The 123,417-nt window shown below is 37.4% G+C and overlaps 9 protein-coding genes, 1 long non-coding RNA gene and 1 other non-coding gene across 15 annotated transcripts; 3 read left to right on the forward strand and 8 right to left on the reverse strand.

Annotated features, from left to right (window-relative positions):
* Nucleotides 1-6,637: 6,637 nt before the first annotated feature.
* Nucleotides 6,638-112,631, forward strand: LOC136238403 (uncharacterized). 4 transcript variants are annotated; one of them, XM_066028850.1, is made up of 3 exons: nucleotides 8,037-8,330; nucleotides 8,580-10,738; nucleotides 10,943-14,926. In XM_066028850.1, the coding sequence occupies exons 2-3, from the start codon at nucleotides 10,700-10,702 to the stop codon at nucleotides 11,549-11,551; spliced, it is 648 nt and encodes a 215-aa protein (XP_065884922.1). In that variant the 5' UTR covers nucleotides 8,037-8,330; nucleotides 8,580-10,699; the 3' UTR covers nucleotides 11,552-14,926. The 4 variants fall into 4 exon arrangements, 1 of the variants encoding a protein (XP_065884922.1); XR_010692964.1 differs by lacking the exons at nucleotides 8,037-8,330; nucleotides 8,580-10,738; nucleotides 10,943-14,926 and adding exons at nucleotides 6,638-6,894; nucleotides 112,345-112,631; XR_010692965.1 differs by lacking the exons at nucleotides 8,037-8,330; nucleotides 8,580-10,738; nucleotides 10,943-14,926 and adding exons at nucleotides 6,638-6,894; nucleotides 7,472-7,957.
* Nucleotides 21,384-24,548, reverse strand: LOC136237827 (uncharacterized). Its single transcript, XR_010692611.1, has 4 exons — nucleotides 24,408-24,548; nucleotides 22,261-22,314; nucleotides 22,121-22,196; nucleotides 21,384-21,549 (listed from the first exon to the last, which is right to left on the reverse strand). It is a non-coding gene; the product is annotated as an uncharacterized lncRNA (long non-coding RNA).
* Nucleotides 24,337-26,213, forward strand: LOC136237825 (protein N-terminal glutamine amidohydrolase-like). Its single transcript, XM_066028042.1, has 5 exons — nucleotides 24,337-24,656; nucleotides 24,712-24,805; nucleotides 24,872-24,925; nucleotides 25,534-25,810; nucleotides 26,047-26,213. Exons 1-5 carry the CDS (start codon nucleotides 24,613-24,615, stop codon nucleotides 26,142-26,144), a joined length of 567 nt encoding a protein of 188 aa, XP_065884114.1. The 5' UTR covers nucleotides 24,337-24,612; the 3' UTR covers nucleotides 26,145-26,213.
* Nucleotides 29,740-32,417, forward strand: LOC136237826 (dihydrofolate reductase-like). Its single transcript, XM_066028043.1, has 5 exons — nucleotides 29,740-29,975; nucleotides 30,022-30,071; nucleotides 30,120-30,352; nucleotides 30,914-31,032; nucleotides 32,245-32,417. The coding sequence occupies exons 1-5, from the start codon at nucleotides 29,890-29,892 to the stop codon at nucleotides 32,318-32,320; spliced, it is 564 nt and encodes a 187-aa protein (XP_065884115.1). The 5' UTR covers nucleotides 29,740-29,889; the 3' UTR covers nucleotides 32,321-32,417.
* On the reverse strand, nucleotides 32,236-34,721 carry LOC136237824 (uncharacterized). Its single transcript, XM_066028041.1, has 3 exons — nucleotides 34,573-34,721; nucleotides 32,790-34,083; nucleotides 32,236-32,577 (listed from the first exon to the last, which is right to left on the reverse strand). Exons 1-3 carry the CDS (start codon nucleotides 34,616-34,618, stop codon nucleotides 32,454-32,456), a joined length of 1,464 nt encoding a protein of 487 aa, XP_065884113.1. The 5' UTR covers nucleotides 34,619-34,721; the 3' UTR covers nucleotides 32,236-32,453.
* On the reverse strand, nucleotides 42,797-47,982 carry LOC136239161 (uncharacterized). Its single transcript, XM_066029896.1, has 2 exons — nucleotides 47,773-47,982; nucleotides 42,797-44,896 (listed from the first exon to the last, which is right to left on the reverse strand). Exons 1-2 carry the CDS (start codon nucleotides 47,855-47,857, stop codon nucleotides 43,482-43,484), a joined length of 1,500 nt encoding a protein of 499 aa, XP_065885968.1. The 5' UTR covers nucleotides 47,858-47,982; the 3' UTR covers nucleotides 42,797-43,481.
* Nucleotides 64,096-64,235, reverse strand: LOC136239659 (U4 spliceosomal RNA). Its single transcript, XR_010693560.1, has one exon. It is a non-coding gene; the product is annotated as a U4 spliceosomal RNA (small nuclear RNA).
* LOC136238787 (glutathione S-transferase theta-1-like) lies at nucleotides 65,168-72,138 on the reverse strand. Its single transcript, XM_066029384.1, has 5 exons — nucleotides 71,974-72,138; nucleotides 71,827-71,917; nucleotides 71,625-71,766; nucleotides 65,591-65,714; nucleotides 65,168-65,544 (listed from the first exon to the last, which is right to left on the reverse strand). The coding sequence occupies exons 1-5, from the start codon at nucleotides 72,095-72,097 to the stop codon at nucleotides 65,336-65,338; spliced, it is 690 nt and encodes a 229-aa protein (XP_065885456.1). The 5' UTR covers nucleotides 72,098-72,138; the 3' UTR covers nucleotides 65,168-65,335.
* Nucleotides 75,682-81,033, reverse strand: LOC136238569 (TNF receptor-associated factor 2-like). The gene is made up of 7 exons (XM_066029130.1): nucleotides 80,769-81,033; nucleotides 80,663-80,705; nucleotides 80,085-80,189; nucleotides 79,352-79,519; nucleotides 79,174-79,245; nucleotides 79,012-79,086; nucleotides 75,682-76,991 (listed from the first exon to the last, which is right to left on the reverse strand). The coding sequence occupies exons 1-7, from the start codon at nucleotides 80,912-80,914 to the stop codon at nucleotides 75,897-75,899; spliced, it is 1,704 nt and encodes a 567-aa protein (XP_065885202.1). The 5' UTR covers nucleotides 80,915-81,033; the 3' UTR covers nucleotides 75,682-75,896.
* On the reverse strand, nucleotides 86,005-96,417 carry LOC136238570 (TNF receptor-associated factor 2-like). 2 transcript variants are annotated; one of them, XM_066029131.1, is made up of 10 exons: nucleotides 96,332-96,417; nucleotides 95,138-96,091; nucleotides 94,426-94,519; nucleotides 90,831-91,041; nucleotides 90,737-90,779; nucleotides 90,128-90,232; nucleotides 89,400-89,567; nucleotides 89,222-89,293; nucleotides 89,090-89,164; nucleotides 86,005-87,246 (listed from the first exon to the last, which is right to left on the reverse strand). In XM_066029131.1, the coding sequence occupies exons 4-10, from the start codon at nucleotides 90,974-90,976 to the stop codon at nucleotides 86,149-86,151; spliced, it is 1,707 nt and encodes a 568-aa protein (XP_065885203.1). In that variant the 5' UTR covers nucleotides 90,977-91,041; nucleotides 94,426-94,519; nucleotides 95,138-96,091; nucleotides 96,332-96,417; the 3' UTR covers nucleotides 86,005-86,148. The 2 variants fall into 2 exon arrangements, with proteins under 2 accessions (XP_065885203.1, XP_065885204.1); XM_066029132.1 differs by lacking the exons at nucleotides 94,426-94,519; nucleotides 95,138-96,091; nucleotides 96,332-96,417 and having other exon boundaries at nucleotides 90,831-91,099.
* On the reverse strand, nucleotides 111,579-113,854 carry LOC136238404 (ubiquitin carboxyl-terminal hydrolase 50-like). Its single transcript, XM_066028851.1, has 4 exons — nucleotides 112,352-113,854; nucleotides 112,266-112,296; nucleotides 112,117-112,208; nucleotides 111,579-111,777 (listed from the first exon to the last, which is right to left on the reverse strand). The coding sequence occupies exons 1-4, from the start codon at nucleotides 112,409-112,411 to the stop codon at nucleotides 111,712-111,714; spliced, it is 249 nt and encodes an 82-aa protein (XP_065884923.1). The 5' UTR covers nucleotides 112,412-113,854; the 3' UTR covers nucleotides 111,579-111,711.
* Between the last annotated feature and the right edge of the window lie 9,563 nt (nucleotides 113,855-123,417).

The raw sequence follows: 123,417 nt of genomic DNA on the forward strand, positions 1-123,417 counted from the left end.
ACACCTTGAGTGTCATGGTGAAACCGTGAGAGTTGAGAGGTCTGCTAGTTCCCCTTGTGCTATGTCAATATAGGTAACAATTTGCTACAGACACATTTATTATATTACACATAGTCATAAACTGCATAAAATGAATTATGTCTAAGGTTCTAGCTATGTTCAATGAGCAACACTACAAAAAAAAATTCTGAAGGGGGGGGCACTGCCCCCCCTGGATTCGCCCCTGTGCTGGTATTTGAGCTACAATAAATTTCATGGCGCTCTTTATAATGATATACAAGGTCACGTGACGGCATTTTTAAAAGGAATAAGTACCGTACAACGTAATAATTCGACGGGGAAAATTTTTGACGAATGTGCTGACTTCAGCATTCTAATTTACCAGTCACATGAGCTTTGACGAGGAATTGATTGTCAATCGGGTCAGACCCGGATGACCCGGAGAAAATGTGACCCGGATGACCCGGAGAAAATGTGACCCGGATGACCCGACCCGGTTTCAACGCTGATTTACTTGCTACTGCTAGAGTATTGCGGGAAAAGTGAAAAGAGAGTATAGAGATAGAGCATTGTGAAAATAGGGCAAGTGGGTACATAAAATTTTCCTACCTTTTCAAACTTTTATCGCCCATAACATTTTGTGCCAACATGCTATGGCCTTTAAGCATGTTAAATACAAATGCGTGCGTGCATGTGTGTGTGTTTGTATTTTGTCACTTGACACATACACCACAGAATTTCAACTCCACTTTTATTCTACTACATGTATCTTGAAACTTTCTACAGATCTATGATCATGTGTTTGGTATTAATAGGTTCTACGACTGCTTTGTGTGGGACTAAATTTGTCTACATATTCCTGCAATTTGTTGGTGCTACATGAACATTACATGTGAGCATAATATATAGAGTTGCTACACCATGCCATTGGTAATATTTTGTGCAGTATCCAATAGTATTAACTGCATACATGCACATGAGGGCACACATTAATGGTTGTTATTACAAATAAGTAAAATTTTCTTTGTGTTCAGTAAATGAAAATGCCCTCGACAATGTACATATCCACAAAAATTTGAGACAGCTTGAAAATCAAGTCACCTTTCTCCCCCATTAAATTAAAGAAAGCACCTAAACCATACAATGTTCAATGGGAAAGTAGGGATACAAAATCTTAGATTAATGGAAATGAATATGTACCGAAACTCAATGTATCACTAAGGTACCGGTGGCTCTTTACCACAAGCTAATATGTTACATTCTTCGGAACAGTCACCTAGTTGATATATACTAAATAATAATGAGTTTATTAACTACATGTCAAGTAATATGCTAATCACCTCAGAGCCCATAAGTACCGTGTTGCTTATAAGTTGCTGATCACCACTTTGCATACCAATGATAATTTATGAATTACTGTGACCAAATGTTAAGCTAGCTGCTATATGGAGGAATGGCATACAGAGATACAAAGAGTTAATACCGCTATTATTAATTCTTGGAAATACCTTTCAGTGGTTTTGCTTTCTATCACACAAACTTTTTGGATAAAAACAAGTCCTTGTTTTTGATTCCAGTGTTTCTGTGATCTCCATGCATTATTATCAGTATGCAATGTTACAGACCTCAAGGAAAATAAACTGAACTTTTTAACAATTACCACCAAACAGTTTTTCCTGTAAAAAGATGAAAACCCACAATTCATTACCTGTGTATACGAAAATGTCAACTCAGTTGTTGCTCAAATGAATATTAAGCTTGGCAACAAAGGATCTCCTTAATGAATCACATGAGTATGATATCATTCATGATCCACATGACTATGATATCATTCGTGATCCACACAAACCTGTTGCACACAAATCACATTCTCAACTGTCCATTTCTAGAAGCTACCTAGCCTTCTTCAACATCCTATTTGCTATATCATGGATATAAAATAACTTCATGCATACTGTAGCTATTACAAGAAATGAATTATATAAAGCGATTGGGTTTTGGGATTAACTTACATCAGCAATAAAGATGTAATTTATACTGTTTACATCAAATCAAGAGTTATTAACTCTTGTTGTTGTAATATGCTTTAGGTTGATAAAGAGTGTATGGCAGTTGTGTGTGTGGTGTATGCAATGGTGTATGACAGCAATGTACTTAACTTGTACTTCTGTGCTGTCTTTGAGGACAGTGTTCTCATGTTGGTGTGTCTTTTTGATGTTCCCATGGGTATAAATTGGTTGGAGATTGTACTCATTTGGTACCATCATGTATAACAGAGTCCAAGTTTGCTGATGAAGCTGTGCAAAAAGTTGGATGCTCTCAGTTGGTATGATTTAGCCCAGGACCACTCAAAGTGGTATGATTTGTGTCAAGCTACCTTGTCTGGAAGAGATGCCAAAGGTCCTACTGTGGCTACTGGCTCCTTTGCCTGTGGCTATGGGAGGACTTTTAGATGATCTGGCAACTTAACTCAACATCACAAGTACTGTACTGGTCAACCTCCTCCACCACAACAGACAGAGTTCTACTATAGGTGTGGCAGACGTTTCCATAGCAAAAGTGACCTCACCCAGCATCAGCTGCTGCTTTAGTCAAGTTTCAGTTCTTTGGATTGTCAGTTGACAGGTCAATAAAGTGTGTGGGTATATGATCACAAAATGTTTATGAATGGAGGAGGAATACCCTTCTTCTATTCATACCAAACCAAAATAATTGGACCAGATTTATTATTCCAGGCGTACAGTCACTGTATATGACCTTTCTTTTAACAAACACTACAAAAATAGAGAAAATGAAGGTTATTACAGTAGCAGGAGCCTATATGCATTGCATTTTGTAGTGCTTATGGCATGGGTTATACTGATGACATAATAGAATATGCAGTCATGGATTTAGATTTTTTAAATAAACACGATAGTACCAATCTTAGTGTACATGCTTTGCTCCAACCAATAAATGCATCATATCAATGTACTTCAGGATTTTTGGTTATGCAAGAACATACAGTTAGCTGCTTTGGACTACTATAGTCAATACTGGTGGCAATGCTGTGAATAAAGGAACAACATCATACGTATTAGGAGACAATACAGAAACATACTTAGATTCATCGTTTTCAGCATTTATAACTTCTGCTTTAGTATACTCAGTAAGTCGAACATACTAGGGAGAAAACCAAACAATTAAGTACATAACAAATGATGTGAAAGGTGTGCATCTTATGGATGTATACTTGTGCTATGTATGCACGTAGGTGAGTTGACAATGCAAACAAGTCTACCACAATTGCTGTACATACCTAAACGAAGGTGGACATATTTTTCATACTCCAAAGTACTATAGCAATGCTTCAATTTTCCTGTTAACAAGTTATTTATTTAATACAACAATTAGTGACACATAATAGACTATAGAGTTTGCAAGATTCAGCAGTTATAGAAATAGCATCTGATCACAGCTCATGGATTGGGAGCAAGTCTAGGGCACTCACTTCAGCATCAGGTTGTTTATCAAGGAAAGTACTATAGATATTATACCAGTACTAGAAACGATGCCTGAATAATATCACCGTTACTTACCGCATGAAAACACATTTGTTAATCAGACGTTCCATAGAATCCATACATTCAACGTTGTTGATGTGCCCAGAGGGCAACTAATTCCTGAAAGAAATTAGAAACGTATTCATATACTGTACAGCAAATAATTAGCTACTGGAAGTAAGCAATTGTGTAAATTTATCCAGGTTTTCTGACTCTATAGTAGATATTGGTAAGCTGTTCCATTCCTTGACTGTTCTCAGAAAAAATGAATGTTGATAAGAACTAGTCTGTGTACTATGTTGAATAAAATGATTAGTGTGATGTCTGACTAAGCATTGTGTTTTCAAGAGGTATGATTTGTCTAACCGTTATCACAGAATTAAGTCATCTGCTACACTTTCATCGTGGAGACTTATGAAGGGTGGCATACCCCAGGGGAGTGCCCTGGGGCCATTGTTGTTTTTAATTTATATGAATTCCCTTCCAGCACAGTTGGCCAATGGTCTACTTTTACAGTATGCGGATGATACAACTATTATTTGTACTGGTGCCACCCCAGCTGCTGTACAAAATACTATGTGCTCTCAACTCTCATTAATACAGCAGTGGATTTTACAGAGTAAAATGAAAATTAACTTTAAAAAATCTTCCATTATGTGGTTTAAAGCCTCCAATCATTCCACAAAGTTTGCACATCCTCCTATATCTGTTGGTGGTGCTGTTCTACAAGTGACTGAGAAACAGAAGTATTTAGGACTTATTTTTGACTCTACTATGTCTTGGACCCATCACGTTGCTAATGTGTGCTGTAAAATGTCATACTATCTATGTTTGCTTAGGTCTCATCGACATGTTATTGACAATAATTTGATGAAGATGTTATTGGAATCCCTGGCATTGTCTCATTTGTCTTACTGTGTAACAGTTTGGGGACCATCACTGGGAAGCACTCTACTGCAAAGGCTTCAGAGGATGCAGAACCGTGCAGTAAGGTTGTGTTATGACCTCAGGAAATACGATCATGTGTCTGAATTTTATCATAGATTACAATGGTTGCCACTGCCTTATTTTATTCAGTTTAAATCACTGTGTTTAATGTACCACCAGTACCACCAAGTTAAATGTATTCCACTTGAACCACCAATTGTTTTCGGTGAAACTACTTCTTATAGTGCAAGGACACCAGTATATTTTGCGAACATACCTATGTTCCACTTATGCTTTACTCAACATTTTTTTGTTATAAAACTATTCAATGGTGGAATGCATTACCATCATCTGTAACTGACTGTATTAATTCTCCATTTTATGAGTACGTGGATGTCCTTAAGCAGCACTGTTACTCACTCCTTTGATAATATTAATATGATTGTAACTATATGCATGTTTTTGTTTTTGTGTGCGTTGTAAGTTGTTTACTTTGGTTGTCTTTGTATCGGTTATACCTTGCTTTGTTTAGTTTTGTGTGTACTATCTATGTATTGTAATGTGTCCCTCCGGGCAAGGAAGAACGGCTGTAGCCGATTGCTCGGAGGTTAAATATATAAATCAAATCAAATCAAATCATGAGACAGATAAGTTGTGAATTCCCTTACAAAAGTTTTGTAGTCAAATAATTCTATACCTTGCTTCAAGTGAGGGCTGATACAGAGACTCTAACATGTTGGTTACACTGCTAAATCTATTATACCCACCTGGCGTTTATAATTATAACTGCACACATGCAACTATGTATCAGTATCAACAGAGAATACAAATAGACAAGCACACAAGCCTCTGCTCGTACCGATAACTGGCCAAGGTACAGCCAATGTACAAACTGTAGTATGAGCTAGTAAGCTGGCCCAGACTTCAATTTTACATTCAAAGTTCCTAAGCGTAAACTAATTTCAAAACATGGGAATTACAAGTTCAGTGTTGCAAGAATGCAAATAAACGAGGTACAACAAATCTGCTGACAGTTTATGTGTCTTGATGTAGTATAGGATATCTCCTAAAGGTTAAGATTTGAATACTACATGAATCAGTATTGGGAGTGTACTATATCAAGATACTCTAGTACAGCAGTCACCTAACTACTCTAATAGAACATTCAGTGGAACCATATAAGTTGGTTCTGTTATGCACTTTATTCAATCCGTCTCCACTAACAGATGCATGCATCTATACATAATCAATAGCATGAGCCCATTTGAAATGCCTTTATTTACAGATGTATCTACTTGTACAGTAACTTGAGGATATAGTCATCGGTGTCATAGAAACCCTTTGCAGATGATTACCTGATATATAGAGTTACCCATAGTACATGTACAGTAGACCATCAAACACTTCAGCAAGACTTAACAATGCTGTCAAAATGAGCGGATAAATGGCAAATGGCACTTAATATCAGTAAATGTAAGATAATGCAAGTTTCAAACCATCATAGTAAGAGTTTGTTCACGTATGTAATGAATGGCATCCCACTGGCAGTTACAGAACAACACTTGTTCCTTGGAACCAAATTACATCACAAACTCTCATGGAAACCTCACATATAGATTACATTAATGTATGTGTGATAAGGCAAATAAAACGATTGTTTTTATTTTGTTTTTTTAAAAAGAAATCTCCATCACTGCCCCAAACATCTACGTGAACTAGCATAATACCCACGTTCACCAATATGGGATCCTTACCACCAATCTTATATAAATCAACTTGAGATGGTCCAGCATAGAGCTGCTTGTTTTGTGACAGGAAAACCACTAACTGAGTATCAGGTGCTTCCATCACATGTACTTTGAATTGCTGTTTCTTGTTTTTTTTATTTACTTGTTATATTAGGGAGGAAATCACTAACATCCTAACAACATTAAATTGGCCAACACTTCAAGAACGTCGCAGACAGGCAAGACTAGTTTTACTGCCGTATATAAAATACTACACAATTTACTAATTATACCTAGCTGTTATCTTCCATCTGTATCAAAGACCTGCTTTTCACACAAACTAGCCTTTTGTGGAACCCTTCTTTGGAAAAATTGATAATAATTATACAACCAAGTACTAAGAATAATACGAAACGCGGTTAAAATTACGTCATAAATAAATAAATAATTAATAATTAATGTTTGAGAAAACTACGAGGCCTAGAGACATGAACTAACCGGGGATAGATTCGCCTATGAATGAAGGCACAAACGTATAATCGTCGCTCCTGTTTGTGCTGATGACTTGACCATACGTGTAATTCTATATAACGCCCAGTACCACACCCTTGCTTAATTACTTACATATTGCGCGAAGAAGATTAGTGATGCCCGTGCAGGAGAGCCAGAAGCCACTTGTGTAAACAAGAAGATTACAAGTAAGTTTTTATGTTTGTAACATCTCAAGTCTCCATGCCAGCTGCCAGTGGATTCATTCACGTGAATAAACAATACAAGAAAACATTAAACTGACATATGCCACGCTCTTTACAATAAGCTTACAGTTACATATAAAATACAAGTAAACAATTTTGTCTTGTGCAGCTGGCATGGCGAACTTTCTTTGTGTTGGTGTCAGGCAATTCAATACGTGCTTAATCTTTTTTGCCTTCACCTGGCGTAGCTACTAGGCTCCTTCATTCAAAATAATTTCACTATGTTAAAATCTCAATGTAAGAGAATCTTTGATTTAGCAGCGGCAATTTCAATATCCTCTTCTAGGAGAATATTTATGGCGAAGAGCTGCCAAGAATGGTGTGTGGACTTTTGAACATTATGTTGGCAAGACATTTTTTCATTATTAATTGTGTGTGTGTTTTGTTTTTTGTTAATTGTACTCCTTGCCATGCCCACCTGTGGGGCTTTTTATGCCCTATTTTTGTGGTAGCATGTGTCCGAGGACATTTGATTGTAATTGTTTGTGTCATCAATAATACTGATGGTTCTTCTCTCTAGTGGCTTGGCTGTCTTCCTTTATCTGGTTCATCTGGCTTGCATACGCCTACAGCATTGTGTAACTATCTCCTGCAAGTTGTGTATGCATAACTATAGTGTGTCACCCATCACTGTGCCATTGCTACATCACTGATGAACCTTACTTAGCTCTAGTTGATGTTGATATGCATTGCTGTATATTGTCTAATAATTTTTATCTGCATGGTGATGTTGCCTATAATGTATTGCTGCATACAATACTGCAATAATGTATAGTTCTCTCCTGTATGTTTTGTATACATATACTTTGTACACATCACTGTGCCATTTATACCACACCAATGATGTACTGGCACTTAGCTACTGGTGGCCTTTAGTTACGATGCCACTATTGTGTTATATCTGTCACTACTGTGACATATTGAGTTGATTTGGGGATAATGCATTCACCACCTAATAGCCTCACCGGGGGGCTGTCACGTTGGTGTATGTACTTGGTTGTATGTGACGCAGTTCTAGTAATTATATAACCAAGTACTAAGAATAATACGAAACGCGGTTAAAATTACGTAATAAATAAATAAATAAATAATTAAATAATTAATAATTAATGTTTGAGAAAACTACGAGGCCTAGAGACATGAACTAACCGGGGATAGATTCGCCTGTGAATGAAGGCACAAACGTATAATCGTCGCTCCTGTTTGTGCTGATGACTTGACCATACGTGTAATTCTATATAACGCCCAGTACCACACCCTTGCTTAATTACTTACATATTGCGCGAAGAAGATTAGTGATGCCCGTGCAGGAGAGCCAGAAGCCACTTGTGTAAACAAGAAGATTACAGAAGCCACTTGTGTAAACAAGAAGATTACAAGTAAGTTTTTATGTTTGTAACATCTCAAGTCTCCATGCCAGCTGCCAGTGGATTCACTGATTCATGTAAATAAACAATACAAGAAAACATTAAACTGACATATGCCACGCTCTTTACAATAAGCTTACAGTTACATATAAAATACAAGTAAACAATTTTGTCTTGTGCAGCTGGCATGGCGAACTTTCTTTGTGTTGGTGTCAGGCAATTCAATACGTGCTTAATCTTTTTTGCCTTCACCTGGCGTAGCTACTAGGCTCTAGTGGCTTGGCTGTCTTCCTTTATCTGGTTCATCTGGCTTGCATACGCCTACAGCATTGTGTAGCTATCTCCTGAAAGTTGTGTATGCATAACTATGGTGTGTCACCCATCACTGTGCCATTGCTACATCACTGATGAACCTTACTTAGCTCTAGTTGATGTTGATATGCATTGCTGTATATTGGCTAATAATTTTTATCTGCATGGTGATGTTGCCTATAATGTATTGCTGCATACAATACTGCAATAATGTATAGTTCTCTCCTGTATGTTTTGTATACATATACTTTGTACACATCACTGTGCCATTTATACCACACCAATGATGTACTGGCACTTAGCTACTGGTGGCCTTTAGTTACGATGCCACTATAGTGTTATATCTGTCACTACTGTGACATATTGAGTTGATTTGGGGATAATGCATTCACCACCTAATAGCCTCACCGGGGGGCTGTCACGTTGGTGTATGTACTTGGTTATATGTGACGCGGTCCTAGTAATAATAATAATAATAATAATTTTTAACTTGTACCTTACCAACCCAGAATCGACTTGTACAAGTACTCCTTCCTTCCAAGAACTGTACCCAAATGGAGTGATGATACTATTGAACCTAGAAATATGTAAACAAAAATTAGCACTAATCATGTAATTAACTAGGGGCATAGGGAGGGGATTCCCCCTGTAAAATTTAGACATCTGAGTTTACAGCTAGCACACCATTTAGTGTGGCAAGACAAAATAAGATATAGTGTATTGCCCAGTACAACAATTGATAAAGCTTGCATTCATCTCTCATGGCAGGATTTACAGAGTTATTAACATGAGCCCTCTTGAAAACTTGTTTAAAAGACTAATATACTCTAATAGAACAGTCAGGTATATACATAAGTTATTAATAGAGTTTTTCAGAGATAACACTAAATGTAAAACTGAGCATGACCTTATAGCTTTGGTGTGCAGTGTTTAAAGAAGTCCAGTAATTTATCACTTGGGCATGTAAATATAACCCATGCTAGCTATGCATATTTGTAGTTATAATGTTTTGATTGTAAGTCATTCCATTAATTTTGTATCATGGATTCATGGTTCAAATTCTATATATACCAGTGAGATAACCAGGCTATAATATATATGTGTCTCCGCTATGCCACGGTGTTATGTATGCTGTCTGTTTCCACTAGGCTACCAGGGCACTTACAATAAATTACTATTTTTTTGCATAAATATAGCAAGTTGATTCATTAAAATATTGAAAGTCTCTCAGTGGCTGGGCAGACCCCTACTTCTGGTCAGGGGCGGAGGAAGTAGTTGATATGAGGGGGGGCTGGACTGACCCAGACTTAGTCTCTGGTTTGGTATGGTGAGACCAAAAAAAAAAAAGGTCGCAACTAGCTGACAATGGCTGCCCACCTCACCAACTACGCATTAATAGTTAATAAACTACATAAAAATCCTTACATAACTCGCTACACACTGCTCTAATACTGTGACAGCTTTATTAGAATGACTGCTCTATTAGAGTATCTCGATCTTTATCGCGGTTTTCAGCCCCACTCCAAGAAGGATACCTTCGGCGTGGCATCATTCTGAGGGGGGGATTTAGCCCCCTATAGCCCCCCTTTTCTGCCGCCTATGCTTCTGGTAACTCAATACTGTTGTTGCATAGATAATAGACACCCCACCCTGGATTGGAAACTCTTAAGCGCCCCCTGACCAAACCGCGTTTCGCGCCCCTTTACATCATGGACCAAGTGGTTTCATAGCTAACTGCGACTGGTATATAAAGCAGCGATATAATGTATTATACAGTTAAATCGTTATCTACATGACAATGGCCGTTTCATCTGAGTATGACGATTGCAAGACCGTTTTGCATGATGTTTTTGAGTCAGAGGAGCTGAAAATCCAATCAGACTACAGTGCCAGAATTAAGCAAACGGTAGAAGAGATCTGCACTGGAACCAGTAACGAATTTGAAGAGTGCTTTCTTCGTGTTAAAAAGGGTGTATGCGCTATCAAAAGTGAATCTAACGTGAAGGAGCCGTGTTTCAGAAAGATGTACTTGTTTTTCAGTGGCCGAGAAGCTACCAGAACTCATCAAGATGTTACCTGAAAGGCTTAATGATCCAATACTATGGCAGGTATAGCTGATCTTATAGCGTACAATAATTTGATTGGTATACTACCACCCCTATGTATTATCTATGAGATTTTCATGTAGCTATATATAGCTATAGCTAGCTAGTTAATCCATACATCCGATATTAACTGCATGGTGTGCCTATATAGTTATATTATATGATTGTTATGTGATTATGATGTGACTGTGATTATATATTACATAGATGATAGTAGAAAGACTGTATACAATGACACCTGATACTCAAGTACCAATGTTTAATGTGGATGATGATGATGAAAGGATTCTTAGTGATGTAGAAGAGAATGCTATCTTCTATGTAGCTGGATATGTCATCAGGAAGCTGATTTATAAACATCAAAGAAATAGCAGTGAAAACTCTAAAGTGTTTGTTTCAGCCCTATGGGACATGCTAGGTGAAGACTGCAACAGTATAACTGCCATAGCATCATATTGCGAGTATGTGAAGATATGGTTAAAGAACAATGATCGTGGAGGACTGAAGCATGTGTCTATTGACACATATAATTGCTTCAAAGCCATTGAACTGGTATCTTATAAACTACTCATTAAGGGCCACACAAAGAATGAAACAACACTACAAACATTGAATGACCCAAATGTAATATTCCATTGGGAATTTATCTCAGATATTGCTGATGAAGTAACATCATTAGCATTGTTGAAGGAGGTCATAGATTTGTGGTTCACTATCAGAGGATTTTCTGTTGCTAACAGATTATTTGAAGATTATAAAATAGCATCCAAAGCGAACATTAAAGGCAAAAAAGGTATACGGAAAACACTACAGTGACTAACATTGCATTGACTATTATGTGCGTATGAACAATTTTGTATGTGTATAATTATCATGTAATAAAGTCAGCTAAATTTTATTCTCCTGCTACATGGACGTTTGGGCAGTGGTCTTGAGAGAGGTGATAAGTCCAGCGTTTGTCTTTTACGAGTAATGCTTTTACTGCCTCCCAATGCAAGAGATTTCTGAACTATCAATGCCTGAGTATTATCCATAAACTGTGATACTGATGGATTATCATTACGATGACCCCTAGCTCGCTGCTGAGCAAAGAAAACTTCTACTGTGTCCTGGTTAAATCTCTCAGTCAATAAGTATTCTGCTCCTTTAAGTGAGAGTAAGAAGTTGGCTAGTTCAGGCAGTGTATGTGCTGTAAAAAAAATACATTATACGCATATAACATAGTACATGTCTTATAATGATAATAATGCTTACCACAAATCCTTATACCATCCAATGTCTGCTGTGGCAAAGTGCAATACTGTTTCGCTTCTTTGGGAATGGATTGATTTTCTGCAACCCATGACTCCCAATCCCTCAGGTATGGCAGGAGAGTATCTTCAATCCACTAGAATAGTGCATGCAGTGGCTTTTATGTAAACTTTTCTATGGTTTACCTTAAATCGAATATCGTTTAGTTCTATTGGCTTTAGGTTTGGTTTCAATTTTCTATCTGCCTCCTTCAGACTCCGGGTATTAAAAATGTCAAAAAACTGGTCAAACACTCAGCAAAATTTTTCTGTTTCTTGTGTATCGCTGGCTATGGGTGTCTTACTAAGATTGTTCCTTAGGGTTTTAAAACCATTTGCCACTGTAGTACTTAACACCTGTGATGTGATCCAAACCATTTGCCACTGTAGTACTTAACACCTGTGATGTGATCCATCATAAATTCATGTGCAACATGACGCTTTGTACCTGTACAGCTAAGCGAACAGTCATCCTTGAATAGGACGTTAAAACTAAATGCTCTCTCTTTAGTTTTTGCCCAATATACAGTCCTGAGTTTGCTGAACTCAGTTCTGCTAACTCCACCAGATGGGACCATCTGATTTCACATCCATTGTTCTGCAATATGTAACAATACGTGATTTGCATTGACAATAAGTTGTTACACTTACAATGAGGTTGCGAGATCTGTTGTGCTGTGAGTTATGCCAGGCATTACGAACTGTTTTTATCAAATGTGGTACATCCGCCATGAAGTAAATGTTACCAGATCTATTCTATGGTTGTTGGAATCCCCCTTCAAAAAATCCTGGCTACGCCCCTGTTAGCTACATAACTGTATTTGTACTTCACATCAGCATTATTATACCCCTGGAGGGTCCTGCTGATAATCACTAACAAAAGAAAAACTATGCTGTAATTGACAACATGTGTTATGCAATCCACTGTAACCTGCATACATCTATATTGTAAGGTGATTTTTTTAAATTAAATAAAATACCCTTTAATCACAATGTTGAAAAGGAGGAAATTCACCTTGCAAGATAAAGCCATACAAAGCACACAAGAATGTGCCAACCCCCACTGAGTTGTTTGCTACATACTGAAAAATGAAAACCACACAGGAAATGAACTGATTACCGACGTGTGGTTAGCTACATGCCGTTTAATCATGTAGGTCAATGCGTGCATGCATGCAATTCATGATTAGCTATTGTTATAGCGCAAGTTGTAGTTAGCTAGTTCGTCATTCGTGAGTAACGATGGTATTATCGAAATTAAAGATTTGCATCAGTGCCTGCATTTTGATGTGTTGCTGCAGTATAACGACAGATGCAAAACTTGATCAAGTGTCACTTTCATTTTCAACCACTAATTACACCGCGATTGTTCCACAGAGTCACGAAGAGTTCATCGCTATTTCTGAGAACGAGGCGATCGTCACCAGCAAAGACACCTTATACCTGCTGCAGAACAAGGGGAACACTAGCAGGATAATAGCCAAGCAAAGTTTGCAAAGTCAACTGGCAAGGGAACTATACGCTTTAGTATTGGAAGACGATATATATGTTGTAGTGAATTACGATGGAAAGAGCGTGCACGTGCACAAGTATTCTCACAGTGCCAGTAACGATGGCCTGAAACACTGGAGAAGCTATCATTTGAAGTTGCACCATGTTCCCACTAGCAGATTAATTGTGTCTATCCACGTGAGAGATGGCAGACTGAATATCAATGTTGCACATGTTATTGAGGACAAGCTAATTAGACTGCATGATCTGAACCATAAGCGCAATAGAGGCATCGTCGAGTTACCTCCAGGCTGTATCTGTAACAATCTCAACTGCCTGAAAACAGTATATAACAGCCAAGGTCAACTAATTGTAGACTGTGCTAGTGGAAGTCGGTATCTCTGCAATACTTATGAGGAAGAATTTTTTCCTTTGCCGTCATCAGTACATCGGGTTGTTACCAGTAAAGTTGACCGCTTTTTAGCAGTTGCAATAATGCCCATGGAGGACCTCAATCAAGATCTTTTATTAATCTTGCGTTTCAGTGATAACGGTGGTGATTCTACTTTAATAACTGTAGCGATAGCACAACCTGAAAGGATATTTGATTTGGATGTTGTTCGCATGAATGGTACAGATCAAGAACTGGTGTTCTGTGTGAGCAACACCACCTTACACTATTTTATGCTCAAAGACAATGATACTTCTCCTGATACTCAATCATTACCAATACCATCAAATGTGATAATTTCTGGAATCCGAGCAGCCACTGATTCTTTGTTGGCAGTTGTACTTGAATATGAGAATGATACAATTGCTGCATTTATTGATGCCAATGTGATAGAACAGGAGAACGTTACCTTTGCTAATGAAACTGAGTCTTCTAATGACACCATTGCAACATCTTTTAATGAAACCTTTACCTCAACTTCTAATATCAATATTACAATGTCTTCTACTGTGTCTTCTACATGCAAGCCATCTGAGCAGCTAACACAAACTGTTACTAAATACGTCACAGTGACTACATCAGTTGTGATGCCAATACCTTCTACTTCTACCCCTGGCATCAACACCACAGTTACCTCTCCAAATAATTCCTCAAAACCTGTTCATGAAAATCAAAAAGTCATAATTCTTCTCTTGCTTATCCTTGTTGTCTTGATAGTTATATTTGTGTTTATAATACTTATTGCCTTTTACAAGACATGCCAACACCATTGACAACACTATAATTATGAATTTGTTTTTAAATTATATTGCAATTATTTTGGAATCACTTATGAAAGATGTAAATTTTTTTCATCAATTTGTGTATAATTTTTATGTATAGTACAAAGATTCCTATATTAATATATTGTATGTATTACTGTGTACATGCATATAAAAATATGTTGTAGAATCTCACTGATCTCAGTTATGTTAATAATGAAAGGAGAAATTGGGGGGGAAGGGGGTTAAATTTGCGTACTTGGTTTTACATGAGTAATAATTATCCACAAACCAAACTTCAAATTCTGCATAAGACACAGTTACATCTACTTCAATCATTAAGCTATACTCTTTACATAGTAACTATGCAGAATTGCAGATTGTACAGTTGTAGAGGTTTAAAGTATTCAATCAATCACCTTGTGCCTAATGAATTCTTGCCATGAATATACCGACCAGAAAGAACTCAAGCATTAAGCCCCTAGTTGTGTGAAGGTATAAGTTTTTGAGTGAGGCAAGCTAGGGTTTGAAAGCGTGAACCAATCCTAGCTCACCTCCCACCCCCAATACAGACAACAGGTCCTCTGTTATAGCATTAGGGTCAGGTTCAGGTTTGGTTTCTTCATCACCACTGACTATAGGTGCGGTTCATTCTCCTTAATATAGCATCCCTTCTTGACTTGCATTTATAAGGTAACTGGCAGTGGTGAATAGTAAGGAACCTGGACTATAGTGGTGGTCACAGGTCAGGGATATATTAGTTAGAAACATTTTTTTGTGCATTTGGCGATCAGTGTCAATAGCCTCAGCCTAAACATTAATTATAAGGTATTCAGTTTTTCTTTACTAGTGGAAAGTAGCCTGTATGCTATACAGGTGGAAGAAGGGTGGGTGAATATGACAACTGTCCTAAATCATCACATAATATACAGCCTGCGCCATAAATTGTTAGCTAGGCTACACTGCATGGTATCACTCCACTGCATTGATGTACCTTACTATAGTACATTCACGTTGAGCTGAATCCTCAAAAACATTTAATAACTCATGGATGCAATTACACATGATCTTGAAATTTGGCTCATTTGTAGTACTGCTTGACCCACTAAAAATATTTCGAAATCTTTTTGTTCAAATGTTTGACATAGTATTTATGGCCAATCAAAATTTTCACAATACATTTCCTACGGGGAAGCCATATAAGTACAGTGTCCATTACAGCCCTTTCCCGAACTTGTAATGGAGCCAAACCGTACGTGTCTGTTGTTGACACCTTTGCTGTTACCAACAATTATCTGGTTGGCTGAAATGTTAACTCTGTTGAGAAAAAATCCACTTTTAATTTTTAGCTGTTTTTCAGGATTCAGCTCAACATGAACATACTATAATACGGATATAAAATTAAATGTGAACATTGAAGTAGACAGCTGGCTATAGTGCATACCATATAGAGGGAAACTTTGGCGAATTTGGCGATTCGCTGCAAATTCGCCAAAGTTTAATCCGCCAATTACTCGTAGCGCCTTAGATTAGCATCTTTATAGCTATAGATTGAGCTTGAATTCGCCAATGTTTATTTTGCCAAATGCAATTTTAGCTTGCTATTCGCCAAAGTTACCCCCGCCAAGGTTTCCCTCTATAGCTACAGTACATTAAAATAGTAAATTTGCTAATTAAGTTTGTTGACTATAAGTGGTTTTTGAGTAATTATGGACTACAATTATCACCAATATGATAGAACCAACAATTCTTCCTATCACAGTACAAGTGCATGAAAGTGGTTGAACGTCTGTATTCCTATGCCATATTATTTTATTGTAATAGACAAAAAAAACTTAAGAAATCAACTATTTGATTATAATATATATAGGCTTTGCAGGTGATGTGTGATCATACATATAGGTCACTATGATAGGAAATTTTATAGCCATTGTATTTTATTTGTCTGCATGGAGGATATATTTGACCAGTCTTCAGTACATAGAGTCAACTCTCATCCATCCCATGCGTTATTTTGATGGATACCCATACTTATTGCATGGCCAGTTTGTCATTGGGTAGGGAGGACAAGGGTCCAGTACAGTCTGAATTGCATAGTCATCTTGACATGTCACAAAGTTGTGTCACAAGTATGCAATGTTTTTTGTTTGTACTGTAGCACATCAGTAATGTAACCCAAGATTTATCCATCACTATACTAAATGACTTGTAACCCGGTAGACACTGAAGCAGCTTTCCTGTGAACCAACATGAGCTGGTCTTGTGTGGCTTTTTTCTCTTTGTTGTTGGGTATAGGGAGAAAGAAGGTACTGTAACAGTTCGAATCCGTGCAGCACTATGCATTTTCAAATAGTAGCTGTTGTGTTAATCACTTTCAAATGAGCAACACTGACAATTTACAAAATATTCAATGTCTAAGGGTGATACGTTTTCATAAAAAAAAATCAGAAGGAAACCAAAAATAGTCTTACTAATGTACGTATCAATTGACCTACACATGCAGCGTAATAGTAATGTGTGTCAGTGTAGCAGTACATGCAAACATCCATTACTGATGCGCACTGTTTGGACAAACAATTAGATACAAATTTTGAAGAGTGAAGTGTTTGCATGGTTTGTTATGATCACATTTCACAGGATGTGGCAGCCACTTCATTCTGCTGACTGTGTGGAGAAGAAACTAAATCTGTAAGTTTGTAACACATTTTGTCCCAGGGACTTTTGCTACCACAACCACAGGAATGACAATAATTTAAAAACAGGAAACTGAACACTTCAAATCATGCACAGTGAAGTAATTCCTTGTCCAAAAAGCATGCTACAGTATCAACAATACCACGGACAGCAACACAAAATTCCATAAAATTAATAGTACATGCTGATTATCAAGTTAAATGTTAACGTACATGTATAATGCGACAATGTGAAAAATGGTGAAATCATACCTCAGGACATGCATACCTGTCTTTAAAAAGCTGACAGTATTCCAGGGACATTTTCAAGTAGGATTTTCACAATGCACCAAAACAAGCAGAACTACTTGTAAATACACCAAAATAGTCACTTGTATTGTTACATTCAAATAATCATGGTCGTACTGTAATAGTTCTGAAGTGAACTAAAAGCCCATTTGCCTTATGTGTGTGTAACTTTGCACTTTGACCTTTCGGGTACTAAGATATTATGTGATGTTTGTATAAGCAGTATGGATAACACAAGTGTACATATGTAGGTGTGGATATGATATCATTGCAAGTTTTATTACTGGTGTGTGTTCTATTAACGTAAGCAATACTCCAATTAGATTAATTGTCTTGTATATATTGAATGGGCTTCACAAATTGAGCACTTTTGTGGTTGAAACAGTAATTATACAGGTGTTCAGGTAATTACCACAATTCAAAGTAGGAGTGGTCTAGTCTATGTACATAGATAAAGGAGCTCTGTTCACTACTGTACTGAACATACCGGTGAAAATCCAACATGGTATCAATGTACCACATCATCAATAGCATTGGTTTTATGCGAAAAGGAGATACACAAAATGGGGATACATACAAACAGTGAACTGGACTACTGGAGCTTCTGAATTTATACTTTCTTGTAGGGTCATAGGGTATTACGTATATTGGTTATTACATAGATGAAAATTTATCCCTTACTTTGATATATGGTACACGCTTCCTATTTTGCATAGCACAAATTTGATTATGTTACCATAAGCACATCAATAGCGTACATAATCAATGCCCTTGTTTTGAACCCCAAATACAAATAGAAGTGTTGTGCAATGAATACTACAAAAAGTAGCAGACTGGCAGTACAGCCCAGTCCTCCCTAACCTACTGGAAGTCTCTATTAAAGGAAATAAGTTTACACTCCATTTTCCTGTAAACTTTGTGTAAAGTGGTACACCATCATGTATCATGATACAAAATTTATCACAATACTCATTACTATATAACATAGACTGGTTGTTAGGCGCAAAATAAAAGTTTACCAAAAATGTTATAATTAACGTATATTTGTCAAGTGTATGTGTCCAATAAAAAATCTAGTTGTGAGTACAGAATTTTTACAAGTTCCATAATTCAAACGTTAGCACATACGTATTATTGTCTTACGCTTATCTTGAGATTTATAAACACGAATGTTGTCTACTAGAACTACCTACTTGTACCCACAGATTGGTACTACTGTAGAGTAGTTCATGTGGACATGACCATATTCACTTTTGTACCTAAAAATTTGAACTGGATCGTATGCTCACTGTGCGAAAGAGAGTTTGAAATACACTTTGTAAACCCCTGTATTATGAATTTATTCACTCTCTTCATGTGTGGTTTGCAGTCACAAAATGTACCAACATTTTTGGAGTATAGTTTCTGTGCAAAACGTTCGTGTGAAGCATGCTGCAGAAGACCATTTCCTTGTTAAGCATAGTGAAAAGGGCATTGGCCAATGGCCATGCACCATGTGAAATTTCACACCAACAAACCTCTAGCATTTCTTCTCATGTATAATTTGTGTTGGAGCTTCATGCTCATCCACATGTGCATGGTTTAAGTACACAAAACGAGTGTGCACTTAAGAAATAATGTATACGTGTGCTTAGCAACCAGACTCTATGGTACTGGTACAGTGGAACTTCACTTAACAAACTCCCCTAAAAGGACACAAGAAAAACCTCATAATAATGACAAAGATTATATCCCAACTACACAATTTTTATCATACCAAATATAGGCCTAAAATTCTGGGTCAGGGGCAGAGAAACAGGAGAGGGGGTAAGTGCCCCTTTACTTGTAAAGGTGTAGCGTACCCTCACTTTTTACAACAAATGCCCAGTAGCTAAAGTACAGCAACTATTGTACCTCATTTTAGTCATTAGCCAACTTACTTTGCTTTGGTTTAGTGCTAAAGTATACATGGGAGAGCACAAGATTGAGATACTCTAATAGAGCAGTCAACTAACTACTCTAATAGAACATTCAACAGAAACACAATTTAAGTTGGCCATGTTGTGCAATTTATCTAATCTATCTCCATTACCATTTATCTATACATAATCAAATGCATGCGTCTGTCTGGAATGTCTTCATTTACTGATATACTTATAATTGTACCATATCATAACGATAGTCATTGCCATAATAATAGCAATAGAAGTAGTAGCCTTTTCAAGTACTGTATACAGTGGAATCTCAGTTATCCGGATTCTTGGTCAACTGAACTACAGAAATGACTGCTCTGATAGAGCAGTGACTGTTCTATTAGGGTAGTTGAATACTGAAATGTTCTTTGTGCTATTTTAAGGTTTATACATAGTCCCCCAAGGGGTCAAGGTTCCACTGTAAGTACAAATTTTGGGGTATGTAACTTTCATGGATCAACACATTTTAGGATTTTCGCAGTTTTATTTTCAAGGATCACCCATTTCACTGAGGTTACCTATTAGAAAGCATAGAGCTAACCCTGATAATTGTTAATTTTCAAGGATGAAAATTTCGTGCAACTGCAAAAATTATGTCCCTCAAAAAATTTGTACATATGCAGTACTTGTACCATATCTAGGAGTATCCTTTTAAAGACAAATGTACCGCTGAAAATAGAACAGATTCAATTCCCAAATTTTGAAATTTTCTTGTGGGGGCATACCCCAGACCACCCTAGTATTGGCTGCTAGTGAGCTACACACACTAAGATACAGTTAATGATTTCTTCCTAGATGACAGCCACCCTACATGAGACTTCCCCCCCCTTGAGTACTGTTCTCCAGGGCTCCAAAGTGTCCATTATATAGAAGTTTCACTGTACTCTGGAAACAGTCATTATGCTAAAAAAAGAGTTCTACCTTACATGTATGGTATGATGTGACCACTAAACAAAAGTGGGCAGGTATGATATCAAGCCTGAAACAGGTCAATAATAAATAAATATGGCTGTCGTGTAAACAGTAAACTTGAAATTCTTTATTAGGACATGATAGAGTATGTCAGATCATTGCCATCACGATGCGAAGTGTTTTATGAAATAGAGAAAAGTATAACAATCCAGGTTTATTTGCTAGTATTGTGGGATTACTTTGGTTGACAGTGGCAAGGAAATCATGTTAGTTTCAATTTACAGAATTATTGGACACATTATATAATCCATTACCAGCTTTCAGGGTTGTCATTCACCCCCTACTTCGTATAGTAAGCTCATCATCACATGACAACATCTCCAATAGCCCTTAAGAAAAACTTTCAATTGGCACCTTGATACCTTCACCCAAGTAACTTCCCTAATTCCTCTGTACAATCCTACAGCTCATGTAAGTGTGTCTAGGTAAGACTACCTTTGGTTTATTGCATCAGACACATAAAGCAATTATGTAATATGTAGGATACCATATCCATCCAGCTGTGTGTGGTCCAACTGGACAATGAAACTGTTTAGAGACAGATGGTCTACAAGGTGGTACTTTGTGGCTTTTTAGTTTCATTATGAAAATAATTCCCTTGGAATCCCCCATTACCACCAACAAACAACACAACCATTATTCTCTGCCATATCACTACACATAGTCAAAGTTTGAGGGAACAAATCTGCCCCAGACATTTCATCCTGTACATGTTACCACCAAAAAGCCTCCCCTAAAAGTTGGTCCCACATTTGATACATTAAAGGTAATCTATTCCTCCCTTGTTCAGTAAACAACAACAAACATGTATTATTCTTCAAGTGTTTCTACAGACATCCACACCTAGAGCAGTTGCAGTCCCTAGTGATCATATTTCAGTGAGACTTCTTTCTGTTGAATCAATTGTTTTAAATGACCTAGGTGTAAACAACAGGTTTCTACCAAACATGACAAGAAAAAAACTACGTACGTGCTACCATACAGTTTAGTAGACAAAAACCGCTGCCTCGAACACCTTAGTAATGAGGTCAAGAAGGGTCTATTTGAAATGGTCATATTGATGAGGTGTTGAGGTTTTATAAGACGGATTCAATGGAAGGTACAAGTGGACTCTATCATGGACTCTTCATGGTATACCATACCTCAATACTGAGGTAGCAAAATGTGGTTGGGTGAGAAACTGTACCATTACACTATGAACTGAAGCCTTACTCAGCTAACAGAGGTGAGTGCTTGTGAGGGTCTTTCCCTTGGATTTTCCCATTACACAAACATCCTGTTAGTATTAATGATTTCACTTTCAATATGAAAACCACTAATTATGTTGCAACATACATACCACAAGATGATCTCATGAAGCTACACTCTAACAGGTGTAAGACAATACACTGTTGTACTTTACATTCACTTTCTGAATAATGACTGAATGTTCAGTTTGTCATTTGATCTCTTCTAATTTTACAGGTATTTACACATATAATGGTGTACCTTTATATTCAGCAGATACTTTCATCTTGTCTGCCTTGAACCAGACCAGACCACTGGATTGTCGAACATAGACAGCCTGTGATATAACCATGACATACTCAAACAAACACTGAACGAAGTACACTGTATATCCTTCGTACCTTGTTTGGTAAAAGACTGTCAAGTTCAGAGTTGATCAATGAACATTCTCTGATCTGTTCAGTTTAAAAAAGAATAATGTAACCATGGCAAACAGTATGGAAATCACTGTTAATAGTGATACAAATAAAAATTATTATGTGAGAGGAGATTATATCATATCAAAGTCAATAAATTAATATTAACAGCATGTAAAGTTCTACTTAAATCTCTACCTACTGCCTATAGTTGCAACAAAATAAATGAGTTAACAAAATTTACTTTTGGGCACCAGACAATGAAGTGCCTACACTTACAACTATACAGTTTGTTTATGTACACGTAATTTGACACATGTATATCATCAGACAACACACTTATAGCATTTGTCTGACCAAAGATCTGACATAATGTCAGGATCAGCTGTAATGATTTTTGTATCTCTTAGGAAGCTAGTATTCAAATAATGGATCAATGGTAGGTACCCACTCCCCCCCCCCCCCCCCCCCCCCACACACACACACACACACACACACACACAAACACATGTGCGCACACAATCAATCCTGATGACAATGGACACAATTGTACACTGTATTACCATGACTCCATGAGTAACACATGTACAGTGACAGCATCCCATACTTAAACATACTGGCAGCAAAAATTGTGGGCTTCTTAGCACTGCAAGCTACAATTACATAGCCAGAAAATGTATACTATGATAGCGTGGGCTGAACTGCTGAAGGGAAGTTTTTCTTATACAAATGATCTGCCAACCTGTACATTAGAATATCAGTTATATCAGTTTGAAATACAAGAAATTGATGTTGTATAAACCTATCAATGCTATGCAATAATCACCAAGGATTGAGGTCATGCAGAAAACCATGGAACAAAAGCTGCTCTGACACTGAATCAATTGATAATTGTGATTGCCTTTTCGTTTGCAAATCAGAATGGGGGAAACAAGCGATAATGCATAAAAGTCAATTTCCAACTTCCTTAGGCCCTTTCAAAGGAATGTCATTTTCCTACTTAAGTTATGATCAGGATCAAAATGGAATCAAGCAGTCATAGTACTGAGCCAAGCAATCAAGAAGTTCAGCCTCATCAAACACCTCACAATCACTATTCAGTGAATTGGAACACAGGACTGACAATAAACTTGTGTGATTCCCATGATGGTTCTACAGTTGTGAAATGATTTCGTATAGTTTAGTTAAGAGATAGTTTAGCTTCCAAGATGGATGGCTCATGTCTCAGATGGCATTCATCCCTAAAGCTCACTCTATAATAGAGTATGAATATTAGAGTGAGCTTTAGGGATGAATGCCATCTGAGACACGAGCGACTATATCGTTTAAAGATATGATCATTGGTTAAGTATTGTTATCATATTCCCTGGAGCACACTGGGCACAATGATAAGGAGTGTACAGTATAATAAATATCCTTAGTAGACAGGCTGACTTAGTCTTATGTAGCTAGACCCTTTTCTTTCTTTTGTGTGGGGGTAGGAAAAGAAAAGGGTCTGGTGAAGATCGTCGTTGGCCTATCCCAAGATTGTGGGGATTCTACTGTGCAGCTTCCAGATTGTTTGTGGGTGCGAATGACATGTTTTGCTAACTGTTGTGTCATTTGCGTCCTGTTGCCATAGATATAAAAGCAGTAGCTATGGTAATAGAATGCAAATGATGCAAAGATCAGCAGATCACACTTTACAACTATGTAAACAGGACGCAAATGACACAACAGTTAGCAAAACATGTCATTCACACCCACAAACAATCCAGAAGCTGCACAGTAGAATCCCCACAATCTCGGGATAGGCCAACGATGATGATATACTATCTTCACCAGACCCTTTTCTTTCCCCACCCCCACACAAAAGAAAGAAAATGGTCTGGCTATGTGAGACTAAGGCTGGCTAGCAATAATGTAGATTTTCTGTCTGTTTAACCATTGCCTCTCCATACCAAGAATGTACTCTCTGTGGTGACAGCCATACAAAACCTTTTATGAAGGTGTGATTACAAGTAGCATGTTTGATAAGCAATCAAGCTGATCAAACCTCTTGTCTGTATACCCAGAAAAGGAGTGGTTCTAATTTATTCATGCACAACAAGGAAATATTTGCCTCACCGTTGATACAATAGCGCTATACTCACCTTGTTATCTAATGTAATCGCACGGATCCTTTCTTCACTCGTCATCGATAGACCGCATGACAATATCCAAACACAAAGATACAACTGCACAAGAAGAAGGTTGTGATTGTGGTTTTTTATTTTATACATCGAAATGCACAGCTAGTTCCTTACACTCTCTACGAAACTGTGTGGAGGCTAGAGAACTGAAGCAGTTATATATGATATGGCAATGAAAATCAGCGACTGTGTGTACACTTCTTGCTACTGGTAAAAGAAGTGTGTCAATATTTCCAAGCCAGTTTGTCCTTCGCATGTACAATAGTGAGGAGAACGTGTGGAAACTCTGTGAGAAATTTCAGTCTCTTAGCAAGGTGGACCACATTAAAGTGGCATTCATTTCAAATCAAAATAGGATGGTAAGTTTACATTAATTGTCTTTAACACAGCTCACATTATGCTATTAACACATGTACATGCTGTAGGTTCCTTTATGGCAGCAGAGCAGTGGACAACCACCAGACTACATGGCTGTATGGGTACGACTTGGATCGATAACAGATGAATTGTGTATAACCTTCTGGGCTAATATAGTTCCTACTGCTACAGTAGACTTTTAAAGGAGTGCTTACTGCCTATAGTATGTACAAGTTGACGAAAAACCCAGCAGCTAAAAATTAAAAGTGAGTTTTTTTTTCTCCAGAGAGTTAACATTTCAGCAAACTAGATGATAAGTGGTGACAGCAAAGGTGTCAACAACACCCGTTTGGGCTCCATTACAAGTTTGGGAAAGGGCTGTAATAGACACTGCACTTTTGTGGCTTCCCCATAGGATATGTATGGTGAAAATTTTGAATATTGTGTCAGACATAAAAGATTTTAGCGGGTCAAGCAGTGCTACAAATGAGCCGAATTTCAAAATCATGTATAATTCCATCCGAGTCATTAAACATTTTTGAGGATCCAGCTCAACGTGTACATACTATAGCTTGGTACTCTTAAATTTTCAAAACCTTTAACCTTAAGTGAGTTTCCTTGGAAGCTTTACATACAGTTTTTGACGCTAGCAACTTTCACAAGGTTCTCATGATGTTCATGGTTGTTTTGTTTGAGATTCACAAACACGGCATGTTTATTGTCTCTGTAGGATTATCATGTCATTTTGCTGGAGACGGTAAATGAGCCTTCAAGGACAACACTCGTTTGGGATTTGGATACTAAGCTCAGTTTTCCTGTTGCTTTCACAGAGTATGCTAGTCGGGCACTACGGCCAAGGGACTTGCCGGTTTGCTATCAGCAACTATTCAGAGTTGTGGGTGGCGCTGAATACCTGCAGACATTTGCATCAGACAGATCTCACATGATGAATGCTGACGGATCATGGAAATCGCCCCTTCCAACTTATGCACCCATTCAGACAAAAGGTACCACAATGAAACTTGTTATTGTGAATACCTTCATAATGCACACAGTTATGGTCCCCAAAGTTTCCCTTTGGCATATACATACTGGAAAATCAGATCACATGATCAAGAGTACAATTTTTTAATAGTACTTTCAATCATATATACTGCCTAGTTATTCCAAGGACTGTAAAATTTTGTAAAGGTCTCTGCAAAAAATTATTCTATAGGTTTCATAGTTCTTTCTATCCTGTTAGACTGCAAGAATAATATACAGGAGTTCATTTCTATGGATCCAGCATCTAATGCACCCGGCAACATCTTGACTTTTCAACAGTTGACAGATCAATTTTGATAATAATTTAATATATTATTTATGTATGTTTGTTATACACTTTAGAATAGCTTCTCTGTTAGTATGTGACTCCAGTGCAATATATGGTATCAGATCGGTACTAATGTTCTCATAGTCAATGATGGTGCTGGCCAGTAGCTTGGTGGCGGTCAATCTCTCAGCAGGTAGTTTGAGGGTCATTAGAATGTGACCTGTGAAATAAGAAGTGGACAAAATATGGGTGGGGCTGGTAAACACAAAATACTTTCCAACCAGAGGAGATAGGGACATGTGTTGCATGCCGTTTACCTATTTGGAATTTCACGTGATTCAATAAAACTAACAAACAATGGGATTCACTAGGACTCAGTAGATCTTTAGATACACCTTCATATAAGCTTCAAGAATGTGTATTTTGTTTTGAAGGAGTCCCTGTTAATTGCACAAAACAGTGCACCATTTTGCCAAGAAACCCAGGGGCTCTTACAAAACAAACTGTGTAGCTTTGCAATTCACGTGAAGCAATACCTTAACATCCACTAAGCCCCAGTGAATGACTCACATGATACTAACTAAAGTAAGCAACATGCTACTGTACCTCCTCTGACTTCCAACATTGCAGTGCTTGAAATAAAGAGACATGACATAAGTACTCGGACATCAAATATTCGGTCAAGTGTGCCTTTTGTCTGGGTAAATTTTCTACCATTGGTGAGCATAGTATTATGATTGGACATTATGTCTGGCCAAAATAGAACATGCTCTGAATAACAACAATTTTGGTCATAAAATGTCAGATATCCAACCGTTATTTCAAGCACTGCAACATGCTCCCATCATATCACATACATGCTATTAGGGCTCTGCAGTATTGCTACAAAGCTTTTATTCGGTATATTTTTAAAATACTCATACATAGGTAAGTATTGCCCTTGAATTGGATACTGTACAACAAAATTGTTGACTAGGAATGGTATTTAGTAAGTAGCAAGGCAAAAAACATGGCTACCCATTCAACACAGTATATTTTGATGCCACAACATCTATGATATATTCGGTATTTTTGATTGATATTTTGGCATCGCAGTTCAGTATAAAGTATTTTTGCTTTGTTAATACCTTGGTATGACTAAATATAGCAGTGCCCTACATATGGTGTGCCGTTTGTTTCAAAATTATGCCTCTTTTGATAGGTCGATTGCAAAAATTGACTGTTTTAATATGTTGCAAAAATTGAATCGGTTTTTTATAACACGCATAAACACCAACTCGGTTTTTCGGGGGGTTGTAACTAACTTGCAAAAATTGACTCAGGTTTTTGTAACTACCTTGTAAAATTCAACTCGGTTTTTGTAACACGCAAAAAAAAAAGATTCAGTATATAATAGCACACAAAAATATTGACTCGGTATTTGTAGCCGACACACAAAAATTCAATAGCTGCCTCCCCGTACTCTGGTTTCAGTTGATAAAACGTTAAAGGTCAGTCAAGAGAGCCAGAGATGGTAAATGAAGAAGACGAGGTAGTAACTAGAACCAAAAAAAGATTTAACGTTGTGAGGTACGGTTATAGCTTGCTAGCTTCACACCTCGAGGGTTCAGTGTGTTGAGCCTAAGCAAAAACTTTACTGATACAATTATTATAAGTCAGTATTAAAGCATTCTCGTGTCTGTTGCAGATGGCTTGCGTACTGGATGATCTCAACTACACATCACTGAGAGACTGCATGTGAGCAGCAAAGCAGAAGGTAAACATGCAGATTAGCTCTAAGCAAGTACCTATTCAACAACTTCAGTCCTTCTACCAGTAGGGGATACAAGAACTTTTCGTCATGCATAAAGAGTAAAAAGAGAGACCAGGTACCCATTCCTTCACTTGAGTCCAATGGAACAACAATTTGTGACAGCCAAGAAAAGGTTGACAACATAAACCGGCAATTTTCATCTGTGTACACAAGGGGAAGTGTGATCATGTTTCTCAGTATTGTCAGTCTATCATGGTTACCAGTTGCTGATCATGTTCAATATCGTAGTGTCTGTGCCATAATATCATACATATATTGTGGATATCGTAGTCTCAATTTTTGCAACATACTTAAACCGAGTCGATTTTTGCAATCGACCCATCAAGAGGCATAATTTTGAAACAAACGGCACACCAAGCAAATAAGTTGGTTTTTGCAGAAAATCGACCCATCAAAATAGGCATATGTATAGTAACTTGCTGTGTTATTTAAATGACATTTAAAGTCTCACGTAAAATAGGTCGGGCCATATAATGCAGAACATTTGGCATCACACAACTTGAGGACTTCACTGTCAGGGAAATGTTCACATTGCTAGAGATCTGTAGTAGGGATAGGCAATTATCGTGATTATTTTATTGGCAATAATCGACATCGTGTACTTTTCAATGACTAGTGATGATCGAAATTGGCAATTATCATGCAATAATTGTGATAGTCGGAGAAATATTTGTAAATATTCAGTGTAATTTTACCATTTAATTGACAGGTCATGATGTGTTTAGTGTTTTTCACTACAAGAGTTAAGTGGACAATAATCGTGATAATCGCAATATTTGTCCATGACATAAAATATCAATATTGCCCATCACTACTCTGTAGCAATTCACAAAGGACAAGATGTTCTACTATAGAAAATGAGGTAATTTAATCCTCCAATACAATGCTTTTCCATTAAATAATAATAATTTTCAAATACTACAGCAATTTTAGTAATCTTGCCATTTTTGTAGAGCCCTGCAATTTTTTAAATCCGTGTAATTTTATCAACTAGATGGCTGTATAGATAGTCAGAGAATGCAACTTCTGCTCTTGCACTAGTTAATTACAACGTTGAAACATCACTGCATTCAGCCACCAAAATCATTGATATCCATGCAGGATGGGAAGTTTATGTGGCTTAACTAAGGTTCTACTTGTGAAATGTACAGACACCTCAACTCATCTCGCGCATTACACGAGAGACACACACATTGGATTGTTGGTTTTCCATATCATGCATTTCAATTCCTGAACTTTCACATGATTAACGCCTATCAGGAAGCCACTAAACAAAACTCTAAGAAGAACCAAAATGGCCTAAGAAAAGGAGCAATCAAAAAAATTTCCACTGAGAGGGGACCTCATTCAATAGACCCTTTTCAGGTAAGCTGCTACCATAGCAACATCCGCCATTTTGGAGTACAACCTGTTTAGAAACAGTGATAGCGTAGGGGAGAGCATACGTTTAACCTGGTCAACCTTTGCTGTGGAATGCAGAAGCTCTACTTCCTGGGTATTGTTTTACGCTTACAGAAAGCAACACTACCAGGGTTGCAAAACGGGATGTACTCCAAGATGGCGGATGTTGCTATGGCAGCAGCTCACCTGAAAAGGGTCTATAAGTGAATAACCTTTACAGGTTGAGGTCTCTGGAATTGTGCTGGTCAGTAAATTCTGGCCAGTTACAAATGAAGAGCATATAAACTCACCCAGGTGTCTGCACAGCATAGTGTAGTGAGCTGACAATGACTTCAGAATATCTGGATCGGTCACGTGATCATTTGCTTTCTATATGAAATAAATACCGCATACCTTCCCTTTCTTCTGTGCTATCCGTTTGTAATAGCAGTTCTCTTAGACGGCCCAGTGAACTATCGTTTAGCAAGGGCATTTTCAGGTTACGGACCCATAGATAGTACGGACCACTACTAGCGCAGGCGCGTAAGTCCTTTCAATTTTTTGCCGCGTCAACAAAGGTGATGAGCAAAAGGCTCAGTCTTGTTGTAGCTGTCACCAGTGACTGGGGGATCGGATACAAAAATGGATTACCATGGCCTACGTTAAAGTACAGAAAAAAGGTTATGGCATTGTTATAGTAGAGCATGTTTCAGGCAGGATTTGAAGTTCTTGAGACTTAAAACTACCACCACCGTGGATCCAAGTGAGTAACCTTTTGTAGAATGCTAAATCTGATTTGCTTTTATTGTAGAAAAGCAAAATGCAGTAGTTATTGGACGTAACACTTGGGACTCATTACCACCAAAGTTGCACCCCTTACCAAACCGCTTTACTGTGGTTTTAAGTAGGCAGCCCAAAGAAGCTTTCTTAGGTGCACACTTGGTCTGCAAGTCATTGGGAGAGGCAGTCGAGTCACTGGCATCACCGCCGTTAGCAGAGAAAATAGAATCCATTTTCATACTAGGAGGAACCAGTGTGTATGATGTGAGTACACTAGTTCTGATGTGCCGTGTATGTATTGTCAGTGTTGGGAGTAACGCGTTACGTAATATTATTACTTTTGTGGTAACAAAGTAATATAACAAAATACGCTATAAAAACAGGTAATATAACTCAAGTTACTTTACTTGCATATGTAACGCATTACCTAAGTAATATAGTTACTGTAATGAATCTAATATTACGTAATATTATTACTAAAAGTAACGAAGTTACTAATCTCGTTAATAACCCACTGAGTAACGCCTAGCTACAACGAAGTAATGAAGCCTACTAAGTGAGGCTTATTCACCAGCTACTTACTTATATCAAGACTTGCACATTGTCCAACAACGCAATCGTGTCACGTGATAAGGTGGTAGTTTCACACGTGACAGCTTAAGGCTATGGACACAAAGTAATATAATATGTAATATTATTACAGTTACTTTATTTTATGGGTAATATATAACTGTAACTAAATAGTTCAGCTGCAAGTAATATGTAACTAGTTACTTTTACAAAGTAACTTGCCCAACACTGTGTATTGTCCTACACTTGATGCAGGAAGCACTGAAGTCACCATTGTGTGATAAGGTGTATATCACTCATGTTGAGAAGCAGTTTCCTGTTGACACTTACTTCCCTATTCAAACATTTCGTGATGAAGGATTTAAACAGATAAGGTATGTCATCGTGTAAAACCAGGGATTTTTCTAGGGGGGGGGGGGGGGCAAACGGGGCATTTTGCCCCCCCTGAAAATGATTTTTCCCCCCCTGAACCCTGCCCCAACCAGCCCAATGATGAAACAATGATAAATTGATTTGAAATCATAAAATTTAGTCGATGGCTAGCTAGCTACAATAAAACATTTAATTTAAGTTCTGCCCCCCCCCTCAATTTCTGAAAAACTCGGATTGCCCCCCCCTCAATTTATTATCTAGAAAAATCCCTGGTGTAAACAATCATATACTCATTGTACTGTGCATCATGTGAGTCAGGTTCACTAATTATAACTTTAACATAGAGGGTGCTTACGATCTCTAGTTAATAAGTAGTTGTCCGAGAGAAACTTTTTCTGGGAGACTAGGGTAAAGTTGGGGATGTTGTCTTAATGTAGTGTGTTTACATTGCAAATTTGACACTTTGTAACTCTTCCATTATTTACTCTTGGTAACACTTATGGAAATTATACCTTATAACAACAAATATTGGCAAAATTAGTATTTGGCGATTTGCTATAAAATTGCAGTTGGCGAGATTTTAATTTGACGAAATGCTCCCACTGAAAATTTGGCGGTGCACCATTCCATGTGAGGTTGTACATGGTGTAAGCTGACAGAAGGATGAAGCATGCATGCTGTGCAATCCTGAAATGTTTATCTTATGGGTTCAGTCACTGCATGCATCTGGCTGGGTCACTTTCATGAATGAAACTGGGTCTGGTCATCCAGGTCTGATAGAATATCCGGATCCTGCTGCAGCCCAGTTTCGTTTGTGGGCCACTCCCACTTATCAGGATCATGTGTTTCTGTCTGTAGGCATACATAGAGCCTGGCTGTGTGCAAATCCGTCTGTTGATGTCTGCAAGCTTACGTGGAGCCATGCCCACTAATCGAGTACATGTTCTAGTCTAGTCTTATAGCAGGGAGCTTGTTGTGAGCCACACCCATATGCATGCATGGAGACATGCTAATTTATTTGTAAGGTATGTTTAAGTAGTATCCACAAAGCCACTACCTCAACAACTATCAAAAACTTGGACACAAGGTATGAAAATAATATTGGTAGTTTGGTGACAAATCGCAAAATTTAGTTTATTGCCAAATTTTGTTGTTATATGGTATTGTACAATTCCGTACTTACCGTACTCTGGTACCATCTCCTAATACTATAGTGATGAAAGTATCAGCAGTGAACCAATCGAAGAGGATGGAATCAAGTACAGTTTTGCAGTGTACAAAAAACAATGATAGCCATGATTTCACTAAATGTTTACAGCAGTATGTAAATGAATATTCTATCACTTTGTGTATGTACAGAGTTTATATAGTGAACTGTGTCAGTCTAGCTTTGCCTAATACCAATATTATTGCTAATATAATGTTAATCATTGGGGTGCAGTAACTCTCTGTCTCCATCATCCGTGTATCTAGTGGGACTTTCCCTATGCTCTTCCATGTTTACTTGTGATTCCGTGTCTTCAACTGGCACTCTATATAGTGACGCCCTGTATGAAAGAAAATCTTTTAATGATGGTTGTCAGCACTACATGTGCATAAACAAATTTTTTTAGTAATCGTGATTTCCATAAAGTTTTTATCATTAAACTCTGCTCATCTGATGTGCAGGGTCTAATGTGACATCCTCTAAATGAGGTCTAATCTTACAATAAACCTTAAAAGGTAGTGAAAATCACCTATATATTAATACTATACTTACCTTCTACCCAATTTCTTATACAACTTGTACACTGTAGCAACAACAAAAGGAGCTGCAACTCCCAAAAGTAATGCCATAAAAGCTGCTCCACCTAAAACAAGCCCCAAGTTTTTGCTGAATATTGAGGAGCCACCCTCCTGTTTATCGGCTTTCCCATTTGCACTTAGTAGGAAAAGGCCATAGTACAAAACTAATTCACTGGTAATGTCATTGTAAGTAATGCTTGCCGATATATCAACAAGCACTTGTTGAGCTGAAGGAATCAGAATATATTTCACACTACCAAGGTACTGGAAGACTAGCACTTTCTGTGCAACAGCTTTATTCTCCAGTATATAAGGAGGCAAGATACCATTGGCACCAGGTATAGGATATGGTGCTGTGTATTCATAGTCCTCATTCAACACATGTTTCATCCAACAATCACAAGATTCATCAGCATAAATTAGGATCAGCTGATCGTCATTCAAGACGCAAGTGAGTGTGTCAATCACTGGGTTGCCTTGAAGTGTAACAGTTTGTCTGAAGTTGTTACGTATGTCATAAAATGTCATCATTGATCTGCCATCCGTTGAATACACCAGAGGAGCAAAACCAGTTCCATAGCATGGATGTAGTACCTCATTGCTATCTTTCCAACCTCCTTCAAACATGCCATACACTTCATTCCATTCTATGGGCACGTACACCTGTGATGTAGAACTGTTGCACTGTATAATGATGTACTGGTTTGGATTAGGCACCAAAAGTGGATACTCACAATTTTCTAGAGTCTCAACTGTCAAGTGACCTACGTTCAGGTTTTCCTTGATCAAGAAAATATTATGTACATAGTAGAAAATATCATCAACTGGAACCATCATTGAGATGTATCCTTCATCTGTAAACCTAAATGTTCTTCTTTCAGATGGTGATTGAACTGAAAAGACATAGAGAGAATTTGTATCGTTCTTGTAACAACTTGCAGTCGCTCCCGTATATCTGGTATAAGCAAAGGATTCAACAATACAAGGTATTCCAAATGTTACATTTGAAATGCTCATTGACACCTTTCTATCTTTAGATTCTGAGTCGTGCACAGCTATTTTATAAGTAGTTCCATTGAGTCCCCCAAAGTAAGCGACTCTGTTAATCACTGCCATGGTTGCAGAGTGGGTCAGTGCAGATAATTCAGGCACTTGCACAGTACTTGGTAGTGTTTTGTTTGCAATGATAGTGCCTTCGTGTATCAGCAAAACTTCTTTTGTTGTCACCATGATGACAGCTGTAGGGTTGGGTGCAAGATCTTGAAAACCTGCACAACAGAAATAGCATACATGATGGAGTTACTAAAAAAACAGTGTTTCTCGTTTAGGCACTGCTCTCTTTGTGTATGCATGCGTGTGTGCCCATGCATGGCCACTAATGCAGTGTCAGTAACGTGGCGCCGCCCGCCCCTTAAGATTTTTTTTCGAAAGTGTGGGCGGCGCCAGACTGCATGCGCGCACGTATATGCATGCGAAAATTTATCACGACTGGCAACTACATGTACTAGTAGTCTCGTCCCCAAGTAACTATGGTTGCGTATTTGAGAAGGCGTTATATGCTTCCATGCAATCTGAATGCGTGCTATCTCTATAGCTACATCATATCAGTATGTAGTTAGCTATGCAGAACGGAAGTTGATAACCGCGGGAGCTAGCTACATGCATCAGTGCACATCCTCGGTGCACATACACTGAATGTGCAGGTAGTTTGTAATTTCAGGGCTACAACGCCCGTCTAGCTACGTGTATATACTTACCCAATGAACTAACGATGACGACAAACAGAATCACTACCAGTTTCATTCTTAACTCATCAGTACATCTGACAGTCACGCAGTATAGCAGTATACCTCACAGTGAAACGTAACCAAGCACGTAACTCTTCGCATATAGTTTGGTTTGCTATTAATAGCATCATGCAGTGATGTCATTCCGGCCCGAATTTGTCCGCATATGCATAGGGGCGTGCGTTAATATATACTATAAAAGTAATACAGCGTCACTGCTACTTGATCTCTTGTATGATCTCTATTTTGCAGAGTCTCTTCTAAAAGAACAAGCCACACTGAGAATTTTAAGCCAGCTTGTATGCACAGAGCAAAATCTTTTAATAGTATCTGTAGACATGATTCAGTCCTAAGGTCATTCTCATTAGGCCAGGCAAACTTAATTGTTTCTCATCCACAAAAATTCGGATTTCCATGCTGGCGGTAGGTGTATTTTCTGGCGTTTGAACAAAGTGAATTAGCAAGAAAATAAGCTCCCACATGAATATGTTAGTAGTGTCACGTGATGCATGGTATATAAGGATGTGTGGTGTGTATTAAATTCATTCTAGGCCACGTGTGTGATCAGGTTGGCTCCCAACCCTCCCATCCCATTAGATTTTTTCTCCTTAATGATGTTGTAGATGAGTGACCTGCAGCAGCTTCAGGACTTGAATGACATTGTATGCATACATAGCAGAGTGAGTCATTTTTGGTTTTTTCCTGAGTGGAAAAAAAAAAAAAAAAAAAGAATCCACCAGGTTTTCCCAAGAGCTATCCTGGGGCTGGATGGCTCTGAATTTTTTTTTTTCAGCTTATTTTATGTTTGGCTAGCCCTCACTCTGCTCTCCTTTTTGTTATCTTTGTAGTATGATAGGGAAGGAATTAATAGTTGTAACATGCTAATTGTGTTTTTTGTCTTTTACAAGTGTTATTAGTTATAGCCAACCAGCTTATGGTGGCACAAACCTAAGGTGGTAATGGGTGACAGTTTTGCATGCATCACGTGTAAAAGTAGTAGTAGTATGGTGTGGGAGGTTATTATTCATAATACTCCAAATCAAGCTGTCTGTTAAGGCTTTTTAAGAACTAAGCGCTTACTGTTTCTGAGGTGCAAGCAAGGGTGCAAGTGACATTTGCAATAGCCAGCGTTCTTAGCCATGTGCACAGTGATTGACAACAGCAATAATGAAATTAGAGACGGTGGGGTAAAAAAGGTGCGGGCAGGGATGAGAAATAATTAATAAAGTTCACCTGGCCTTACCTGACGTTTTAAAACTATCATATGCTGACCTTCCAGGATATCTTGCTAGTGTCTGCTCTCCTAGCACCATTCCAACCAATATTTCCTCACCCTTAGCAGACCTGACTTGGTGTTGCGGGTTTCCAATAATTCCATCTGTTTGTATTCCCACCAATTCCCAGCAACACCTTTTGGTTCCTAGAGCTCTGAAGGAAGATTAGTATGGCAGTTTACAATATGACCTTCAGTTTTCTGGCTTATCTGTTAATCTCATTTCCATTGAAATTGGTTGTTTAGACCATTTTATGCCAGCCACAATTGCCAAGTGGCCAATGCTTGTGAAGTGAAAAAGAAGACTATACGATCTTTGTTTGAGCAGGCTGCTCGCATTGCTGTCTCCTGCTGAGCTCATACAGAATTTTTAATTTTAGAGCCTAGCTCTCCAGACTGGGATCTATCGGTTTGCCTAAACTGAACTTTTTTGCATGCTATGACTATTATTTTTGTATTGTAATTTAATAGTGTAAGTCTTGCCATGCAGGGCTCCTGTACTGTCCATCCAGTGCATGGTACTCCTGAGTCTAAACCCCTGTACTTATGTTTGTAATTGTCTTAACAAAATAAGACATTTCTCCTATAGACAACTATATAGGGGTGTAGCCAGGATTTTTTGAAGGGCTCCGACAGCAGTATTGAGTTAACAGAAGCAGGGGTCTGGGGGCATAGCCCCCGAGAAACTTTCAACATTTTAATGAACCAAAACTCAGCAAATTGCTATATTTTATGCAGATTATAATGCAAATAAGTGCCCCTGGGATGAAGTTAGTACTAGATAAAACTACCTAGTGGAAGTAGACAGCATAACACATAGAGACACATGTAGTAATCTGTAAGTGATATAATTATCTCACTGGTATAGGACCATAAATCTACTGATGCAAATGTCATGACTTGCAATCAAAACATTATAACTATACAAATATGCATAGCATGAATTCATTTTGCATAACACAAGTGATAAATTACTGGAGTTCTATATCTTTAAACACTGTACACCAAAACTACAGCAGTATAAGATCACGCTCAGTTTGCATTTAATGTTAGAATGTCTGAAAAACTTCATATTATAGATCTGGATATTTACATGCATGTTCTATTAGAGTATAGCTGACTGCTCTATTAGAGTATATACCTGACTGCTCTATTAGAGTATATATCTGACTGCTCTATTAGTATATCCGCGATCTTTAACAAGTTTTGAATGTTACCTCTGTAAATCCTTCCCTGAGAGATGGATGCAAGCTTTATCAGTTGTTGTGTGCTGTGCCATTACACTATATTACTCACTCATTTTGTCCTGTCCCACTAAATGATGTGTTAGGGTCCTTCTATAGCAGAAGTCTAAATTTTATAGAAGGGGGGAGGGGGGTCCTGAACCCATTGGAACAATACTATTGTCTCATGCATGCAGTGTGATTCAGCTGTATTTGACTAGAGTGTCTTAATCCAGCACAGTCAGTTGAGAATTTCAGTGCATGGGATACAGTTAACATTTCTACTCCTATGTATATTATTGTGAAAATGTGTGTTACATGTAATTCAATTACCACTCATGTATATATATCTACATATGAACTCATGATCTTATAAAATTGTTAAAATCAATAGCAGATAACATTAACATCAATAATCACATCACCATTGCAGCAGTGGTAAGTACAAGATCTGTAGCACGTCAACAGTTGGTTCACTGAACAGCATTCAGCTCATCAAACTTCAACAGAATTGTAAGGTTTTTTGTCATTACCTAAACAAGCATCCATTTGCATAATCGACTACTTCTGGACTCGTTTTACTATCAAATTCAATGCTGAGAACTATAGATCAGGTAACCGATCCCTAATCAATTAGTGGAAGTAGGTATAGAATTGTAATTTGTATGCATACATGTCTTCTCTGGTTGTGGTTACAGACCTTTAAAGCAAGCATTAGCCTGCATTAAAAGAGCGTTTTAAAATTCAAGATGTCATCATGATAAAATGGGATCAAATTTTGGAAAATCACCCATATTTTGCCTGTGAAACAAGTAGAATTATCTAACATGATGCTTAATTGCAGAAAATAATTTTTGCATGCAATATTATATTTGTTTCAGGCAATACTCATACTAGTGTGGCTTAATATGCATGAGGTAGATTTTGTCTGCTTGCTTTTATTTCTCCATGTAACCATTTAGCTATACAGAGATTCATATAGACATATAGCAACAGGGAGCTACAGGGGCTAGAGCCCCCAATCTTATTTTAGAGGAGGCTTAGCACCTCCACTTTTAAAGATTGCTATACTCTAATAGAGCAGTCTGATACTCTAATAGAACATTCAAAAGTTCTAATAGAGCAGTCATGTACTAAATAAAGCACAGTTTAGCCAAAATTGTCACAAGATTCAATCTCAAAATGCTAATTTTTCAAAACTTTCCTATGGAGGCATGCCCCCAGACCCCCTAGAAAGTGTGTGTTCCAAATATCAAGTGAGTTTTACACATTTTACAAATTGTATAACCAGTCACCACCCTGCTTAGCCTCCTCACTTTACATTTTGTGGCTACGCCTCTGCAGAGATTACAAGGTTACGGATATTTTATGTCTTTTCCACTGTTTCCAAGCACACATATAGTTATCTCTCACCAATGATTGTTCTCATGATTGCCCAACCTTTCTCTTGAAGTTTCAAGTATTGCATCAATTGTTGAGTTACCACTATGGTTGGACTAGGTATAGTTATACGTATATTACAATACTCTAATAGAGCAGTCACAGAAGGCTGAGTCCAAGTCTGTTTATCCATCTGCCTGCATTCCTTTAAGCATTTATTTGTCTCATAATTTTCATGCAAAACATGCTCATCTGCATAGCTGGCTACACTAAGTTTGTCAAAGGAAATATAAATTAAATGCAAGGGTGTGTGCAGAGGAAAGCTCAGGTCAGTCTTTAATTTTATTTATTTAGTTATTTATGTATCTATTTATTTATTGTTACACCTCAAGTGCTGAAGATCAGTAGGACACCTGGTCCTACACAGCGTATTTAAAGATGTTTAATGTTATAATTAAGTACATTTGAAAAGGTGTGGAAAGGAGAAAATATCCATGACTGGACCTGGGCAGCCTCAAACCTGCAGCCATCTGATTTATGCTCAAATTATAAGATACATGTGTAAAAACCATGCCATTGTACATTGAATTGTTAAGCTGAAGGTCCACGTATGTAGGCCTGCATCAAATATGCCAGTACAAAAATAAAAAGCATAATAGGCTAGAGTGCTATGCCAGCATAATGCTAACATTTTTGGTGGATATTTCAAACTACTGAGTTTAATTTCTTTAAATAATAATTATACTCCTTAATAGAGCAGTCAGTGAAACATGAAAACTGGCACTAGAGCATAGCTACTATAGATCAATACTCTCTAACAGAACAGAGTCGCTTTGTAGTGAAATACTCTAATATTCACTATACAGTCTTCCAAGATTACTATAAGAAATGTTGTTAATCTAGGAGCATTATGCAAGCATAATGGGAACACTGAAAAAGCATATAATTATTATAGGTGAAAACTTTGGGAATTCTTGAGAGCATTTTGAGCAAAATTTTTACTCAGGCCTACCCATGCATATGTTAATGGAAACTTTTTGCTTATGTCCTTCATGGCCCTTTTAATCTGTGTATGTTTCATCTACTAAGTCTCATGTCCATAGTTTCAGCACTTGTATAGGCCTTATGCATCATAATTCATATAGGACTCCTAGAAGTGTATATTCATATGTATAGGGAACCAGTTAATTGCATATGTTTTTCTTTTGTCTGTCAGTCCTATATATATATGTGTAGTATTAGAGTATATGTAATTTTAGATCAAATTTTCTGCTTTTGCCAAAATATACATTTACAGCACAAGTGCTGAAGGTCTGTAGGACTCCTGGTCCTACAGCCTGTTTAAATTTTTTACTAATGTTTGAAAAGGTGGAGAAAGGAGAAAAGCTCCATGACTGGACCTGGGCAGCCTCAAACCTGCATGCAGCCATCCGATTAACGCTCAAACACTTACAGGAGTCTGCCAGGGAGTCAGGATGTCTTCTCCTTTACACATTGACACATGTGCATGCAGATATTCCCTAGATACAGAACATTTATACAAGTACAGTATAACAGCAAGTAACAAATGAAAGCAACATGAATACTACTGTATATACACCCATATTATGTTTAATATACATATTCTGGATAATGTGAACATGTAGCAAAGTTTGAACATCAAGTTTGGAATTACACACTAATATAGAAGCTCCTTCAGACTGCCATATATAGTCCTTTGATTATCATTCCACCACACCTGACACTTAATGCTGTTTTGCTGTCATAACTGCATAATCACAATACAAATGTACATGTCATTGTGCAGTGATAAATTTGGAAAAGTTTCTTTTGGGTGCTGAAGCACTCTCAGAACCTTTATCTGTGTAATGCATAACTAGCTACATATTAGACTTTTGAATCCAGATTTTCAAAAAGAGGATTCCACTCTGGTAACTAATTCAGTCTAGTTATATGTTTCACAGCAAATACCTATAAATCACTCTCTAGCAATGTTTCACTGTTAAATCATACCAGTAGGTCTTTAGAGATACAACTGAAGCCTTTAGAAGATGTCAAAATAATACGTAGGCATGTTTATCTAGAACTACCTATAAACAATTTAATTTCATATACAAATTAATTTCTGGGTGAAACTTGAAGCATCATTAAAAAAACTTAGCCACAATATTTGGTGGAGGAGGAAGATTGACTCCACACACCTAGACCTTCCTTAGCAGCTATGGAAGTAGAATTATACTGTTATTGCACTACCACCCTATTGCTTCATAATGTTACTGCAAAAATTATATAGTAGCATCCCCTTAATGAAACCCTATAGACTCACTGTTATTGTGTGTCTATTTTGGCTAATGTGGTGTGTCTTTGGACTTTCTTCTATATGACCACAAAAATTGTTTTATAATGCCATCCCAAGATAGTGATAGGATAAAGTCATAGTACTGATTGGTGCAGTATGTACAGCTAACAATTCACACATATGCATGGTGAGAGCTGCCACAAAGAAATTTGCTTGAGACATGCAGCTGCTGTATTTGACATGCATTTGCAGCTGCTGTGCAGACATGTAGTTGACATGCAGTTGCTGCTGTGTAGACATGCAGACATGCATTTGACAGACAGCTGCTGTATTTTAAAGTTTACCTTTCATATTAAACAGTATGACCAGTATTAAAATACATAAATTTAATTATATGAAGGCTGTGGCCAGAGTAATTTATATGCATGCACACCTGACTACTCCATCACAAGACATGGGGTAAATGGTGTGACACTGTGACTACTTTTTCAAAACTTGTGACCATTCTATTAGAGTATTAATTTACTTCAAGATCATGTTTTCAGTTATTATATTCTAGACAGTCCAAGTATTCAGTTGTGTAGGTAGCCAAGGCAGCTGTGTCAGTAAAAAGACACTGAATTCAAATAGTCTAATAAAACAGTCAATATCCAAGAACAGCTAGTGACTGTAGAGTTGACCATGTATACTCTAATAAATGAAAAACAATGTATGTCTGTGACCAGACCAATACCATGCCATGCCTATGTCTGCTTTCCTTTGCAGTCTAGTAGGACTTTAGAGAAATTCTTATGAATGTATTAAAGTTGTTGACTGTTCTATTAGAGCATTTCAATATTATCAGTTCTAATTTGTGAACTTTACTCTCTAAATATATTTTTGATTTCTTGTTGACATTTAGAAGAGATTAGTCCTTCCCCTTCCCCTTGTTTCTTCAACACCTATACACCACTCAGGTGCTAGTAGTCAGTGCTGGTTACTCCTTAGGACTATTGTCCTACTGGCCCCCACAAAGAGCGACATCATGCCTTACAGCTAGTCCCACCTAAACCTTACATTCACTTGGAATTTGCTTCCCCAGATGTTAATTAATTGAAGCATTCCACTCAGCTGTGCCATCAATCGGTAGCGGTTTGCATGTACAACTACTACAAATACACACTTTAATTGCTATACACTATAAAAATTGTTTTCCATAATGATTAAAGGCATAACTCATGCATATGGTAATTCTACTACAACATAATGAACCAATTTTGGCAATTCATAGCTTTAGATTGTTTCAATCTATTGCATGGTCAGCAGTGCGCAGCAACATTGCTCAAATTGAATTGTTACTTTTATGATCTCACAAGTTTAGAGAAAGGATATAATTATGTGAAAGACTCTATACTGATCCCCTTTAGCAGATCAGGTCAGACACATTTATTGTTTTATTATTATTATTTTTTAATGGGCTTGTAGATGCCCAGGCAATGCTAAATTGCCAGGCTAGGCTACAGGCCTTTGAAGGTGCCCATATCTAGATTGCTTCCAAAAATTATCCAAGCGCAGCTTGAAGGTTGCAACTGTTGGTGCTGAAATGATAAAGTCAGGTAAGGAGTTCCATAGATTGACTATTCTATTCGTTAAAAAGTTCTGCCTAACAAGTAATCTTAATAAAAGCTTAAGAGAATGGCCCCTGGTGGTAGCAGTATTTAAAGTAAAAAATATATATAGATGGGTCCAAGTTTGTACATGTGAACTAAACCATAACACAACCAACATATGTACATCATAAATAAACTCACCACATTAATACTTAATCCTGACAAAACATAAAATGAGGTAGACTATAACATTTATATGAGGTAGGCTGTAATGTTACTAAACATTTATCTACCACAGTGTTACTATATAGTCATTTTTGTTTTCCCTTAGAAATCCCCTGCAGCCATTATAGCTAAGTGATGTGAGACATTAAGGCATGCAGTACTTCTAAACAACAGAAATTTTTTAGCATATGCTATCACACTCAACACAAAGGCATCCTTATAATAATTTGTATGGCTGTCATCAGTTACTGCATGAGATATGCATGTATACATATACAAAGAATTAGCTAACAATCGTGATCTTCCCTGAGTTCTTTCTTGCTGGATATGCTTGTTCTATAAACTACCATATACTGTTACAAGAGTTGTAAGAATCGTATTGGCAGCAATTCAAACAAAAACCAAAGAAACCACTACACTTCTCATTACCAACACGAAAAGAAAATTAGAGTTTATAGTCCATACACTGTGTGGTGGTTCTGGTGAATTCAAACACACTCCACTCAATTTGTTGTAGCTACAATGTGATAGTAAAAATACAAAAATATAATAGTTTTGAATTTGTTGTAACAGTTACTGTTTAAGTCTTGCAGAAGAAGTTAACACCATTGAAGCAAATGACTTATACATGTAACAGTATGATGGTACGTATAATGCACTAACTTTTAATGTTGCTAAGATTTGTGTTATTATCAATGAAGAGAGTTATCATTATTTGAATGAGAAAGGAATTCAGTGGGATGGTACTACAAAACAAAAATCATGTAAATAATATAATTCACAGTGCATTAAAAGTGAAAAATGCTATGAACTTATGTGACATTACTTTAGTGTGGCTATATATATATATATATATGTTCACAGCAGCTATCTAATATAATATTTAAGCCTTAATAGCTGGTTACAGATTGTGTAGCAACTGTATTTGTATCTTGCACTTCACGACCAACTCGTATGCCCTTACACCAAAATGTCCATTTGTCTTCTAAATAATGTAAACAGTTGAATCCTTGTTCTTGCTCTCTGTTTCTTCTCTTACACTTTACCCTCATCACAATAACTCCTGTCACCACTAACACTGTCAGTACTGCTGCAGCTGGTATTCCGACATATGATTTGTGTTGGTCTTTCTCACCAGTTGAATGAGTAGTCTGGTTTTTGCTGATAATGCTGATTGCTTCCACTGATATGAGTCCATGAAACAACACTATATCATTAGTGATGGAATGACTGGTGTTATCCGCTATGTTGTGTAATACCTGGTGAGCAGATGGTATCAGGATGGACTGTACATGGCCTTGCCATCCTTGGAATACTAATACTTTTTGATGAAGAGTTTGATTATTTTTAACAAATGGAGTTAAATTACCATCAGAATGTGGGATGGGAAATGATGCAATGTAGTGGAAACTCCCATTAAGCCTGTACTCCATCCAGCAGCTACAACTTTCATCTTTAACTATCAAAATTAAGTTGCTGTCATTTAAAACACAAGTTATATACTTTGGAGCTCCTTTCAGAAACACAGGGTAATTATCATTGCCATAAATATTATAAAATATAATTGTGTCCTCATCACGTGAATACACTAAGGTATCAAACCCTGTTCCATGACAAGGATATAAAACCTGGTTGCTGTATTTCCAGGCACCATTTTGAATTCCAGGTGTCTTTTTGGGACCATATTCTGCTGGCACATAAACTTCTGATGTGGATCCATCACACTGTAGAATTATATAGTGTCCTTTATTATGTAATAGCAGTGGATTCATACAAGTTTCAAAAGTTTCTACTAGTGTGTGCATTTCATTGATGTTTGCTTTATATAAGGAATTATTGTGAACATAATACACATTGTCCCTCTCTTTGTCAGCATCAACATTAACACAGTTTGAGATGTAATCAACATTCTTAAATCTGTATTTACCCAATTCACTAGGGGGGTGAACTTTTATGGCTTCAAGAGTACTCTCATCATTGGAAAAACAAACTGCAGTGGGGTCATTTTCATCAATCAAGAAAGTCTCTACATGACAAAATTTGTCTAAAGATACTTCACTGGCAGTGATCTTATCCTCTGGTATGGATACTGATGCATTCACTTTTATTTCGTATACGATTCCATCTAACCCTCCTATGTACACAGTTCCATCTATAACAGCCATTGATGCAAAACCATGTAATGCTGTCTCCACAGGAACCTGGATTGCAGGAAGTGATGCATTTACCAGTACTTCATCAGCATACATCAGGATTAGTCGTGGTTCATTTGTCACTACAATTGCACCCTTAACATTAGATGGATCTGTAATAGATATGTACTCAATATAACTAGTTAATGTCATGTAAATATAGACAATAATTTGGTATGGTTACTAGTAAAATTTGATTTGCCATACTTATCGATCAACCAATGAATATCTTATATTTCTCAAGTGACATTCCTCAAAAGTAACTGCACACAAAGTATTAGTATATTAAGTAGGAGAAGCTCTAGTGGGTTTCTGAAGTTTCCAGAAACTGGTTAAGCAAGGTCAACATAGCTACTTTAAACTCAGCCATTCTAATACAACAGTCAAGTAATTATTATTATTATTAGTAGATATTTGATTAAACTGCCTCATTCATTTTCAAAATATCTGCATGACTTAATAAAATTTTCCCTGGAGGAGCCAGACACCCTAGATTTGCTTCACATGCTAGTGTACTTCTCATATCAACTATAAAGTACATGTGTTGCTTTCCTTTCTACACAATTCCAGCTATGGTAATGCTAATACATAACTAAGCCCTAGAATAACAGAGTCTGGACTGCAAACCAGTCACCAAAATTTAAAGTACAAGCAATTTTTAAAATGACTTCAACTTTCAATATTATAATTAAACATTCTCTTAATGAATGGTGATTTTGTTACACAGTAAATGGAGGATAAATCTGTTAACTTTGCCAAGCTGAAGTTTTGTATTCAGTATCAATGCATGGATGAAAAAGCTTAAACCAGGAGGCCATAAGCACCACAAGGCTCAAAGGAGTGTTTAAATAATAAAACATGCTGTTGTTGAGTTTCTGTAACCAATATTTCTTTATTCAGCAAACCACTAATGGGATCTAATTTGTAGTGCATTTTTATCAGCTTCATGGCTGGTGATGATCACTGTAGTTGCTGGTATAGGGATGGAGTCATGTTTAGAGATGGAGACGCATATATGTAGATCAGAGTTACTTTCATTACTAATTTCTGCCAACAAAATATACTAACTGTTTATAAGTATACTGTAGTGCCAGACCTTCACTGCTTTCTAGTATAGCTAGTGACCCTCACTCCAAATAAAAATATTAGAATCCAGTCTTGGTACAGTAATGAATGTCTTTATTTATCCCACTAGGGGCATGCAAGAAGGTTACTACAAGCTTGTGTAGCAAGGAGTCAGAAACGTGTTACTAAAACCTGCTCTGTTTAATGCAGAAAAAATCCCAGGCCAAGTGGTGACCATGTTCCACAGACTGCTTGCAAGTGTCTGATGAGCCATACAGCCTGGGATCCAGGATTTCATCTGCATTCAACCATGCAGCCACTTAAATGACAAGTTCTTATGTGTCATTATCAGGTAGTTAGTCTGACAGTCAATTTTGTAGTGACTGCCTTTACATGAGTGTTGTAGCAGAAATCATAGTAGTGACCTTCATTATGTAATTTGTTTCTTTATACAAAAGAAACAAATATATGTTCTACAATGTTGCTCTGATTCAATATCTAGGTGTTTTCATTAACTCTGCATGCCTTGTCATGTTCACCTCTGTGGTTAGAACACTAAAATTACTGTGGGGTGTAACTCATACAAGCTTAGTGTGACTTCTACTGGATTATGCATGCACTGTATCCACACCGCACTTCTAAGATCCATTTAATTTTGGAGTGAGTGCAACAACAGGCTACTTGATGGATATATGTGGTAGTCACTGCTGCAAGGAAGTGGTCAAAGTCATCTGCTGAGTGTTTGTCTCCTTATTTTATGACCATGCATTCATTGTCATTACCAGAATCTGTTTGTTTTAATTTAATAATTTACCCATTATAGTAGCCACTTACTCTGCTTATTTCCATTGAGTTCAACTATTAATTGTTGCAGATTTTTTAATTTATATTTTGTAAGGGTCGTTGCCAGCTGGGCTGGGAAGAACTGGCTTAATACTCTCTGTCATTTAAGCGCTAGTCATTGAGAATGCCATTTACTCTGTTATTGACTTTGTTTGATATTTGGAGAATTAAAAGAATAACATTTAAAGTCAATAATAACCATTAAACATAAGAAAACAGTCATAAGCCATGCATTCAGAATGTTTCTTTGGTCATGTGACCCTCCTTGCATCTCATGGTCAGCCTTTACATTTTTTCCCAGGCTAGATGTTATCATCAACGTTGAAACCGGGTCACTACTGCTGACCCGGATGACTCACTGACCCGGATTTGACCCGGATGTGACCCGGATGTGACCCGATTGACCCGGATTAATTAAAGCCGAGACGTGTTTCGGGTAGTCTCGGGCGAGCGAACGAGTCTACATTTTGAGCGTTCGATTCGTGTTGAGTAACTTCAGCCTAGCTGTAGGTTGAAGACCAAAAAAAATTTATTAATTAAAAAAAAAAAAAAAAAAAAAGGTCTTCACCTACTGACAATAGCTACCCTTCACCATAGATACCCTCAGTTTCGTGCTACATACTGCACTTACTAACAAATAGGCGTGGCTGAGCATATGTTGGTAATGCGATAAGTGGGCGTGGCTCACGAAAGAGCTACGCGATAGCGTTTATAAGTTCCACGTCGTCAAACGAACAATTTCGTTTCTCACGTGATCCAATCCGGGTCAGACCCGGATAAATTGTAAACCGGGTCAGACCCGGATAAATTGTAAACCGGGTCAGACCCGGATGACCCGACCCGGTTTCAACGCTGTACCATGCATCACTTATGTAATTAGTGTCTTTTTCATCATCTTTGTAATCATTTCTCTGTGTTTCATCTGTACTATATCATGTACTTTTGTTTTTGTACATGTTTTGGGAAGCACCCTTGTGCAGGTAACAAGCCTTTTGACGAAACCCTGCTTTGACAAATCAGATAATAAATAATATAAATACTGCATGTGTACATGGAATAGCATTAATAACATAATACTAACCTTCACCCATGACCGTCGTGACAGTTGAAAGCAGCCTGAGGTACATGAGGATACACGGCAATATAAGCTTGATCTCTTTCTCCATACTAAAATATATGACGTGGTACTGATAAGCTAGCTAGCGAGCAAATTCACGATTTGAAGTATACGTTTATATAACTGAGTCCATTAACTAACGGTCAGGCTTCGTTATGCATTTAGCTAAACAAATTAAATCACGCTAGCAGTCATCTACGTTTAATACAAAATAAATTTTTAGTATGCATGAATTCATACATGCAGAATCAAGTGAGGGGGCTATAAACCCGCTTTATTGTGATGGATTCATAGTCTCGTCCCCAGCCGCCCACGCGCTTGAGTACGAAAATGTCGTGATCGAGCGCGTGGGCGGCTGGGGACGAGACTAATGGATTCATGTTGATTGCTTGAACATCAACACAAACATTACAACCAATAGCCCACCCAAGACATAGTTGTATGGCTTCAATTTGCGTCACAACCACTAGTTATACTAATTGCTAACCACATGCGTGCACTCTACTGTTAAAACTATATACTATATAGCACCAAGAGTTAATAATAAGAGAGGCCTCTCTTATTATTAACTCTTGATAGCACTTAGATGTATAGACGGGTTGCCTATTTAGGGCGTGTCCCTTGTGTAACGCGAGAAAACGCGACTTTTCGTTTTACCATAGATTATATACAGTGTTGGGAGTAACGCGTTACAAAAGTAACGCGTTACGTAATATTATTACTTTTGTGGTAACTAAGTAATATAACGAAATACGCTATAAAAACAAGTAATATAACTCAAGTTACTTACTTACAAATGTAACGCGCTACCTAAGTAATATAGTTACTGTAACGAATTTAATATTACGTAATATTATTACTACAAGTAACGAAGTTACTAATCTCGTTAGTAATCCACTGAGTAACGCCTAGCCACAACGAAGTAATGAAGCCTACTGAATGAGGCTTATTCACCTGCTTCTTACTTATAATCAAGATTTGCACGTTGTCCAACGACGCAATCGTGTCACGTGATAAGGTGGTAGTTTCACACGTGACAGCTTAAGGCTGTGGACACAAAGTAATATAATATGTAATATTATTACAGTTACTTTATTTTATGGGTAATATGTAACTGTAACTAAATAGTTCAGCTGCAAGTAATATGTAATATGTAACTAGTTACTTTTAAAAAGTAACTTGCCCAACACTGATTATATAGTCGTTACCCGGAATATGAAACGTAACCGCGCACTCCAATAGCAACAATACATTCCAAATTCCGCATCCGTGTTGTTAATTATTTCTATGCGCTCCTCGTTCTTGCTTGATGGTGAAGCAAAACTACCGACTCTACTCCATTGTTTGTTCGTTTAAAAGTGAGTTTAAGTAACTGAAAGACCATGCTGCTAAAAAGAAGCGGTAAATTCGGCCGTGTTTTGACGTTTCTAGGGAATTTATGAGAAATTTTATTTTTTTTTTTGTATAAAGAAAATAAGATTAGAACATACAAATAACAGTTAAACAATTAAATCAAAAACTGAGTCTCTGATTGCACCAAGGCCACAGGAGCACTTTTGATGTAACGACCTTGTGAAGATCTAGTCTCGCGTGGCCAGACCGCTGTTCCGCGCAGGGGCTTATCGATTGTAGATTATAAGCGCCCGCGCGAGACTAGTGAAGATCGTGCTCCTCTAATGCATTGGATTGCTGAACGCAGTAAACAAAATGACAATCTACATCTAATCCATCCTAGTACTGTGGCATAAGGGTCATTCCATTTGTCAGACAATAAACTCGCCAATCGCTTGTAAAAAACACTGGCTTCATGGCCCATTCCCCCGGAAGCAGAGAACACTAGAGGGGTAAAAGAACTGTGTTCCACTTCACGGATTCGCAACTCATAAGCTCTCTTCTTTGTTATTTCGTGTTTCCTGTAACATGACTGAAGGGTGGTTCCACTGTTGGATGGTGCAAGTGGGTTAAAAACTCTGACGTCCGTATAGCTAACATTTTTCATAACGACCACCCCAAAATCCATTCATGGCAATGTCCAAGCGTGCGCCATCCTGAGTGTTGGCTGTCTTCTGTTGGAATCTTTCATCACTTAGAGGCTGCAGATGAGGCTCAACCTCCACATCATGGCACACTTCAGATAACAATTCAGCTGTGATATCCCTCACTTCGTTGTGGCGTATTGAAGGGAATCCACCCTTTGGACAAGATAGGGCATGATCAACAGAAAAGTTGGTACCACACGTACAGTGGGAAGGTGTACGAGAGGGCATCCAGCCATACCTCAAAGCAAAGGCATCTTGAAAGGCAGTCTTGTGTAGGGAGAAACCATGTTCCTGCACAGGTAGGGCAGTAAGCCAGCTAGAAGCACCCTTTTCCTGTGCTAAAGTAACAGCCCTCTGAAGAGTGGGGAGTAAGCTTAGAGAACAGTTCCTTAGAAAGAGTGGACAAATTGATAGTCTTGGATTGTTTAATTTCAAGCTTACAGGAGTACAGACTACAACGAGTATCGGCAGTATAGCCAAAATTCTGTGATAAAATGAGTGATCGTAAGGGTGCTGTGACATACATTGAAGCAGAAAACTCAATAGATGATAAAGAATCAGGTGCAACAATGCCTAGACCACCAAAGAAATGAGAAATTGGGGCGAAGCGGATCATGCCTATTTTTGTGTACCAAATTCATTGCAATAACGCTTCTATTTAGACAGTCCGATGCTTTTCTACAGTAAAGAACTCACCCAAGATTAATAATAACTGGTTATATTATTGATTTCATCCTGGTACGTCTGGTTGTAGACTGCTGTTTGTAAGAGTTGTTAATAGCAACAAGAAATTTTTGTGGACCTGCCAAGGTGAACTGCTGGTACTAATTCAATAATTTTTATATTGAAAGTTATCTACTGTTGTTATAGTTTGAGATGAGTCATATAATAAAGTGTTGTGTTACTGGTGATTGTTTCTATGACTCACAGAATTCACTCATTATGTGTGATGTATTTTTACACTTCTATATGTGTTGTATTTATTACACTAACTTGTTATACAGATAAATTTAGTAGAAAACAACCTGCCATTCCAATAAAGGAAGGTTGTGTAGCTACCACTGAAGCAATGGAGGTAGCTGCCTGCTTTGGCCGGTAACTACTGAAGGTGATTTAGCACTACAAAAGATGTGAAACATCAATTCAGCTGCTTTTAATAGAGCAGCCAGGTTGCCTTTGTCTTCTAAACTTTAAATTGTCTAGTTGCATTTTTGAGAGCTATTCAACAGTTTTAGTGGATCTCATCATATATATCTGACTTCGGCAAGTGATGAAATTTTTTGATTACACTTCCCTAGACGGCACATTAGATGACACATACCTGACATCATAATACGATAGCACTATATTGTCAGTGGTGATGCTGTACTTTTTAATGGTAGTCTCCACTGTTATCTATAGAGTGCCATCATGTACAACCTGGCCACGTGATAATATATATGCTGTTCAAATCTGCATGTACATCATTTACCAACGTTTACTGTGAAACACAACTTGTAAATCAGTAGTCAGTTGACCACATGCACATCTAACAGTAAAATGGAAGTACTCATGTTGTATATGTAATTGTAGCACAATAATTGTGATATAACACACTGTATGTAGAAAAATGTAATAAAATATGACTGTCCTTCAAATTATTTTTACATCGGCCACTTGGAGTTCAGTCATTCATTCAAGAAACTTTGCATGTCTATCTACCACTAGTGAATCTCAGAGGTATTCCATTTATGAGGTTGCATCCATGACCATGTGGCATCGATCGTTTGATCATGTCATTAATCGCATCTCTGGTACAATACATTTTCCACCAGTACCTTGTGAAAAGGCTTAATTGCAGAGGTTGGTTGGAAATGAATGCAATCCGGTACACTCTAGATGAAGCAAGCGACAAATGATGTCACCATATACTTCACCATAGATAATAAACACCCCCACTCTACAGTTTCACGCAGCTACACCAATTCTTTAGCAGATGTTACATTCATGCCTGTTGTTCAGGCAAATCCGGTTGCATTGTCTTAGTTAATGGTGATTACACAGTGACACAGACTATATCTTTATCAGGGATATGAAACAGTACCATCTCGATTATCGCACACTCCATTTGTATAAACTACTGCAACTACCTCTTCCACTTTTCAGCTGTTCATTCACATGATATGGGTGTAGCATCGCATGTAGCATAAGGCATCATCTTACTGTTCCTTATAGATCTGTTCTTGTAATGTCACAGATTCGAATGTCGTCTATGTCTTGTACGACACAAAACCCATCAGCCCCAGGAGCAGTCACTGAAGTGCGAAGACCAGTTAGTCCGGAATGCGTGCCGGCATAGATAGTGCCATATACTTTCATACAGCAACTACAGTAGCCAGATCATGCTCCTCTCATGCCGTTATACATCTGCTCGGGAATTCGAAGGTGCTTATAAGTGCCATGAATTCCGGTGACTGAGTCACCAGAACTGATATGTAGACAGTTCTGTAGCTGTGCTATAAATTGGATAAAAAAAAACGAGGATAAAGAATGTAGCTTGGTAATAACTACCTTATTTTTATCTTAGCTCACCTTCAAATAGTTCTTTTAGTGAGTCATTTAGGAGTTTGCCATCACCTGTGCATTGTAGTTAAGCGCCTCAACAACACGGAGTGTCAAAAGCGAAGTACTCCGTTTCATATCCCGGGTAACGACTATATAATCTATGGTTTTACACATGATTACAATGTTGGTCAAGAAGTCAACAAATTTTAAACCAGGCGCACGCCCACAGCCAGCCGAAGGCCGGCTGTGGGCGTGCGCCTGGTTTACTGTAATAGACCATATGCATGGTCTAAAAACGCAACGGAATTATTTTACAAAAAAAAGTTGACGGTGAACGACTACCGGAGCGATTATTTTGAACTTGAAAACTAGACCAACGACGAATGATGTCTAAGCGACAATGCTGTGTTTGGGGTTGCCACAACAGGAAAGGAAGATGTGTGGAGGATATTGATGGAAATCGTCTTTGTGGATGCCCTCAGCTGCAGGTTGATGGTTGCCCCAAGCCCGAATTGGTGACACTCTACACCATTAGCAAAATGCCCCAGTCTATTAAACGCGCTGTTATACAAAGAATCAACCTTACTAGACAAGGTCCAGAACAGAGCAGGTGGAAAGCTTCTTCAACCGCGGTGATCTGCAACGTGCATTATGAGGACTTCATGGGTCCTAGCAAGACAAACAAATTTTGTATTCCTGTGTATTTTAAGAAGCCCAGCACCACTCCAGCATCAAAGAAAGCTAGGATAGAGGAAGAAGATATGCAGGATACAACCAGTGGATATCAGGATGAAGATCTTGATGATTTGTCACTGCAAGATACTCAGCCAGAAACTATCCGTGTAAGCCTTGATATTTGTACAGCCTCAAGTACTTCTCAACTGGACTTGGATGCTGAGTTGTACCTTGAATCTACTGAATTTACTGATAGAACTGAAGATACTCAGTCAGATACTGTTCCCATACAATCACATTTGCATGGTCTTGATGCTGAAGACCCAGGTACAGCCTCCAGTAGTACTCAACTGGTTAATGCTGAGCTGTGCTGTGAACCTGCTATGATAGTAAGTGGTACACCTGTTTCACAACCACATGATCTTAGTTCACCTGATGTTGCAAGTATTGTCTCCAGGTGTGCTCAGGTAGAGCAAGAAAACAGTGAGCTATGTGCAGAGAACTTGGCATTGAAACAAAAACTTGAGACTTTCAACAGCACTGTGCAGCGATTAAGTTTGAGCCTACTTACTGAAAGTAAACTACAAATGTACACTGGCCTTCCTCGGAAGGTATTTGAATGTCTTTTAGCGTGGATAATTCCTGCAGTAAGAAAAAGAGGAGCACGTGATGAACTAGATCCATCTCAAAAGTTGCTCTTGGTTATGATGAGGGTTCGTTACAACTTTCCGCAAAGTGATTTAGCTTTTCGCTTTAATATTGATCAAAGCACAGTATCCCGTATCCTAAATCAGTGGATACCAATGCTGAAAGTTCAGTTGAAACAACTTATTAGATAGCCACAAACAACTATTGGCCCAATTGATCCTCCCTACAATTTATTACCCAATGCTGTAGCCATTATTGATGGAACTGAAATTTTTATTGAAAGGCCAAGTAACTTAGCTACACAGAAATCTTCATACAGTGATTATAAAAGTCATACCACAGTAAAGTATTTAGTAGCTATAGACACTTTTACTGGAGTTTTTGTGTATGTTTCACCCGGATTTTCTGGAAACAGCAGTGATCGGTTTACTATAGAGCATAGTGGGATACTAGATCAATTGAAACCAGGCCAAAGAATCCTTGCTGACAAAGGATACAATGCACGGGATCTTTTTGCTCAGAAGAGATGTTTTTTGACCATTCCGAGTTTCTTAAGTGAAGGTCGCCTTACTGCACAGGAAGGTTTGAATTCTTGGACAATTGCCAGTGCACGGATTAGAGTGGAGAATGCCATCAAACGGTTAAAGGAGTACAAGGCTTTATCTGAAACATTAAGCAACAGAGTGAACAAGAAGATTGTGGATGATATGGTCCTTGTAGCTGGTGCACTATGTAACTTGAAACAAAAATTGATTAAGTAGCTATAATGTATACATATATATGTATTTTTTTATTTTCTGGGTATTGTACAACAATAAGTGTAGTTGGTACTTTATAGCAGAACATTTATTGTAATTTACAAGTGACATAAAATAATTAGCTTACATTGAACTACACAACCCATCAATACTACATGTATACATAACCCATGCGTAATAACACACATAACCTTATATAAATTAATACTACATATTACATAACCTATCTAAAGCTTCAACACCTAGTGTAGAGAAGTAAAAATGAGAGAGTTTATCCTTCATATCTGTCCATAGTTCAACATCAAACATAATCCGCTCAATATGAATGTCTACGTCTGTCCATACCACAAAATCACAAAATTCTGCACCTGTGAGTGCAATCTGACCTGTCACTTGAAAGTAGTAATCATGCCGGCGATTGAGAGATATTTGGCCATTTTCGGTATTTCTAAACAAACAAAATGCAGGGTCCTTGCAAGCCACTTCAATAGAATTATTTCAGTGCTTATAGGGACACTTAACCTCTACCACTCCAAACTTTCCATTTGCAAGGGGAATGATTCCATCAGGAGATGTTGCCAGGTAAGGAAATTCTACACTCAGGTATACACCACATTCTTCAACCTGAGCACCACTCTGCTGAATGTATTGGTGTATAGCATTTGACTCGTGGTCACATCCCCACCGCAGTGCTGCTGTGTGGGGAATACCATAATCTCCTAACAGAGATTTAACCAGTGAAGGAGGATACAATCGTCGGAATGCTCTGTTGCAAACCCTACCAAAATTGCTAGACGTGATTCTCCACTGTCTTGCATCTAACCACAATGGATTATGTCTTTGACCAATGGTCATGACTTGGATTAACTCAACCTCTTCAGCTGTCGGCTTTAGCGCCTCAACAAGATCATCGACATTAACATCTCGAATAGAAGCGATGTCAGATAACTTATCAAGTGGGTCGATTAATACAGGATTAGCACTAGGTGGAGGAGCTGATTGCAAGGACCTTTCTTCTTCCTGCTTAAAATAATGCTGGACACCTGAGTCACATCCAGCACTCTCCAACTGTTGCAACAAGTCATCAACTTTTACAACAGGCCCAGTGAATGCAACATAGCCATCAACAGATGACTTTCCAAAATCTAAGTCTACTACAAAGGATGGCTTTCCACTTTGTGTAGGCCTAGACCAAGCACACCTCACACTTGTGCATGCTTGTGGAGTGATCTCAGTAAGTGTAATAAGTAGTGCAGCTATATGTACACAACTCTGTGTTTCCCCAGCAGGACACTTACAATTTCCAGCTACAGGTCTTCCATCCTGTAACTTTGTAAATAGAGAGTAGAATGGAGGGTTCTTCCGCATAGTAGGTCGACATTTAGCTTTTATGAAAGTAGTGTCATCAGCTTTTGCCATCTCCAAATCAAACAAGTGGCTACACTGACATAAACGAACACCAGTTTGAAAATTCTTGGTGTAGCCTCCCTTTTACTTAAGATATGCGGTTACATTACCTTCCCTCACTAACGGAAAGTCGTCTCCTGTCCAACCATCAGCTGGCAGTTGCTCAAAGCTTGGTGGACTTGTATACGTGACACATTGAAATGCGGTAGCCTCGATTTCCTCTTCTAATCTATCTGTATAAACAACATCAGCAACTTTTTGAACCAGTTCAGCCTTGTTTCCAGTTAGGGGTATCCGCCTCTCTCGCAGAAAAGTCTTCAATTGATCAACAGTCCACGAACGATACAACTCTACACCTTCCGCCATTCAGCTCACTGACACCGTTCACCGTTGTGACGTAAAGAGGATCACGAGAGAATTAGAGATATACGGTACGCATATCGTCTATTGTTTCCGTAAAAGTGTGTGTGTGTACCTATCTACCTACGTACCTATCTACCTACGTACCTATCTACCTATGTTTGTCCGTACGCACCCACGTGAGCAAAATCGTTTAATAACGGTGAAAGCAGCTTTTACGTAAGAAGTAAAAGTGAAATGAAGTCTGTATTAAAGAGAACTTTGCTCTGAGGTGGTTTCTTTTCGGCGGACTGAAATACGAGTGTGGTGACTTTCCTCAGACTACCTTCCCCTTGAGGTTTTCAGGAATTTAGCAACTGAAAAACAACGGTGCAGGCCTCGTACACTGCCAGGAATAGCCTATCGCTTCGAGTTGAAAGGGGGCGTATCCCTTACGTACGCGAACGAAAATGAAGAGCAGCTTTGAGGCTTTGTCGAGAGAATTTGTGGGAAAAAACACGTTAGTCACACTATAAAACAGTTTAGAAGATAGTTTTGTGCGTAATATGTTGGTAAAAGCGGTTTATTTAACAAACGCTTCCTTAGCAGTGCATAGCAAAGTAATTGAATGAATTACGAATATTTCATGAATTACGAGAAATAGCTAATTATATTATTGCACAACCCAAACTACCATATTGTAAAGTAGTAATACATAGTTGGTTAATTCATAGTAGTATATACTGTCTATAGTTATTCCAGATGAGTTAGCTAGCTGCATGGCGCCTGGTTTTTAGAAGTAGCTAGCACAACATCAACTTGTTTAAAATAGTTTCAGTGACAAACGTTTTTGATTCTTCAAAGGTACAAGGTGAGTTAAAATCATCCAGTCTATCATTCTAAGTAGTAGCAAAGTCTTACAAAGAATGTTTTCAGCGAGTTTTATCGCTTTCCAAAAACCCGAGATTCAGCCGGAGAGAAAATCATCTTCTCGTTCAGCCTTCACCTTACACGCTGGATATGTTATAGCTCGAACTTTTCTCTGTAACATACTTTCTGTTCTGAAGGCTGGCTAACTCTTGCTTGCTAAAGTTAACCGAAACGTTCATTTTCTCCAATAGCCATCACGGTACTGCGGTAATACATTTTTGACTTAGTGTGCTACTTTTTCTTTGTCTAGTAAACTTGAAAAAACTGCATCTATTCAGGATAAGCTTGCAGAACTTGGAGATCCTCAAATTGAATTGAATTTGCTTAGGAGCTGTCTCAGTGTTTGTAAGATCACTCACATATTGCGCTGTGTCCCTTCTTCATCATTAGGCTGCTTTCCATCTGTGTTTGACTCTAACCTACGCAACTGTCTTAGTAGAATTTTGTGCTGTAGCATCTCTGATAATGCTTGGTCTCAAGCTACTTTGCCATTCCGTTTAGGAGGCTTGGGTTTGCGTGAGTCCCATCGCTCTTCACATCCAGCCTTTTTGGGTTCCTGTAACTCAGCCCGGATTTTGGTGTCCCGTTTAGCACCAAATTTTGAGGTGGGGTCTATTCTACGGAACGGAACGGAATGATGGACTAAACTGCGGAACGGAATGCTTTCTCAGATTGAAGCTTGCAGCTTACCATTGCTGTACAAGTTATCAGTGGCACTTCCAGCAGGTAATCAAACGTTGCCCCAAGAAAGATAAAACGAAATTAAGGATCGATTGTGGGTTCTTGTTGGTTGTCATTAGTAACGAAGTACTAATTGTGGGAATAGCTGACTCAGTGTGTTCATCTTCGGATATATCAAGTAGGGAACTAATGCATGACTTGTTTTTACTAGTATGTGAGTTATTTTTACTTACTTGACTTTAGAATGTACAGTCTGAGGCCCAGCCTTTCTAATCGGCATAAATCAGTATGTGTATAGCTACACTACAAAGGAAACAAGTATGGTGACAAGCTGAATCAACTCAGTCTAAGCAGAATCTAAAGGAATTTTGTGCAGTGTGTGAGGAGCAAACATTCAGATACCTCAAGGAGGCTATATTGTGTGAACATCAATGATTCATTAACAGAGTAGTGGACTATTGTCAGATATCTCAGCCTGAGTACTGAGTTGAATTCTGGATGGGGTCTATTTTACAGAATGGAATGCTTTCTGAATCAACTTGCAGCTTGGCTAGCTGCTATCATTGCATTTTATCAGTGGAACCTCCAGGAAAATGGAATAGGATAATTATAAAACATTAATTGATTGTTTAGGTAATCATGACTTTATTCAGTCTAATAAACAGATTATATGGTTGATTGAGTGAGGTATCACTTTCAGACGACCAGTGATGAGATGCATGGATTCATCGAATTTTTGTTGTGGTTGGAGACATTAAATATCCAAAAGCAAACTGACTGTATAATATTAATTCACTTTCTTTATATTTTCTCAATTTTGAGCCTGTATACAAATAATTGAATTTTCCTTGTCAATAGAAATCCTAGAATAAGATGGGAGAGAAACTTATCTTTGTTTACCTATACTGTACAACCAAGAGTTCGTAATACTGATTTGTATGGGGGAGAGTGTCTAACTCTCAGTATGGCCTGTACAAACACCCTGCGTAAAGTTCACCTTTCATCAAATCAACACCTTTACTGGGGGGTAGAAAACTGTTGATTAGCGTTGCTGAAGAAGGTAAAGCCTTTGTTCTGAAATAAGGCCGAGGTGTTACTTTAAGCAGGGTGTTTGGTGAATGCATTCAAGTTAGACACTCTCCACCTTATTATGAACTCTTGGTACAACTTCAAAGGAAAATGAAGAAAACATACAGATGAATCAATAAAATCACTACAGTAAGGTGAATTACAGACTAGTGAGATCTTGGTTAATTAATGACAGTGGTTGGAGATTAAGTGTGGTAGCTTCTTGTTCTTGAATATGTTGCAAAGTGGAAGTACAAATCAAAATGGGATATCAATTTCATTATGAAAAATTTGTATACATAAATAATCTAGCATTACTATTTCATTTGTCCCCCATTTAAACATGCTACAACAGTACTAGTGTCAGTACATTGGCAGTGAATCTACCTTGAAATTTCAACTCTAGAGTAGATCCAACACAGGACAGCCCGCACTGTAACAAATACATGTGATCCCATTGTAATTTCATGGACCAGCTGGACTGGGAATCACTTGAAAATAGACGAACAAATTTAACCTGTTTTGTTTGAAGTGAAGCATGTGAAATGTTACACTTAAGAAATCCTAGGATTCTTAGGTGGTATGTAATTAATGTGAGTGTTCCATTTCAGGTCTGACTAGATACATTGAAATTACACACACACATCTTGGTCCAAATCACGTTTGCCTGGTGGCTACAGGCATGGTTTCACATGCGGCTTATAATAGAGATTTGGCTGATCTTGGAGTTTTGGCATTTAGCCTGATTCAAAGCTACGTAGCAGTCAGACACATCCTTGAATTGTGCAACAGATAAAATCAGCTCACTATTGAATACGGTATTAGTCCACTGCACCAGCTGTTAATATATAAATAACTCCATGCATACACTTCAGTGATGTTTGCAGAATATACCCTCCTTGCGGTCTGCCAAAATATTTGCTCCTCACACACTGCACAAAATTCTTCAAGTTTTAATTCAGCTGGCTCTTTCCTGTTACCAGTATCTTCCTGCTTGCTTTATTTATACACTGACTTATGACTTGAAAGACCGGCCCAGACTGTTTTCTAAAGTCTAAATAAGAAAAACAGCTCACATAAAGTTCGTTTAATCACCCACTGGAGATGCCACTGCTAACTTATAAGGGAAGTTTCAGCAATGGTAAGTTGCAAGCTTCAATTTGAGAAAGCGTTCCGTTCCGTGGTTTAGTCCATCATTCCGTTCCGTTCCGTTCCGTAGAATAGTCCCCACCAAATTTTGATGTGACTTCCTTTTTTTCCAGGTGAAAATTGTGCTATCTCCTATTTCCAAAGTCTATCCATCTTGCCTTCTAACTTATCTTCCCAAAATGACTTACAGGCTTCCCTTGATGATCAATTATTTGCAAGCATTTTCAACACCTCCACAATCCGTGACCAGGCTCGTTTACGTGCTGTTGCTCACTCCTCTGGTGTCAGCAGTGGCTGGCTGAAGGCCATCCCTCAACCAACATTGGGTTTGGCCTTTTCTCCACATGAGTTTGTTATCGCTGTCCGTTTATGGTTGGGTGTTCCTCTTTTCCCATTGTTACCACTTTGTACATGTTTGTCTGTCATAGATCAGTTTAGTGACCATCTTCTTGGTTGCTCTCATGGCCCACTATGTATCCAATGCCATGATGCTCTTGTTTCTATAGTACATCATGCTCTACTGCAAGATCCTCGGCAAGATCACCCTGGTGTTCTCCGTGAGCAAAGCATTGCCTCTGATCAATCTCGTCCTGGGGACATTTACCATCCTGATTTTACTCTAGGCCGTCCTGCTTACTTTGACCTCTCTGTCAAGTGCACAACTCAGCCTTCCTTTATTTCCGCTGCTGCATCTAAGGCTGGGGTAGCTGCTGCTGCCGGTGAGGAGGCTAAGGATGACCATTATTTGGAAACTGTTAATAACCATGGTGGTGAATTTTTTCCCCTGGTTTGCGAGTCATTTGGTGTTTGGACACCCTTTGCTTTATCAACCTTATCCACGATTGCCGACCGTACAACTGTTAAAAGTGGTATTCCCAGACAGTTTGCAAGGAAACAATTGCTTCAGCGCTTGTCAGTTACTCTCTGGCGATATAATGCCAAAATGATCCTGAGGCATTATGGCTTATGCCCAGAAGATGGCATAGACTTGTTGAACTAAGTTATTAATTAAGGTTGTTTTGTAGTTAAGGTAGCTAGTTTTGTAGTTAAAGTACTTAGTTTGGTAGTTAAGCTAGTTAGAATTTTGTATTTAATATATTTAATTTAACTTAATCAAGTTTACATTTTTGACTTAGCGAACTCTGAAAGTATGTGGAAAATTTACAGTAAAACGACCACGCCTTAAAAAGGCAACCCATCTATATAGACCCTTTGCAGGTGAACTGCTTCCATAGCAACATCCGCCATTTTTGAGTACAACCTGGTAGGAGAGAGCATAGGGTCAACCTTTGCCATAGAATGCAGCTCTTCTGCATTCTATAGCAAAGGTTGACCAGGTTAAACCTATGCTCTCTCCTAGGATTGCAAAACGGGTTGTACTCCAAAATGGCGGATGTTGCCATGGCAGCAGCTCACCTGCAAAGGGTTTATAGCTACTATATCTTTTGACCAAAGCATTACTAGTTTAGCCTAGCTACCTAGCATTTTTAGGTGTTACTATAGCACATGCATACAATGCATGCACAGTAAATTTAGGCTTGTGCGATTATGTCCCGGCTTTTTCACAGATCCGGTCACAATTATGGGTCTACTATAGAATAGGATGCATTATAAGCTGTTATCTAAGCAATGGTTTCTCACATAATGATAACATTAATATTAGTTATTTGAGTGAAAAAGTGAGACACTCTAATAGAGCAGTCAACTATATAACATGAACAACATGTACTTTAATAGAACAGTCTTTTTCTACATACACACCAGAAATTACAGGTTTTAATACTTCTCTTTTGGATGAGGTACAAGTCTATATTATGATACACTATACTATATACTGAGCTACATTTTTTTCAAAGTTCATAGCTAGCTGTCAGTACACTAACTTAAACAGTTGAAAATAGTTGACTGCATGTGTAAATTCACCTCTTTAATGTACTGAATGATTTACTTTTTTCACAAAATCTTACAAAACTCCTTACTCCCATACTTTGCATGACATTAACAACTACATAATATAAACGAAATCATCGGTATTCACAAGATCATATAATCATCTGGCAAGCTAGCCCATCAGATTTCCTCAACAAACTCAAACCATCATTTTTATTTCTGTCGACTTCCAAGATTATGGAATTCCTAATTCATGCACAATTGACTTGAATCTACCCTATGTGACAAGTAATTACTAATTTTTTATGGCACCACTTTTAAAATAATACTCCCGGCCAACAATACTTGTGTACATTTCATTTTTGTTACCCCTGCTCCTCCCGTATATACAAGCTACACATGCACACACACACTATCCTTAAGTAATTAAGTAGTATATATTGTAATTAATTAGTAATCGCAACTAGCTACTAGCAGTTCTTGCCCTTAGCTATCAGCCATCCTATCCCAAATTCCCAATCACCAATCGTCATTGTCACAGATATCGTCGATGAACCTATAGACATATCCAAGTCAATAGGGTATGCAGTATGGAATCAAAATATGGATGCACAGTTAACAAGGGCATATATAGGGGTGAACCTAGGTGGACCTGTGCCCTCCCTCTAATAAAGCAGTCACAGTATTCAAAGAAGCAATGTAGCAAAATGATCCTGAGGCATTATGGCTTATGCCCAGAAGATGGCATAGACTTGTTGAACTAAGTTATTAATTAAGGTTGTTCTGTAGTTAAGGTATCTAGTTTTGTAGTTAAGGTAGCTAGTTTTGTAGTTAAGGTACTTAGTTTGGTAGTTAAGCTAGTTAGAATTTTGTATAGCATATTTGTAATAATAACGTAGCAAACTATGCATGCTGTCATAAATAAGAATTTTTTATGTGCTTAACAAATATAGTTGGTAGAGGGCTGCCATTGTGAGCAGACTGTGACCCTTTCTTTGCTCTTGTGTCCTACCAACCCAGAGAGTCTAGATACGGTATGGCTATGTCCTAATTAATATATATGGAGGAGCAGAATGAACATATTATTAAAGACGATCTATAATTGCATGATATAAATGTCTTCAGTAGGACAATAAAAATCAGAGTGCATTAATGTTTTTCTGTTGAGGATGAATTTGCTTTATTAACTTGAATATGTATGTATATACATTTGAAATCAGCCAACCTCCAAAGCAACTCATGTTTCACATAGCTTTTGTTATAAATGTAAGTTACTTGCTACATCAGACATGTCTATTTGTGCTGCTGATATAGCTATACACATAGTAACACGACTAAATATCGTTCAGATCACAACAAAACCAACCATCTTACTTACTTATGCATGTACTTAAATATTCATAATCTAAACATTAAACCATATCTACCTACGAATTTATGATTACCACTATTATGATCAGTAGATACACGCAAAAGTGCCAACACCCATGTCTGTGCAGTCTGTTCACCATATAGCTGTGTACACCAGCATGTCCTCACAAGGGTGGTGGAAGCACTAATATAACTTTCAAGGGCTAAGACCCACACAAAGATACAGACGTAATGCTCCAGCAAAGTGCTCTGTGGCAGTGTGGCTAACAATCATATAGCAAACATAAAAGATTGTGTTCTTGCATTTGAAAGAACAGAAAACCTAATAATTTTATGTTAAGCTCCTTATAGTCATCAATGGCCAACTTAAGTGATTGAGTCAGAAGCATTGACACATGTATTAATCAATTACCCACTATATATGTGTTTCTGTAATTTTCCTTGGTTGGGGTCAGTGTTATTCCCCTGCCAAGGCTTATCAGCACACTATGTTCATAAATAGCTAAACACCACACAGAATTTACCAAATGCTCCCTGAGTGTCTTAATTAACTTAATCCACAGAACCAAAGTAAAATATGCCAGACAGATACCCACCCCCATACACAATTTTTCAAAGCATACTGTAATTACAGTAAGAAGTATATACACTAGTCAACAGTGACTTGACTATTGGAAAAAAATCAAGATGTGGGCATACACAAAGGCCTGCAGCCTAGCCTGGCAATATTCATTGCCTAGGCATCTCAGCCCATTACATAATAATAATGAATTGCTTTGCTTACATGGCCACCGCAATGGCCTCCAAAAATTGCAAAGCCCACGGTATTTCACGTGGTCATTGCGGGATATTGGGAAAAGTTTTCAATTAGCAATAACCGCGCCTCGGTTGGACCTCACTGGCTACGGTACTACCACTGCACAAGGCTGAACAGTCAACTGTTCCACTGCATTTTATAGCATCACTACTGAGATTCGATTGTGGGTTATGAAATGCACGTTTTACGTACGAAGTTTTGCTGAAATGACGTAGTTATAAGGCTGGTTTCTTTGATTACTCAACCACAAACATCCTGAAAATCATAGTTATTCTTTACCGCCTGCTATATTGCCTCAGTCGCCTGCAATTATGGCCAGTGTAGGTCACGTACCACCTGCTGTATTACGTGTTCTGTATATAGACGTCTCGTGAGTGCGCTCAGTCACATCATTTTTAGGTGTGCTATATATAGTACTAGGCAGAGACTCTCAGATCGAATCTCATGTAGATGTGAGGCTCCTACACTGTTTTCTAATGGACTGAGACTGGTAGCTACAGATCCATACGTCGCGCGGATACCATGACTCTTCTTTTTAATTTTTTAAAATTTTATTTTAAGTATATCGAGATTTAACCTTACGGTAATCGGCATATATATAGCCGTATCGGCGCTTCATGCCTAGCTGCATCTCGAGCTGTATGGTGCACCTTGTCAGTCGTGCAGGATTTTCTGTATGTATATATCTACACCCTGGCAGCCGAGCTGGCAGCATTATACGTAGCCACGGATATTAGAGCCACGCCCATCAATTATCAATTATGCTTGTATACTGGAAGCTGAGCTGAGACAAGGTCATAAGGCCGGCCAAGCTGCAGCTGGAAGTCATGAACATGGCTATAGTACTCTGTTACATTCACAACAGCTGCAGCTCATGCTGTCAATGCGTTTTGATACAAACAGTATACATTTTTTTAGAGTATACAAATTGACACTTTAATCTGATAATCCTGCATATATTAGCTTACTGCATGTACAGTACCATATTGGTTTTAAATACCCACCAAAATAGGTGCTATCTATATACATGACATGCAAAGGGATTGTAAATAGTGTTTTAAGTTTTAAAAAGCACAATAATATGTATAGACCTTAATTGTTGCGCCATAGTGGTTGTATAACTAGCCAATATGACAACATACACATATAGACATATAATATACATCATATATACTGATAAGGAGACACATTCATGCATGTATGCATATGGGTCACAGATTAAATGTAGTTTTGAAGGTTCCATCTTTACGACAGTCATACACTACTTGGTTGATCTTGTCAAAGTGAGGATTAAGATCTTTCCTGCATCCTTCCACCCAACGTTTAACATTATCACCATGATCCTCAGGGTTGAAATCAGCAATCCAATACTGAGTGATCTCACTTAAGCATAACAAATCAGCAATGGATATCTCATCACCTATAAAATGGCATTAACCAAACTTCATTATACAGACCCAGCTTACCAACTATAAATTTACTGTCTTTCAGAAAATGTGAATCAATAATCTCCAAGCTTTTCTTTAAAACTGGTAACTGCTCTTCTATTCTTCTTTCATTGATTTTACCAGTCACCACTGGCTGAAAACACTGTAAAGATGTATAGACAGAAAATACATAACTTGATACAGACAGTGCTTCACTTATGCTGCATTTGTTATACTATGTACAGGGGTGGATCCATGTCCTGGCAAGGGGAGGGGCACAAACAGGTAAGTTCTAGGTGCCAGATCCTCCTGTTAGTTGCAGTATTTTTGAAGCAGCAAATAATGCACCTCTTCGTAGTCAGGGGCGGATCCAGGAGCTGGCAGAGGTAGGGGCACAAACAGGCTGAGTTGTAGGTGGGTGGGGAAAGCCAGATTCTCTTGTTAGTTGCTGCATTCAGTTTTTGAAGTAGCGAATAATCACCACTTAGTAGTGTCTCATTGTTGATTTTTGACATTTTGGCTTTTCCATATGATTGCGGAGTCTTAAAAGCTATGTAAAAGGCTACAAATCTCTTAACAAGATAATTATTTTTAGAGGCGCTTAGTATGCACGAAGGTGCTGGGGGAAATTTCACAGCTAGTTTTACTTTGGTTTACTTTGATTCAGGTGAGTTTGTTTTGCATATCGTTTTCATGAGTTAATTGATCTAGCCCTGACATAAAGTTTAGTATTTTAATCAGAAGTATGTCTCCTCCAAAAGGTGAGGAGTGGGGGGGAGGGGGGCATTTGTCCCATCCTGGATCCACCATTGGTAAGGTAAGTAAGGGGGTTTCTGGACAGCTGGGTATTCCGGACACTTCGTTTTTAATCCGCTACTGAAGGATGGAATGGAAACCAATCAGGCTATGGTTTGAGTGCCTAAGTACCCCACTTGTGTGCTATAAAATACCAAAGTTTTATCTCGATAGCTTCAAGGATTAGTGAGATTCGTCACGATTTGCTTGCGCATGTAGAATATTTTTGTGTAAAAAACTTTCTATACGCGTGTTAACAGTAGATTGAGGGCATCGTTCGTAATTCTGAGCGACCGTATGCACCAAAAATTGTCAATCACACTATACAGTGAACGGATATATGATTTAGAGATAGTACAACTGGATTCCACGCCCATTACCTGCGTCGTGTCAACTTGAACGCGCAATCAACACAACCAGCAGCCCGGAGAAGCCTGCAGCAAGGATCTGCTGGGCCAGTATGCTGTTTCTGTGTTCAGGTAAGGGCTGGTACAGATTTCCAGGCAGGTGATCAAACGTCGCATCTTTGAAAGCGTTGCAAGACAACTGCAAGATCCGAAGCAGCATAACACAATTCTGCTGTAAAAAAAATCGCTGCCATAAACAAAGTAACCAGCCAAACAGAACGCTATCAGTCTCTGCTGGGCCATGGCACTCAGTGGAGTGCAGCAATTCCCATAGCAATGCCAGGTACGCTTACTTTTACTGGTGTCCGGAAACCCCAGCCACATAAATTTTTAGTATTTTCTCAAATTGCAAGTTTAGACCGTTCTTTCTTCTAGCACCTTACACTTTACTACTCACAAATTATACCACTGATAGCCTATTTCATTGGCTACAATTCGACACCAAGCATGTTAGAATCCGTTCTTCCGTTGAGGAGAATTAAACAATTTTCTAACACATGTACAAACTTTGTCCGGAAACGCCTGCCCTTACCTTAGTATCTAACTGTTGATTTTTACCATTTTGGCCTTTGTAGGTGGCTGTGAAGTCTTTAAAGCTGTTTCAAAGGCTCTGAATGTATTAAACAACAGCAACCCGATAATTATTTTAGAGGCGCTTAGTACACACGAAGGTGCTGGGTGACAATTTCATAGTTTGACTTTGGTTTACTTTAGTTTCAGGTGAATTCATAATAAATGCTAGTAAAAGGTGCATATTTTCATGGGTGTTATAAGTTGATCTTGGCCTGGCATAAAGTTAAGTATTTTAATCAGAAGTATGGCTCCTCCACAAGGTGACGGGGGGAGCATTTGCCCCAAATGCTCCATCCTGGATCCGCCACTGATGTATGCAAAATTGAAGTGACAGCATATAATGGACTCTGTATCTGAACACCAGGCATTTGAAGGGGCCGTGCAAGTACATTGCATAGTGAATAGATCCTTTACACCCCGGGATTGGAATCTTCTGTTTTTAACACTTCCATCCGTACCTCTGTCGACACCTTTCTACAAAGAGATCTATGAATTGATGCATCAGTGACCCAACTTTAGCGTATTAATTCTCTGTTTAGTGGACAGTACGGGTAATGAGTTTACTTCAGTTCAATTAACAAAGGATGGATAAGTGCACAAAACAAATTGTAAGTTCTAGAGGACGTTGTTTCAGACGGGTAGAGCTAGCCAAAATTTGTTGCCACCATTCAAGCGGCAAGTTTTGAACACATAGACATGGACTAATGACTTTGCTGGTTTGATTTCTTATCCCAAGTTATACTTACAGACTGAATTTGACACTCATAGAGTGAACAATTCAAGACCTACGGCTAGCCAAAGTTTTAATCACACGGGTCTGTCAGCAAGTTTTGTCACTGTTTTTTGCATCCACAATCACCTTTCCGCCTTATTCGAAGTAAAGAACAAGATTACCGTATCAAACAACACGAAATTCACTACAGAACAATGGATCAGACTTTTCTCCTCCCGGTTAACACCAATTTATTAATGGTGCGGATAGTCCAGTACGTAAGTACAGCAAGTATGTGGAGATTCCTATCCCGGGGTGTAAAGGATCTATGTTACTCTAAACATTGTGAAATACAGACGCATTTGCAATTAACATCAGGACAGTATTAAATACAATTTAATTAGCAAAATGAGTGTGGTTAGAGGGCAGGCTCACCAAAAACTTACCGTCATACAGACAGTAAAATCTATTGCTCTTAACAGGCAAACCTCCATTAGCATTATGGTTGGGTTCAGCTTTGGTTTCTTCTTCACCCCTAGCACTTACTGGTCATGCAATTGGTGTACAAACAGCAATGCATGGCCTTATAATTATACATATACAGATTTAATGCTATTACGTTGTGCTTATGCTAACGACGATGAAAAGGGATGTTATTCAAAGGGACTTCGTTGCTTTTGAACAACTTATGCAAAGTGATATCATAATCATCAAAAAGAGTCAAGTATTTGAAGTAATTTAAGTATTTAAATACTTTAAAAGAAAATAATTAAATACATTACAGTTCCAAAACAAAATACAATTACAAATACTCAAAATTTTATTTAAATACAAATACTCAATTATTTGACCTCAAGTCTGATTTGAAGGTACCGATGCATGGAGTGTGGTTAATGTTCCAGACACAATGTTTTCAGCAATTTCATGCAAGTAACAGCAGAAATACATCATACAATACGATAATACTGTATAGTAGGGACTACAAAGGTTTGGGAATGGCCAATGAAAAACATCACCCTAAAACCAGCCTCGCTTTTCCCTGACAATGATGAAGCAGTATTGGTTAAGTAAAACTAAGCCCAAAACAAGCCTTCAGATCGACCCGAAATGCTTTCAACAAGTTGCTATGAATTTTTTTTCAATGGAATTTTCTAGTAACTGACTGAGTAACTGACTGAGTAACTGATTGACTGATGCCTTCAGACAAACATAACTCAGTAACAGCTAAGACTAAGGGCTTCATTTTTTTCACTGTTCGATGTTGCTTCAGCTGGACACGTGTCGTTTGGCATACCGCAGTACATACAATGCATTCTTCATGGACTTACCAGTGTCCTCCTTTTGTGTCCCATTCATTTTTGCTGACAGCTAAAGGTGTTAATTTCGCAGCAGTGTGTGATGGCTTCCCTTCTAAGTTCTAACAGAAATCGTCCATATTTTTCATAGTGGCTTCTTTCATTGTAGAGGTGCTTTTCAAACAGTTCTTGATTCATAATGTTGTGTAATGGATTGAACATAGCTGACAACAAAGTGTAATGGATACTTCACTAATTGATAGCTGGGACGCACAGTGCTATTTCTTTATTTTGATGTGGTATGCGTGGGTTCATCAGTCATAATAATTTTATTTTACAAAAAAGGTTAACATAACAAAGTGATATAGCTCTTCCTAAAAGGAAATAGCTGAGGAGGGGGGACATTTGTCCCAAATCCCTCAAGGTGCGAAGACTAGTGACAGGGGCACTGATATTGTCGCATGGGTACATCTGATTTGTGCTGATAATCTCTTCTATATAAAGTAATGTTTTATTGCTGGTACTTTTCTTTTGTGGTTATGCACCTGACCTCGCCTGACATTAATATATGGGTACGTGATATCAAATGAATTGAATTCTAGTCCCCGCACTTGGCAGTATGAATTATGGAGTGATACAGGAGTTACTTCAGTAGTACTTCAACTTTGTCAGGAGAGAATGTGATGAACAAGAGCTCCATCATTCATAATAGTTACTGTATGCCAGGAAGTTTTGCATGTTATAAGTTAGATCTACAATAACATCAAGAGTTAATAATAGTAGGGAGGGAGAGTGTCTAACGCTCAATAGGCCTGTATAAAATGAGCGCGTAAGACAATCTGGCTTCTTGGCCAGACATGTTGATTGCATGAAGGGAGATGTGAAATGAGGCACGCCGCAGAAGGACGTTATCGATACTACTAGCTGTTCACAAATCAGTCTCGTGAGCAACGTGCGAGGTAGCGTGTGCAATCAAACATGTCGATTTGTGATGAACAGCCCTCGGTACTGGCCGAAATTGAAGCAGAAACAGTTCAGCCTAGCAAGAAGAAGCGTCAGAGAAGATCAATGAAGAAAAGCGGAGATGAAGCACGCTCGGAAGCACAGGTAGAATTGCATCACGAATCTACCGTTCAGCCACGTCCCGAGGTAACGCCCAAGAAGAGGCGTCAGTCAAGGAGTGATGAGCCGGAAGTAACCAAGAAGTGTCAAACGAAAGCAATGGCAAGGAAAAGAAGCGGCGCCGATGAAACACAGCCTGGAGAATCCCAACCTAAGAAAAAGCGCCAGATGAAAGTTATGAACGATTTCTCTCTGGTTCTCCCATCACTCACTGGAGTAGCCACCTTCGCATCACTGCTTTCTCACCAACTATCGATTTTGCAAGGCCATACAAAATGTGACATAACGTGTTTATTGCGGTCATCAACACTATAGGAAATTACAAAGGTATACGATAATAAGCGGGGTGCTCTACGCGCTCATTTTATACAGGCCTATTGAGTGTTAGACACTCTCCCTCCCTACTATTATTAACTCTTGATAACATAGTATAGCAATAAGCTGCACACACAGCAGTGTAGGTTTTCAGATAGTTAGCTAGATACACACATCATGTTGTTGAAGTCTGCAGCTGCCTAGGGCACATTTTATGTATGAATGCTACAGCTGTAGGCCAGAGTCGCATATATGAACTTTAGGGAGATTACCAGCTCAGAAGACTACCTCTTGGATCTGCACCTGGGTGAAACAAAAGTTCAGATACCTATTATCCTTCTGATATATGTTATCCGCACAGTTAATGCCTTAAAGAGTCTTCTTCTATCAACATTCATGTAATCTATAATAAAATACTTTTAAATTTAGTGTGGCTATTTAAAAATTGATATGGTGACGGAAAACAATTAGGCCAGACAAAGTAGAGTCATGGTTTCTTATCAGCCACTTCAACAATTTTACTACAGGCACATAGTCATTTTTTCATTATTCATTATTGAAGGAAGGGCTTGAAATCACAGACTATGTATCACTCACTACAGGAATTATCGAAGGCCTTCTAAAATACTTATACTCATCTTTTTTAAAAACATTTTCTTTGCTGATAATGATGGCCGATCTATCTCATTATCGAAGACACTTGTGCATGTGATCAATTGCAGGAGTTTTAATGTGGTAGGGTGGAAAGCAATGCTGGTGCATGGGCAATGAGAAACAAGGCATCGAGTTTGCCCGGTCTTAAGAAACAAAGATAGCATTACACCTACACATACTTATCACACCTACACACATACTTTGAGAAAGAACACTTTACACCTGAGGTTTCCAGTGTGCCAGGACAGATACTGATCCACTAAGGCTCTTTTCTGCACATCAGCAGGATACCAGTGATCAGGTAATTTGTACTTGTTGCAAAGATATTTCAGAATTGCAGACCTGTAGAATTGCATTATTTTAAATAAAAATCAAACGAAAACCGCAGCTCCACCCCCTTACGATTCAAAGAGACAAAATCCTCCGTCATCAATTGCTGGGATTTTCCTGTTAGGGTTAACGTTACCGAACTCGGAATCACTTGCTGGTTCCCCTACGTAAGGAAACGTGCACAACTTAATGCGTGCTTTAAGTTCATCACGTGACTACCTTTTCGTAACAGCAATTTGCGTTCTTCGTACGGAATACCTTCACTCTCAAGCAGCCACATTATCGCACGACATACTGGTGAAAAAGTATCCGTGTACAACTTCAGCTTCCCATTAGAGGTCATCGTGACAAAATTACGGAGGAAAGAAAATCCGGATACTATTACTAAAGATGTTCTACTGTTTATTTACATGGGTATAATACTGAGGCAATGTAAATTACACTTAGGTGGTTTTTAATGCTTAATCATATACCACTTGGTGGGTTTTGTCTTAAGCATCTTCCTACAGTCTTCCACATATTAATGTTAAACATTAGCTAGCACCATATAAAACAGAAATCCAACAGTGGTCTGATACAAACACATTGAATCTGCTGTGGATATCTCCTCACCTGTGCATGAGAAATTCTACTAGATTAGCTAGCTACGGGGTCCAAAACAAACACCCAAATGCAACTAGCTATATATAGCTAATGGCAAAAATTAATGTAGTTAAACTGTACCAGTAAAAAAATCTTGAATGCCGGAGTTCTTATGATTCAAAAGGATAAAAAAAAACCTATCAGTTGGTAGAGATTAGCTTTGTTGTACCACTGGTAAATCTATCAATTTTCACTACAACAGTACACATTAAGGCTAGGCAAAATTGTGAATACTGTTCACCAGTGTGAATATTGCATGTTATTTGTGAATATAGAATAGGTAACTATAATATAGCTATTTGAATGTGAAATATTGATGTATTTCTCATATTTAGATTTTGCATCCTGACCGCCTGGCAGACTCCTGTAAGCGTTCATGCAAGCATTAATCGGATGGCTGTAGATTCAAGGCTGCCTAGGTTCAGTCATGGATTTTTTTCTCCTTTCTCCACTTTTTCAAACACACTTTCTGTAACAACTTTAAACAGGCTGTAGGACCAGGTGTCCTACAGACCTTCAGCACTTGTGCTGTAAAGCCTTAATAAATAAAAATAAATAGTTGGATTTCCTTAAACATAATTCAGTGCTGCCAATATCATCCTAGCAATTATGAATGGGTGAAATGTTTACTCATACTCAACAGAATTTGAGTGTGAGTTAGTGATGTAAACTATTACATGAGTTGTTGTAAGGTATATACAAACTTGTTATCATAATAGTATTCATAGCTTATCATGATGTGCACGTAGTAAAAAAAAAATCCACTATCTTGCTCAGTCCTAGTGCACATATTGTTAAATACTGCAAGTCTAAATTTAATTATACCATACACACTCTTTGCAGCAGCTACATAGCTACTTTAACTAGCTAGTTACTGGTTTGGCATTCTCAAGAGACACCATTCTGTCTGTCTGCCAATAGCCATTACATCTATGTAATTTTATAGCTACATCAATTGTTGTATGGAGAACTATGTATTTATGTATGCAACCTTTAACAACTTTAAAGTAACAACACTCATGCACACATATACACACATACATGATGCAGAGAAAACTACATAAAGTATACTGTTGGCAAAATTTTGAGGCACTTAGCAAAACTTTAGGCAAAAATCAGTTTACAACATATGTTGTACTTTTAAAAGATATCAAGACTGTGTAAGTCACGGCGATACTTGAATTGCTTTCTATCACTCAAGTTATACCTAAAATCTAGATCTGCAATAATGGTTGTACATTGCCAGATGACAATTGAGCAATGCAATAGTATACACACATTTACAAAAATTGCAAAAATATTTAACTCAACTTTCAAAACAAATTTTATAATTAATGATGGACAAGACTTACAAACAAACGGACACCCACCCACTCACATGCACGCACACACCAGCAACAACACACACAAAATTGTGTTTTTAGTGAAAATAGAATTGCTTACCAGCTCAGCTTTTTTACTCTTCTATAAAGGGAGCAAAAGGGAATGCATGTAGCCACAAGAAAGAAAACATCTCTAAAGATTGAAATACTTTAATGGAGTAGTCAATTTCTTGCAGAGGGATTCAATTTGAACAAGTAGCTAGATCTGAGTTAGTCAGATATGTATTTGAGTCTAGACTTTACCTCTACTAATACCAATGACTATATGTGACTGAATTTGACAAAACCCGGCTTCGACGCACAAAACTTCGTTAGGAGATATGGCGATTTTAAGTAATCATTGTGTAATAACTTCCCAGTGCCTACAGCTGTGCAAACAAAATTTGCACCAAGTATGCATCTATTTACTAGCTATCACTGAGTGGGTGTATACATTTCTGATACCCAAAATTAGCCCTGTTTTGGGCAGCTTTTCTCGAGTGGGTAATAATATCACAGGTGATAGTAATAGGGTGGGAGGGTGGGGGTGGATAGTAATAGGGTGGGAGAAAGCTGCCACAGAAACCAGACTGGGTGGGAGAAAGCTCCCACTCGTGGCTTTGACAGGGTCGGAAGAAAGCTGCCACAGAAACCAGACTTGCCAGTCCTGAAGGAAGTACAGTGTGGAATGTGATAGTGTATTAGGCCAGCAATCCATTTCTGGTAAAAACGTAAGTTTGATTTTGTGTGTGTGGAAGCCTTGTTATGTGAAATCCGGTCACATTTAATATTAAGAGAGGCATCACGTGAGATCACGTGATCCAACAATACTACAGTTAGCTTGTTTGGCTGCCTCTTGCTACTCCTTGTGTTCCATGGGTTGGTAATAAAGTGTGGGCCTGTTTTCAAGCGTCAATTGGTAAGTTACACTTTATATGGGCTATAATGTATTCATGTGTGACTGAATTTGACAAAACCCGGCTTCGACGCACAAAACTTCGTTAGGAGATATGGCGATTTTAAGTAATCATTGTGTAATAACTTCCCAGTGCCTACAGCTGTGCAAACAAAATTTGCACCAAGTATGCATCTATTTACTAGCTATCACTGAGTGGGTGTATACATTTCTGATACCCAAAATTAGCCCTGTTTTGGGCAGCTTTTCTCGAGTGGGTAATAATATCACAGGTGATAGTAATAGGGTGGGTATAAAATGGAGTAAGAAGACGATTGGAATCCAGAGGCCAAGTTTGGGCTCTCCATGGCTCTCAAATCACTCCAAATTGACCGAGAACACTATTGGTGAGCTCTCTGTGAAGTCCCAGCTCACTACACACCATTATCACAAAGCCATGGCCATTCAATGGCGCCAATCTCCCACTCGTGGCTTTGACAGGGTCGGAAGAAAGCTGCCACAGAAACCAGACTTGCCAGTCCTGAAGGAAGTACAGTGTGGAATGTGATAGTGTATTAGGCCAGCAATCCATTTCTGGTAAAAACGTAAGTTTGATTTTGTGTGTGTGGAAGCCTTGTTATGTGAAATCCGGTCACATATCATATTCTTCCATGATCACACATGAGCCATAACTAATAAGGGAGCCAAAATTTATTGAAGATATATAGCTAGATTGCGAATCTAGATCAACCATTTAATGTTCAGAATTTGTCAGCAGTTGGTCTTTTCCCACATCTGTGGCTAATTACTACCAAGCCTAGCCAGAAACCACCTTTTAAAAAATCCTGGCTCTGTCCCTGGTACAGTGAAACCTGTAGCCATATTAAGGACACGTTGGGACCAACCAAAAGTGTTTTCCAGGTCAATTTACATGCTAAAGGATACCTTAGGACCATTGATAAGTGTCCAGATTACGCAGATGTCCTCATTTTCAAGTGTCCTGATTAACATGTTTCACTGTAGTGGCTATTTCAGTTCACCAACTATTGGATGCATGCAATGTAATACATTATGATAGACAGTACACAGGTGATATTATATCGGCATGTTAAAAATCGTGTATGTAGAATTGGCTCCAAGTGAAGTACATGGACTAAAAGTCAAAACAAAATGCTGAACTATTACTAATGCTGTGCAGCTAATTATGTACAATGGCCGGGGTTGAAATAACATAAGTGACCAGTTTATGGGTGATATATACTGGAAGTGTCCACAACAGCTTTAATATACATGACATCATCCTTGACATAACTTTGATTATCAAAGACTAACAATTTAGCAAATTCTGGGCAACCACTGGCAATATTCATATCTGACTTTGGCCGCTGGAAACTGCTTGATTGTATGTTGGGCTTGAATGTCTGCACCAAATGCTTCTTTTGATCCTGATCAACAAGAATCAAGCTCACTTTGTGTTCAAATGGCCACTGAAGTAATGGATCATACTCGCTCCTCATCAAAACAAAGTAAATTGAAAGATGTGTTCCTTCTCCAGTGCCATCACCATTAAGATAAGCTCTGATGCACATCTTGTAACCATTTCTTCCTGTGTAGAATGGTGGTGAGTAAATGCTGGTGATTCGACCGATTTTAGCATCACGAATTCTCCTCTTCATTTCTGGTATACGCCAGAGAAAAGCTCCATTGTGTGTACTGGCAAGAGATGCTTGTAATTGTAACTCTAGTTCTGAATGGTGGACATTGAGGACATTCACAGTACGCTCAACTTCCAGTACCTTCTCTTCAACCTGTTTGATATAATCCAGTGGATAAGAGCCATTGTTGTTGTATGGGACCAGTTCACCACTCCTCATTCCTTGTGATGAATAATCTCTCTTCATCTTCTCAATTTCATTAGTAAACACATCTACTTGCATACAAGCTTTACTTGTGGAATTCTTAGTAGTGGCAACATCAGTGAACAACTTGCCATAATTTTGTTCCAAAAGAGAAAGCCTATCATCAGTAATACGTATGATCTTACCCACTTGAGACTTGGGCACTTCTTCTGATTTGTGTTCCTTCTCTTCCACTCTTGTTGTCAATATTGTGAATGTCTTGCATAACTTAATGTTGTCATTCTGTAGCTCTTCATTCTTCCTCTCTAGATCATCACACTTAGTTTCTAGTAGTTCAATTCTACTGGTGACCAGTTGGTAATCATTGGTCATCTTTTCTACTGACTGACTCATCTTGGAGAACTGGACTAGTAATGGTTGTAGGTGGCTGGTTAACTTGGCAGAATCTTGCAGGTGCTCGAAATACTCCTTGCTGTTAGCCTGTAATGATAAAGAATTATCATTATGACTACCCCCTATATATCAAAAATTGTAACCACGTCTGGAGAAAACCAGTCATATTGCCCATGCATGTGGTTGGGAGGGATGCAAACAAGTACATGATAGGCTGGTAGAATGATGAGCAAAATAGGTGGATTTTTGGACAATGGAGCAGGAATATAGCACATGTAGCATAAAAGACCATGGTGCTTTAATAGAATAGTCACACAGTGTTCTTCTTGTTATACAAACAACAGCTAAAGATCATCGATATACTCTAATAGAACAGTTACTATCAGTGTTGGACAAGTTACTTTGTAAAAGTAACTAGTTGCATATTACATATTACTTGTAACAGAACTATTTAGTTACAGTTACATATTACCCATAAAATAAAGTAACTATAATAATATTACATATTATATTACTTTGTGTCCACAGCTTTAAGCTGTCACATGTGAAACTACCACCTTATCACGTGCCATGATGGCGTTGTTGGGCAATGTACAAATCTTGGTTATAAGTAGAAGCTGGTGAATAAGCTTCATTCAGTAGGCTTCATTACTTCGTTGTGGCTAGGCGTTACTCAGTGGATTACTAACGAGATTAGTAACTTCGTTACTTGTAGTAATAATATTACATAATATTAGGCTCGTTACAGTAACTATATTACTTAGGTAATGCGTTACATTTGTTAGTAAAGTATCTTGAGTTATATTACCTGTTTTTTAAGCGTATTTCGTTATATTACTTAGTTACCACAAAAGTAATAATATTATGTAACACGTTACATAAGTAACGCGTTACTCCCAACACTGGTCACTATGCTTCGAAATAACATGTTTGTGAGGTTGAGAGACTCCCTTCAATTAACTCTTTACAAAGTGGATGAATTTTGAGCAAAGTAGATAAAAATTGCTGGAAAGAAAAATTGGTAGGAAAATAGACCCATTCCTATAGATTGGACTTTTGCCACATGGTTCCATGGAGATAAACAGCTATCTTCTGGCTGGCCAGACTGTTTTACTAAGCACACTTTTGACTTTAACTTAAAATGTGAAAAAACAACTTTAAAAAAATTGTGTATTTTGAACTTTATCTTACTACTTTTCACAAGTCATCAGAGTTCTACCTACTGTGCTACCGCTGCTAGCTCCCTGAATTTTTGACTATTTTAAATGCAAAATAATGATCCACACAAAAACAACTAAGAAGGTAAAGTTGAACCCAAACCCTAACCCTAACTTTGGACTACTAGAGTCATGAGAATTGGTTCCATACATAGTAGGGGGTGCAATAGCACCTCTACCATCTATGGAACCAATGCCCTTTAATTTTATAAATAAAGAGAGTGTGCCCAAAACTTTGAATGCCCATATCTCGTAAATGGCTGATGGAAATTTAATCAAATGTGCTGTGGTCTGCCCTACCTAGCAGATAGCTATAATGCAAAAATGGTGTGCTTTGGAGGAGGGGCCATAAAGCTAGGCTTAAGTTTATTATGCTCTAAAATCTCATTCTTTCTGGCAATTCTTTTTTAAATTCACCTATTATTCCCAAAATTATTCCTGAAATTTGTACCAGATGCAATTAGTTACAAATTTATATAAGTGACTGTTATATTAGAATTATGAGCTCAAAATTGACTGCTCTGTTAGAGTGAATGACTGTTCTATTAGAGTAGCTTGATCATTTCAACCATTTTTTATGCTTGCACTGTTTCAGTGGTGTATTCAAATGAGTTTTGCATCAGGCTACAAGTGATACTTATAATTTTGTACCCAATTATTCCTGGAACTCATTCAATTATTCCAGAATATTTTCCAATTTTTTCAGCAAAATATTATTCTTGAAGTTATGCCGGCATAATAAACGTATGTCTGCATAAAGCTATACACATGTGAAAATGCTGTTTTCTTTCTTCTTGTCTATATACTCACAGTGTGGTGTACCGGCTTTCTCCAGAGACAATTACAATTTACCATCCAGTAAGTATACACTATAGACATATAACACACACCTCAAACAGTGCATCCTCTTCACCACTACAAGGACACCTGATCCAGGTACACTCCCTCATCACATGATCAGTAAGCTACAATAGTACGTTACAATGTAACATAGTTCTACATTACAATGTAGCATAGTTCATTATAACTCTACAATAATAATTAATCATTACCTTAAGTGCTGGCATCTCCTGCTGACAGAGATGGCAACTTTTCAAAGCATTGGGGCAGTTATCACCATGTGCCTGTAAAGATACAAAATTATGACATGAAGCAATCATGTCTCAAATTCTGTGAGAAAATTCTATGCAGTTTTTAAATATGACTATGTTCATATTTTAGTTTACTTACTTTTAAATCTCTAAATGCTAGTTTTCTTCCACAATCCGTGCACTCCATTAGTCGTTGTAGGCACTCATTGTTCAAGTGGTTTTCTAGTTTAGACTGTAATACTCTATCACCACATCCAGTGTTCCTACACTCCACTGTGATGTACTGACAACTTGACAAGTGTTGATCCTGTAATAGTATAGTGAGTTAACATGTTTGTATATAGTTAGCAGGGACAGAGGAAACAACTGGAGGGGGGGATGTAGCTAGACTTTTCTAAGGGATGCAGCATGCCAACCTCAGGGGTCTGAGGGCATGCCTCCCAAGGAAATTTTGACAAGCACACTGTCTGAGAGAGTGATTTTAGCAGTTTGTCAGATTACTATTAATATCAGCTTGACTGTTGTATTAGAGTGACTGCTCTCTTAGGGTATGTCAATCTTAGGGCATTTATAATTTATATTAGTATCCAGTTAAACTAGGGATCTGGGGGGCATGCACCCTCCTGTCTCTCCAGAAATTATACTATGAGTCTGATCAGCAGTTACCAATTAATATCTGATTGACTGTTGTATTAGGGTGACCATTCTATTAGGGCATATTGATCTTGATGCATTTATAATAGAATTGATTCACTAGAATCACAGATAGCTAAGCATTTATAGTTAGCTGTTAGGTGTAATAAAATCAGCCCCTCCATAATGTCTGGTAGCCACTCCCCCAACAACCCCTAATAGTAAATGGAACAACTCACAATGAGATCTTTAAACAATCCCTTCCATTCACATCCCATCTCATGGTTGTCACACTTCACTAGTAATCTATCAATTTCTTTCTTAATAGCATTATCAGGCCATGGCTGTAGACAACACATATATAGTCAAACTTATGGTACAACTTATAATTAGTATACACAAATGTCAAAACTGGACCAAAGTTTATGATTTTATATATAGCACTGAAACTGAGCCCTTAAACAGCAAACAGGTTCAGCAATCTTTTGTGCTTATATTACATCTTGTCCCAACAATGTCTCTTTTGTGAATAGCTAGGAGCTGACTGTTGCAATGTGCTAGGATCAGCATTGGTCGAATTAGCACCTTTACAGGTGATGAAAAACTTCTAATGAAAGTAAACCTTTGTACAAAAACAAAGAATGTTGCAGGGGTATATGTATGCAGCAAAGCTTTGCTACTAGTACTACCCTCTCTGCCTTCCAGTGCTAAACTCTCCATATCTATGGCTAAACTAATACTGATAAAGAATATACGTACTTATATTAGGAGTCAAGAGTGTAGCTTACGTAACTAGTCACTTCAGTACGTCACTTACCATGTTATTAGGATCAACCGTGGAAGTTTTACTAGTAGAGTTTCTAATGATAAATTAAAATGAGCTAGTATTTAATGGTAAAGTGAAAACACTGATATTGACAAACCTTGCATCCTTGAAACATAGTTTACAGTATCGTTGTCCAGTCTCACTGGTTTGTATGGGATCCTTTAGAACTAGCCTGCAATTTGAGCACTTCAGTCCCTCGTGGACTTCATCCCCATCTTTCAAATAAAGTTTGTAACCAGGCATGTCAGTCGGGTCAGCCAGCGGATAGTGCCGGAGTAGTAGCAGCAGCAATATTCCCTGGAAGCTAAAAGGCTGTGCCTGAAAAGCTAACCTGTCTCAGTTGACGTATCTCGGTTTGAATATGCTTGGAATGCACTTTAACGGCCCGGGGACGATCCCAGGGAATATTTCACTGATTACGTAGACTACACGGTAGGGGCGGGCGTTTCCAGACAAAGGGATTGCACACTCATTAGAAATTTATTCATTTCTCCTCGAGAGAAAAACGGATTCTTAAATGTTTCAGTAGTGCCGAATTGTAGCTAATGAACAAGGCTATAGGTGTATAAATAGTGGCTGGTAAACTACAGGGTACTCAGTAGGAGAAAGAGTAGTTTAGATTTGCAGTTTGAGAAAATGCCAAAAATTTATGTGGCTGGGGTTTCCGGTCACCACTGCAAAAAAGGCGTACCTGCCATTGTTATGGGAAATGTTGCACTCTATTGAGTGTCACGGCCCACCGGCCCTCTTTGTAGCTACTGGTGGCATGGGGCCCAGTGCTAGCTACAACAGTTTTTAGGAAGCTTGCTTCGATGTTGGCTGAGAAGCGCAGCATTATAACTATTACAGCAAAAGCTGATTATGTAGGCCTCGGATTTTTTTCATAATCAAGATCTTGATTAAGTGATTATAAAGGTGCCTGAGTGGCCACATATTGCATATCCATGCTGTATCGGGCTAGTGACCATACTTCTGTCAGTATTTCTAGTAGCAAAGATATGAAGCTCGAATAAATGGCTACTTCTAGTATTCCACTAGTGGACAAGTCATCAGAGTACTGCTTACCAATAACAGATGACCTTTTCAGTCAGTCAGTAAGTCAAGTAATTAGGTCTAAGTCCCTGAAATTAGGTTAGGTAATCCTAAGGCTGCAGCACATGTTGCTGTCAGACCTTCACTAGAGTGCTGGTCACTGTTAAGTGTTAATAATAAAAATAATAAATAAATGATATGCTTTTGGGAATCATCCAATAAAGAATAGTAACACCACAGTCATGCAGCAATAGCCAGTAGTAGATAACCATGTTTAGTGATGTAAAATTTCTGTACCATCGTGAACTTGATCACTTCATTGTGTCAAAGTGATAAGGAGGAGAGTTCCTTAGTGTACACCACAGCCATCACAGTGTGGATACTTAACTTGTTGTGGATCATTGTAGAGGAGTAAACTGGAATAAGTGACAAGTAGAGTAGAGTCAAACTCATCTAATACCCTCTCAGCTTCAGGACAGTCACAAGCTCCTACTAACTCTATGATGATGGAGTGGTCACACCAGTTGGAGTATGGGATCAATGTTCCTAGCAGTACAGCAGTACATCCACTGATGCACTCAGTAGGAAATAACTGGATATTATATGTGTCACTGGCTCTGAGACTAGTTAGGATATGAATCATTGTCTTTACAAGACTGTAGCCAACAAAGTAGTTCGTCAAAAAGATAAAGATACAGTACATCAATATTAATTTTCCAAGTCAATTTTATATGGTTGTGAAGAATCAACATTTTTCAATGCATGCATAATGGGACCTTGATTGTCTTTGATCATTTAATTTCTCATGTGAATAGATGGTGTGCTCTTTGAGTCACCAGTGTCTAAATTGAAGTCATCACAATCAGTGGGTGCTACCATTCCTATCAATGCCAACAAGGTGTTTGTTATGTTTGTCTGGCATACCAATCTCACGCCTGTCATTAAAATATGTGTAAGTGTTTAGCTACATTCTAGTTGCTTCCACTAAATGTACAATACTAGAGTGATCTGACCCTTCCTCTCTTGTGTAGGGGTGAGCACTGCTAGGGTACAATAAAAATTATGTAGAACAATGTATATGTTACAGATATACTTTAATACCTTTACTACGCAGTAAGTTTAATTTGATTATGATGAGTTACTGAACATTTTCACCTGTTACTACAACTTTGTGCCATATGGTATGCAGAATTATACATTTGACACAAGTGACTGTTAGTAACATTGTTATGTCAGAGTGTACATCTGTATATTGCCAATGTGCACATTATAAGAACTCAATATATATGACAAATTTATCAAGTTATCTCATAAGTAATTCCATATGTATTATTTTTCTTCTTCTTTTCACACATTTACAAAAACTGCCATAAAACGTGAACGCCTTATCCAATTGCCTTGAACTTTGGCACACAGAAGGGGCCGGATATAAGGGTGCATCTTGGTACCAAGTTTATGATAAATAGTGAAGGAGTTATGAGCAATTATTCATGAAAACTAACACCACACCCCGTAGTGGTGTTCCTCCTAAGTTGGCAAGAAAGAATCTCCTCCAACAACTGTCTGTTGCCCTATGGACTTACAATGCAAGGATGATCCTTAGATATTGGGTTCTACAGGGGTCTGATGATGACAATCCCCTTTACCCTTAGTTAAACTGTACCAGTAAAAAATCTTGAATGAGTTCTTACGATTCAAAAGGATAAAAAACCCATCAGTTGGTAGAGATTAGCTTTGTTGTACCACTGGTAAATCTATCAATTTTCACTACAACAGTACACATTAAGGCTAGGCAAATTGTGAATACTGTTTACCAGTGTGAATATTGCATGTTATTTGTGAATAGAATAGTTCACTATATATATAGCTATTTGAATGTGAAATATTGATGTATTTCTCATCTTTAGATTTTAGTTGGATTACAAATTTCATTAAACATAATTCAGCACTGCCAATATCATCCCTAGCAATAGTGTGAATTGGTGAAATGTTTACTCATACTCAACAGAATTTGAGTGTGAGGTAGTGATGTAAACTATTACATGAGTTGTTACAATTATACAAACCTGTTATCATAATAGTATTCATAATCATGAATAGTTTATCATGATGTGCACGTAAAAAATCCACTATCTTGCTCAGCCCTAGTGCACATATAGTTAAATACTGCGAGTATAAATTTAACTGCACCATATACGCTGTTTGTAGCAGCTACATAGCTACTTTAACTAGTTACTGGTTTGATATTCTCAAGAGACACCATTCTGTCTGTCTCAGGGCCACCCAAAGCAATTAGGGGATCTAGGGCAAAGAGTTAAAGAGGGGCCTCAGGGGCAAGGAGGGTTCCACTCTGAATCACAACTTCAACCTAACTATAAGTCGAAGACCAAAATAAAGGTCATTACATGCTGACAATGATAATAGCTGCCCCTCACCAACCGTATCTCCTTATTTATAACTACATACATAGCTTGTTACACTGCTCCCTGTGACTGCTCTATTAGAGTATCTAGATCCTGACTGCTATATTATAGAGTATATCGATCTTTTAAACAGGTATTCAAGGGGCCCTTGATGGGGCCTCCTGGGGCCCCTTTCAGGCTGGGGCCTGGGAAAAAATGCCCCAGTTGCCCCATTCCTCCCATGGGCGGCCCTGGTCTGTCTGCCAATAGCCATTACATCTATATAATTTTATAGCTACATCAACTGTTGTATGGAGAACTATGTATTACATGCAACCTTTAACAACTTTAAAGCAACAACACTCATGCACACATATACACACACACATACATGATACAGAGAAAACTACATAAAGTACTGTTGGCAAAATTTTGAGGCACTTAGCAAACTGTAGGCAAAAATCAGTTTACAACATACGTTGTACTTTTTAAAGATATCAAGCGTTGTACTTTTTAAAGATATCAAGACTGTGTAAGTCACAGCGATACTTGCTTTCTATTATTCAAGTTATACCAAAAATCTAGATCTGCAATAATGGTTGTACATTGCCAGATGACAATTGAGCAATGCAATACGCATTTACAAAAAATGCAAAAATATTTTTAACTTAACTTTCAAAATGAAATTTTAGAATTAAGGGTGGACAAGACTGCACAGACAAACGAATGGACACCCACCCACACAGCAAAAACAACACACACACACACACACACACACAAAACTAGTGGCGATTCTAGGGGGGGCCAGGTAGGGAACAGCGTGACTATTGTTGTTTGGCTGTCATATAAAGTAGAATTTCAGGGGGTCTGGGGGTGCAACCCTCAGAAGCTGCAGGATTTTACAATTTGAAGGCTTGAACACAGCATAAAATTTATGAAAAATGCTAAAAATAACAATGCCAATCTGTACTGCAACTTTTCCCCAAAAGTTTTTTGTCAGCCATGGCCCCCCTTAGAATCGCCTATGCACAAAACCATCACCAAAATGTGTTTTTGTTTAATTTTGTGAACATAGAATTGCTTACCAGCTCAGCTTTTTAACACTTCTATAAAGGGAGCACAAGGGGATACATGTAGCCACAAGAAAGAAAACATCTCTGACCAAAACACTTTAATAGAGTAGTCAATTTCTCTATTAAAAACAGTCACAAAGGGATTCAATTTGAACAAGTTATTCAGATATGCATCTGGGTCTAGACTTTATTTACCTCTACTACCGTAATTTGCTTTATTTTTGTGCGAAAAACTTTCGTGATAAAAATTTTCGTGTAAAAATATTTTCGTATGATTTACATGAATGACTGCTCTATTGGAGTAGTTCGATCTTATGCAAGAAATTTCGTACAAGTTTTGCATACGAAAATTATTTTACAACGAAAAAAAAGCTAAGTACGGTAATACCAATTGCAGTGCCATCATCACACATAAGTCATAACTAACTGAGCCAAAATTTATTAAAGATAGCTAGATTTTGAATCTAGAGCAACCATTTAATGTTCAGAATTTGTCAGCAGCTGGTATTTTCCCACATCTGTGGCTAATTACCACCAAACCTAACCAGAAACCACCTTCCAGCTCTGTCCCTGGTATAGTGAAACCTGTATAATTATTAAGGACACCTTGGGACCAGCCAAAAGTGCTTTCAAATTCCAGGTCAGTTTACATGCTAAAGGATACCTTGGGACCATTGATAACTAGATTACACAGGTGTCCTCATTTTCAAGTGTCCTGATTACCAGGTTTCACTGTAGTGACTATTTCAGTTCATCAGTTTAAGCAACTATTGGATGCATGCAATCTAATTAATAGACAGTACACAGGTGATATTGTATCACTAAATAGCATGTTAAAAATCACGTGTGTAGAATTGGCTCCAAGTGAAGTACATGAACTAAAAATCAAAACCAAAATGCTAAATCATTACTAATGCTGTGCAATTAATTATGTACAATGGCCGGGGTTGAAATAACATAAGTAACCAGTTTATGGATGATATATACTGGAAGTGTCCACAACAGCTTTAATATACATTACACCATCCTTGACATAACTTGGATTATCAAGGATTAACAATTTAGCAAATTCTGGGCAACCACTGGCAACATTCATATCTGATTTTGGCCTCTGGAAACTGCTTGATTGTATGTTGGGCTTGAACGTCTGCACCAAATGCTTCTTTTGATCCTGATCAACAAGAATCAAGCTCACTTTGTGTTCAAATGGCCACTGAAGTAATGGATCATACTCGCCCCTCATCAAAACAAAGTAAATTGAAAGATGTGTTCCTTCTCCAGTGCCATCACCATTAAGATAAGCTCTGATGCACATCTTGTAACCATTTCTTCCTGTGTAGAATGGTGGTGAGTAAATGCTGGTGATTCGACCGATTTTAGCATCACGAATTCTCCTCTTCATTTCTGGTATACGCCAGAGAAAAGCTCCATTGTGTGTACTGGCAAGAGATGCTTGTAATTGTAACTCTAGTTCTGAATGGTGGACATTGAGGACATTCACAGTACGCTCAACTTCCAGTACCTTCTCTTCAACCTGTTTGATATAATCCAGTGGATAAGAGCCGTTGTTGTTGTTGTATGGGACCAGTTCACTACTCCTCATTCCTTGTGATGAATAATCTCTCTTCATCTTCTCAATTTCATTAGTAAATGCATCTACTTGCATACAAGCTTTACTTGTGGAATTCTTAGTAGTGGCAACATCAGTGAACAATTTGCCATAATTTTGTTCCAAAAGAGAAAGCCTATCATCAGTAATACGTATGATCTCACCAACTTGAGACTTGGCCACCTCATCTAGATTGTGTTCCTTCTCTTCCACTTTTGTTGTCAATATTGTGATTGTCTTACATAACTCAATGTTGTCATTCTGTAGCTCTTCATTCTTCTTCTCTAGATCATTGCACTTAGTCTCTAGTAGTTCAATTCTACTGGTGACCAGTTGGTACTCATTGGTCATCTTCTCTACTGACTGACTCATCTTGGAGAACTGGACCAGTAATGGTTGTAGGTGGCTAGCTAACTTTTCAGAATCTTGCAGGTGCTCGGAATACTCCTTGCTGTTAGCCTGTAATGATAAAGAATTATCATTATGACTACCCCCTATATATCAAAAATTGTAACCACGTCTGGAGAAAACCAGTCATATTGCCCATGCATGTGGTTGGGAGGGATACAAGCAAAATTACTGGAGTAATAGGCTGGTAAAGTAATGAGCAAAATAGGGACAATGGAGTAGCATTTAGCATTAAAGGATCAAGGTGTTTAATAGAATAGTCACACAGTGCTCTTCTTGTTTTAGGAAGAGCAACTACAGATCACCAATATACTCTAATAGAATAGTCACTATGCTTTGAAATAACGTGCTTGTGAAATTGAGAGATTCTCTTCAGTTAATTCTTTACAAAGTGGATAAATTTTGAGCAAAGTAAATAAAAGAATTGCTGGAAAGAAAAACGGGTAGGAAAATAGGCTCATCCCTATAGATTGGACTTTTTGCCATACGGCTCCATGGAGCTGTACTTCTACCTCCTGGCTAGCCAGAGTATATTTTTTGAGCAGCACACTTTTGACTTTAACTTAAAATGTGAAAAAAAACTTTAAAAATTGTGTATTCTGAACTTGAGCTCACTACTTTTCACAAGTCATCAGAGTTCTACCCACTGTGCTACCACTGTTAGGTGCCAGCTCCCTGAATTTTTGACTATTTTAAACACAAGACAATATAAAATAATGATCCACACAAAAACAGCCAAGAAAGTAAAGCTGAACCTAAACCCTAACCCTAACTTTGGACTACTAGAATCATGTGAATTGGTTCCATAGATAGTAGAGGGTACTATTTATGGAACTAATTCCCTTATAAAGTAATGAAAGTGTGCCCAAAAATTAGCCTCTACTAAGACCTGACTGTTTGTACAGTGCACTTCAGAGACTGAAAAAACTAGCAAGCAAACCCAGACCATTTAACCTTGGACAATTTTGACAGTAATGTGAATAGAGCACTGGTTTTGAGCCCTTATACTAGTCCCCTTCACTTGGCCTAATGCACCTCTATACATAACAGGTGCATTTTGAAAATGCTGTCAGCCGATTCATTCAACCTTAGGCAAAGGAGGCAAGCTACTATGTCCAATGGCTTCTGTAAATAAAGTTAATTATGAAGCTGTGAAGTCAATGCACTCTGGTAAGTTTTTTTGACATTTTTTGTGCACCTTTTTTACCTTCAGTGACTGCTCTATTAGAGTACCTTGATCCCACGATTTTACACTTATTGGTTTTTCCTTTATAACTTTGTAACTCTATTGCTATTCAAACTATATAGTAAAAGGCAATGATCACACTAATTTTCAAGTTATTCTCATGCCCAGTTTACTATGTAGCTGTGACAGAAATGATATTTTTACATGAATAAATGTTCATAACTCCTTGGATATTCATCAGATTCACAGCAAACTTCATACGTGGATCCACCTTTATACGCTATTCATTTATGCCAAAGATTGGGCAATCAAGTTACATGTTTGTTTTATAGCAATTTTTTGCAAAGTGTGTGAAAATAAATCAAAGCCTCTGTATCCCTCTATAGCATAAGAGAAATTAATATGAAACTTTGAACACCCATATCCCGTAAATGGCTGTTGGGAATTTAGTTAAATTTGCTGTGTGGTCTACCCTACCTGGCAGACAGCTATAATGCAAAATGGTGTGCTTGGATTTGGAGAAGGGGCCATGGAGCTATGCACGTGTGAAAATCCTGTTTTCTTTCTTCCTGTTAATATACTCAGTGTGATGCATCGACTTTCTTAGCTTCACAACACACTATTGTGTGTCTTGATATCACCAGAATTTCCAGAGACAATTATAATTTACCATCCAATAAGTATACACTATAGACATATAACACACACCTCAAACAGTGCATCCTCTTCACCACTACAAGGACACCTGATCCAGGTACACTCCCTCATCACATGATCAGTAAGCTACAATAGTATGTTACAATATGACATAGTTCATTGTAACTCTACAATAATCATTACCTTAAGTGCTGGCATCTTCTGCTGACATAGATGACAACTTTTCAAAGCATTGGGGCAGTTATCACCATGTGCCTGTAAAGGTGCAAAATTATGGCATGAAGCAATCATGTCTCAAATTCTGTGAGAAAATTCTGTGCAGTTTTAAGTATGGCTATGCTCTTAATTTAGTGTTTCCTACCTTTAAATCTCTAAATGCCAGTTTTTGTCTACAATCCTTGCACTCCATTAGTCGTTGCAGGCACTCATCCTTCAAGTGATCTTCTAGTTTAGACAGTAATACTCTATCACCACATCCAGCGTTCCTACACTCCACTGTGATGTACTGACAAATTGACAAGTGTTGATCCTGTGATAACATGTCCATATACAGTGAGCAGGGACAGAGGAAAAATTTGGGGTGGGGATGTAGCTAAACTTTTCTAGAGGATGACATACCTTAGTGTGCTATATGGGGTCTGAGGGCATGCCCCATACCCCAGGAAATTTTGATGAGTAGACCCTCTGAGAGAATGATTTTAGCAAATTATCAGAATACTATTAATCTTGACTGTTGTATTAGAGTGACTGCTCTATTAGGGTATGTCAATCTTGAGGTATTTATAATTTTATAATAGTATCTAGTTGACCCAGGGATCTGGGGGAATCTTTCTCCAGGAAATATTTGAATCTGATCAGCAGTTACCATTAATATCTGATTGACTGTTGTATTAGGGTGACTGCTCTATTAGGGTATATTGATCTTGATGCATTTATAGTATATAGAATTGATTCACTAGAATTGCAGATGGCTAAGCATTTAAGCATTCGTATAGTTAGGTGTAATAAAATCAGCTCCTCCATAATGTCTGATAGCCCCTCCCCTCCTCCTCCCCCCCACAACCTCTAATAGTAAATGGAACAACTCACAATGAGATCTTTAAACAATCCCTTCCATTCACATCCCATCTCATGGTTGTAACACTTCACTAGTAATCTATCAATTTCTTTCTTAATAGCATTATCAGGCCATGGCTGTAGACAACATAATAGTCAATAGTAAGTTGAAACCAACAGAACAACTTAGTATACACAAATGTAAAAAAGTTTATTATTTTATATAAAGCACTGAAACTGAGACATCCTTAAAGAGCAAATGGGTTCAACAATTTGTTATACTTCTTATCTTAACAATGTTTCTTTGTGAACAGTAACTGCTGACTGTTACAGTGCAATGTGCCAGGATCAGCACTGGTCAAATTAGCACCTTCACAGGTGAAAAACTTCCAATAGGTGTTAATAATAGGTGTTAATGACAATAAGCCTTTGTACAAAAACAAAGAATGTTGCAGGGGTATATGTATGCAGCAAAGCTTTGCTACTAGTACTACCCTCTCTGCTTTCCAGCGATAAACTCTCCATATCCATGGTTAAACTGATACTGATAAAGAATATACGTACTTAGGAGTCAGAGTAATTATGTATTTCACTCTCAGTTCCCCCTACTTACGTAGCTAGTCACTTCAACACGTCACTTACCATGTCATTAGGATCAATCGTGGAAGTTTCACTAGTAGAGTTCCTAATAGTAAATTAAAAAGCTAGTATTAACTGGTAGAGTGAATACACTAACTTTGTATCCTTGAAACATTGTTTGCAGTATCGTTGTCCAGTTTGACTGGTTTGTATGGGATCCTTCAGAACTAGTCTGCAGTATGAGCACTTCAGTCCTTCGTGGACTTCTTCCCCACCTTGCAAATACAGTTTGTGTCCAGGCATGTTCAGTGATGTTTTGCTCGGTTTTGGTCAGCCAGCGGATATTAAGTAGCCAACAGCAATATTTCCTGGAAGATGAAAAGGCTGTGACTATATAATAAGTTAACCTGTTTCACATGTTTACCTGTTAAACTGCCAGCTAGTACTGCCTTATTTGGAATACATAGGACTTTAAGGGACAGTCCGAGGGAATTCTGGCAAACATTACGTAATCGATTAAAATGGAGGTGGTGCATAGACGGATTAGGAGGGGGCTGAAACCCCTTCCACACTATGTATTATAGCTACGTAGAAGTTACAGTACAGGTGCAGTTGCATCTATATTATATAAAACTGAAAATCCGTCTGTCTGTCCGTCACGCCGATTACTCGCCAGTCCCAGTGCCTATTAGCACATTCTGTGCTCAAAGCAAAGCACTCATCATCGAGCTACTTTAAGATTATTATCGTGAGTTATACGCGTGCTTTCATGGTCACCTGCTTTCATTTGTTCTCTACAACGCACTGAATGCCATGGTGTAGAAGAACAACATCTGTAAAGGGCGCGTCTTCGTGACGCCTCGTTGAACCCACACTATTTTTTGAACCCACTGTATACAGTTAGACCATATAGATCATCATGACACACATCAATAACAACAGCTTTGAGCCTGTATTTACAATGATACTAAGAATGGCCAATGAGTTTAAGGACACCATAGGGATCAAGCTTCAGTGGACTCTCCAAAGACCATCTTGATAAGTTGACAACTTTACTAAGACACCGTTGTATCAGAGTACTACACATGGCAACAAGTCTTGGTAGAGAAGGAAACAAGGAATAGTGGTGGCTAGATACCCTATGTTAAGGCGGGTCCTCAGTTATTTGCTGCTCTGAGGACTGTCGATGGTGACCTGCAGCTGTGCAGTTCCTTCTGTGAAGCATGCCTCAAGTTGGGACTGCTTGAAGATGACAATCAGTATCACTTGACAATGGAGGAGGCTGTGGTTAGCAACTCACCAGCAAGTATTCACCTTCTCTTTACACATCCATCCAACCCGGTGGAGATATATGACAATCATAAGAAGCCATGGCTGAAGACTTCTTACATCAGCAATGCACCCTACACAGAGATCAGCACTTGGAGATAAATGATGACATCTTTAACTTAGCACTTAATGACTTGCAGGAGTATAAGCTACAGTACTATAGGTGGTGCTCTGAAGAGTTAATCCCTACTATTGTTAACTACTAATCCTGTCATCAGGTTTGTGTTTAATTTGTGTTACAGGAGCTCATCAAGTCAAGAGTGCATAAGATGAGCTTCTGTTTGTAATAATCCCTACTATTGTACTTATTGGTGCTATGATGATCAGGTGTTCATCAACACCTTTACAGGCGTTTATACTGTTGAAAGCCACTAGATGCAAACATCTAGGAGGCTAAGATCTGAGCACCATCAGAACTAAGAGAAATTTAAATTGCTTTTGTAATGCTGTCATTGGAAACTGTTTGTACACAAATTTTTTACTGTTTACATTTGCTAATAATCAATTTGTAGGTCTGTGTCAAATATGTCAGCATAATAAAAAGCACAATAGGCTGGAGTGCTATGACAGCATAATGCTAGCATGTTAGGTTGATATTTCAAACTATGGAGCTTAATTCCATGAAAATTGATTGATACTCTCTAATAGAGCAATCAGTGGAAACTGCAATAGAGTACTCAAATACATTTGTACGTAGCTCCTTAGATCGATACTCTCTAATAAAACAGTCGCTTTATAGTGAAATACTCTAATAGAGCATTCACTGATTAAAATGTTCCAAGATAATTGCAACAAATGTTGCTAACCTAGGAGCATAATGCAAGCATAATAGGAACACTGAAAGAGCATAATGGGTGAAAAATTTGGGAAATTCCTGAAAGTATTTCGGCAAAATTTTGAGTGCATTTGACTCAGGCCTATCAATTTGCAATGTGTGCTGTGTAATACCAGTATATAAGGCAGGTAAAAATGCTAGCCTATAATATAGTGAAGGATGTCTACAATTAACCTGTTTACTTTGGTTGTAAGAGAAACGTTTCAAATTTATGAACAATTCCCATTTAATCCTCATGTGATAGCCATTGATGTGCTTACCACAAATCAACTATAAAAGAAGAAAAAAGATAGGTCTGATCCATGCATGCATTGTTTTTCCTGCAATCGTACATAAAAATCTTGATTTGGGTTAATATAATTGTGAAAAAATCAAGGCATTAGCCATTTAGTTAGCCAGTCTGGCATCTGTCATGTCTGTCAGAAGAAAGTTTCTTAGGGATAAAAATAGCTTAAATTCCATAGAATGTAACATGTTGGAGTTTGGTTGTACCCCAACCAATAGCTACTGTCAAGTCACCATTGTAAAGGAAATGCAAGGCAGCTAAGTCAATATTTTTTTGGAAGAGAAAGCAAACCTTCATGATCCCTACCATTAAGTACTAACTACGTACCATATTTGAAAAGTTAATTAAACTGTGTGGCTATGTATGTATCAAGCACAGTGATGATGAGTGAAGCAGATATAAAAATGATATGCGTAGTCACACTTTAGCCTAGTCATCCATTCCATTATAAAATTAAGAATTGCAAAGTCAAGAAATCTGAAATAATGTAGTGTTAGAAATAGATGCCAGGTAGTCACATTAAACTCTTCTGCAATCTAGCTCCTGTAGGCTGCTCCTACAACTAGGGATGTGATGATATTGGGTAATAGGTATGAGGAATTATGTTGGCATTTTGAGGCAATTACAAAGCTTTATTAGTAAGAAAATCTGTAACCATCAATGAAGATCAAGTTACCCTAATAGAGCAGTCAGGAATTCTAATAGAACGGTCATGTTAGTTATGCTATATACTCTAACAAAGCAGTCAGATAGAATTACAAGTCACAAATATGAGATGAAATACTCTAATATAACCAACTAAAGAGAAGAAGCCTAAAACATCAATTTAAATGTTGTGATACAGCAATAAAAACTGGCAAAAGATGGTGGCATAATTTTGGGAATAATGGACATTTCTCATAAACACAATAGGTAATTTTCTGAACACTGCTCAAAACATAGTGCTAAACTGTATGAGCATAATAGCCTCATGCCTACCTACAACAAATTAGAAAGTGATCAAATGTTTTATTCACATATGAGCAGTTTGCGTGACTGTTGTGTGTGTGTGGAGACTAAATTTATCACATGAATGCAGGTCAAGTACAGTTCAAAGTCCTTAATAGACAGGTACACTTTAAGAAGTGAACTGATAAAGGTACTGTACTACAGAGACAGTCTCTGGATGATTGCGTTCATGAAACAAGTGTTGCCAAAACAGTGAGGCAATGACCCTAAAAGAGAGTACACCTAGTTTAATTGTACAGTATCACATTTACAAATACGACACAAATACAATGGTTATTTAGTTTCTAATCAAACCTTCAAAATGGTCATTCTGTTATACTATGAATGGTCAGAGAAGATTTCACATGCTTGATATTAAACCATTCAAGTGTAGAATCACAGGATTTCTCTGGAAAGTAAAAAGGAAATATGTTGCATGAAATATACCAAAACAAAAATTTCATGAACATGGTTGCTTATGCTATACAGGATGGGTTAGGCTGTTATGTGTAACTCTATAGTTTATTATTATGATGAACACATGTACATACAAACAGGAATACAAATGTGATATCTAACAGTGTTCACAATAATTATTGCTGGTATAAGCACAGAAGAAAGATAAAGCTTTTAATCATATATAGTTGTATAACCTTATATACAACATATCATATACGCATGACTTGACATGTTCTCATGCACGATCATATTTTTTATGCAATTGAATATTGCTGTAAAATATCCCTGATCACTAGCTATATAGGTATACAGTATCACCATGCAATGGAGCAATGAACATCCCAAAAGTTTAAGCAAATAATTTGATGGTCCACAAATGTATTAGAACCAAATTTTAGCATAAAATTTCTCGGTATGTTAGCATAGCTCAATAACCTAAAAGCAAGTCAATCTCTTATTATGTTATAATGATGAGTAGCTATTATTACAAGGTTACAGCAATGTAACTGTAGTGTTGAGTTTTAAAACACATTAATATTGTTGAAAATGTATAGTAATATGTACCTACCATTGAATGGACAGGTTGTAAGTTCTCTATCTTCCTTTTTCACACATTTGATTAGCAGGTATACTGCCATGATTAATTTGACTTAGTTGTTATTATGGCTTTGTGCTTTAGTCAGACACAACAACTGTTAGCTACAGGTTTAACTGATGGACCAACAATTGGATTAGGATCACTAGTAGTCTGAGTAGATGGAAGCTTTGTCTTACTCACACTGGCCAGTGGTTGTAACTGCCCACTAGTTGATTTAGGTATACATTTCCTGTAGAAGAGGGAGGATGTGTATTTGCAATTACTTGCTGCAGTGATTGATTAGACACTTCCTTGCTTTGATTAAGGTTGCAAGGTCACCATGTGTAAACCAACTGCTGGGAGAATTCCAGTGAGCAATCTTTATGTTGTGATTTTGATGATAGAGCTGACTTGATATATATCTGATCAAACTTCTCCTTCCATCCAACAAGCCAGTCTCCATTGTTTTTTTGTTATTATTCTGGTCCCTCATCTGCATTAGATAGCTGGCATGAGCTCTTGTCAGTAAATGAAGCAGCAACGTTATGCCAGGTAACACACCGGGTACAGTCGGATCTGAAAGGTTGTGATTAGACTGTGATGAAGGCTCCACAGAGGTGAGTTTACCAGGCTGACTAAAGGTGCTAGTTGTACTATTAGCCTCAACATCGTCAGTCAACTGTAAAGGGTGTCCACTAGGAGTGGCCAGAAAATTACTAGCTTCATTAGTTGTTGATGAGTCTGCTCTCTTTGGAGGTTCAGTGCTAAATAACAGCATCAATATAGTATCAGGTTAGACATCAAAAGCCAAGAGTTAAAAATGAAGCATAAGAAAAGAGAAATGGCTTGTGAAGAATATGTATCACAAGATTGATATAAATGCATGGCAAACCAAAATGGTTGTCTACATTGCTGTGTTGCATTATCCCGCTGTTGCTGAGAAACCTGTGATAGCAGAAAGACAATTAAATACTTGTTACAGAGTTTAATAACACACTTACAACACTTACAGAGAAAACATACATCAATACTAATAACAGTTACACATTTCTTAGAGATATACAGGTAAACAATTACACCCCTAAACATTAAAAGTAGCTATCGAATTTAAATGGTACACATCACAAGTGTGTATACACATGAATACATACATTTTAAATAACAAGCCTGCATGGCATCACTTACCTTCTTAGCCACTTTCCCTATACAGTATGGAGAATGGGTTTGGTACCATCACAGAGATCCACCATGTGGCAGTTGGTTAGACCAAACTGGGTGCATAAAATATAATATTATTGACTTGTATATATTTACAATGATTTGTGAGATATGTGGTTTCTCCTTTGAATTGAAATCCCTGAAGAAACCAGTGATGCACTGTAAATTGAAATGAAGGTGGTTTTTTTATTACATAAGTAACCGCAAAGGATGTTTTCATCCATGCAGTGGCTTGTTGAAGATGATGAACAACAAACAGCAACAGTTCTGGAAAGACAGAACTGATATGCTGATTCTTAACCAGTCAAGGCTGGCAATTCAACAAAATCACACTATACTAGGTTTCTGCTGTAGTTATCCCAAAGTCACCACACTGATGGTAGACACTGTGACTCCTGACAGTTAATGTCAAGCATTTGCAGTAATAACATGTTATAAAACATCAACAACAACAACAAAAGCTTTTCACAAGTATTAACTTGTATCAGTAGGTAAATGAAATGTACAAGACACATATTGGTACTGCTTTGTGGTTTTAATTAGTTACTGACAACAGAAATTTTTATCAATTTCTCTAGTACATGATATTCTTGTTGTCTGAAGTACAAAGAAAACTACACTACAGTAGAATTACCACAGTAAATGCATATTTCACCACTGAGTTTGTAAAACACAATTACATTTTTACCAGTTATATATTGATATGATGAACTTAGGCACTAAATGACACACCTGTCATGGACAAGTGGCGTAGGCCATTTGCTAAACTATTGCAAACATTCAGCTGTGTACACTCAATCTATATAACTACAAAGACATCAGCAAACAAACAGGTACATGTATAATATACAAATGTAGAAACCTGTATACAATATGTGCCATAACTGCTACAAACTTAGTTATTGCTACTACAACAGCAAGGGTCCGGTGAAATCTGATGATGTTTGCAAAAGGATTCTAATGTCCCCCTGTACACTTAACGGTTGCACTATACATTTGGCTGAATATTTCTCTGCTCACATTGTTCTCATGTCATAGACATAATAATAATGTTTTTGCTAGCTTATAAATAGCTAACTCCTTGTAAAAGATGGCACACACTACACAATAAGTATCCTCACTCACTATGTATGAAAATAGTGCTATAACTTGAGGTATAGGTCATTTCCCAAAAATCATTCTCCAACCAACAAACCATTACCATATAGTGGCACCACAAACCAGAGCAAAAGGTTTCATATAACTATGATTACATGTTTATCTAGTTAACATTTTATTAAACTATGATGTCAGTGTTGTGCAATATATCAATGAATTGGGTTACTAATTATATTCACAATCACAGACAGGTATGTATGATATTCTTAATATACATCTTCATTGCATACAACATGTCATGTACGCTTCTTACAGTATTTCAAGCATTTAAGTTTGTTGGCAACCCTAATAAATAACTCCTTTAACAGCAAAAAAAATAAGCACAGAAAAAAACTTACATGTTCACACTAGTAATTGACTCATAGATGGGACACACAAAAGATGATATCAGTCATTTACATATAACAGCTGGCCTACGCATGTACTCACATAAGTTTAAATATTTTTCTCACATACTCTGTGTACTGGATGGATTGAAGTAATTCACTAGTTATTCTACTCACAAAATTCACTAAAGAAATTCAACTTGCACTAAGAGGTACATGTCAGTCACAAAAGATTCCACATTGGTATGAAGTACCTTTCAAACACACTTTCTGTAACAACTTTAAACAGGCTGTAGGACCAGGTGTACTACAGACCTTCAGCACTTGTGCTGTAAAACCTTAATAAATAAATATTTAAAAAAAATAAAAGTACAAATATACAAGTGAGCCTACAGCTTTCCTCATGAAGACAGATTAAGATGTGTGAACATGCACTGCCTAACAACTGTGAAACCATATGCATGTACTCTCATGCAATAAGTGTAAGCATTATACTGAATGGCATAACAGATATAACAACATGCAGTGTGTATACGGCCAGTCAGTTAGCAATACATTACATCTTCTGATGGTTGTCATTGATCTTTTAGATCACTATTTAGTGCTATTAAGACTGTAGGTACATTTTTGACTAATTAGAATCTATATGTAACTTCAAGGGGCAAAACCATCCCCAGAATATTTAAATTCAGTTTATATTAGCTCCTCTATAAAGGAAATGGCTGGGGTATGATTGTCTACAGCAGATCATGCAATAAAACTTAATAGGCTACTCTAGCTAATATACTTAATCCATACACTCGTATTATAACAGTTAACAAAGCACAAGTTAAAATTCTTATTCTTTAAGTAAATACATATAATAGAATTGACGATCAATATTCATCGGTGAAACTTTATTTTTTATTATTAGTACTTCACAGTGGCCAGCGGCATTACCAGAAAATATAAACTCTCTCCATTGTGGTTTTGGTCTGCATGTCCATGAAAGGTGAATTTATAATAACAGATATAAAATCATTTCTGTAATATTTAGTAGCTAAATAAAATACATGTACATTAAATTCTTCACAGTAGATACTTCCTCATACTTGGTTTTATCTGGTATCTGTTTTATTGCTTCTATGTATTCCTAAGAATCGAGAATCGCTATTTCAAGTGTTGTAGCTTGCCAATGGTCAAAGCTATTTTCAAGTATTTATTTATTTATTCATTAAGGCTTACAGCACAAGTGCTGAAGGTCTGTAGGACACCTGATCCTACAGCCTGTTTAAAGTTGTTACATAAAGTGTGTTTGAAAAGGTGGACAAAGGAGAAAAAATTCATGACTGGACCTTGAACCTGCAGCCACCCGATTAACACTTTAACGCTTACAGGAGTCTGCCAGGTGGTCAGGATATTTTCTCCTTGTCAATCAAGTATATATATATATATATATCCATAGGAACTCTAGAGAGTGACTTATTATCTCAAAGTATCCCATGTGGAACCAAGTATCCCATGTGGAACCAAATAGACATGAAGTACCCCATGTGTAAAGTACCCCCTACACCTCATATTTATAATCATTCCTTATCTGCCAACACTGCACAAGTAAACAACAGCCAAGATCCTTACTTTTATGTAGATAAATTCTTGTGAGAGTGAATGTATTGAGCAAGCTCCAATAATGTGTGGGTGGTGGTATGGTGGGCAAAGGATTGGTTTCAAAATGGAAATGGCTTATTAAGGGATCACTTACAACCAGCTAAAGTGAGTGAGAGGAAATATACATGTACAGCATTTATTTAACTCCATGCATGGAGCTGTACAGCTCGATCCAGCCATCTCCTGGTTGGCCAGAGCTCCATCAAGACCTCAGACCAATTGTATGACTCACCACAGGGCCTGGAAAAGGAAGCCAGCAAAAGACAATATGGTGAAATTTTTCTGTATTCCACAGTATTAAAGTTTCAACAATTTAACTCCCTGTATTCACCGGTTTTATAGTCTTCTATTTGGTCTGTGGTGAAAACTCAAACTTGTTGCAATTGTCATGACAATAAGACCACATTTTTCCTTTTGCCAGTCACATTGGTGACTATATGCAACTGCAGGACATGTCAGTTTTCAGAAAATTAAATATATCTGTAATGTTTTTCTCCTTAGCAACACTAAAGTTAGCTAGCATCTATACAACGAGAAGCAGTGAGGTACTATTTGTCAATGTTTAAAAAGCAGTACATTGTTGGTGTCCATTTAATAGAACTCAACTATACAGTAAACAAGAAATAAAGAGCTAAGAGTGATCATATTTCTATGGATCTTATAAATATTGTGTAATATGCATATGAACAGTTGATAAAATATTTCGGTTATCATAAAAACTGACGAAGTTCCAGTTCTACAGATTTATACAAGGTGAGCAATTAAGGTGCTACGTAATTCTGTTAAGTGCTAGATATGTACCAGAATGTCCAGACCAGTCCAAGAATGCTGGAGAGTATGACAGAACAAATTTATAATCAATTCACCAACTCCTAAACAACAAATCCATTAAATTTCTCTTGAAATAGTTAGTTTTCATGTAATTAATTTTTTAAAGCTTTCCCTCCACTAAAGGTTTACAAAATGTATAGTGTATGTGTAAATAAGTGGTATTGAATCTTTATACATGATGTGACTAATGAACCGATAGGAAGGACTGGAACTTTCCAACACAGTGGTTGATAAACTTAGCTAGGTGACATAATGTATCTTGGTATTTTCTTTACTAAGCAAATCTTTCATTGTGCTATTAATCTGGGGAATTTTAGAATATAAAAACATTGACCTAGATCATCATGCTTGATTTCTTGTGGAAATAGACATGCAGTTTGCAACAAAGCAGAAAAAAGTGTGACTTGTGTGGACAGAAATCTTTGTCAAGGTTTCTAGTACTTTACTGGAAGAGGCTGCACTCTAGTTGCAACATACATGGTGGTTATATAATGCATATAATAAGGTGTCCATATATGCACATGATTCATTAATGCCATATATGTATATATGAATGAATATGTTTGCACATGCACAGTACATAAATATAAACACAACATACACACTCAATTGACTCAAACACACATGCAATTACAAGTCCTTAACTATAGGATTCCTGCACATCACAAAGGCCTGCAGGAAAAACCTCAAGGATAGCACCATGCTTCTCCTGTTGGTAAGGTCATGATATTCGTAGGTCTAGGTATGGAGGAATACATGTATATAGTATATTGTATACATATACATATTGGACTGTAAGAGTTGCTTCTGTTTTGATTACATTAACACAAAGGTATCCTACCTGTACTATTATTCAAACATTCAGTACAAGAAAATGCTTCTTGCTCAAGCAAACAATGACAGCGACAACACTAACTAAACATTGAACCTGGAACTTTCCAATTATAAAATCAGAGCTCTAGCTGTTGCTGTTATCTCACCCCAGACACATATCCACACCCACGCACACACACGCACGCACGCACGCACGCACCCACACATACATACATACATACATACATACATACATACATACATACATACATACATACATACATACATACATACATACATACATACATACATACATACATACATACATACATACATACATACATACATACATACATACATACATACATACATACATACATACATACATATGCATGCATGCGCGTGCACACACACAATAACAACACACACACACACACACACACACACACACACACACACACACACACACACACACACACTGCACATGCTCATGCACACGTGCATGCACATATACATGAAACATACACAAGTGTACACCCATAAACATGTACCACATACACATACACTGGACTTATGTACACTACAACAAATGATCCAATAAAATCCTATCAAAAGTTATCATGTTACACATACAAACTTATCACATAAGACACTTATCAATTTAGTCATTATGGAAACACACAATTGACAGACTACCTTGACAGCCACAATGTACTTCGATGGCTTCCTAACTAAAATCCTGCAGTGATTTAGCACACAACAAAGAATTTCAATTAGCCAAGAAACATCTTACCCTGCTTCAAGACTATCCAGTGCAGCTTTAATGGTTTTACTGGGCTTGTCTGAGGTATAGTCTATATGAAAAACTAAAGGAAATCACCGACAGTTAATAATGGACTTTAGATAAAGGACATTAAAGGTGCTAGCTACATAGAGACATCAAGTATACGACATTACATAATGGGGGAATCATAGAGAAAAGTTTTGGAAAATGTTGAAGGAATGGTGTTGCAACAGTGAAGCCGTGTCTGTAAGTCAGTCATGTTTGAGGCAAATTTTTCTAACACATAGTAACAAAAGTGGCTACATTAGACAGGTCACTCTGTGACACATTGAGATTTTCATATTGGCTGGATTAAGCAGGTGTCCTTACTATACAATGAACTGGATAAAGCAGTTATCAAATGCAAAACTTTAGAAAGAGACAAAACTATTACAGATATTGTTGTGTCTTTAACTTGAAAAGGTACAGAAAGGAGAAAAAATCTATGACTGAACCTAGACAGCCTTGATCCTGCAGCCATCCGATTTACACTCGAACATTTACAGGAGTCTTCCAGGCAGTCAGGACATTTTCTCCTTGTTATTTGTATCCATAGGAACCATAGAGAGTGACTCATTACCTCAAAACACCCCATGTGGAACCAAATGGACATTGTTCTGAATTCTATAAATTTATAAGAATAATTATGCAATGTGCTCTTGTCATTACACACACAAGACAGACATTCTCTTCTTCAAAAGGTTTCCAATAATAACACTACATAATTCATTGACTTTATTCTGCATACACTCTCACCATAATGTGATGAAAAAGAACTGAGTCTTGAGCCAAGTTAACCACAGATATAGAAAAGAGTGTTGAACCAAACACTTCTGACTATTTAATGCATCACCTATAGAAAGCAAAAAGCAGTCTCACTGGAACTATAAAGAGACTCAACTGGTCTACTGCACACAGAGTGTATTTACTTTGAAGTAGTTTATTGAATGTCTTCTGACCTTCAACATGCCAACACACAGAAGCCAGGAGAACTACTCCCAGGAACTGATCCAGAAATAATCAAGGGGGGGAGGGGAGGGGTGGCTGGCTTAGGTTCAGCCTTTCTTATATACCACCATAGCAAAATTTAAATATGAAGTAGGGGTTTGGAAAATGTAATTGATCGAGCTTACTTAGTGTAAAAAGCACATGCATGTTCTTGCTAGGGGGTCTGAGAGCATGTTTCCCCAGAAAACGTTTTAAAGTTGGTTCTCTTAAGTTGAATCTGGAATTGCTTTTGAATTTTTAGTGAAAATTACAAAACTGTTACAAACCAGTTTTTCGTGGTTGCTGGCTAGCCATCTCATCCACTCCCTCGGATCAGTCCCTGACCCATAACAGTTTACACATGTTTTGTTTTTCAAAAATGTAATTTTGTGACAGCAGCCACAAATATCTATACAGATAACAAAACTCAAAAATGGTTGTGTTGTCTTTACCTTTGTTCTGTTGTCCAGACAGTTTCTATGGTTATTGTAGACACTTCATTAACTCAACACTCCTGCTTTGGACACAAGTGTGTCCTAGCATATACCAACAATGATGTCTGGCAGTATTATACACTCGTAAGTTATCAGACAATTAGAACTGTATGGTTGTTTGCTAGTCAGAGCTGTTCCAACTACATTGTATGCTAACAGTGGTAATATTTATACGCAAGTTGTATAAATACTATTAATTTCATAGTTTTGATTAGAAATATTCTATGACTTTATGTAGCTAGTGGAGTCACTGGAGTGTGGATTATGGTGACTCACTTGAGTTTAGCTACCAACTGTACAATTCACTATGCACAACTTGTTCTAGATTAATGAAATTCATTGGCAATACATTTCAGTGAAGAGGATAGCCAATTTTATGAGGATTTTTTTTGTTAGAATAAATTTATATTTTTTTACTATAAACAATATTATTGTGTTTGAGGTGTTGAGGTTTAGTGTTGGAGTAATGATAGTGTGTGTTAGTGTTGTTGAAGTGTAGGTTGTTGGACCAAAACCTAAATAATCAGTTTAATGGATAGGTAGAGTGTATAATATACACTAGTGTGCGTAGTATGTGCACATGTGCAAGCGTGTATGTGTGCATGTGTGCGTGTTTATGTGTAGTGTGTGTGTGTGTGTGTGTGTGTGCGTGTGTGCGTGTGTGCGTGTGTGTACGGGTGCGAGGCAGCATAGCCAAGTGGTTAAAACACTGATCTGTTGGTTTCAGGTCCAATGCTCCATGAAGCCTGTTGTTGTTGTTGTTACATTTAGCAAGGAACTTACTCACATTCTACCCAGCTGGTTTGAACTGGGGAAGCAAATGCCAAGCTGTCCTTGCCTTGCTCTTTGAGTTCCACAGTCACTTTCCGTGAGACTTGGACAGTCACATCTTATAGTACAGTGTTTCATACATTTGGGAATGCTTTTGGCTTATCATGTCAGTATAGTCACACCTACCCAGTGAACCAGCACTAGGAGACTCTTGTGCACTATAGTCATGCATACATGCATGAGTGCATGTGGATACAAGCATTCATGCCTTTCTGGGTTTTCTTCAGCACATAGAAGTAACAGATGTATAACATCCTCATCACCATTCAAATGTCTGACAAATGAGCATCCTTGGCATTCATATACAACTTGCCTGCTAGAACAATAAACTGTACAGGATGCATAAAACGTGGTGTAAGCAATGAAAAACACTACATTGCTTGCAAGTTTTACCTACCGTAGAGTGATATTAAACAACTAAATAGGAAGCTATTATTAATATTGTATGAGACAAAGACAGTGTACTCCATGTTTAATCACATATAGTCTTTGATGTAAACACTCAAAGGCGTAGGCAAATGTGAGTTCTGGCAACAAGGGAGAAGCCTTTCTCAGACAACCAAATTATCATCTGATAATATACACACTCATTACAAAGTGTGCACACACAAGACACAGGAAAAGGGCTATGTGACCAGCCCTAACGGAAATAAGATAACTAGCAGTAAACATAGGGAAGACTAAACAGTAAAATATGGTAACAAAGGAGTGGACTGCTAATGTTTCAGCCCTATAGTGCTAGACAGTTGGAACAAAAAGAAATTCAATTTGCACATTCATCATCTATATGGCAAATAAATTGTAAGTGGTTAATTTATAGATCATAGCTGAAATAAACTACTAAGACAGGACTTGGGGCTCAATCTGTTCACTAAATGAACAGGCAAATCCATCAAAGTATAGTACTTCACTACTTCCCTATATTATTCCATGTACACAAAGAAGAGTGTCATTTCAACAAAGTGGAAAACTCGATAAGCACAACTCACTTGCTCTTTACTGCACAAACGCAAAACAAAAAATTGAATTTTTCATGAACAGGCAAATCCAATGATGCACAGTATAGTTTTTATTGATGTCATTGCAAACTGAAGCAATTAACATGTGCACAAAATATTTATGTGGCACATATATTTTATTTCAACAATGACAGATTTTTGTTCAGCCAGTCACAAATGATAGTTAAGCTGCTCAAAACTCTGCTATCTACTGTGTTTGAGAGAATCACAGTTGACAAGCTTGTATATATACTACATTACAGAAAAATTAAGCACACTTACAAGATATGATGACAATTCTACAAGAAATGTGTATATGCATTGCAACTATTTCCCCCAGCAATATGTTTATATGTATGCAGTGAATCTCTACAGGGGTCTAACCCATAAGAGGATGTGATGGGGTAACTATAGGCCTCACTTTAATTTGCTGATATTCAAGAGTACTTTAGATTACACACAGTTATGTCTACATCCACTATAGTCACACCCAATGGTATAAAAGAACTTTCAAAGGATCTATTATTATATAACATTCAAAGCGTTAATCGGATGGCTGCAGGTTCGAGGCTGCCTAGGTCCAGTCATGGATTTTTTCTCCTTTCTCCACCTTTTCAAACATACTTTCTGTAACAACTTTCAAGAGGCTGTAGGACCAGGTGTCCTACAGACCATCAGCACTTGTGCTGTAAAGCCTTAATAAATAAACTACTGTAATATCCATTTGGTTCCACATGGGATACTTTGAGATAATAAGTCACTCTCTAGAGTTCCTTGGATACATATACATGAAAATGACAAGGAGAAAACATCCCGACCGCCTGGCAGATGCCTGTAAGCATTCGAGCATTAATCGGATGGCTGCAGGTTTGAGGTTTGAGGCTGTTTGAGGCTGTCATATAGTCATGGATTTTTTCTCCTTTCTCCACCTTTTCAAACACACCTTCTGTAACAACTTTCAAGAGGCTATAGGACCAGGTGTCCTACAGACCTTCAGCACTTGTGCTGTAAAGCATTAAATAAAATACGTGAGGCCAGACAAAATGAGACATTTCTATAAATTACACTGTGACAAGGTACCACTATTGTAATGCTCTAGTCTCAACTTTATATGGCATTTTGTTTAAACTGTACAACAACCATTGCTTTACATTTTCATGAGACAGTTGACAGACATTTCGTCATGAAATTACACCATATATTCCATTGTTGGGCTGTGCATGTTTCCATTAATATGTAAGAACACTTGTATGATAATATAGGCTCTCTATAAATGACCATAATAATGGTATGAATGTTACGTAAAGTCACAAGGACAATTTGATTTCTTGTGATAGTTGGTGTTAAGTTTGTAGATAATATGAAGTCATTGCCAAAACAATGAAACTGAATGCCCTTCTTAATCCGACATGATTGCTCCACCTGTAACGGATACACCAATATGGCTTTGATATTACCACACAGACTTTGTGCAACCATTGGAACACCTTTCATACAATAAACTGCACAAAATAACTGTTAATATAACACACTTTTTAACAGTACCAGTGTGTACAATTGATTTGCACTGATTATAGCACAGCTCAAACCATAGTGCCACAATCATTACACGAAACCAGTCCTCCAAATCCAGGATGGTAGAGCAGGAATAGGCCTGTATTGAAAGCATACAATTGGGAGGAAACTTCTATAAATGTTCTATTCCAAAAGGTAATTGGTAGCCACTGAAAAGTTTTACAGAGTAAAGCCAGTCCGGCAAAAGCTCAAGGTCTATAATTATTCAGTACAGAGATAGACCGGATAGCCTTATTTATCTATATAAAAGTGACAATTGAAACCACCACAAAATGATTAGCCATCAATAAATCGTGCATGCAGGATAGATAGAGGATATTGAAAACACACAAGATTCCTTTTGTTAATGTCTGTGTAAACAGAAAATGTGGAATTGCCACTCCTCAACTGACAGCAGTAAGGCCCTCTGTGCTCTTTGTCAAGTGAAGCATTGGCATGGTACATTTTGTAATTGATTGACTTTCCAATTTATTTTCAAAACCATACATTTATGACAGAATATATAAGAAAGCAGTAAAACGGCTAAGTAACTAATGAAGTGTAATCACACACAGAATATAAACAATACTTTATACACACTGGAACCAATTGAGATATATGGTAACAATTAAGAATTGTTCACCAACTATGAAGTACGTTCGCATGAAAAAAATGAAAATGCGTGTATTAAACAGTTTAATTTTTCCTTCCTTAAACATTCAATTCAAGGAATGTGGTCTACTTTTACTACAGAAGTAGTGGTTGTTTTCCTAGTCATTTCTTAAGTACCATTTAGCCACAGCAAACATATAACATGTGTTTATCAACATATGCAAATATGAATCCAAAGCAAAATAGGGTAAGACATAGAAAGAGATGTGAGACAATTTTGCCTGACACTTGCATCACTTATCATTACGGTAGAATCATTTTAGCGTTTCACTATAACAACTGTTTAACATTTGTTGACCCTTTCTATACTTTGTAACTTAATCTGTGTGAAAACAAAACCCACACCAAGACAGCTTAACAGCCACCCAGGAAGTAATAGTACCAGGGTGCCATTTAAGGATTATAAAGACCAACCAACAAAACAAGATTATGAAGTAAAGATTATGAACAATTCCTGTAGATCACCCTGGGTAACAACATGGTATTCTATTAAGTTACATCCAATAATACAAGTTTATGCATAGCAACTGTGTGTGCACATGCATGTATGTGTATAGTAAAATCTCATCAAATGTACGTAGCTACAAATTCCTAACAATAAACAAGCTTAATGCTAATGCTACCACGTAGAATAGCTCATTCCATACTGTTGCACAAGACTTTTATGATGAAAACCTAATATTTCATTTTTAAGGGTTTCCAGTTGCAGGAAATATTCTTTGATGTTTATATAATAATATGTTTGACCCAAAATGCTCCACATTTGATAAGATGTCTGTTAGCATGCACACCAATAATTGATGACATATGTGAAGCCAAATCATTGTCAAAAATTGGTGTAACGGTTTTTAACATTTTACATAATAGCTCTTCAGTTTTCACAATTTCTCAATGAATGTGCAAGCCATATTATATTGTTAGCTAAATCTTGATTACAGAAGAGTAACTGATGATTGCCTATATTTCTAATTACATTATTCACAAGTGATTGACGTTTATCAGTCATACTAACAATATTGCATGTATTTTAGGTGAAAGTAAACAAACTGAAACCCACAATCAATTTTTATATATACTAGTATACGAGTAGTGACTCAAATTTCACTATCAATTGAAACATATGCTTCGGACAGTTTATAATTCGATACAGAATTAGACCTGATAGCCTTATTTATTTTCATAAAAGTGACAATTGAAACCACCACAAAATGATTAGCCATCAACAAATCACACATGCAGGATAGATAGAAGATAATGAAAACACACAGGATTCCTTTTATTAATGTCTGTGTAAACAGGAATTGGTCACCCATTGACACTCCTCAAATGATGCAAAACATCAGCAGTAAGGTCCTCTGTGTGCTCTGTCAAGTAAAACATCTTCAATTTTGGCATACGTAGTATATACACAAGCAGGAAAACAGTTAAGTAACTAATGAAGTGTAATCACACACAGAATGTAAACAATACTTTATACACACTGGAAGCAATTGAGATGTATGGTAACAATAATAGAATTGTTTACCAACTATGAAGTACGCTCGCATGTAAAAAATGAAAATGCATGTATTAAACAGTTTAATTTTTCCTTCCTTAAACATTCTACAATTCTACTACTTTTACTACTGAAGTAGTGGCTGTTTTCCTAGTCATTTCTTAAGTACTATTTAGCCACAGGAAACATATTACATGTGTTTATCAACACATGCAAATAAGCAAAATAGAAGACATAGAAAGAGACACAAGGCAATATTTTCCTGATGCAAGCAACACTTAGCTATCAGTGAAATATTTTAGCATTTAATATGCTATAACAATAATATTGTTCAAAGTTTGTGACTAGGCCTGCAAAAATAGGGCATGTGGGCACAAACTACACCCCATCACATAACAACTGCAGGTCATATCCCAATACCAGAATAAAATATTTGCATTCTGTATTAATTAAATGCTTAATAAGGGCTGAAAATTACATGTCTACAGCATGATGCCATAAAAGTTATGTACGAGTCATGAAAGTTTGAAAAAGTAGCCAAATTATATGTACTCACATGACCTATTTTTGAAGGCCAAGTCACATTTGTTGTGCCTTTCTACACTTAATAACTTGATCAGTGCAAAAACAAAACCCACACTATGACAGTTTAATATCCACCCAGGAAGTAATAGTACTATGCCATTTAAGGATTAAAGACCAACCAAAATTATAGTGCATAGCAACCATACAGGATATTGTGTGTGTGGTAAACTCACACCAAATGTACGTAACTTAACAATAAACAGGCTTAATATTAATGCTATACCATGTAGACAATTAACATAATAATAATACAAAACTTACAAGGGTCTAACTCATTTCATACTAGCTTTATCATTAGTTACAGGCAAACAGAAGCCTATAATGGGAGCTTTTACTATAAACTTTTACATGTGTTTTAATAGCTACCAGTAGTAGTAGTAGTAGTAGTAGTAGTAGTAGTTAAAAAATACTGTTGAACTACAAGAACCAGCTGGCTATATATGCTCCTTTCTGTGCCGGACAATTAAAATGCCACCTTACATTGAAGGGGTAATGGTGGGCATTAAACAGAATTTTGGGACATACTTGAATTGTTCCAATTTTACTAAAAATAATAATTTGAGACTTTAAATTCTGATATTTACTTACTGACATTATTCACATGACTGAAAAAAGTCTAAAATGGTGCACACATAGTGTTGTCTCCACTTGCCATTCATAAACTATCGCCACATGCTCCACTGTCCAAATTTGAAGATAATTCTATTGACTTCAGCCTTAACTAATGACCGCAACATTATTCATTTTTAAGGGTTTCCAGCTACAGGAAATATTCTTGTGATGCAAAATGCTCCAGATTTGGAAAGACGTCTGTCAACATGCACACCAATTATGAATAATATGAAACCACATCAATGTCAAAGTTTGGCACACAACAATGTAATACTTTCAGTATTTTACATACTCTTCAGTTTCTCTGTTAAGTCTTGACAACAGAAGAGAATAATTGCCTAATATGTACAGAAGTAAATTATTATTTTGACAATGACATTATTCACAAGTCAAGGATCAAAGGTCATTGATTATAATTTAATCATCAAGTAGTAGGTGAAAGCAAACAAAACCAAAGCCCACATTTACATCTATTACCATATAAGTAGTAACTTAAATTAACACTATTACATCATTTTGATTATTATTTGTCACGTTCCTACGAGCCTTTCGTACAATCTATCAAGACTACAATGTAATACACAATTTGTGGTTTTACATAGCACACCTGTTTACAGATTGTGTTGCTGAGCACTGACTAAAGAAATGTTATATAGGCTAAATATAAGTGGTCACTGTGTACTGTCAGTGATACAATTCACTTTAATACATACTGGCGTAGAGTCAAACCATTATAATCCTCTTAACAAAAAATCTTTCCCTTGTAGCTACTACTACATAAGTCGATACATTGTGTCATGTGAGCAAACAATGTTATGAGTATGACACAGATTGAAATCAGTTCCTATTGGTACGCTAACCATTTAGCTTCTGAAAAATATCCTAATTAAAGAAAACACACAAAGCATATATAATTATAGCATCACAAAAATATTACTGCTAGACAATAGTATTAATATTACCCTTCCATCTACACTGTATAAGAATGCCATTACATGGAAAATTGTAACTAAACTTACTGGGTTGGTCTTACTAGACATAGATCATTTCTCCCATCTATTGGAGGCCCTATATGTACTGCAGTGAAGCAGTCAGGAATATGGTGATGGTTGAAAGGCAAGTACTGGCAAGTGACATCTCCAACTCTACCATAACCACAACACCACTATGTTATGCGTGGTCACCTGATTTCTCTAATCAAATGTTCATGATCCATTTTGTGAAGGAAGGAAATAATTCACAAGTTTACAGACAACATGTGATGCATGTGGGATAAAGAATATGAAAAAAAAAGAGAAATGCTGACACAGTAGGTTCCACTCTGCAGCCATCTCACTACTAAACTATCACATGACAGAATGTTCCAAAAATAACACAAACAGTGAAGCATTACACAATTTAATCATCAGACGTTAACACAGCAATTCATACATTAACACTACTTGCAAGTAAGCATACAGAAATTGCAGAAATTATAATAAACAGTCACTTGTGATTTACAATTGTAGTTGTCACATTTTATCATGTCCCAAGTTTTGGTGGGACAAAGTCAACTGATGTGTAGAACAACACATAGCCAGCTGCAGTCTGTGTGGGAATAAGAAGATGATACCATAAAAATGATGTACACCTTTTGTGGGAAACAACATAAACAGGGAAAGTTTTGTATTTTTTGCAATTTCAAAGCAAACCATGAAACTTTCTCCACTAAATTGAAATACTACCTGTTATTTACAATTTAAAGCTTAACCACGAAAGTTTTACCACAAATAATCTTGGTAAGCCTTAACCATGCACAAAGTTTTAGCCCAGTGAAACTTTCCCTGTTTACAATATAACATATCTATATACCTATTATAAAGATGCTATTGAATTACAACTGAACTTGCTGAGTTGCACTACAAGGAGTTTAGTTAAAGTTCTTACTTGTAATTTGCTGCTGCCAATTTCATACACCTCTTGGTCGTCAGACTTGTAAAACTTGTTTCTGTTGTATGGATGTCGACAGCAAGCAGTGTCTATACATAGAAAAACAAGGCTGTAACTTATTTACTGTTGTTAACCCAGTATCTTACAATGGCCTCCATGTAATGTCCCAGTGTGGTTCTAGAAAGAGAATGGGTTGATGTTAGTAATATTATATGTTTGTATCAGCACTTACAGTGATGGCATAGAGGTGATATTTTCTTGGCTGCTGGTCCCCTACTACATATGGTGACATTTTCAATTCATTGATCGGATAATGGACATATTTGGAGATCTTATCTCTCCACTGACCGTGATAGTAGAACCTTATAGAACAAGACAGTACATGACAAATGTGTGCATATCAATCCATAAAAAATGGAATTGTAACTATACTTGATATTGTATGTTTTACTGTGAGGTATCTAAATATGTATTGACAAAATGGTTTTCTATGTACAAACATTGCTGACAGATATGACAACTTGACACATTCATGCTATTGTGGCTTGCTATATTAATACTAGTACAATTAATTTAAAAGTGAAGTAGGTTACAGCAATAAAAAGCAGTAAAACAAGAGATGATGGTAGCTATGTGGGAAAATCCCTACTTTGGCATTGGAACCACTTCATTCTTAAGTTAATAATTTTTTTATTGCACTAGTTTGTTAAACTTTTTGTTAAAGCGTAGCTATGAAATACATGTGTGGCTGTGACTGCTGTATTAGAGTATCTCGATCTTGCCACTCAGCTATGCAGTAGATCAAGCTAATGGACATGTCACAATGTCTTGGTTTCCTACAGAGCTAGATCATTGTCGTGGTGCGTTCTGATCATTGAAGGGGAGTGGCAATTGTTTTAAAACCGCAGCTTAGCTATTACAGTCCATTAAGCACATCAAATAGTTTCATGGAATCTAAATATGCTCTTTCAAGGAAGGAATGGGTACAGTGAGATACATGAACACTTCAAAAGTAACTGATTGTTTCTTGCATGTCAAGCAAGTGACAATACTGCGAAAGCTATCTATCTAATTCACATTGTTCTCATGTTATAGACATGACTATATAATGTTTTTGCTGAATAGCTAACTCCTTGTAGAAAGATGGCGTACACTACACGATAAGTATTCTCACTCACTATGTATGAATATAGTGCTATAACTTGAGGTATAGGTCATTTCCCAAAAATCATTCTCCAACCAACAAACCATTACCATATAGTGGTGCCACAAACCAGAACAGGAAGTTTCATATAACTATGGTTACATGTTTATCTAGTTAACATTTTATCAAACTATGATCTCAGTGTTGTGTGATATATCAATGAATTGGGCTACTAATTGTATTCACTATCACAGACAGGTGTGCAAAGTATTATACATCTTCATTGCATACAATATGTCATGTACTCTTCTTACAGTATTCCAAGCATTTAAGTTTGTTGGCAACCCTAATAAATAACCCCTTTGACAGCAAGAAAAATAAGCACAGAAAAGAACTTACATGTTCACACTAGTAATTGACTCATAGATAATTGTGAAGGACACACAAAAGATGATATCAGTCATTTACATATAACAGCTGGCCTACGCATGTACTCATATAAGTTCAAATATTTTTTCTCACACACTCTGTGTACTGGATTGATTGAAGTAATTTACTAGTTATTCCTACTCACAAAATTCACTAAAGAAGTTCAACTTGCACTAAGAGGTACATGTCGGTCACAAAAGATTTCACATTGGTATGAAGTACCTTTTCAAACACATTTTATGTAACAACTTTAGACAGGCTGTAGGACCAGGTGTCCTACAGACCTTCAGCACTTGTGCTGTAAAGCCTTAATGAATAATAAAATAATAAAATAAATAATAAAATAAAAGTACAAATATACAAGTGAGCCAATAGCTTTCCTCATAAAGACAGACTAAGATGTGTGAACGTGCACTGCCTAGCAACTGTGAAACCATATGTATGTACTTTCATACAATAAGTATAAACATTATACTGAGCAGATAATATAACAACATGCAGTGTGTATACAACTAGTCAGTTGGCTCCTCTATAAAGGAAATGGCTGGGGTATAATTGTCACTAGCTCTACAGCAGATCATGCAATAAAACTTAATAGGCTACTCTAGCTAAAATACTTAATCCATACACTCATACTAATTAACAGTTAACAAAGTGCAAGTTAAAATTCTTATTCTTTAAGTAAGTACATATAATAGAATTTATGATCAATATTCAATGGTGATACTTTGTTTTTTTATTATTAGTACTTCACAGTGACCAGTGGCATTCCCAGAAAATAATTATAAACTCTCTCTCCATTGTGATTTTGGTGTGCATGTCCATGAAAGGTGAATTTATAATATTGACATATAACAGATATAAAATCATCTCTGTACTAATATTTAGTAGCTAAATAAAAATTAAATATATGTATATTAAATTCTTCACAGTAGATACTTCCTCATACCTGGTTTTATCTGGTATCTGTTAGTGAATTGTCCATAATAGTTATAATGTACATAACAGTCAGCATCCATACACATTTTTGCTCATTGAAATATCAAATTCCCAATTGTAAGTGGTCAGCCACCCAAATTGAGTACCTTAAGTTGTATCACCATATTTGGACTTGGATTCAAATTTGCAGTTTTATTGCTTCTATATATTCCTAAGAATCAAGAATTACTATTTCAATTTTATAGTGTTGTAGCTTGGCAATGGTCAAAGCTATTTTCAGATGTTTATAACCATTCCTTATATGCCAACACTGCACAAGTAGACAACAGCCAAGATCCTACCAAATTCATTTTTATTTAGATAAATTCTTGTGAGGGTGAATGTATTGAGCAAGCTCCAATAATGTTTCAAAATGGAAATAGTTTATTAAGGGCTTACATACAATCAGCTAAAGTGAAATCTACATGTACAGCATTTATTTAACTCCATGCATGGAGCTATACAGCTTGATCCAGCCATCTCCTGGTTGGCCAGAGCTCCATAAAGACCTCAGACCAATTGTACGACCCACCGCAGGGCTTGGAAAAGGAAGCCAGCAAAAGCAAATATTGTGAAATTTTTCTGCATTCCACAGTATTATAGTTTCAACAATTTAACTCCCTGTATTCACTGGCTTTATAGTCTTCTAACAGGTCCCAGTGAAACGGCACTTACAGATAGAGATTAAATTTTGACAAACTATTCAGTCTGTGGTGATAACTCAGCAATTGTCATGGCAATAAGACCACATTTTTTGCCTTTTGCCAGTCACATTGGTGACTATATACAACTGCAGGACATGTCAGTTTTCAGAAAATCAAATATATCTGTAATGTTTTTCTCCTTAGCAACTCTAAAGTTAGCTAGCATCTATACAACGAGAAGCAGTGAGGTACTATTTGTCAATGTTTAAAAAACAGTACATTGTTGCACTGTCCAATAATAGAACTCAACTATACAGTAAACAAGGCAAAAAGAGCCAAGAGTTATCATATTTCTATGGATCTCATAAATATTGTGTAATAAGTTGATAAAATATTTTGGCTATCATTAAAACTGACCAAGTTCTGGTTCTACAGATTTATACAAGGTGACCAATTAAGGTGCTACATAATTCTGTTAAGTGCTAGATATGTGCCAGAATATCCAGACCAGTCAAAGAATGCTGGAGAGTATGACAGAACAAATTTACAACCAATTCACCAACTGCTAAACTATTCAATAAACACATTCTGTCTAACAACAAATCCATTTTCATGTAATTAATTTTTTAAAGCTTTCCTTCCACTAAAGGTTTACAAAATGTATGGTGTATGTGTAAGTGAGTGGTACTATTGAATCTTTATACATGATGTGACTAATGAACCGATAGGAAGGACTGGAACTTTCCAACACAGTGGTTGATAAACTTAGCTAGGTGACATAATGTATCTTGGTAATTTCTTTGCTAAGTAAATCTCTCATTGTGCCATTAATCTTGGGAATTTTAGAATATAAAATTGTTGACCTAGGTCATCATGCTTGATTTCTTGTGGAAATAGACATGCAGTTTGCAACAAGGCAGAAAAAGTGTGACCTGTGGTGGTTAAGACATATAATAAGGTGTCCATATATGCACGCACATGATTCATCAGTGTCATATATGTATGTATGAATGAACATGCTTGCACATGTACATTACATAAATATAAACTCATCTAATACAACATGCACACTCAATTGACTCAAACACACATGCAAGTCCTTAACTATATGATGCCTGCACATCACAAAGATCTACAGGAAAACCTCAAGGATAGCACCATGCCTCTCCTGTTGGTAAGGTTAAAGTAGGTCTAGGTATGGAGGAATACATGTAGTATATTGTATACATATACATATTGGACTGTAAGGGCTGCTTCTGTTTCGATTACATTAACACAAAGGTATCCTACCTGTACTATTATTCAAACATTCAGTACAAGAAAATGCTTTTTGCTCAAGCAAACAATGACAGCAACAACACCGACTAAGCACTGAACCTGGAACTTTCCAATTATAAAACCAGAGCTCTAGCTATTGCTCAGTGCTATCTCACCCCAGACACATATCCACACCCGTGCACATGCACGTACACACACGCACACACACACACACACACACACACACACACACACACACACACACACATACATACATACATACATACAGACATACATACATACATACATACATACATACATACATACATACATACATACATACATACATACATACATACGCATGCACACACATGCACGCATGCACACACACACACACACACACACACACACACACACACACACACACACACACACATACATACATATATGCATACACGTGCACACGCACAATAACAACACACACACACACACACTGCACATGCTCATGCACACATGCATGCACATATACATGAAACATACACAAGTGTACACCCATAAACATGTACCACATACACATACACTGGACTTATGTACACTACAACAAATGATCCAATAAAATCCTATCAAAAGTTATCATGTTACACATACAAACTTATCACATAAGATGATTATCAATTCAGTCATTATGGAAACACACAATTGACAGACTACCTTGACAGCCACAATGTACTTCGATGGCTTCTTGACTAAAATTCTGCAGTGATTTAGCACACAACAAAGAATTTCTATTAGCCATCTTACCCTGCTTCAAGACTATCCAGTAAATTTTCTGCAGCTTTAATGGTTTTACTGGGCTCGTCTGAGGTATAGTCTATATGAAAAACAAAATGAAATCACTGACAGTTAAGACTGTACTTTAGATAAACGTGCTAGCTACACAGAGAGACATCAAGGATATGACATTACATAATGGGGGAATCATAGAGAAAAGTTTAGGAAAATATTGAAGGGATGGTGTTGCAACAGTGAAGCCGTCTGTAAGTCAGTCATATTTGAGGCAATTTTTTCTAACATATAGTAACAAAAGTGGCTACATTAAGCTATTACAGATATTGTTGTGTCTTTAACTTGAAAAGGTGCAGAAAGGAGAAAAAACCTATAGACAGCCTTGATCCTGCAGCCATCCGATTTACACTTGAACACTTACAGAAGTCTGCCATGCAGTAAGGAAATTTTCTCCTTATTATTTGTATCCATAGGAACCCTAGAGAGTGACTCATTATCTCAAAATACCCCATGTGACATTGTTTTGGTAAAAACTGAATTCTGTAAATTTATAAGAATAATTATGTAATGTGCTCTTGTCATTACACATACGAGACAGACATTCTCTTCTTCAAAAGGTTTGCAATGATAACACTACATAATTCATTGACTTTATTCTGCATACTCTCTTGCTGTAATGTGATGCAAAAGAACTGAGTCTTGAGCCAAACTAACCCCCGATATAGAAAAGAGTGTTGAACCAAACACTTCTGACTATTTAATACATCACCTAAAGAAAGCATAAAGCAGTCTCACTGGAACTATGAAAAAACTCAACTGGTCTACTGCACACAGAATGTATTTACTTTGAAGTAGTTTATTGAATGTCTTCTTGTCATTTGACCTTCAACATAGCAGCCAGGAGAACCACTCCTAGAAACTGATCTAGAAATAATCAAGGGGGGGGTAGTTGGCTTAGGTTCAGTCTTTCTTATATACTACCGTAGCAAAATTTAAATATGAAGGAGTTTGTAAAGTGTAATTGATCTCAAGCTTACTTAGTGTGCAAAGCACACGCATGTTCTTGCTAGTGGGTCTGAAGACATGTTTCCCCAGAAAACTTAAAGTTGGTCCTCTTAAGTTGAATCTGGAATTGCTTTTGAATTTTGAGTGAAAATTATAAAACTGTTACAAACCAGTTATTTGTGATGGCTGGCTAGCCACTTCATTCACCCCTTGGATCAGTCCCTGACCCATAACAGTTTACACATGTTTTGTTATTCAAAAATATAATTTTGTGACAGCAGCCACAAATATCTATACAGATAAGAAAACTCAAAAATGGTTGTGTTGTCTTTACCTTTGTTCTGTTATCCAGACAGTTTCTATGGTTACTGTACACACTTCGTTAACTCAACACTCCTGCTTTGGACACAAGTGTGTCCTAGCATATACCAATAATGACATCTGGCAGTATTACACTTGTAAGTTATCAGACAATTAGAACTGCATGGCCGTTTGCTAGTCAGAGCTGATCCAACTACATTGTATGCTAACAGTGGTAATATTTATACACAAGTTGTATAAACACTATTAATTTTATAGTTTTGATTAAAAAATAGTCTATGACTCTATGCAGCTAGTGGAGTCACTGGAGAGTGGATTATGGTGACTCACTTGGGTTTAGCTACCAACTGTACAATTCACTATACACATGAAATTCATTGGCAATACATTTCAGTGAAGAGGATAGCCAATTTTATGAAAAATATATATTTTTACAGTAAACAATATTGTGTTTGAGGTGTTGAGGTTTAGTGTTGGAGTAATGATAGTGTGTGTTAGTGTTGTTGAAGTGTAGGTTGTTGGACCAAAGCCTAAATGATCAGTTTAACGGATAGGTAGAGTGTATATATACACTGGTGTGTGTAGTATGTGCACACGTGCATGTGTGCATGTTTGTGTTGTGTGTGTGTATGTGTATGTGTGTGTGCGGATGCAAGGCAGCATAGCCAAGTGGTTAAAACACTGACCTGTAGATTCCATGCAGGTTCGATACTCCATGGTGCCTGTTGCTGTTGTTACATTGAACAAGAAGCTTACTCACATTCTATCCACCTGGCTTGGCTGTTGTCATCTGGGGAAGCAAATGCCAAGCTGTCCTTGTCTTGCTCTTTGGGTTCCACAGTCACTTTCTGTGAGACTTGGACAGTCACGTCCTATAGTACAGTGTCTCATACGTACGTTTGGGAAAGCTTTTAGTTTATCATGTCAATATAGTCACACCTACCCAGTGAATCAGCATTAGGAGACTCCTGTGCACTATAATATTATATATATATAGTCATGCATACATGCTTGTGTGCATGTGTAGTGTGTGCATGTGTAGTGTGTGTGTGTGTGTGTGTGTGTGTGTGTGTGTGTGTGTGTGTGTGTGTGTGTGTGTGTGTGTGTGTGTGTGTGTGTGTGTGTGTGTGTGTGTGTGTGTGTGTGTGTGTGTGTGTGTGTGTGTGTGTGTGTGTGTGTGTGTGTGTGTGTGTGTGTGTGTGTGTGTGTGTGTGTGTGTGTGTGTGTGTGTGTGTGTGTGTGTGTGTGTGTGTGTGTGTGTGTGTGTGTGAATGTCACATATGTACATGCACTATATACACACACAATATACATGTAATATTAATAATACAAGCATTCATGCCTTTCTGGATCTTCTTCAGCACATAGAAGTAACAAATGTATAACATCTTTTCTGTTACACTGTTGTATAACATCTTTTCTTCAGCACATAGAAGTAACAAATGTATAACATCTTTTCTGTTACACTGTGTGTGTGTGTGTGTGTGTGTGTGTGTGTGTGTGTGTGTGTGTGTGTGTGTGTGTGTGTGTGTGTGTGTGTGTGTGTGTGTGTGTGTGTGTGTGTGTGTGTGTGTGTGTGTGTGTGTGTGTGTGTGAATGTCACATATGTACATGCACTATATACACACACAATATACATGTAATATTAATAATACAAGCATTCATGCCTTTCTGGATCTTCTTCAGCACATAGAAGTAACAAATGTATAACATCTTTTCTTCAGCACATAGAAGTAACAAATGTATAACATCTTTTCTGTTACACTGTGTGTGTGTGTGTGTGTGTGTGTGTGTGTGTGTGTGTGTGTGTGTGTGTGTGTGTGTGTGTGTGTGTGTGTGTGTGTGTGTGTGTGTGTGTGTGTGTGTGTGTGTGTGTGTGTGTGTGTGTGTGTGTGTGTGTGTGTGTGTGTGAATGTCACATATGTACATGCACTATATACACACACAATATACATGTAATATTAATAATACAAGCATTCATGCCTTTCTGGATCTTCTTCAGCACATAGAAGTAACAAATGTATAACATCTTTTCTGTTACACTGTTCCAGCTATAAGTCATTAAGTCCAAGTCATTAATTATAAGTCTAAGTCCTTGAAATTAAGTTAGGTAATCCTAAGGCTGCAGCACATGTTGCTGTAGACCTTCAGTGCTGGTCACTGTAAAATATTAATAATAATAATAATAATAATAAATAATAATAATAATAACATCCTCATCACCATTCAAATGAGCATTCTTGGCATTCATATACAACTTGCCTGCAAGAACAACAAACCTCTGTACAGGATGCATAAAATGTGTTGTAAGAAATGCAAAACACTAAATTGTTTGTAAGTTTTACCTACTGTAGAGTGATATTAAACAACTAAATAGGAAACTATTATTAACATTGTATGGGACAAAGACAGTGTACTTTGTGTTTAACCACATGTAGTCTTTGACGCAAACACTCAAAGGCATAGGCAAACGTGAGTTCCGGCAACAAGGGAGAAGCCTTTCTCAGACCACCAGATTATCACTTGATAATGCACACACTCATTACAAAGTGTGCACACACAAGATACAGGAAGTGTTAGCACTATGTGACCAGCCCTAGTGGAAATAAGATAACTAGCAGTAAACATAGGGAAGACTAAACAGTAAAAAATGGTAACAAAGGAGTGGACTGCTAATGTTTCAGCCCTATAGTGCTAGACACTTGGAACAACAAGAAATTCAATTTGCACATTCAACTTGCATATGGCAAATAAATTAATTGCAAGTGTTTAATTTATAGATCATATCTGATATAAACTATACTAAGACAGGACTTGGGGCTCAATCTATTCACTATATGAACAGGCAAATCCATCAAGGTATAGTACTTCCCTATATTATTCCATGTACATAAAGAAGAGTGTCATTTCAACAAAGAAATGACAGTGGAAAACTCGATAAACACAACTCACTTGCTCTTTGCTGCACAAACACAAAACAAAAAATAGAATTTTTCATGAACAGGCAAATCCAATGATGTAAAGTGTAGTTTTTATTGATGTCATGGCAAACTGAAGTGATTAACATGTGCAAAAAATATTTATGTGGCACATATATTTTATTTCAATAATGATAGATTTTTGCTCAGCCAGTCACAAATGATAGTTAAGCTGCTCAAAAATCTGCTATCTACTGTGTTTGAGTTAACAAGCTTGTATATGTATTACATTACAGAAAAATTAAGCACACGTACAAGACATGATGACAATTCTACAAGAAATATGCATATGCATTGCAACTATTTCCCTCAGCAATATGTTTATACATATGCAGTGAACTCTACAGGGGTCTAACCCATAAGAGGATGTGATGGGGTAACTATAGGCCTCACTTTAATTTGCTGATATTCAAGAGTACTTCAGATAACACACAATTGTGTCTACATCCACTATTGTCACACCCAATGGTATAAAATATTTTCAAAGGATGTTCTGGTGCACTCAGCTTAGGCATTATTATACAACATTCAAAATACGTAAGGCCGGACAAAATGAGACATTTCTATAAATTACATTGTGTCTATGTACCAGTATTGTAGTGCTCTAGTCGCAACTTTATATGGTATTTTGTTTAAACTGTACAACAACCATTGCTTTACATTTTCATGAGACAGCTGCCAGACATTTTGTCATGAATTACATCATATATTCATTGTTGGGTTGTAAATGTTTCTGTTAATATGTAAGAACACTTGTACGATAATATAGGCTCTCTATAAATGACCATAATAATAGTACAGATGTAACTCTGTACGTAAAGTCACAAGGACAATTTGATAATTCGTGTTAAGTTTGTAGGTAATATGAAGTCATTGCCAAAACAATGAAACTGAATGCTCTTCTTAATCCGACATGATTGCTCCACCTGTAACGGATACACCAATATGGCTTGATATTACCACACAGACTTTGTGCAACCATTGGAATACCTTTCATACAATAAACTACACAATACCCTGTTAATATAACACACTTTTTAACAGTACCAGTGTGTACAATTGATTTGCGCTGGGTATTCTAATTACTAATCTCATGATTATAGCACAGCTCAAACCATAGTGCCACAATCATTACACGAAACCAGTCCTCCAAATCCAGGATGGTAGAGAAGGAATAGGCCTGTATTGAAAGCATACAATTGGGAGGAAACTTCTATAAATGCTCTATTCCAAAGAGTAATTGGTAGCCATTGAAAAGCTTTACAGAGTAAAGCCAGTCCGGTAAAGCTCAAAGTCTGTAAAGTCTATAATTATTCAGTACAGAATTAGACCAGATAGCTTTATTTATCTACATAAAAGTGACACTTGAAACCACCACAAAATGATTAGCCATCAATAAATCAAACATGCAGGATAGATAGAGGATATTGAAAACACACAAGATTCCTTTTATTAATGTCTGTGTAAACAGAAAATGTGGAATTGTCACTCCTCAACTGACAGCAGTAAGGCCCTCTGTGCTCTTTGCCAAGTGAAGCATTGACATGGTACATTTTGTAATTGACTGACTTTCCAATTCGTTTACAAAACCATGTACAAAAACCAATTTGTTTACCAACTATGAAGTACGCTCGCATGCAGAAAATGAAAAAGCATGCATTAAACAGTTTAATTTTTCCTTCCTAAAACATTCTACATACAATTCAAGGAAAATGGTCTACTTTTACTACTGAAATAGTGGCTGCTTTCCTAGTAA

This window comes from Dysidea avara, chromosome 11 (genome assembly GCF_963678975.1).
Source record: "Dysidea avara chromosome 11, odDysAvar1.4, whole genome shotgun sequence".
In the NCBI taxonomy this organism is placed as follows: Eukaryota; Metazoa; Porifera; class Demospongiae; order Dictyoceratida; family Dysideidae; genus Dysidea; species Dysidea avara.

What these genes read in the sequence shown, in the direction of transcription:
- LOC136238787 (XM_066029384.1), bottom strand. Translation starts at nt 72,097, where the DNA reads ATGACCTCTAATGGGAAGCTGAAGTTGTACACGGATACTTTTTCACCA. An exon ending in GGATTTTGTCTCTTTGAATC is followed by an intron (nt 71,767 to 71,826) that starts GTAAGGGGGTGG and finishes GCAATTCTACAG; the next exon opens with GTCTGCAATTCTGAAATATC. An exon ending in AGACAGTAAATTTATAGTTG is followed by an intron (nt 65,545 to 65,590) that starts GTAAGCTGGGTC and finishes GCCATTTTATAG; the next exon opens with GTGATGAGATATCCATTGCT.
- LOC136238403 (XM_066028850.1), top strand. Translation starts at nt 10,700, where the DNA reads ATGTTACCTGAAAGGCTTAATGATCCAATACTATGGCAG. An exon ending in ATGATCCAATACTATGGCAG is followed by an intron (nt 10,739 to 10,942) that starts GTATAGCTGATC and finishes TATATTACATAG; the next exon opens with ATGATAGTAGAAAGACTGTA.
- LOC136238569 (XM_066029130.1), bottom strand. Translation starts at nt 80,914, where the DNA reads ATGCCTGGTTACAAACTTTATTTGAAAGATGGGGATGAAGTCCACGAG. An exon ending in GATTGTTTAAAGATCTCATT is followed by an intron (nt 79,520 to 80,084) that starts GTGAGTTGTTCC and finishes ATACTATTACAG; the next exon opens with GATCAACACTTGTCAAGTTG. An exon ending in AGGAGATGCCAGCACTTAAG is followed by an intron (nt 79,087 to 79,173) that starts GTAATGATTAAT and finishes GTACTATTGTAG; the next exon opens with CTTACTGATCATGTGATGAG.
- LOC136239161 (XM_066029896.1), bottom strand. Translation starts at nt 47,857, where the DNA reads ATGGAGAAAGAGATCAAGCTTATATTGCCGTGTATCCTCATGTACCTC. An exon ending in CACGACGGTCATGGGTGAAG is followed by an intron (nt 44,897 to 47,772) that starts GTTAGTATTATG and finishes TATCTATTACAG; the next exon opens with ATCCATCTAATGTTAAGGGT.
- LOC136237826 (XM_066028043.1), top strand. Translation starts at nt 29,890, where the DNA reads ATGAGCAAAAGGCTCAGTCTTGTTGTAGCTGTCACCAGTGACTGGGGG. An exon ending in TTACCATGGCCTACGTTAAA is followed by an intron (nt 29,976 to 30,021) that starts GTACAGAAAAAA and finishes AGCATGTTTCAG; the next exon opens with GCAGGATTTGAAGTTCTTGA. An exon ending in TACCACCACCGTGGATCCAA is followed by an intron (nt 30,072 to 30,119) that starts GTGAGTAACCTT and finishes CTTTTATTGTAG; the next exon opens with AAAAGCAAAATGCAGTAGTT.
- LOC136237824 (XM_066028041.1), bottom strand. Translation starts at nt 34,618, where the DNA reads ATGAAACTGGTAGTGATTCTGTTTGTCGTCATCGTTAGTTCATTGG. An exon ending in CGTCATCGTTAGTTCATTGG is followed by an intron (nt 34,084 to 34,572) that starts GTAAGTATATAC and finishes TCTGTTGTGCAG; the next exon opens with GTTTTCAAGATCTTGCACCC. An exon ending in TATAAGAAATTGGGTAGAAG is followed by an intron (nt 32,578 to 32,789) that starts GTAAGTATAGTA and finishes TCTTTCATACAG; the next exon opens with GGCGTCACTATATAGAGTGC.
- LOC136238404 (XM_066028851.1), bottom strand. Translation starts at nt 112,411, where the DNA reads ATGTCACCATATGTAGTAGGGGACCAGCAGCCAAGAAAATATCACCTC. An exon ending in ATCACCTCTATGCCATCACT is followed by an intron (nt 112,297 to 112,351) that starts GTAAGTGCTGAT and finishes TTCTCTTTCTAG; the next exon opens with AACCACACTGGGACATTACA. An exon ending in TTGGCAGCAGCAAATTACAA is followed by an intron (nt 111,778 to 112,116) that starts GTAAGAACTTTA and finishes ATTCCCACACAG; the next exon opens with ACTGCAGCTGGCTATGTGTT.
- LOC136237825 (XM_066028042.1), top strand. Translation starts at nt 24,613, where the DNA reads ATGGCAATGAAAATCAGCGACTGTGTGTACACTTCTTGCTACTG. An exon ending in TTTCAAATCAAAATAGGATG is followed by an intron (nt 24,806 to 24,871) that starts GTAAGTTTACAT and finishes TACATGCTGTAG; the next exon opens with GTTCCTTTATGGCAGCAGAG. An exon ending in CAGACTACATGGCTGTATGG is followed by an intron (nt 24,926 to 25,533) that starts GTACGACTTGGA and finishes TTGTCTCTGTAG; the next exon opens with GATTATCATGTCATTTTGCT.
- LOC136238570 (XM_066029131.1), bottom strand. Translation starts at nt 90,976, where the DNA reads ATGCCTGGACACAAACTGTATTTGCAAGGTGGGGAAGAAGTCCACGAA. An exon ending in AGAAGATGCCAGCACTTAAG is followed by an intron (nt 89,165 to 89,221) that starts GTAATGATTATT and finishes ATACTATTGTAG; the next exon opens with CTTACTGATCATGTGATGAG. An exon ending in AAGAGGATGCACTGTTTGAG is followed by an intron (nt 87,247 to 89,089) that starts GTGTGTGTTATA and finishes TTATCATTACAG; the next exon opens with GCTAACAGCAAGGAGTATTC.